The sequence below is a fragment of the Chlorocebus sabaeus genome, chromosome 22 (genome assembly GCF_047675955.1).
Source record: "Chlorocebus sabaeus isolate Y175 chromosome 22, mChlSab1.0.hap1, whole genome shotgun sequence".
Classification (NCBI taxonomy): domain Eukaryota; kingdom Metazoa; phylum Chordata; class Mammalia; order Primates; family Cercopithecidae; genus Chlorocebus; species Chlorocebus sabaeus.
This window is the reverse complement of record NC_132925.1, coordinates 12,093,439-12,237,617: the sequence shown is the minus strand read 5'-3', so window position 1 is coordinate 12,237,617 and position 144,179 is coordinate 12,093,439. Positions and strand designations below refer to the sequence as shown.

The 144,179-nt window shown below is 37.0% G+C and overlaps 4 protein-coding genes and 1 pseudogene across 15 annotated transcripts; 3 read left to right on the top strand and 2 right to left on the bottom strand.

Annotated features, from left to right (window-relative positions):
- Positions 1-35,678: 35,678 nt before the first annotated feature.
- On the bottom strand, positions 35,679-45,645 carry C22H3orf38 (chromosome 22 C3orf38 homolog). 2 transcript variants are annotated; one of them, XM_007986163.3, is made up of 3 exons: positions 45,334-45,645; positions 42,028-42,269; positions 35,679-37,589 (listed from the first exon to the last, which is right to left on the bottom strand). In XM_007986163.3, exons 1-3 carry the CDS (start codon positions 45,458-45,460, stop codon positions 36,975-36,977), a joined length of 984 nt encoding a protein of 327 aa, XP_007984354.3. In that variant the 5' UTR covers positions 45,461-45,645; the 3' UTR covers positions 35,679-36,974. The 2 variants fall into 2 exon arrangements, with proteins under 2 accessions (XP_007984354.3, XP_007984355.3); XM_007986164.3 differs by having other exon boundaries at positions 35,679-37,586; positions 45,334-45,575.
- Positions 45,646-50,862: 5,217 nt separating this feature from the next.
- Positions 50,863-133,597, bottom strand: ZNF654 (zinc finger protein 654). Of its 10 annotated transcripts, XM_007986158.3 has the most exons (9): positions 133,130-133,597; positions 105,794-105,939; positions 79,362-79,443; positions 69,293-69,428; positions 66,541-66,743; positions 65,712-65,851; positions 60,340-60,481; positions 54,473-56,819; positions 50,863-53,882 (listed from the first exon to the last, which is right to left on the bottom strand). In XM_007986158.3, the coding sequence occupies exons 1-9, from the start codon at positions 133,313-133,315 to the stop codon at positions 53,875-53,877; spliced, it is 3,390 nt and encodes a 1,129-aa protein (XP_007984349.3). In that variant the 5' UTR covers positions 133,316-133,597; the 3' UTR covers positions 50,863-53,874. The 10 variants fall into 10 exon arrangements, with proteins under 10 accessions (XP_007984349.3, XP_037859113.2, XP_072865761.1 ...); XM_038003185.2 differs by lacking the exon at positions 69,293-69,428; XM_073009660.1 differs by lacking the exon at positions 105,794-105,939.
- On the top strand, positions 97,386-99,531 carry LOC140709810 (chromobox protein homolog 5 pseudogene; annotated as a pseudogene).
- Positions 133,582-140,420, top strand: LOC103228533 (uncharacterized). Of its 2 annotated transcripts, XM_007986157.3 has the most exons (4): positions 133,582-133,817; positions 134,416-134,620; positions 135,270-135,371; positions 136,544-140,420. In XM_007986157.3, the coding sequence occupies exons 1-2, from the start codon at positions 133,585-133,587 to the stop codon at positions 134,498-134,500; spliced, it is 318 nt and encodes a 105-aa protein (XP_007984348.2). In that variant the 5' UTR covers positions 133,582-133,584; the 3' UTR covers positions 134,501-134,620; positions 135,270-135,371; positions 136,544-140,420. The 2 variants fall into 2 exon arrangements, with proteins under 2 accessions (XP_007984348.2, XP_007984346.2); XM_007986155.3 differs by lacking the exon at positions 135,270-135,371.
- On the top strand, positions 136,567-140,420 carry CGGBP1 (CGG triplet repeat binding protein 1). The gene has a single exon (XM_073009664.1). The coding sequence runs from the start codon at positions 136,567-136,569 to the stop codon at positions 137,068-137,070; it is 504 nt and encodes a 167-aa protein (XP_072865765.1). The 3' UTR covers positions 137,071-140,420.
- Positions 140,421-144,179: the final 3,759 nt, after the last annotated feature.

Genomic DNA, 144,179 nt, shown 5'->3' with positions numbered 1-144,179 from the left:
AGTTTAGTCCAGGAAAGTGGGACAACTTGAAGCGGGGAGGGGGCTTCCAAGTCATAGGTAGATAAGAAACAAATGGTTGCATTCTTTTGAATTTCTAATTAGCCTTTACTAAATATACAATTTACAAGAATAGTCACTTACGCCTTAGTCTGGCTTAGTGCAGCAATAAGGCAATGGAGGTATGAACTCATAATATCTGAGACAGGTCTCAATTTAGCAAGTGTATTTTGCCAAGGTTAAGGACGTGCCCATGATACAGCCTCAGGAGGTCTTGACAGCATGACCTCAAGGTGGCCATGGTACAGCTTGCTTCTGTACATTTTTAGGGAGACATGAGACATCAATCGATATGTGTAAGATGAACATTGGTTTAGTCTGGTGAGACCAGACAACTTGAAGTGGGGGCTTCTGGGTCAGAAGTAGGTAAGAGAGGAAAGGTTGCATTCTTATGAGTCTCTGATCAGCCTTCCACTGAATATATGTTTTAGTCTGGCCCAGTGAATCTGTAGTTTTACATAAACAGTAGGGCAGAGGAAGCAATCAGAAATGCATCTGTCTTAGGTGAGCCTCAGAGGGATGAGTCTGAGTTCTGTCTATCAGTTGTCCACAAGGAATTTCTTGTGAGCAAATTGTGAGGGAGGTCTGTAGCTTCTTACCTTTGTAGCTATCTTGTTTAGGAATAAAATGGGAACCAGGTTTGCCTGATGCAGTTTCCAGCTTGACTTTTCCCTTGACTTAGTGATTTGGGGTCCCTAGATTTATTTTCCTTTCACAGAAGTGGTCAGATATGCATTTATCTCAGTGAGCAGAGGGATGACTTTTGAGTTCTGTCTGTCCTTTGTCCACAAGGAATTTCCTTGTGTGCAAATTGCGAGGGAGGTCTGTAGCTTTCTAAAAAATCTCTGTAGCTATTATATTTAGGAAGAGAACGGGAGGCCGGTTTGTCCCGACAGCGCAGTTTCCAGAATTTTTCACTTTGGCTTACTGATTCGGGGGTGCCAAGATTTATTTTCCTTTCACACTGGTAACACTTTAAAAATCATTTTCTTGGGAAAGTTTCCAAACAAATTAAAAAATAAAGAACACAATGCTCCCCATTTACCACTCACCCAACCAAGACAACCATAATTTTTTCAACAATTACTTAATCTATGTCTCCCTTTTTAATTGTGTTAGATGTAACAAAAGTATAATTGTTTTGCTAGCAAATCCCTTCTCTATTAAAATAAATATATATATATACTTTTAAAGTACTCAAGGCCCCAGTAAAATTCTATCAGAGATTTGTTTTAAAAAGAAAGAAATTTTAATAATTATACTTGCTCCCAAATTAAATGAACCACTTAGAGAAATAGTGAAACTCTTACCCAAAATGTTCTTAAAAATGTGGTTAATTTTATGTGTCAATTTGAATGGGCCACAGGGTGCCCAGATTAAACTTTGTTTCTTGATGTTCCTAGGAGGGTGTTTCCCGATGAGATTAGCATTTGAATTAGTGGACTGGTAAAGCAGATGACCCTCCACAGTGTTGTTGAACATCATTCTGTCTTTTAAGGGGCTGAACACAACAAAAGGCAGAAGACGGAGAAATTTCACCCTTTCACACTCTTTTTTTCTACCTCACTATTTGAACTGACACATCTCATCTCATCTTACCCTGTCCTGGAACTAAATTACACCACCAGTTTTTCTGTGTTTCCAGGCTGCAGATGGCAGGTCATGGGACTTCTCGACCTTCATGGGCCAATTCCCCATAATAAATCTCCTTTTGTCAGAGGTGTTTAAACCAGAGCAACTCCATCTTGAATAGGGGCTGGGTAAAATGAGTCTGAGACCTACGGGGCTGCATTCCCATGAGGTTAGGCATCCTTAGTCACAGGATGAAATAGGAGGTCAGCACAAGATACAGGTCACGAAGACCTTGCTGATACAACACCTTGCAGTAGAGAAGCTGGCCAAATCCCACCAAAACCAAGATGGCCATGAGAATGACCGCTGGTCATCCTACTGCTCAATATGTACTAATTATAATACATCAGTATGCAAAAAGACACTCCCTCCAGTGCCACGACAGTTTACAAATGCCATGGCAACGTCAGGAAGTTACCCTACGTGGCCTAAAAGGAGAGGAACCCTCAGTTCCTGGAATTGCTCATCCCTTTCCTGGAAAACTCATGAATAATCCACCTTTGTTTAGCATATAACCAAGAAATAACCATAAAATAGCCAATCAGCAGCCCTCAGGGCTACTCTGCCTCTGGAGTAGCCATGCTTTTATTCCTTTATTTTCTTAATAACCTTGCTTTCACTTTATGGATTCATCTCTAATTATTTCTTGTGTGAGATTCAAGAACAAGAACCCTCCCATGGGGTCCGGATCAGGATCCCTTTCTGGTAACACTTTTATACACATATGTAAATATCTATATTATAAATATTCTATTGGTTCTGTTTCTCTGGAGAACCTTGAATTCGACGACTATCTATAAGAAATGCTGTACAAGGAATTTCTGCATTACTTTTTAGGGAGGAATTGAGAATCTCTGAAATCTCTCTAAACTTTAAACTACAATTACATGATGAAATGTGTGATTTATATTAAGTAAAATTTTTAATTTAAAATATTTGAGTGACCAAGATAGTTTTCTCACCGAAAATTCAAATATCTGTTTGTGCGTAAATGTTAGACGTAATGTCATTCACTAAAAAGGTGTATCTATATATCATAATTATATTAGAAATACAAGTTTTACATTATTAAACTCTGAAAGGAAAATAAATCTTGAGGCCCCCAAATCATTAAGCTAAAGGGAAAAGTCAAGCTAGGAACTGCTTAAGGCAAACCTGCCTCCCATTCTATTCAGTCATCCCTCTGCTCACTGTGATAAATGCATATCCGATTGCCTCCTTTGGAGAGGCTCATCAGAAACTCAAAAGGATGCACCCGTTTGTCTTCACTTACCTGTGACCTGGAAGCCCCCAATTCTGCTTGAATTTTCCATCCTTTCAGGACAAAACCAATGTACATCTTACATATATTGATTGATGTCTCATGTCCCGCTAAAATGTGTAAAACCAAACTGTGCTCTGAGCACCTTGGGCACATGTCGTCAGGACCTTCTGAGGCTGTGTCGGGGGCGTGAGTCCTCAACCTTGGCAAAATTAACTTTCTAAATTAACTGAGACTACCTCAGATATTTGGGGTTCACAAAACCAATTTTCTTTCTTTTTTTCTTGTTCTTGTCACCCCAGCCGGAGTGCAATGGCTCAATTTTGGCTCACTGTAAGCTCCGCCTCCTGGGTTCAAGGGATTCTCCTGCCTCAGCCTCCCGAGTAGCTGGGATTACAAGCACCCACCACCACATCCAGCTAATTTTAGTACTTTTAGTAGAGATGGGGTTTCACCATGTTGGCAGGCTGGTCTCGAACTCCTGACCTCTCAGGTGACCCACCTGCCTCAGCCTCCCAAAGTGCTGGGATTATAGGCATGAGCCACTGCCCGCAACGCACAAAACCAAGTTTTAAATAGAATCACTATAGTTACTGTGGAGCATTTGTTGCACTACTAATCATCTCCCAATACCAGAGGCACTACAGAAATATATCTACATTACCAACTATTGAAGGATACATCCCATACTCATGGAACACAATAAAATTTATAGTCAGAATATAAAATAAATGCTATTGAGTAATTTACTGCAAGGGCCTCATTGTCTGGGGTGATACCTGAGGTTCCTTGTCTCATGGTTTAGGAAATCAAGGACACAGGCACACAAGGAGTGAGTTTAAAAGCGGAAGTTTAATAGGTAAAAAAAGAGACTAGCTCTCTGCTGGAGAGAGGGGTCCCGGAGAAAGGAGTTGCTGGATCAGTGGTGAAATGCAGGGGGTTTTATAGATACCTGGTGAGGTGGCGATGTCTGATTTACATAGGGCACAAAAGATCGGTTGAACCAGGTGTGCCATTTGCATAGGGCCCGACAAACTGGTTAGGACTATGTGTGCAGAGCACACGAATTTCTGGCTGCCCTCACCCTAATCTTTTATTATGCAAGTGGGTCCTCTGACTGGCCTGCGCCTTGTTGCCTATTCCTTTACTGTACACGTGGTAACAACAACAACAAAAGGAAGATGGAGCCTCCATAACGGATATGCCTGGCCCCCAGGTGGCCCTTTTTTATTGGCACAGCTGCCGGCATTCACCCGTGCAAGCTTCCAGCTTGCTTATCTGTGTCTGCAGCTCGAGTTTTCAGGCTGCTCTTTGTTAGAAACAAAAATAATTTCTAGGTCTGCTTTTTGTTAAAAGGGAAGCTCTGTGGAGGACTCTTTTGCACTCACTATCCGCCTGGTGTCTTTCTACCTCCTGAATCAGTATCATATTAACAAAAGCTAACTTTGTGGCTTCAAAGGACATGTCTTTTTAAGAACGTAACAAGACTATTTTCCATGAAACACAGAAGATATCTAGACCTCAGATTGAGGGACTAAGTGGCTAAATTGGCTGGACTCCCTGGGTCAATAGGGACTTCCCTAAGGGGACTTTCCCTCAGCCAAATGCCTCACAGCTGCAAACTAAGGGATTGAAACTTCAACCAATCATACAGGGAGTTTAAGCTCTAGCCTCAGGCTGATGGTTTTAACCAATCAGGCACACCAACCCACAAGGGGCTAGAAAATAATCTAATTATACAGGACAGAAAAAGGAAGAGGGGAGAGGTCATAAGGGGATAGAAGCATAAGACACCCAAGCCAGAAAAGGCAACCCTTCCAGGTCCCCTTCCACCACGTGGAAAGCTTTACTTTCGCTTTTGCTTTACTTTCGCTTTTGCTTTAATAAATCTTGCCCCCGCTCACTCTTTGGGTCCGCACGTGTTTCTCTAATCCAGCTGTAACACTCGCCGCTACAGTCCACAGCTTCATTCCTTGAAGCCCGTGAGACCACGAAGCCTTGGATGGAGAAAAACCTTCGATCGTGAGAAGGCTTCTTGTCTCAAGATGATGACTGGATTTTACCTCTTTATCTAATACCAGTTGATTCGGAATGATGCCTGGAAAAATGTATTCAAGAATGTGTGACCTCCTTTGACCTCAGTGGGAAAGAATGAGAACACTGATTACTGGTATCCTTTATGGGTTGAAGGTGAAGGAGGGAGGAGGAGTTTTGGAATCAGGTCTTTGCCAACCTTACTGTAGACCATTAAACATTAACTTTCTACAAACTTTTCTCTCTCCACTTCCACCACCTTGTCTAGCTATAAAAGCTTTCCTCACTCACATTTAATTTTTCACAGTTCCTCCAGAATACCCCTCTTCCAGCAAAGTAATGGTTATATTTGGTGGGTAAAATCACTTTCTTTTAGATTTGCAAAAGACAGAGTGGCATTCCAGAGCTTCATTTCAGCAGATAGCCATCATCCATCATTGGTATAATATTAACGAAGAGGAACTGAGAAGCCAATCCATAGAACATCAATTTGGAAAAGAGAAACCAGGATGATGTAGATAACAATAGGGAGAAAAAAAAAAATGCGAACTCAGTATCCCTCCTTGTGTCTGGGTCCAGTGCCGCCCCTTGATTCCTCCTGAGTCGTGACTAAAATTCCCCTTGCTGCAGCCAGCATCACAGCTGTGAACTCTGACGGCTGGCACCTGCCCCAAGACTTTCCCTCGAGTCCTCTCAGAGCCAGCCCCTCCTAGCAAAGATGATTCCTCTCATCCCAGTCACAGTTGTCTCTTGTGATGGATCTGTCAGTCAAAAGAGAACATGAGAAGTGCGATTCAGGAACAAAAGGAACTTCACAGAAAGATTTAGCATTGCCCTTCTTGGATTCCTCTGCTGCACTAAACATCTTTTTATTTACCAAGTTCTAAATATACACAATTCCCAAGTATTTTGCTTGACTGTAGTAATGTTGTATAGATAGACAGATAGATAGATAGATAGAGATATATATGCATCATATTGCACATCTTAAGTATATACAATAAATAAAAATAATGGAAAAAACATAATGTCTTTGAATTCTCTACCCATCAATATCTATTTACATATTTAAATATAAGTTCCTCTTTCACAATTAGAAACTTTATTTGTACCCCTTCAATATGTGTGTTTATTCCAAGTGCTTCATAGAATTTTATCCCAATGTGATACATTTTGTGGGGTTATTTTATTATTATTATACTTTAAGTTCTAGGGTACATGTACACAATGTGCAGGTTTGTTACATATGTATACATGTGCCATACTGGTTTGCTGCACCCATCAACTTGTCATTTACATTAGGTATTTCTCCTAATGCTATCCCTCCCCCAGCCCCTACTAACTCCCGAAAGGCCCCTGGTGTGTGATGTTCCCCACCCGGTGTCCATGTGTTCTCATTGTTCAACTCCCACCTATGAGTGAGAACATGTGGAGTTTGGTTTACTGTCCTTGTGATAGTTTGCTGAGAATGATGGTTTCCAGTTTCATCCATGTCCCTGCAAAGGGCATGAACTCATCCTTTTTTATGGCTGCATAGTATTCCATGGTGTATATGTGCCACATTTTCTTAATCTAGTCTATCATTGATGGACACTTGGGTTGGTTCCAAGTCTTTGCTATTGTGAATAGTGCTGCAATAAACCTATGTGTGCATGTGTCTTTATAGAAGCGTGATTTATAATCTTTTGGGTATATACCCAGTAATGGGATCACTGGGTCAAATGGTATTCTTAGTTCTAGATCCTTGAGGAATCACCACACTATCTTCCACAATGGCTGAACTAATTTACACTCCCACCAACAGTGTAAAAGCGTTCCTATTTCTCCACATCCTCTCTAGCATCCTGACTTTTTAATGATCGCCATTCTAACTGGAGTGAGATGGTATCTCATTGTGGTTTTGATTTGCATTTCTCTGATGACCAGTGATGATGAGCATTTTTTCATGGGTCTGTTGGCTGCATAAATGTCTTCTTTTGAGAAGTGTCTGTTCATATCCTTTGCACACTTTTTGATGGGGTTGTATGTTATTTTCTTGTAAATTTGTTTATGTTCTTTGTAGATTTTGGATATTAGCCCTTTGTCAGATGGATAGATGGCAAAAATTTTCTCCCATTCTGTAGGTTGTCTGTTCACTCTGATGATAGTTTCTTTCACTGTGCAGAAGCTCTTCAGTTTAATTACAACCCATTTGTCAATTTTGGCTTTTGTTGCCATTGCTTTTGGTGTTTTAGTCATGAAGTCTTTGCCCATGTCTACATCCTGAATAGTATTGCCTAGGTTTTCTTCTGGGGTTTTTATGGTTTTGGGTCTTACGTTTAAGTCTTTAATCTATCTTGAGTTAATTATTGTATAAGGTGTAAGGAAGGGATCCCATTGGGGGAACTCACTCCCAATATTTCAAAGTAGGTTCTTTCTAATTTCCGTAAGTGTCGGCTGGCTGAGAAATAAAGAGAGACAGTACAAAGAGAGGAATTTTACAGCTGGGCTGCCGGGGGTGACATCAGATTTTGCTAGGACCATGATGCCCACCTGAGCCTCAAAACCAGCAAGTTTTTATTAAGGGTTTTAAAAAGGGGAGGGAGTGTAAGAACAGGGAGTAGGTACAAAGATCACATGCTTCATAAGGCAGAAAGCAGAGCTACTAGTAAGGGTCTAACAAAGATCACATGCTTCTGAGGGAACAGGACAAAGGACAAAAGTAGAACTACTGATAAGGCTCCAACAAAAATAACAAGGCAAAGGGCAAAAGCATAACTAGTGATAAGGGTCTATGTTCAGTGGTGCATGTATTGTCTTGATAAACATCTTAAACCAAAGAAAACAGACTTCAAGAGCAGAGAACCAGTCTGACCTCAAATTTACCAGGGCAGAGTTTTTCCCCACCCTAGTAAGCCTGAGGATACTGCAGGAGACCAGGGCATATCTTAGTCTTTATCTCAACTGCATAAGACAGACATTCCCAGAGTAGCCATTTATACACCTCTCCCCAGGAATGCATTCCTTTCCCAGGGTATTAATATTAATATTCCTTGCTAGGAAAAGAATTTAGTGATATCTTCCCTACTTGCACGTCTGTATATAGGATCTCTGCAAGAAGAAAAATATGGGTTTTTTTGCCCGACGCTGCAGGCAGTCAGACTTTATGGTTGTCTTTCCTTGTTCCCTAAAAATTGCTGTTATTCTGTTCTTTTTCAAGGTGCACTGATTTCATACTGTTCAAACACACATGTTTTACAATCAATTTATATAGTTAACACCATTACCACAGTGGTCCTGAGGTGACATACATCCTCAGCTTACAAAGATAACAGGATTAAGAGATTAAAGTAAAGACAGGCATAAGAAATTATAAAAGTATTATTTAGGAACTGATAAATGTCCATGAAATCTTCACAATTTATGTTCCTCTGCTGCAGCTCCACCTGGTCCCTCCATTCGGGGTCCCTGACTTCCCACAACAGGATCCAGTTTTAGCTTTCTACATATGGCTAGCCATTTTTCCCAGCATCATTTATTAAATAGGGAATCCTTTCCCCATTGCTTGTTTTTGTCAGGTTTGTCAAAGATCAGATGGTTGTAGATGTGTGGTGTTATTTCTGAGGACTCTGTTCTGTTCCATTGGTCTATATATATATATCTGTTTTGGTACCAGTATCATGCTGTTGTGGTTACTGTAGCCTTGTAGTATAGTTTGAAGTCAGATATCATGATGCCTCCAGCTTTGTTCTTTTTGCTTGGGATTGTCTTGTCTATGTGGGCTCTTTTTTGGTTCCATATGAACTTTCAAACAGTTTTTTCTTTCCAATTCTGTGAAGAAAGTCATTGGTAGCTTGATGGGGATGGCATTGAATCTATAAATTACCTTGGGCAGTATGGCCATTTTCATGATATTGATTCTTCCTATCCATGAGCATGGAATGTTCTTCCATTTGTTTGTATCCTTTTTTATTTGGTTGAGCAGTGGTTTGTAGTTCTCTTTGAAGAGGTCCTTCACATCCCTTCTAAGTTGGATTCTAAGGTATTTTATTTTCTTTGTAGCACTTGTGAATGGGATTTCGCTCATGATTTGGCTCTCTGTTTGTCTGTTATTGGTGTATAGGAATGCTTGTGATTTTTGCACATTGATTTTGTATCCTGAGACTTTGCTGAAGTTGCTTATCAGCTTAAGGAGATTTGGGGCTGTAACAATGGGGTTTTCGAAATATACAATCATGTCATCTGCAAACAGGGACAATTTGACTTCTTCTTTTCCTAATTGAATACGCTTTCTTTCTTTCTCTTGCCTGATTGCCCTGGCCAGAACTTCCAACACTATGTTGAATAGGAGTGGTGAGAGAGGGCATCCTTGTCTTGTGCCAGTTTTCAAAGGGAGTGCTTCCAGCTTTTGCCCAATCAGTATGATATTGGCTGTGGGCTTGTCATAAATAGCTCTTATTATTTTGAGATAAGTTCCATCAATACCTAGTTTATTGAGAGTTTTTAGCATGAAGGGGTGTTGAATTTTGTTGAAAGCCTTTTCTGCATCTATGGAGATAATCGTGTGGTTTTTGTCATTGGTTCTGTTTATGTGATGGATTATGTTTATTGATTTGCATATGTTGAGCCAGCCTTGCATCCCAGGGATGAAGCCGACTTGCTTGTCATGGATAAGTTTTTGATGTTCTGCTGGATTCTGTTTGCCAGTATTTTATTGAGGATTTTTGCACTGATGTTCATCAGGGATATTTGTCTAAAATTCTCTTTGTTGTTGTTGTTGTTGTTGTATCTCTGCCAGACTTTGGCATCAGAATGATGCTGGCCTCATAAAATGAGTTCAGGAGGATTCCCTCTTTTTCTATAGACTGGAGTAGTTTCAGAAGGAATGGTACCCACTCCTTTTTGTACTTCTGGTAGAATTCAGCTGTGAATCTGTCTGGTCCTGGACTTTTTTTGGTTGGTAGGCTATTAATTATTGCCTCAATTTCAGAACTTGTTATTAGTCTATTCAGAGATTTACCTTCTTCCTGGTTTAGTCTTGGGAGGGTGTATGTGTCCAGTAGTTTATCCATTTTTTCTAGATTTTCTAGTTTATTTGCATAGAGGGGTTTATAGTATTCTCTGATGGTAGTTTGTATTTCATTCTTCTTTCTTTTCTTCTTTATTAGTCTTGCTAGTGGTCTATTTTGTTGATCTTTTCAAAAAAAAACAGCTCCCAGATGCATTGATTTTTTTCAAGGGTTTTTTGTGTCTCTATCTCCTTCAGTTCTGCTCTGATCTTAGTTATTTCTTGCCTTCTGCTAGCTTTTGAATTTGTTTGCTCTTGTTTCTCTAATTCTTTTAACTGTGATGTTAGGGTGTCAATTTAGATCTTTCCTGCTTTCTCTTGTGGGCATTTAGTGCTATAAATTTCTCTCTACACACTGCTTTAAATGTGTCCCAGAGATTCTGGTATGTTGTATCTTTTTTCTCATTAGTTTCAAAGAACATCTTTATTTCTGCCTTCATTTAATTATTTACCCAGTAGTCATTCAGGAGCAGGTTGTTCAGTTTCCATGTAGTGATGTGGTTTTGAGTGAGTTTCTTAACCCCGAGTTCTAATTTGCTTGCACTGTTGTCTGAGAGACAGTTTGTTGTGATTTCTGTTCTTTTGCATTTGCTGAGGACTGTTTTATTTCCAATTATGTGGTCTTTTTTAGAATAAGTGCAATGTAGTGCTGAGAAGAAAGTATATTCTGTTGATTTGGGTTGGAGTGTTCTATAGATGTCTATTAGGTCTGCTTGGTGCAGAGCTGAGTTCAAGTCCTGGATATCCTTGTTAACCTTCTGTCTCATTGATCTGACAGTGGGGTGTTAAAGGCTCCCATTATTAATGTGTTGGAGTCTAAGTCTCTTTGTTGGTCTCTAAGAACTTGCTTTATGAATCTAGGTGCTCCTGTATTGGGTGCATATATATTTAGGATAGCTAGCTCTTCTTGTTGAATTGATCCCTTTACCATTGTGTAATCTTTGTTGGTTTAAACTCTGTTTTATCAGAGTCTAGGATTGCAACACCTGCTTTTTTTTGCTTTCCATTTGCTTGGTAGATCTTCCTCTATCTTTTTATTGTGAGTCTATGTGTGTCTCTGCATGTGAGATGGATCTCCTGAATACAGCACACTGATGGGTCTTGACTCTTTATCCAAGTTGCCAGTCTGTGTCTTTTAATTGGGGCATTTAACCCATTTACATTTAAGATTAATATGTTATGTGTGAATTTGATCCTGTCATTATGATGTTAGCTGGTTATTTTGCCCATTAATTGATGCAGTTTCTTCATAGCATCGATGGTCTTTACACTTTGGTACGTTTTTGTAGTGGCTGGTACTGGTTGTTCCTTTCCATGTTTAGTGCTTCCATCAGGAGCTCTTGTAAGGAAGGCCTGGTGGTGACAAACTCTGTCAGCATTTGTTTGTCTGTAAAGGATTTTATTTCTCCCTCACTTATGAAACTTAGTTTGGCTGGATATGACATTCTGGGTTGAAAATTCTTTTCTTTAAGAATGTTGAATATTGGCCCCCACTCTCTTCTGGCTTGAAGAGTTTCTGCTGATAGATCTGCTGTTAGTCTGATGGGCTTCCCTTTGTGGGTGACCCGACCTTTCTCTCTGACTTCTCTTAACATTTTTTCCTTCATTTCAAGTGAATCTGACAATTATGTCTTGAGGTTGCTCTTCTCGAGGAGTATCTTTGTGGTGTTCTCTGTATTTCCTGATTTTGAATGTTGGCCTGCCTTGCTAGGTTGGGAAGTTCTCCTGAATAATATCCTGAAGAGTGTTTTCTATCTTGGTTTCATTCTCCCCATCACTTTCAGGTACACCAATAAAACGTAGATTTGGTCTTTCATATAGTCCCTTATTTCTTGGAGGCTTTGTTCATTTCTTTTCACTCTTTTTTTTCTCTAAGCTTGTCTTCTTGCTTTATTTCATTAATTTGATCTTCAATCACAGATATCCTTTCTTCCACTTGACCGAATTGGCTATTGAAGCTTGTGTATGCATCACAAAGTTCTTGTGTTGTGGTTTTCAGTTCCACCAGGTCGTTTAAGGTTTTATCTACACTGGTTAATTCTAGTTAGCTGTTCATCTAACCTTTTTTCCAAGGTTTTTAGCTTCCTTGTAATGGGTTAGAATATGCTCCTTTAGCTCAGAGAAGTTTGTTATTATCGACCTCCTGAAGCCTACTTCTGTTAACTCATCAAAGTCATTCTCCATCCAGTTTTGTTCCTTGCTGGAGAGGGGCTGTGATTCTTTGGAGGAGAAGAGGTGCTCTGGTTTTTGGAATTTTCAGCTTTTCTGCTCTGGTTTCTCCCCATCTTTGTGGTTTAATCTACCTTTGGTCTTTGATGTTGGTGACCTACAGCTAGGCTTTTGGGGTGGATGTCTTTGTTGTTGATGTTGATGCTATTCCTTTCGGTTTGTTAGTTTTCCTTCTAACAGGCCTCTCAGCTGCAGGTCTGTTGAAGTTTGCTGGAGGTCCACTCCAGATGCTGTTTGCCTGGGTATCACCAGTGGAGGCTGCAGAACAGCAAATATTGCAGCCTGATCCTTCCTCTGGAAGCTTTGTCCCAGAGGGGCACCCACCTGCATGAGGTGTCTGATGGCCCCTGCTGGGAGATGTCTCCCAGTCAGGCTACACAGGGGTCAGGAACCCACTTGAGGAGGCAGTCTGTCCATTCTCAGAGCTCAAACTCCATTCTGGGAGAACCGCTGTTCTCTTCAAAGCTGTCAGACAGGGATGTTTAAGTCTGCAGAAGTCGTCTGCTGTCTTTTTTCCAGCTATGCCCTGCCCACTGAGGTGGAGTCTAGAGAGGCAGTAGGCCTTGCTGAGCTGTGGTGGGCTCCACCCAGTTTGAGTTTCCCAGCCACTTTGTTTACCTACTCAAGCCTCAGCAATGGCAGATGCCCCTCCCCCAGCCAGGCTGCAGCCTTGCAGGTCAACCTTAGACTGCTGCACTAGCAGTGAGCAAGGCTCCATGGGTGTGGGACCCAACAAGCCAGGCACAGGAGGGAATCTCCTGGTCTGCCCATTGCTAAGACCATGAGAAAAGTGCAGTATTTGGGTGGGAGTGTACCTTCTCTCCAGGTACAGTCTGTCATGGCTTCCCTTGACTAGGAAAGGGAAATCTCCCAACCCCTTGCACTTCCCAGGTGAGGCGATGCCCTGGTCTGCTTTGGCTTGCCGTTCATGAGCTGCACCCACTGTCCAACCAGTCCCATTGAGATGAACCAGGTACTTCAGTTGGAAATGCAGAAATCACCCATCTTCTATGTTGATCTTGCAGGGAGCTACAGACTGGAGCTGTTCCTATTTGGCCATCTTGGAAGTGACCTCACCATGTTGTGCTTTTAAGAGACTTATTGATCACTGTACAATATTTCTATGCAACAAAAATGTGATCATAATTTTTAGAAACATCTTCACAATATTTTAAGTGGTAAAAAATGTCTTCTGGATTGAATTATTATAATTATTATTACACAATTGATCAAAACAACCTAACTAGTTCACATATTTTACTGGAAATCCATCATTTGCTGAGATAAATTAATATTCTTATTGCTTGACTAAGTCAGGGTTTGTTATGAAATCTATTCCCATTTTTTGTTGTTGTTTTTGGATATAAGCATGATAAATCATGCTTACATTAATAAGTAGAGAGAAATAAAATTACAATATCATCCAAATTTAAATGCATGCCTAATTTACTTGTCCATTTTAATGTATGCAAATTTTACATCAAAAGGAAAATAATCAGATAGTAATTTATTGTCAAGATTTACTTCTAGTAAATAGAGCATCAGATGAAAACCTAATTCAATTTGTTTGTTTGTTTGTTTTGAGACAGTGCGTCTGTCACTCAGGCTGTAGTGGAGTGGTATAATCATGGCTCATTGCAGCCTTGGCCTCCAGGCTCAAGTCATCCTCCCACCTCAGCTTCCCAGGTACGTGGGACTACAGGTATGTGCCGCCAGGACTGGCTAATTTTGTTTGCTTATTTGTTTTGATTTTTTAGAGACGGGATCTTGCTATGTTGCCTAGGCTCGTCCTGAACTCCTGGGCTCAAGGAATCCTCACACCTTGGCCTCCCAAAGTATGTTTTTTCTATAATTTTGTTAGAATCAAGTAATTTTAAAGATAGTTTAGCAACCACTTGACTTACAAAACTTTTGCTGAACAATCATTATAGTGATTTCCTTTCTCTTTAAAATCACTAATAATTAAAAATGCTCTTTGACTAGCATCCAGAAGTTTTTAATACCACAGGGCAGTGAGACTCAGAAGGGAAGTAGGTGTTTATTTTGTAAAACGGAAGAACAGCAATTGCGAAAAAAAGAAAGAAAGAAAAAAGAAAAGAACAGTAAAGAAAAAAGAAAAGAAGAGGAAAAGAAAAGAAAAGAAAAAAGAAAGAAAAGAAAAGAAAAGAAAGCTGGAAACATGGTATGGCACCTAAACCAAGTTCGTTGGGGAAAATGCAAAGGACACTGAGGATCAGAAAATTGATTGCCTTAAAACTCGTTAGACCAGCCAAATTTCCCAGAAAGTCTCCATGTACCCTCAGAAGCATAAGTTTACCAGTTGGAATTGCATTACTACAAAGTCAATTCTACGACACAGACATGAAGCACTCCAGGAAAAGCCTTGGCCACAAGATGTCACTACATTTCCACTTTCTACTTGAAGGTGCTATTACAAGCTTCCTTCCTTCAAAATGATCCACAGCAGCATTTGGGTTTTGAACAAGAGGAGCACAAATAAAGTATTTTGATTCTTTCTTAATTTTAAAAGAAAAAAATCAATGAGGAAAAAGGGAGGATGAAGAAAAATAGTTTTGCAGTATTATCACATGTTATCTGGGCCTCAACAAATTAGTTTCTAGTAAAATATGATCCAATGAACACATTTAAATAAAATTAAAATTTAAAAATTTAAAGTAGGTACTCTAAAATGGAAAAACAAATCTTGTGTTAATTTGCTTAAAGAATCTATTTTTTAAAATAAAAAGTAAATAAAATGGGAAAAACTATTGTAAAAATGAGCATTTTATTAAAATCCTGAGAAAATCGATAACTTGTCAATAAGAATAAGCCTATCCATTAGAGCAAATTTGCTTTAGAAAATAAAAGACATCTGTTTACTCATATACATAGCTCTATGCAGCCCCTAAAACATTTTATTATTCAAGTTTACTTAGTCTTGGAAGTGTTCCCTATTGCTTATTCAAGACTGTTATATATTTATAGTATTTATTGTACTATATGTATGCTGAGAAGTTATTTATTGGTATGTTCTAGATTTTTAAAATACATAGTCTTGTTCAAATTACATGTCAAGTTGTGAGTATTAGCATATTCCTCAGTTTTCAATGTGAATATTAGCATATTCCTCAGTTTTGAGATTATTGTTTCATACGTGTTTCAAACCACATTGTTATGTATGTTAAGGGTATTTTAATTAATCATTCCAACTCTGGCATAAGTAGACAAACTACTTAGTAATGTCAAACTAAAACAATGTTCTGGCAGTCTCTGTCAGTAAAATGTCATTTTACCTGAAACATGAACAATCTAATTTGTTGTTGTTTGTGATATTTTTCTTTCAACATTATAAAAATTTTCAAACATAAAGCAAATTGAAAGAATTTTAAATGAGTACCTGAATATCTATCACAAAATCCTACTATTAACAGTTTAGTACACTTGCTTTATCATATCCAGCCATCAATCCATCCCCCCATCCATTAAATCCCTTTTATTTATGTAAGCACTTTAGAGTTCAACATCTGTGTGTGTTTATGTGAAATGTACATATACTACAACGTACAGCTCTTAAGTGTATGCTCGCTGAGTTTTGACAAATACATATATCTGTACACAGTCAAACCCATATCACGATATAGAAGCCGACCTTCCTCTAAGAAAATTCTCATACCCTTCACAGTAAAATCCTACCCGAACAACTCTCCAGAGGCAACCAATGTTATTTTTTTCCCACTGCAGATTGGTTTTGTTTGTTCTAGGCTTTCTTATAAGTGGAGTCACAAAGTATGTACCCTTTTGTTTAAATCTTCTTTCACTAAGCCTTCATGTTGAATTCAAGGTATAATTCATTTATTTGTATTATCGAGGAGTATTTCACTATATATGCCATAGTTTGTTTATCCAATCTTTAACTGGACAGGTGAGCTATTTCCTTTTTGGGGCTATTCTGAACAAAGCTGCTATTAATATTCTTATATATGTCTTTTTGTGAATATATGCTTTTATTTACCTTTAGTAGATGCTTATTAGTGAAAATGCTGGGCCACAGTGTAGGGATATCTTCAGTTTTAGCATTTAGCATTTAGTTGTGGCATTATACAATCCTTAAAAAAATGTATGAGATGCCCAGTTTTTCCATAACATCACTAGCATTTGGTAATATTTATCTTTTTAAATTATAGTCATTCTGGTGGTGGTGTCTTGTCTCCTGGTTTTATTATGTATTTCCATAGTGACAGATGACATTGTATACTCTTTAATGTTTTTATTGGCAATTTGTACTTTTTTTTTTATAAATTGTCTATTCAAATACTTTGCCCCATTTTAATTAGGTTATTTGACTTTCTATTGCTGAGTTGTAAGAGTACTCTATGTATTCTGCATACTTGTCTGTTGTCAGGTGTGAATATTTCTTCCAGTCTTAGCTTACCTATTTATTTGTGAATATCTCTTTGTGAATATTTCTTCGTCTTAGCTTACCTATTTATTTGTGAATATCTCTTTGTGAATATTTCTTCCAGTCTTAGCTTAACTATTTATTTGTGAATATCTCTTTGTGAATATTTCTTCCAGTCTTAGCTTACCTATTTATTTCCTAATGTGCATTTAGCACATTAGCAGAAAGTTTTAATTTTGATGACATATAATTTACCAATTTTTTCTTAAATGATTTTACTTTCTGTACCTGATGGTACCTTTGCTTATCGCCAAGTCATAAAAATATGCTATTTCCCTTTAAAGGTTTTATGGTTTTAGCTTTTATGTTTAGGTCTCTGATCCAAAATTGATTTTTCTGTGTAGTAAGAGGTGTGAGTCAAGGGGTTTTGTTAAAACATGGATGTTTAGTATTCCAAGGGATGTCTCCTTCCTCATTGGATTGCTTTGTTAAAAAGCAAATGTCTATGTAAGTGCAAGTGTATATCTAGGTTCTTTATTCCATTCATCTGTGGATCCTCATTTGTACCACACTGTCTGGATTACTATAGTTTGACAGTAACTTTTGCCTCCAACTTTGTTCTTTATTTACATACCTTTAGCTACTGAAGATAGGTGCACATTTTAATATTATGTAAGTCTTATGAAAAATGAAAACAAATTGCTTTTGGGGGCTTATGAGTTTCAGAGTCTTAATTTGGGACATAAAGAAAAGGAAGATTTTGTTCTTACCAACAATATAAAAGCACTTGAAATCAGCCACAGGATTGTCTAAATAATCCCTAAAATTTTACTTTTAGATATTTAATTTAGATATTTAAGAATTTCTACCAAATTCATTTTATAAAATATAAACAATATGCTTAGGGTGTATAGTTACAATATTTTAGGCTAAACACTGCAACATTGGCTGTGGCTTCTCACTTTATAGCCATATCTATTTGCCTTTTTACCTTATTTAAATGAGGCTTGCACACTGTTTAAGTGAAGACCAAAATCCTTTACTCGGATTTCTACTTTGTGCTTCCAACCAAATTCCTTTATCTTTACTCTTCTACTTGCTTTAAACCTTCTTGCATGATGGTCTTGGTTTCGTTTTCAAGGTCGTACATTGTGTCAGCTGGCTAGAAAGTCCACATTTGTATCTGGATCCTAATTTCTAGCAGTTTCATTCAACTTGACTCACGGATATTACCACAGAAGTCTATCTAAACAAAGGGGGAAGTTTTCCAAAATGTCAAAAACCAAATCTTTGTTTTCGTTTACAGACAGGCGTTCTGCACTGAATCCTCAGGAGTTATGGATGATCGTTATGGTGCAGACTATTTTGACTTGAATGAATTTAGGCAGAACAAAACCTAATGTAACACCCCATGGCACAATAGCTAGATCCAACCAAGTGCCATGAAGAGGTTTTTTTTATATATATATATATATATGCCAGGGAGAAAATCTTTCTACTTATTAAGTGATTTTCAACTATCTTGAACACAAATGTGTGGTGTGTGTGCATACATGTATAATCACAAACATAATAGGTAAAATATTCACTATTTTAATGGTTAGGGACTTTTTTTTTTTTTTTTTTTGGGATGGAGTCTTGCTCCGTTGCCCAGGTTGGAGTGCAGTGATGCAATCGCAGTTCACTGCAACCTATGCCTCCTGGGTTCATGCGATTCTCCTGCCTCTCAGCCTCCTGACTACCTGGAATTACAGGCACGAGTCACCACGCCTGGCTAATTTTTGTATTTTTAGTAGAGGCGGAGTTTCACCATGTTGGCCAGGATGGTGGCTCATCCCTGTAATCCCAGCACTTTGGGAGACTGAGGCGGGTGGATCACTTGAGGTTAGGTTAGGGACTTTTATGACCTGAATTATGCCTCTCCAAACTTCATGTATTATACCACTCAGAATGCACGGTATTTAAAGGTCTTTAAGTGATAACTAAGGTGACATTAGATCATTGGGGTGAGCTCCAATATAATGTGACTAGTGTCCTTATAGGAAGAGTTTAGGACACATGTGTGCACAGAGGAAAAACCATGTTAGGACAAAGTGAAGACACAGCCTTCTGCAAGCTGAGGAGACAGGCATTTGAATGAAACCAACTCTGTCAACACTTGGATCTTGTTTTTGTTTGTTAGTTTGTTTTCAGAGACGGCCTCACTCTGTAGGCCAGGCTACATCAAAGCTCACTACAACCTCAAACTCCTGGGCTTGGCCAGGCGTGGTGGTTCACACCTGTAATCCCAGCACTTTGGGAAGCCGAGGCAGGCAGATCACTTGAGGTCAGGAGTTCAAGACCCGCCTGGCCAATATGGTGAAACCCCATCTCTACTAAATATACAGAAATTAGCCAGGTGTGCTGGCATGTGCCTGTAATCCCAGCTACTTGGGAGGCTGAGGCAGGAGAACTGCTTGAACCCAGGAGGCAGAGGTTGTAGTGAGCTGAGATACACCACTGCACTCCAGCCCGGGCAAGAAGCGAAACTCCATCTCAAAAAAAAAAAAAAAAAAAAAAAAAAAAAACACCACACAAAACCTCCTGGGCTCAAGCGATACACCCGCCTCAACCTTCTGAGCAGCTGGGACTACAGGCGTTACCACACCTGGCTAACACGTTGATGTTGAACGTCTATCCTTCAGAACTGTGAGAAATAATTGTGCTATTTAAGTCACCCAGTTTGTGGTACTTTATTATGGGAGCCCAAGCAAACTAATACAGGGGTACAGATTCCAGAGCTAAGCCACCTGGGTACAACCCAAAGCTATGCCACTTGCCTGCTGTGTGACTTTGAGTATGTCACTTATGTCTCTATGCCTAGGTTTCTTTATCTGCAAAATAAGTAAAATAAGAGTACCTACCTCATACTGTTATAAAGAGTAAATGAGTTAGTATCTAAACAGTACTTAAGCCACAGTCTTGCACGTATTAGATCGATCTTAGCTATTATCATTTATATAGTAGTATGTCAAAGTATACTAGGTTTTAAATAATTGAGCCACATTTCAAAAACTGTATGTCTCAACATCTGATTTTTATGTTCTTCAATGAGTTTTACTAAGAGGCATAGTGGAATGCACTTTTATTTATTTATTTTTTATTATAGTTTAAGTTCTGGGCTACATGTGCAGAATGTGCAGGTTTGTTACACAGGTATACATGTGCCATGGTGGTTTGCTGCACCCATCAACCCGTCATCTACATTAGGTGTTTCTCCAAATGCTATCCCTCCCCTAGCCCCGCACCCCTCAACTGGCCCCAGTGTGTGATATTCCCCGCCCTATGTCCATGTGTTCTCATTGTTCAACTCCCACTTATGAGTAAGAACATGTGGTATTTGGATTTCTGTTCTTGTGATAGTTTGCTGAGAATGATGGTTTCCAGTTTCATCCATGTCCCTGCAAAGGACATGAACTCATCCTATTTATGGCTGCATAGTATTCCATGGTGTATATGTGCCACATTTTCTTTATCTAGTCTATCACTGATGGGCGTTTGGGTTGGTTCCAAGTCTTTGCTATGGTGAACAGTGCTGGAAAGAATGCACTTTTAGATTTCGATTTCGATTGATAGGGCTCAGTCTTATGCATTCATGTAAGATGTATGCTGTAGTGGTTTGGGATGAAGTTTATCATTGATAGTTTTTGCTCCACACTATGCCACAGGACGGAAATAATTTTGACACATTCTTAAATATTTGTCTGGAGGCCTAAAATTGCTCATGAGGAAAAGCTGCCTCCCAGTTACCAGGAGCTATGTTAATTTGCTTAAGCAATGGAACTGCATCTAGTATAGCGGCTGCAACTGCAGTCACCACTTGGTTAAGCTTCTAATAATCCACTGTCATTCTCCATCTGTCTTCTGCACAGAACAAATAAGAGAATTGAACATTGATGTAGTGAAAAGACCACCCCTGTCTCCTTCAAGTTCTTGATGATAACACCAATTTCTGCAATCCCTCTGAGAATGCAGTATTGCTTCTGATTTTCAATTTCCCTAGGTAGAGACAGCTTTAATGGCTTCCATTTGGCCTCTCCCATCATAGTAGCCCTCCCTCCACAGGATAGGAAACCAATGTGAAGATTCTGCCAGTTGCTAAGTATGCCTATTTTAATTATGCATTCCACAACAGGGAAATAACATAGGATGGATTTGGGGACCCAGTGGATCCACTGTTAAGTTGGACCTGAGCTAAAACTCCACTGATCACCTGACCTCCGTAAGACCCTACTCTGACTGGACAGCCACAGTGATGCTTTTGGTCTCATGGAAAAGGGAAATAATCAGACCTTTCAGGAACCACTAGAACACTGGTCAGTAATTCCTGAAAGGTCTGATTACTTCCTTTTTACCAACGCACAATTACCTTGATAAAAGACCATAGGTCTCTTTGGGGAAGAATGGAAGAAAGATTAAAATGAGAAATTTTGGTATTGTACTAGGGTCCTTCCTTAATGGGACCTGGCTTTCCCTCATTCAAGGAGTTGTGGGTCTGTAAATCTGCTCAAGACTGGGAACTGATTGAGGAGTTACGATAATATTTTTATGATTCAGGTTAAATGTTTGCTTGTTCACTTGACCTATAATTTTTCTCCTTATACAGATGAAGTAAGAATTTAGTAGACGTCTTATCTATTTCACTTCTAGGAACATCATGAACAAACCACCATTTTCAGAGGTCGCATGAGTCAGGTTATCCTGATTGCTGCTTTGACGCTACTGTCTGTAACAGTACCACACCCACCTTGCTTTTCACAGCTGAGTGTCAGCATTTGGCCCTTGCCATCTGAGATCCAATTACTTCCATTGCATTTAGGTTTTCTAATTGAGTGGCTGCGACTCCCATTGTAAAGACTGGCCTGCAGAGAAGAATGATCACGGAGCTCTTCAAGGATGCTGGCACTCCCTTCACAAATCTATTTCTCAAAGTATTGGTAAGGTGTGTTTTCTGGACCCTCCCAGTGTGGTTAAGTAGGTCTTAGGTGACTAATCCATTCTAGCATTCCAATCTCCCTAAGACTTTGAATTCCCTCCTCCACATTAAGCCAAGGGAGATCAGGCATCTTCAACTTGCTCATGGCGAGCCACCTTTTGATTAATGTTTCAGCCAACCAACCAACCAGTTTGTATGCTTTCTAACTCTCTAAGCTGCAACATTCAATTCAGGATTACTATTTAGTGAGCCCATATTAATAAATTCGGCCTTATCAAACTTTATGTTCCTTCCACCATTATCCCATACCCTTAACATTCATTCCCACACACGTTCCCTGGATTTCTGCTTGTGTGAACTAGAAAATTCAAATAGTCCTTTTGGAGTGTAATATATCTTCTCATGGGTCAGACTTTGTACCTCACCTTTAGGAGCCTGCTGGGATTTGAGTCTAGTTATAAGCCTAAAAGCAAAAAGGGGTAATAGAAGTGGGTATGGGGAGAATCAGCATTGTCTTTCTTGGCAAATGCCTCAGGGGAGGCCATTGTCATTTCCTTAAACAATGCAGGGTTAAGGGTAGAAAGGCCACTGCCACTGTGGGTCAGAATGCCACTGCTTCTGGGGGTGGGAAAGCCACTTCTGCTTGCAAAAAAGACTCATCAAAATTTAAGTGCTCAATGTCCCCAGCTTCATCATGTCTCCCCACATGTCTCCAAATCAACTTACAGGATCCCATTCTTTCCCAATCAATGTCCTCACCTTAACAGTAGATGCCCTATGAGGCTGGGGATTCAACTTCCATTTAATTCAGCCAATCGCATGATGAGGACTTGTGTTTGATTTTTAGCAATTTCAGCCCTATGGCTCCAGGAGAGAAAATTTTTCCACAGGGTACATCTAGAAGCTTCTGAGGTCATGTATGCATTGCTTGAGCTGGGAATTTGAATCCCTTAACTCATTCTTTTCTTTCATTACTTTGTGCAGTAACATTAGGAATAACCAATAAATATCATTATATTCCTTAGCACTATGGTCAATATTTGTCTCCTCCGAACCTCATACTGAAGTTTGATCCCCAATGTTGGAAGTGGATCCCAATGGGAAGTGTTTGGGGTCCTGGGGGTGGATCCCCCATGAATAGATTAATGTCCTCCCTGTGGGTGGAAAAGGGTAAGTGAGTTTTCAGTCTATTAGTTCCCAAGAAATAGCTGAGGTTAAAAAAAACAGCCCGGCACTGCCCCCCTTTTTCTTTTGTCATGTGAGGTACACACGCTGGCTCCTCTTCACCTTCTGCCTTGAGTGGAAGCAACCTGAAGCCCTTAGATGCAGATGCCCAAAGCTGAACTTTCTAGCTATCCAGAACTGTGAGCCAAATAAACCTTTTTTCTTTATAAATTACCCAGCCTCCGGTATTCCTTTATAGTAACACAACGCAGACTAAGACATTCACTTTTTCATAAACATTCAAACGTATTATATACAGAGTCATTGATTTACTGCCTCTTACAAATGGTTGATTAGGAGTATCTAATGCAGATATTTTGATGTCTGTGTAACAGCTCATGCCCTGAACAACCAGTGCTCTCTGTACTATTGGAAATAGAGTCCTTAGCATTCTAAAATATAATCACACTAGAGAGCCAATTCCAGAAGTCCCCAAACCAATTTAGGAAGCTCATCCTTACAATTCTGTTCCTCTAGAATCACTCCTGGTATTAGGGATTCTTCAGAGAAACAGGACCAATAGGACAGATAAATGATAGATAAATATGATGGAGGATTTGTTAGAGGAATTAGCTCACATGATTATGGGGCTGAGAAGTCCCAAGCTGGAGAATGAGGGAAGTTGGTAGCATGGCTTGGTTCAAATCCAAAAGGCCTGAGAACCAAGGGGCACTAGTGCACATCCTGATGCCAAAAGGCAGGAGAACTTGGAGTTCTAATGTCCAAGAGCAAGAGAAGCTGGGTGTCTCAACTCCAGATGAGACAAAGTGAGCAAATTGCCTTTCTTCTACCTTTATGATCTATCCAGGCCCTCAGCCAACTGGATGGTGCCTGCCCACATTAGATCAGGGTAGATCTTCCATACTCGGCCCACTGATTCAAATGCCAGTCTCTTCTGGAAACACCCTCACAAACATACCCAGAAATCATGCTTCATCAGCTATCTGGGTATCCCTGAATCCAGTCGACTCCTAAAATTAAGCATCACAGGAATATAGGGCAGAGTCTAGCATGGGTCCAATGTGGAGCTTCCAGTCCCTCTCCCACGGAGAGGCATTCTCTCTTTCCAGTCACAATGTGGGACAATATTCATCATACTCATTGCAGACTTTGGTGTTCAGAGTTTTTATTAGGGCTTGATCACCTATTGTTTGTGTGGATGACCTTTAGTCTACAGTTCCTCCCAGAAGTTGGGCTAACAGCTTTGAACTCAAGTTCCTCTGGAGCTAGGTAAAAACTGATATGGCACAGCACAAAACCTATCATAAATCACATTGTTAGACTGTCCCACAGCCAATGCCCCCAGGAGTGACACTCTTACGTTGCAGAACATTACAAGAGCCTAGAGCTAGGGGCAAAGGTCAGAGCTCTCACTGGTAAGGTTGATTATACACTAACAACTGCCTTCTTTATTTGTTTATACCTGTATATGTTTTGACCAGGTAATATATGCACATAGCACAAAATTCAAAAGATATATGTGTGTGTGTGTACATGTGTAAATATATATGTACATTCTCACATCTGCAAATACTAATTTTTTAAATTTTTTTTCAGATGGAGTCTTGCCCAGTCACCCAGGCTGAAGTGCAATGGCGAGATCTCAGCTCATTGCAACCTCCGCCTCCTGGGTTCAAGCAATTCTCCTGCCTCAGCCTCCTGAGTAGCTGGGATTACAGGCGCCTGCCACCACGCCAGATAATTTTTTGTATCTTTAGTAGAGATGGGGTTTCACCATGTTGGCCAGGTTGGTCTCGAACTCCTGACCTCATGATCTACCCCCTTGGCCTCCCAAAGTGCTGAGATTACAGGCGTGAGTGACCACGCCATGCTGCAAATAGTAATTTTTTTAAACAGTCATAGTTATTATTAAAATTTGCACTATACAGAATTTTCTGAAAACACTCCGAATGCTCTTAAATATGAACTTATAAAAAGAAAAATACATTTAATGGAAAAACATGTTAATCTCTTTAACTTCACCATTACTCTGTGAAATCTAACAATTGAGTCCAGAAGGCTATTTTAAAGGTATTTGTGTACATCTCTTGGGACTTTCCCTGACGTGCAAGTCCAAGAGCTTCAAAAGTATCAGTCTTAGAAAGACTAACCTATAAAATGCAGACATTGCAGCAAGCCATCTCAATTTATGTATAGAAGAAATATATTTATACATTTACTAATTATGATAGTGAATACAAAAAATACAAAAATTACTTGATGAAAATCTCCCCTTCTTCCAAAATATATTGTGCAAAAACATGTCTACACACTTCTAGAAGACTGACCACTGATAGATGACATGGCATTTTTAAAATGTTAGTAACTGTAATTCACAGAAAGTAAACAAAAGAAAATATTTAAAACAAATTTTTTATTCCAGTACTGAAAATGTTTCAAACTGATTCTTGTTTGGGTGGGAAGTAAAAGGAGACAGTGATCATTGACTAAATTGCCATAGCACAGTGGCAGATGAAAAGACATAAAATAAGGGGCACTGAATGGTTTCTAAAAAGCACAAGTACACAATTCCAGTTCAATTGCTTGTGTAAAAAGGTGATTTTTTTTTTCTTTAAGAAGTCGTATAAAGTCAGGTCAGCATTAAGCTTTTAGTGTACAACTTGTTGAACCTTTATAAAAACGGTAAATGGGCAGCTTTACTTTTCCTACAATACCGTTCTATACTACAGTAATATATTCACAAAGGAAGTTTGTGCCAGGCACAGTGGCTCATGCCTGTAATCCTAGCACTTTGGGAGGCAGAGGCAGGTGGATCACCTGAGGCCAGGAGTTCAAGACCAGCCTGGCCAACATGGGGAAACCTGATCTCTACTAAAAATACAAAAAAAAATTAGCTGGGCATGGTGACAGGTGCCTGTAATCCCAGCTACTTGGGAGGCTGAGGCAGGAGAATCACTTGAACCCAGGGGCAGAGGTTGCAGTGAGCCGAGATCGTACCACTTCACTCTAGCCTGGGCAGAAGAGTGAGACTCCGTCTCAAAGAAAAAAAAGAAAGGAAGCTTGCCATTCTTCCGCTATTCTAAGACTAAACATGTGGTTTCCATTTCTTGTTTTCATTGATCCACATGTACACTTTTTTTTTTTTTTTTGGCTACATACTTTGTCTCAAAATAATCTTTTTACCTCAGGTCACCAAAAATCTGCCTGTAGATGATGTTAAATGGGTTCCCAATCTGTCCTTTGCATTCAACTCAGGGAAGCATTCTTTCATGTTATTATATTATTATGTTTTTATGCTGTATTTAGATATGGTTTTAAATAAGCCCCCAAATATGTTTCTGTGGTAAGCAAAAATAATGAGACAGTGGGGGAAAAAATAAAGCTCTCTAAGACTTAGTCTTTGCACGAGAGTTGTGTAATCTTAAAATAATCTGATCTCTTTGCCACTAAAATTCACATAAGACTTGAAGTGATGGCTCTTCAAGACACTGGATTGGCTGATAGGCCATTTGAGCAAGGTGTCTACAATCAAGGAAAAGCCCTTTACCAACATTAACACTGTCTCAAGGAAATGTTTTAAATTTATGTCCTCATCTCAAAAATTTCACGTGAATATTTTTCCTCTATACAGGCAGTACTATAGGAAGAAGTTTTGTAACTTCCTGCCCACTTTTTCATATAGCATTACAAAAATGATTGGACTCAAGAGATCAAAATTTGATTGGTGTTTTCTAGCCCCTTCAATATTAAATCACCATTAAATGGTTTATGGTTGATAAATAACTGCTCTAAGAAAGGGATGTATTGATTGGCTTTTTTGTATAGTCCCTTTTATTTATAATCACCTTCGCTACTGCTCAAATAGCTGCTGCTCCACCATTAAAGGTCATGAGTCACCCTTTCTAGTCCACACCAAAACTTACTTCCCAGCACAGCCTCATTGTCTATATTCAAAGGTTTCCAGAGATAAACAGAATGAGTTGTTACGGACTTCTCACTGATACATGTAACACACATCATATGATTCCTATACTGTACAGCAGTGGTTTTGTCTGAATATCTTCTAGAAGGCAAATTATAGGAATTGCTCTTCCACATTGTCACTTAATTACATAATGTTCTTTATCAATAATACTTTTCCAATAGCACTTGTTCTCCCTGATTATATTTGTTATTACTGTTAACACTTTTTACAAGCTTCTGGGCAACAATGTCTTATTTTGTACTTGATTTAAAGGAATGCAACTCTGGGTGATGTTTCTGTAACTTTGGATTCATCCATAATATTGCATAACACATTTTAAACTGAGATGTGAAGTAATTACCTAACTAAATTAATTACCAGAGAAATTAATGTACTTTTAAAATGATGTGATAACTCTGATGGTGACATGTAGATATTTGACAGGCAATGTACTGACCAATGGTGAATGGAATGCAGGCCAAAAAAAAAAAATAAGTTCAGAGAGTCATTATCCTTCCTTATCTGTATCAGCTGATGTCTGAAAACATCATACACACAGAATCTCTTCTAAAGCACATACATTTTCTTTCTTTCTTTTTTTTTTTTGTGAGACAGTCTCACTCTGTCGCCCATGTTGGAGTGCAGTGGGGTGATCTCTGCTCACTGCAATCTCTGCCCTCCGGGTTCAAGAGATTCTCCTGCCTCAGCCTCCCCAATAGCTGGGACTACAGGAGACAGCCACCATGCCTGACTAATTTTTTTTATTTTTAGTAGAGACAGGTTTTCACCATATTGGCCAGGCTGATCTTGAACTCCTGACCTTAGGTGATCCACCCGCCTACGCCTCCCCAGTTGCTGGGATTACCAGTGTGAGCCACCGTGCCCGGCCAAAAGCACATACATTTTCTAATTCTGTATTCACACTGAAGTTATTTCCACTGGAGCATTTTTACAAATGATATGTGTCACTATTTTCATCATTTTTCAATAAGCCAATTTTGTGAATTGGCAAAATGAGTATTAAGTATAAAATGTAAATTTAACAAGCATTAAAATTAATACGAAAGAACATTAGTAAGGTGAACACCCTGTTAACCTCATGTTGGCTGAGGTTAAAACTGACCTACAGTCTTCATTGTGTACATATGCACCTACAATAAACTAACACTGTAAAAAAGGGGATTGTCATGCAAATCATCTTACATTTAAAATGTGCAAAATATGTGAATTACGTGCATAAGATTTGCAAAATATATGTGAAGTATGTGGAAAAAAGTTGCATTTTTTTCTCTTTGAAATTGCAAATCTGTTTAACAGACTACCAACGATCATTATTTTTTAAGCAGCATTGCTCTCTAGTCCAAAGGCTAAGGTCTTACCCACAATTGAGACAGATGTCCAAAGATGACAGTGGTTAAAATAGTATGAAGGGCATCAATGAGAGATCAGAGAAGTATTTTCTAATAAAATAAACTATTTATTAAACAGTAAAAAGTACTTATATGAGTTAAGCAAAGTGCAAATGACATAAGAACTAGAACAAGCTACTTTACATACCAGTGCCTCCTGTTGAAATGCCCAACACAAACCAAGTGCTCAATAAACGTCCACCATATTGAAACACATTTAAGAGAGAACACCAGCCTGGGCACGGAGGCTCACATCTATAATCACAGCACTGGGGGAGGCCAAGGCGGGCGGATCACAAGGGCAGGAGTTTGAGACCAGCCTGGCCAACACGGTGAAACCCTGTCTCTACTAAAAATACAAAAATTAGCCGGACATGGTGGAACGTGCCTGTAATCCCGGCTCCTCAGGAGGCTGAGGCAGGAGAATCGCTTGATCCTGGTAGGCGGAGGTTGCAGTGAGCCGAGTTTGCGCCACTGCACTCCAGCCTGGGTGACAGAACAAGAATCTGTCTCAAAAAAAAAAAAAAAGAAAAAAGAAAAAAGAAAAGAGAGAGAGAACACTAATGCAGTCTTAAAAATCAACTCTTTTGCCCAATCCTAAACCTGTGCTCTAGCATAACGTTCCTAAAATGACAATCATGGCTTACATTCTGCAATTTCTCTTAATTCTTAGGAGTCTATTGATGCCCAGTAAGTTTGTGGTTGCTCTGACAATTTTAGCATTAAAGTTCTTGACATGCTTAAATTTTCTATTGTTTTCTTATTTCTGTATTCTGGGCTCTTTCTTTCATAAATCTGAATTAATACAATCACTGCAGTCAAAATAGCAAAATCTGTTGTCTTTGCCAAACAAACATTTCTATTAAACTTCCTGGAATAACTTTCAATGACTTTATGAGCAGCACTCATCCAGAACCATGCTTCCTGCAGAAACAGCCTATCCTGAATCTGCCATTTGTCTCCAGTGCCACTCTCAAATATTTGTCAACTCCTATTACTCAGTCTCTTCAAGGGATTACCAGCAGTCTTTAATTTCACTTTCTGTCAAGCCACTTTGTACTTTTCTTGACTAAAACATGGAAATATATTTTGAACATAAGCAACAAGACAAATTTTACAGCACAGTTTGAAACAACTACAAGACTACCAGTGATTAAGACATAGAAAAATATTTTAAAGAATTCACACTTTTTTCCCTTTTATATTCTAGGTATGAGAGAATAGTTTCATCATTTTATAATTTTATAGACAGAAATACACATACTACTCATACACATACTTAAAAATGTATATGTATTTCTTTGAAAAATGAGCATCACTTATGAGGAAGCAAAATAATAGAAAAATTTCCCAACAATGAACTACAAATTCCTTTAAAAGCAATATTCTTGAACTGCTGCGAAGACATACAACCACAACACTACGTAACTTTAAAATCATAGCAGACCTTAGAAACCATGTAATCTAGATGGTCCATTTCTTCACGTGAAGAAATTGATGATTTAAGTTTAAATTCCTTCAAATTAACGTAATGGCAGTAGTCAGACTGTAAACGAAGTGCAAGAAAACACATGGGCTTTGTTGTTAAAAAACAAAAACAGGCCAGATCACCACAACAAAACTATGTGATCTTCAGCATGTTACTAATTACCAAGTTTTTTCGGGGCCGGGGGGTCAGGGGAGCACTTCAGCTTCTTTGTCTTTCATAAAAGTATAAGAACTAGAAGGGGCATGGTGGCTCACTCCTGTGATCCCAGCACTTTGGGAGGCCGAGGCGGGTGGAATACCTGAGATCAGGAGTTCAACACCAGCCTAGCCAACATGGTGAAACCCCATCTCTACTAAAAATACAAAAAATTAGCTGGGTGTGGTGGCGGGCGCCTGTAGTCCCAGCTACTCGGGAGGCTGAGGCAGGAGAATCACTTGAACCCAGGAGACGGAGCTTGCAGTGAGCCAAGGTCATGTCATTGAACTCCAGTCTGGGTAACAAGAGTGAAACTCTGTCTCAACAACAACAAAAAAGCATTAAGAACTAGATAATTCTAACTACCAGGGTGTATTAGAGCTCGTATATTATCATTCCAGAAGATAACTTTGGCTTTATTCATTAAACATATTTACTGAGCATCTAATATATGTCATATGCTATGTTTTGTTTTTAACAGATAAGCAAAGGTCTAGGAATATATAAAGTTTTGAATACAAAGTAGCACCACTTCCTTATTTCTATCTTTAATATAAACATTTAATATCTAGTCTCTGTGCAAAGCAATACAAATATAATGTGAGTAAAACAGCTGAAGTCCCTGTTTTCAGCTTAACATTTACTGGGGGAGATACATGATAAATTAGTAAATTACCAAATAATATCTAAAGTGCTAGACTCAAACAAGGTGCTCTGACAAATATTGAGAATTTAGATAAAACATTTAATCCAAGATAAAAGGCAGGCAGCCTCAAAGGTGAAAATGAAGCAGTCATGCAAAAAGCTTGGGAAAGATTATTCTAGACAATGTACACAAAACTCCTGAAGAGGAAAAATGTTTGATTGAAGAAATTTCATTAAACTGTTTGAATCATAGTTCTTTTCTTCCTACAATATATAATCCAATTGCCTGTAATAAAATGAAAACTAAGTTTTTGTTTTTGTTTTATTTTTATTTTTGAGATTGAGTCTCACTCTGTAGCCCAGGTTGGAGTGCAGTGGCACGATCTCGGCTCACTGCAACCTCTGCCTCCTGGGTGCCGGTTCAATCAATTCTCCTGCCTCAGCCTCCCGAGTAGCTGGGACTTCAGGAATGTGCCCCCACGCCCAGTTAATTTTTGTATTTTTTTGTAGAGACGGAGTTTCACCATGTTGGCCTGGCTGATCTTGAACTCCTGACCTCGTGATCTGCCCATATCAGCCTCCCAAAGTGCTAGGATTATAGGAGTTAGCTACCGCGCCCTGCCAAAAGTTAAGTTCTATAATTTTGGATACGTGGGCATAAAAGCGGAGGGCTAAGTACAGGATAAAGAGAAAGCTTAGTAGATGTTGACTGTACCAAACAATGTGTGAAAGTGAGTGGAGTCAAACTAGGTGGCGATGAATGGCAGATGATGATATCTAAATTTCATTTTGGAGGTAATGCAATGCCACTGAAAGTTCTGCACATGAAAGTTCTACTCCAAGAAAATTTTAACATCACAAATAGGCAACCAATATTAAAGCAGAGAAATAAGATTAAAATTAGTGAAAGGTTAGGTAAAGAGGACCTAACAGCAGCAGTAGCTGTTAACAGAAAACATACAGATATGCTACATCCGAATGTGGCAAGAAATTGAACATATGAAACAAAGACTGTCTCTGACACTAAAAGCACAATGGTGTCATAAACAGGAAGGGAAAAAGACTAGAGATTGTGGTGAGTTCAAGATATTTGATATAAATTTTTACATATGTTACCCAATTATCTTTATGAAACATTGTTTTACATGAATATTCTCTATTTTTCTCCAAGATGTTTTAAATCACTAAATGAGCAACTCTAGATATAATTACAAGTAGAATATACTATGAATTAATACTCCTACTCTGTATTTAGACAAGCAATATAGATTAAAGGAATCTTTGTTTTGGAAATAAATGTCAACAAATGAAAACCTTCACATTGAAGATAATCAGTCAAAAAGTGTTCCTCAAAACCCTACTACATATGAGGAAATACAGTGTAGTCACAGTATTTATCACACACTTGGATAGCCTAGGAAGTTACTCAATCCCGTTTTCAGGTAAAAGAGGGATAATCGCATCTATGTCATGTAGTTGTTCGTAAGATTGAATGAGTAAATACATGCAATGTATATAGAATAGTAACTGGCATGTAATAAGCACCCCAAATTTGACTTATGCTGTGCAAGGCACTGGGAAAAAGAAGACTGCAAAATAAGTAAGAATCACCGCTTCTAATAATTTACAATTTGGGGAGGCAAAGGTAACTTACACGTAACAATTTGAGAATTAAGTGTAATACAAATGATTAGTATAGTAACAGATGAGACATGGAAAAGATGCAAACTTATAAATTAAATGTTTTAAGGAAAAGTCTTTCCCGTTATTTTTTGTTCAGAAAACACTGAATCAGACAAGTAAGAGTTGGCAGTGGGTGATTTTTCCTTCAATCCTTGAATTTATCAATTCAAGTATAACTAATTGCATACCTGAGACTTATGATATCTACAAATTGAAGATGAAAATGACTAATCAAGAGCCTCACCAAATGACTCACAAAAAAAAAAAAAAAAGAAAAGATTTAGCAGTACTGGCATTAGAAGTTAGAGGCTACCAAACTCTAGGCCAGTGATTTCATGACTAACACAAGTAGTTCTGAAGTTTCCGGATTTGTATCCACAGTAAATATATTAATTTCAATATTTAAATCTTACTGAAAGGCTACTGCAAAGGTTCAGACTAGAAAAATAAAGCTAAAAGCATTTAGCACATTCAAACAATTTGGAAACTTTTGTTTCCAATTCTAAATAAAGTGGCCTGTCAAAATGTCCTATATTTTGTACTGATAACATCTATATGGCACCGGGCACGGTGGCTCATGCCCGTAATCCCAGAAATTTGGGAGGCCAAGGCAGGTGCAACACGAGGTCAGGAAATCGAGACCATCCTGGCTAACATGGTAAAACCCGTCCCTATTAAAAATACAAAAAAAAATTAGCCGGGCATGGCGGCACGCACCTGTAGTCCCAGCTACTCAGGAGCCCAAGACAGGAGAATTGCTTGAACCTGGGAGACAGAGGTTGCAGTGAGCCGAAATCGTGCCACTGCACTCCAGCCTAGGTGACAGAGTGAGACTCTGTCTCAAAAACAAAACAAAACAAAAAAAACACTACATGGTTAGCTAGAGTCATATGGCTATTTAAAATTTCAATTAAAAAATTTTCCAAACCATATAAAAGGATGTGAATCCTTCGACAAAGGGCCTAAAAAAAGTTTCAACCTTGAGAAAACCTAAACCCAGAGACTGAGATCTGAATCCAATGTAAGTTTATGTAAATAATCTACTGATGCGTTATTTTGTCTTGTATTTGATTCAGTGACTTATCAATAGATGCTCAACAAATACACGCCAAATAAACTTGAAGAGAATCCCAATCCAGAAAGTGTTGTTTCCTAACATGGACACTGTGCTATCTGCATCAAAACTGGGTAAATAACAAAGGTTACGAATAGGATTTTGGGGGTGAGGGGAGAGGCAGGAAGAAGAGGTATAAGGTGAGATCACATACATAGATAGGCCTGGAAGAAAAAATATTCCTATTTTCAAAATCCTTCATCAGAATTAGCAATATACAATTATTTCTAAATAATTTCTCAGGAAAAGTTTTTGTAAAGGTCTGGAGAATCATTTCTAAATGTTTTTTCACGTTTTTATCACTTTCTCCAAAGTATGTTTTCTTCATTAAATTTATCTTGCCAAAATAAGATGAATTCTGAATTAATATCTTTACTTTCCACTTGACAGTATTTTGGTTGATTTTGTCTCCATATCTGAAAACCAAAATTCATAAGTTTATCATAAACTAACATTTCCTAGAGATTATCCTTTCACTCATAAAAAAAGGTTTAGCTAACTTAAGGACTTAAAAATACCACAAAATCTTTTATAAATATTTCCACTTTCTAACACAGTAGTCGTCTGGGGGAAATATAATTATCATTACGGCAGGATTTTCCACACATGGAGAATAAGACGCACGGATGTTTTAGTGAAACCCGTTGACTCAATGAAATATGTAAAAACTCTAAAAATTCATGCAAACATTTTTCCTGAGAAAGAACACAGCACTCAACTTGTAGGACCAACTTCCACAACCCAGAAAGAAAAGGTCATCTAAGTTTGTGAAAACAGAGATATCCTAAGATAACATTACAGTGTGGTTTGCATTCATTTTTTTTATCTACTTAGCCATATGATCTATTTTGTTAAAACGCAGTTTTGTACCTTTTTTCAGCCACTGTTCTTTAAATCTTTTTTCAGACACTATTACAATTTCTTACTGGTACTAGGCAACTAACCTTCTTTTAGTATAAAAAGTTACCTTTCTGAAAACCCAGAACATTTCTTGATCTGCTATCTTGTTTGCCATTTGCAAGTTGATTTAATGAATTAAAGATGGCTTTTTCCCTTATCGTTGGTATTTTTGGTAAAACGACACATGAAGTACGTTATTTCACATTCTAGATTCTAACAAAGTATTCTAACATAACTATTACAATGTTTAAAAAATTTTAACAAAAAAGGATATTTACTATGTACGCCCTGTTACTAGGCTATGGCAAATTAGCCTACAGCAAGTAAAGGTCCAGACGGTCTCCCCAGTTTGACCGCCCAATTATGATGAATTATGTGTATGGTATTCTCCTTTACGACTGACTCCAGCCTTTCCAAATACCAGTTGGGTATATCAAAACAGAGAACTACAACAGGGTTCTTTCTCCGCCATTCCCTGGCATGAACAGACTAATGGGGTCATAGCACAAGTAGGGTTCAATCCTGGCAGTGTGTTTTTGGCTATTCTCACAAAAGGCTGATCAAGCTTCAAGCTTCACCAATAGATTTCAATTCCTCTAGGTCTTTCTCCTCCAAATACTGTTTCTTCACACACTTCCCCTGTAATGTTTTCCAGGTAGCCTCAGGAATCTCAGGGTCTGTTACTGACCCTGGGCTTTTAAAGTCAGTATCTTTCTCCTCCCAAATCTGAGTTATTTTGGGGGCTTAAAAGTTTCTGCGTATTCAAGTATGAAACTCAAAGAAACTACGTGACTGAAAAAGTAACACTAATGAGAAGAACCAAAGATAAACTCCAGAAGCAGAAAAGCCTTTTGTATACAAGTTGCTTTTCGCTCATTCATTAACACATTCACTCCAACATTAGGCTGTACAGTGTGCCCACATCTAGGGATTCATGAAATAAACATGAAATAAAATAGCATTAATCCTCAAGAATCTTAAGACTATCAAAAGGATTTTAAATTTTTAAGGTGGAATCAAAACCATGTGCAGAAATTGCAGCCTTATTTGGGCTTTACACGAACTCAAAAGTTCAATACTAAAGGTACCTAGAGGAAATCCCTGCCCTTTTTGAGTATCTGTGGCAACAGGAATGGTTTTTAATTTCATCCTTTACTTAGGATGTTTATCTATTACACTTTATAATGGTATTTCAAACTTCAAACTAAGGAATAAAAGGTAACCCAGTTTTCAAAACTCAAGCAGAGGTATAGGATGGATAAAGATGGACTTGTGACTTGATTGTGTACCTTTATAAAAACATGACAGGAAATTATTTTGCACACTCTTCTTTATACTTAATTATATTACAATCATAGTGTAACTAGCAGTTATAAAATTTTCTTTGTTCTGGTTAAATGTCTAAAACTTTAAGAGCAACACAACTACAAATTAAATATGAATGATACACTATTCTTATAGCAGACAAAAGGGATTTCCCTCCTTTATTCTTATTTTAGGACATACCAATTCGTATTCCTCATTAGAGACATAGCATTAAAAAAACAAACAGGATGAGTTTTCAGCCTCCTATTTCCAAAATTCTTATCAGTATCCCTAGATGATTATAGCAAAGGAAAAAGTAACATGTACAAATACATCATCACATTTTCCAATTGAGTTTTTTTCCAAATGGTACTTTTATAAATTAAAGTAACTAAGAAAAATCCATGATCAGCAAACAGTTGCTAGGTGATGAAGAATTTAAACTTCAAAGCATGTAAATAATTTGGCAACTCAACCATGTAACTCAAACCTAGTAACAGAAAGGTAAAAAACTAAACATTCTAAGCTATAATGTGGGAGTATATGTATACTTATGTATATGTGTAAACACACATTGGTTGTTTTGGGTTTTTTTGTCACCTCTGCCAAGATCAACCAAGAGGAAGAAGAGTAATTCGTTTAAAAGTTAGGAACTGCACATACCTTTAAAATTTCAACAGCATATTTCCTCTATATCGTATTACAGTAACGGCTCTATAAAACTGTTGGCTGAAGCCTAGGTAAGAATAAAGTCTGTTTTGAGAATAGCATTTATCATTGACCAAAAACAGTAAGGAAAATGTGAAGATTACAAAAGATATTGAGCTTGGACTACAGCTGATAACTTTGAAAAACGTGTCTCAAATATTTAAAGAGGTAGTAAGTTTTTCTTAAACTTTCAAATTATTGGACTTTTTTGCAAAAAGAATGTTAAATTTTCTAAAATGAGACCTTTGATCTAAAATATTTAATAGTTTTAAAAATATACTATGGTGAGATGTATTTGTAAAATACAATTACCCAGAGTTAGACAAAAGTAAACAAGAAACTTAAAGAGGGGAAGCCTGGACCATTATTAATCCTTTCCCACATGAGAAGTGCAGATATTAGCAGAATATTCACTAAGTAAAAGGAAAATATTACCTGGTTTCTAAGGCACACAGTTAGCTGTCAGATCTAAAGTGGGATTTATTTGCATTAAGCTTTCAGAACATTTGCTGCAATTCGGGTAGAAATAGTAAGTATTCACATAATATGTAAGTCTGTAGTCCAGAAAGGTATTTCAACTAAAATATGTCAATTTTCACATCTGAAATAATTCAGACATTACTGATATAGTATTTGGAAGAGTTTCTGTACAGAAGATTTTTTCAGGCTGCCAGTACTTAGTGCTTTAGAGGGTCAGGTAAACCCAGTTCTCTTTTGTTCAGCAATGTCTAATGTCCACTACATCAAACTTGGTCCCCAGTTCCACTATCCAAAAACTGCTTTACATTATGTCGTACTTCGCTGGTACCACATAAAGTGATTACATTATAAAAGGCCTCTAGATCACTTTGTTCAAATTTAACAGCTGGTTTCAGTAATGTTCCAGGAGCAAGGGAACTCTCTCCCATAATTTTCAGGTTGATAAATTTGATTTTCCAAGTATTCTCCACAAAAGGGCAGCGGATGAGTCCAAAAATTTGTTCAAAAATGCCCAAACAAGTGTTTCCTCGATGGACAGTCCCAGCAACTCCAACCATAACTAGTCCATGAGGAGAAGATGCACATTTCAGTCCATGTGAATCTAGGTTGGGGCTGAGAAAAAGAAATTCTTCTTTTACTAGTGACAGCAAACGAAGGCTCACGATTTCTGCTCCATGGTAGTCCGTAACATTTTGTTCTGATGTGTTGTAATAAAACCTAAGCTTCACATCATGCCAGAAGTGCTGTGGCCCCCACTCATCTTGAGGTGGTCCCAGAAAAGGATTCTGAGAATTAAGGAGTCCAAAGAACCAATGACAGAATTCTTCTCCTAGGCGACGAAAATCAACTTTTTCAGCTTTTTTATCTTCTTTCACCTGCTGATTGAAACAAATAAAATAAATACAAAATAACACCAAGGTTTAACTTTCATATTTATTTTTCTATCTATCCTGTTCAAAGTTTGAATGCACCCATTACACCAGACAGAAATGAACTATACGTGAACTTGCTGAACCCATTATGCATAGTAAAAAATCTTTTTTCAAAAGGAGAAAAATCATTTTAGAAATTTCCAGCTTAAATTGCTGAAAATTCAGCTAAGAGAGTAAGGTTCAGTTAGGCCAACTAAAAAATTGGTATGAACTGGGTGGGTGCAGTGGCTCACGCCTGTAATCCCAGCACTTTGGGAGGCCGAAGCAGGCGGATGGCGAGGTCAGGAGTTCGAGACCAGCCTGGTCAACATAGTGAAACCCCGTCTCTACTAAAATACAAAAATTAGCCGGGCATGGTGGCCTCAGCTACTCACCATTCTCAGCTACTCGGGAGGCTGAGGCAGGAGAATCACTTGAACTTGGGAGGCGGAGGTCGCAGTGAGCCAAGATAGCACCACTGCATTCCAGCCTGTGCAACAGAGTGAGACTCCAAAACTTCAAGATGTTCACTTTAAATGGATGCATTTTGCATATAAATTACATAAAGTTGATATAAGTAAGCATTTTCATTTGTCTTTAAATAGAAATCCTTACGGTGATTGAAACAGATTATTTTCTATAACTGTGATTAATTTTATTCTATTATTTCTCTTTTTTCAAAGAAAATGTTACAGTAAGCTGGGCGTGGTGGCTCATGCCTGTAATCCCGGCACTTTGGGAGGCCGAGGCAGGCAGATCACTTGAGGTCAGGAGTTCAAGACCAGTCTGGTCAACTTGGTGAAACCCCGTCTCTACTAAAAATACAAAAATTAGCTGAGTGTAGTGGTGCATGCCGGTAATTCCAGCTACTCGGGAGGGTGAGGCAGGAGAAGCACTTGAACCCAGAGGCAGAGGCTGCAGTGAGTTGAGATCATGCCACTGTACCTCAACCTGGGTGACAGGACAGACTTTGTCTCAAAAAAAAAAAAAATAAGTTATTGTAAAAATCTACCTGATAGACTAGATCTCATTCATCCATATGTTCCACAACACTACTTTACCGAGATGTATGAGATCTTAGGTTCACTGAGCACCTGCTATTTAATATACTGGGCACTGTGTGTGGTACTTAAGAGCTATTTCTTCCTACCTTCACAATAAGCCCTAGGACATAGATATTATTATGATCATTTTATAGATTAAAAAAACAAGGCTCGGAAAGGTCAATTTGCCTAAGTTAACACACCTAGTATATGGCAGACCCTAATTTGAAGTTGTATCTGTATGAGTTCAAAGTCAATGCTCTTATCAGTACATAAAGTAAGAATGTGAAGGTAAAGCTTTCTCACTCTGAAACCTCATTAATTCAAAAAATGTGGTATGTAGTTTAAAAATCTGCAAATTACCTAGAGGTTAATTCAAGCAACACTTAAATATTTGTGCAATATCTAAAATGTACAGTGGAGATACAAAGAACAGAAACAGCCAATGTCCGCTGGAGAAAATTTCTACAATAGAATTTTTTCTAGCTAAAAAAAAAAAAAAAGCATAAAAAATATTTAGGTTCCAATGTAGGGGCGGGGCATCAAGAAAAATAGCTAATGCATGCTGGGCTTCACACCTAGGTGATAGGTTGACAGGTGCAGCAAAAGACCATGGCACATGTTTACCTAACAAACCTGCACACATACCCTGGAACTTAAAAAAAAGAAAAAAAAAATTTTAAGTAAAATTTTAGGTTGTTTTCACATTTTTGCAATACCAAAAACGTCTTAAAAGTGAGAAAGAATTTGCAATAAAATTATTCTAAAGTGAAAAAAAAATTACACAGAGCTAAAGTTAAAATTAACCTTGCATTAGACCTAAAACCATAAAAACCCTAGAAAAAACCTAGGTAATACCATTCAGGACATAGGCATGGGCAAAGACTTCATGTCTAAAACACCAAAAGCAATGGCAACAAAAGCCAAAATTGACAAATGGGATCTCATTAAATTAAAGAGCTTCTGCAGAGCAAAAGAAACTACTATCAGAGTGAACAGGCAACCTACAGAACGGGAGAAAATTTCTGCAATCTACTCATCTGACAAAGGGCTAATATCCAGAACCTACAAAGAACGCAATCAAATTTACCAGAAAAAAAGCAACCCCATCAAAAAGTGGGCAAAGGATATCAACAGACACTTCTCAAAAGAAGACATTCATACAGCCAACAGACACATGAAAAAATGCTCATCATCACTCGCCATCAGAGAAATGCAAATCAAAACCACAATGAGATACCATCTCACACCAGTTAGAAAGGCAATCATTAAAAAATCAGGAAACAACAGGTGTTGGAGAGGAAGTGGAGAAATAGGAACACTTTTACACTGTTGGTGGGACTGTAAACTAGTTCAACTATTGTGGAAAACAGTGTGGCGATTCCTCAAGGATCTAGAACTAGAAATACCATTTGACCCAGACATCCCATTACTGGGGATATACCCAAAGGATTATAAGTCATGCTGCTATAAAGACACATGCACACGTATGTTTATTGCGGCACCATTCACAATAGCAAAGACTTGGAATCAACCCAAATGTCCATCAGTGACAGACTGGATTAAGAAAATGTGGCACATATACACCATGGAATACTATGCAGTCATAAAAAAGGATGACTTCATGCCCTTTGCAGGGACATGGATGAAACTGGAAACCATCATTCTCAGCAAACTATCACAAGAACAGAAAACCAAACACCGCATGTTCTCACTCATAGGTGGGAATTGAACAATGAGATCACTTGGACACAGGAAGGGGAACATCACACACCAGGGTCTATTGTGGGGAGGGGGGAGAGGGGAGGAGTAGCATTAGGAGATATACCTAATGTAAATGACGAGTTAATGGGTGCAGCACACCAACATGGCATATGTATACATATGTAACAAACCTGTACGTTGTGCACATGTACCCTAGAACTTAAAGTATAATTAAAAAAAAACAGTGAAGATATAAAAAAGGCATTTGCATATAAATAAATCAGTAATATTTGAGGAAAAAAAAAAAGAAATGAGTAAGTCCATAAGCCACTTTTAACCAGCACTAGTGATTGTTCAATGGAAACCTATAAACTCAATATAAACTTGAAGTTAATTCCATTTAATTTACAGCTTATAAGGAATTAATTTACATATAGTAAAATCACAAATCTAAACACACAGCATGAGGAATGTTGACAAATGTATGCAGCTACATAACCATCATCTAGATCAAAATACAAAACATTTCAATCACCCCAGAACATTTCCTCAGGCCCCTTTTCCATTCAATTTGAATTCCCCGCCCTCACTCCAAGCAGCCACTGCTCTGGTATCTATCATCAAATGCTAGCTTTGCCTAGAAGTGGCTTTAATATAAAAGTAATTAGATAATATGTTATGTCTGGCTTGTTTTGCTCTATTTAATGCTTTAAATGAACAGTATTCCACTGGGGGGAAAAAAAAATTAACCTTGCAGTTTACTCTCTAAAAATTCAGGCCGGGCGCGGTGGCTCAAGCCTGTAATCCCAGCACTTTGGGAGGCCGAGACGGGCGGATCACGAGGTCAGGAGATCGAGACCATCCTGGCTAACACGGTGAAACCCCGTCTCTACTAAAAATACAAAAAACTAGCCGGGCGAGGTGGCGGGCGCCTGTAGTCCCAGCTACTCCGGAGGCTGAGGCAGGAGAATGGCGTAAACCCGGGAGGCGGAGCTTGCAGTGAGCTGAGATCCGGCCACTGCAGTCCAGCCCGGGCTACAGAGCAAGACTCCGTCTCAAAAAAAAAAAAAAAAAAAAAAAAAATTCAATAGTCCTCATTTGATGATGCTGATATTGAAAAATACTTTTTCTCTCACATATCAATAGATGATTACATACATATCACGATATGTCAGAAACATTTTTTCTTTTAGTTGCTTTACTGGTCTCTTCCTTCCTTCGGGATTGATAGGATATGAAACAAAGTTAAAATTATAAAATATAAATAAAATAGGCTAGGCATGGTGGCTCATGCCTGCAATTCCAGTTGAGGTGGGAGGACCACGGGAGGCCAGGAGTTCAAGAACAGCCTGGGCAACATAGTTGAGACCCTATCCCTACAAAGTATTTTAAAAATTAGCCAGGCATAGTGGTGCATGCCTGTAGCCCTAGCTACTCAGGAGGCAGAGTGGGGCGGATCACTTGAGCCCAGAAATTCAAGGCTGCAGTGAGCTACGATTATACCACTGCACTCCAGCCTGGGCAACAGAGCAAGAATCTCTTAAAAAATAAAAATAAAAAAACCCCACAAACATTATTAACCATGTTCCCCAAGATTTAGTATTATCAACAAAGTTTCAGACAGAACAAAGGTTCGGAAAAGAACTATAAGATTTTACCTGTTGAAAGAGTTGGATGTCCTCTGTCTTTGTAACTGGCTCTGGCGTTTCCTTCAATTTCAGTTGTGGTTGCTTTTGCCAGTAATCTTTTGCATGCTGAATAAGATTGTGTTTTTCAGTAGCTGGAGGTATAATAATCCCCTGTGTTGCCAAGTACTTAAATATAACTTCTCGGTGGACTTTTCTACGCCTTAGAAGTTCTTCTGCACTTTGGCTGTACACTAATATCGCACGAACAGCATCTAAAAAGAAATTGCGAAGATTAATAAAAAATCATGAGGCACTTACAAATTTGTGCCAGGTCAGTAGAAACTCTATTAAATAATATTTACAAGCTCTTTTCACAGTATTACTGCTATTGCATGATAGCCATCACTTAAAAAAAAATAGGAAGTCCGTTGTCAGTTTTCTTTTAATGTCTTTATGCCTTAAACTTCCCTTACCTAAAATCTCCTCTTTTCACTTCCCGTAAGTGACAGTGAAAGTTTAGCATTTTCTCTTAAATAATTGCATTTTAAGAAAACATTCAAGCCAGAAAAAATATTTTTTCTAATAAGGCCAACAGTCCTAAATTCATGTACAACCTCTAAAAATAGGGACAATTACAACAATATTTTAGATATCAAGGAATGTTAGTCCTATCTCCTCTACAGATAATGAAAGTTGAGGCCATATTAGGTATCAATTATCGTGTTTTTTTTTTTTTTTTTTTTTGAGACGAGTCTTTCTCCGTCGTCCAAGCTGGGGTGCAGTGGTGCGATCTTGGCTCACTGCAACCCCTGCCTCCCGGGTTCACGTCATTCTCCTGTCCCAGGCTCCTGAGTAGCTGGGACTACAGGCGCCCGCCACCACGACTAGCTAAATTTTTTTGTTTTTTTTTTTTTTTAGTAGAGACTGGGTTTCACTGCGTTAGCCAGGATGGTCTCGATCTCCTGACCTCGTGATCCATCTGCCTTGGCCTCCTAAAGTACTGGGATTACAGGCGTGAGCCACCGCATCCGGCCCAATTATTGTATTTCTAGAAAGTGGAGAACCAGGGCTTTTTAAAAATATTTTTTATTTTAATTTTTATTCTTTTGAGACGGAGTCTCGCTCTGTCACCCAGCCTGAACTGCAGTGGTGCGATCTTGGCTGACTGCAACCTCCACCTCCTGGGTTCAAGGGATTCTCCTGCCTCCGTCACCCAAGGGGTTACAGGTGCGTGCCACCACACCCAGCTAATTTTTGTATTTTTAGTAGAGCCAAGGTTTCACCATGTTGGCCAGGCTGGTCTGGCACTCTTGACCTCAGATGATCCACCTGCCTCGGCCTCCCAAAGTGCTGGGATTACAGGCGTGAGCCACCACCCCTGGCCGACTTGTATTTTAAAATATTTATATTAAACACAGACCAAAGAATATTTCTGACTTGTGTGAGTCATACAGAATGGCAATAAGACGAACTTCCATATGCATACCTCCTAACTTAGGACGTAAGAAACGGTACTATCTTTGAGGCCCCCATTTCGTCTCTTCCCTAATGCTATTCCTCTTTCTTCTCATCCACCTCAGAGTAGCTACTATACTAAATGTTGCTTTAAAATTTCCCTTTTTTAATAGCTGTACAGCATAAGTATATATCCCTGAACTATATTTGGTTTGGTATGTTTTAAATTGTGCTATAAATTCAATCCACCCATATACAGTATATAGTTTTCTATAATCAGCTTTTCACTTAATATTTTCTGGAGTAATCTGATACACATAGCTAGCTCATTTTCACTGCCATATCATAATTAGTTATACGACTATACACAAGGTATCTACCTATTCTTCTGTTTACAGACTTCTATTCTGTGTCCAATTACAAACGCTGTTACTTTGAACATTCTCATACGTATCTCCCAGTGCCCAAAGGGGCAAGCAGTATGAGCATCAACCTGGAGCTTGTCAGAAGCAGAATTTCTGGGCCTCCCCTAAAACTAATGAATCAGAACCTGCATTTTAACAAGATCCCTGAGAGATTCAAAAGCATATTCAAGTTTGAGAAGACTAGGTCGGTCTCGAGTACGTGTCTAATCTGCCATTTTAGGAGATGTCAAATCTGTTCTTCAAGGTGGTAGTTTTAACTTAAACTCCTTCACTAGTTGTCAACGAGTTGCTTCACCTGATCATGAACACTTGAAGTTTATACTTTATATTTTTAATTTTTTTTCCCAATCTGGTACACAGAAAAGACAACTTCTGTTTCCGGTTTTCATTTCATTAGTTTCTAAAGACGCTGAGTATACTTTCATATGCTTAAATGTTATTCCCCCCCACCCCCCAACAATGTGTCTTCAAGTCACTTAAACGTTTTTGAACTGGGAATTTTTTTCCTATTTGCTTTTAGATACCCTATCAATTAAATGCAGCATTTTATCCATTATAATTTTAAATTCACACTCACCATGACTGTAAGAAGGTGAAGGCATGTAAGACAAACACTGAAGAACCATGTAAGTCTAAAGCTATTTTAGGTCTTAATTCTTTGGAATTTCCTCTTTTAGTGTCCATGGCTCAAAGTGATAAATGACTTTCTTCAATGCCAAAAATGAAATCCGACTTAAGCAGAAAAACCCAGTTTCAAAAGGGCAGAATCTTTTAAAGATAATCGTATACTAATATGGGAATCTGGAATTTTTCACGTTTTGAAGTAAAATTCAGCAAATTTAAAATAAAACTAGCTACCCGACACACAAAATGAACAAACGCTTTACATTTTTACATGGACTAGTCACAATCAGGCTTCGCACTAATAGCCCTTAAAAATCCACCGGAATATGTATTTAGCTCGCTTGTATGTATTCCTAGTACGAAAATCAGCTCTGAAAAATTTTGCCTCCAAAAAGAGACATGGATTCAAGGTGTCTGCCATTTAATTACAGTAGTTGCTTTTTACCAGAGGCACAGAAAATGTTTGCCAACCTCCTCTCACTCAAACTTGAAGAAAAAAGCCCGAGCGGCAGCTGACTCTCTTCAGCTGATCGGAACTGAAAATGCAAAACATTCTGGCTCCCCAGAAAAATTTTAAAAATTACTAATGACTTATTCCGAATCCTTGAATCAACAAGCGCTGCCCATAATACTGAATGGATAAAACCTGGAAGCCGCGCCATCATCACCACCACCACCTCCCTCCCTTGACCCGGCAGCCCAAGTCTGGGTAGTAGTTGCAGAGCCATGGATCCGCCGCGGCGGCCCAGATTCCCGAGGATTCTGCCTAAGCGGGGTAGGCGTGAGGCCAGGGGAGGGGCGGCAGCCTTCTAGGGGAAGGGTCCGCCCTTACCTTGGCGGTCTTCAGGCTGCACCAGGCGGTTGGTGACGGTGTCGCACAGGGCCATGATCTCGTCGTTGTCCAGTAGGCCAAGTAGGTTACGGCAGCCCTCCATCTCTGAAGAGCTGAGTCCCGACATCTCCACCCCCGGGCCTGGGGGTAAAGACGACGGCAATAACGTCGCCCCTACGGCCCACTGGGCCCGCGCCTGGCAACAGACACCGGAAGTGCCTTTCTTGTTGTTCGCCGTCGAAGGGCCTCGAGTATTCCAGGCCCCTGGGCGGAAGTAATCGCCAAAGAGGTCAATCAGGAAACAAAGTGCTCCCACTTGTGGTTCCGGGCTGGGGACGGAGTGAAGTCCCACGTATCTCAATTAAGGGAAGTGCCGGGTTTATATGGAGAACATACACTTTCAGCAAGGGAGCTGGTTACCGAAAGAGAAGTCCCTCCTCCGAAAGAGAAGTCCCTCCTCCAAAAGAGCGCCTTGGAGGGCTGCGCAGGTGCAGGTGCGTAGAAAGCAGCTGGCAAGCCGGGTGCACCGCGAGCTCCCGTGATGCCGCGGGGCCGTCCAATGGAGGCGGCTCCTCCCCGCCCGCGGGCCGGGCCCCCGGGAGCGCTTGAATGTCTTCTGCGGCCACTTCTGAGTTGGGTGAGCCGGTAGTTTGATTCCTTAAATCAAGTAAACTAAAATAATTTAGTTTTGTTTAACATTATAGTATGAAAAGTTAAAAATAGATAATCCACTGTGCCTGGCCGTCTTCCAGCGGACTTTCCTCTCAAACACGCCGGGACAGTCTCTTGCCTCCATTTCCCTTGTTGGCGGCTCGGCCTTAGAAGAGGCGATGTGGCGCGCAATTTAAGGTTGGGGGTTCTGGACGCCAGATTGCCAGGGTTTTACTCCGCCATTTACTCAGACTGTAAGCAAGCTCCTTAGCCTTTTCCCCTTCAGTGTCCTATGGAAGTGGATCTAGTGGAGATGCCTACCTCTTGGGGTTGTGGGGGCGGGGTGAACAGTGCGTGGCTCTTACTAAAGAGCTGATAGTACTATTGGCATGGTAGCAACACACAGTGACAAGAGAAATAGTCATGCTCTGCTAAACAGGAATCGGACTAAATTGTCACTTGCCTTTTTCTCTTTCCATTTTTAAGGCCTGTTTTTGATCAGTTGACATTTAATTGGGGTATTGCCACTTAGTAGCTGAAATGTACACATCTGCAGATCCTGGTGAGCAAATTTAACTTTAAAATATATTTTTACATATGAAAATTAGGATTGACGAGGCGCGGTGGCTCACGCCTGTAATCCCAGCACTTTGGGAGGCTGAGGCGGACGGATCACAAGGGGCCAGGAGTTCGAGACCAGCCTGGCCAACATAAAGAAACCCCGTCTTCACTAAAAATACAAAAAATTAGCCTGGCATGGTGGCAGACGCCTGTAATCCCAACTGCTCGGAGGCTGAGGCAGGAGAATCGCTTGAACTCTGGGGGCAGAAGTTGCAGTTAGCTGAGATCACGCCACACTCACTGCACCCCAACCTGGGTGACAGAGCGAGACCCTGTCTCAAAAATAAATAATAGCTAAATATCAGTCATATAGTGTACATGTAGTCTTTAAAACAAGGCATTCAAAATATGGTGAAATTGTCAGTGGATGTTGTTTGGGGTACCATTTGCTCAACACAGCAATTCTTCATATTTTAAATTTAAGTATTAATGAATGCCTGCTACTATTGAAGGTTCAGAGACGTGACCCTGACCTTTCTTCAAGGAGCTTTTGGGAGTGTTGTTAGTAAAGAGGTGACAAGATAAATGCTAAAATATGTTGGTGTGGGACCACGTGGAGGGCATGTCCAACTTATTTCATTCGTTCATTAAAAATGTATTATAGTTGAGCACCTACTTGCCAGTTACTGTTCTTTGTACTAGGGCAAAAAACAATGCTTGCATTTTGGTGGAAGGAAATAGACAGTAAACATGTGAGAAACTATATAGTCGGCCAGGAGATGCTATGGAAAAAAATAAATCCAGAAGACAGGGATGGGAGAGGATGTTAGTATTTTATACAAGTTGAAAGGAAAACTTCTTTAAGTGACTTTGAAGATCACAAGAAAGTGAGTGAACCGCAGGAGAAGCATGTTAGGAAGAAGCAAGAGATTTCGAGGAAGGAGTCCAGGAGACTGGAGCCCATTTGAGCAAGAGGAGGCAATGAGCAGGGTGGTTAGAGTTGCAGTCAAGACTGATCTAACACAGGGATTCTTGATCATAGAACTGTTGACATTTTGGGCAGGATAATCTTTTGTCCAGGGGATTGTCCTGTGCATTGTAGGATGCTTAACGCATCCCCATCCTCTACCCACTAGGTGCCAGTAGCACCTCCTTCCCTCTCTGCGCCAACCAAAATTACCTCCAGACGTTGTTACATGTCCCCTGCAGGGCAAAATCACCCACAATTAAGAGCCACTGATATAAAACCTGTCAAGATGCTTTTCGAGATGATGACAGTGTTCTTTTTACTGTCCAGTACAGTAACTATCAGACACGTGGCTCTTGAGCTTCTTGTGTTTAGTGCAACTAAGGAACTAAATTTTAAGTTTTATTTGAATTTAAATTTTAATAGCCACACGTGGCTAGTGATTACTGTCTTGGATAGTGTAGGTCTAGAACCTTGTAGACCATTATATGGACTTTAGCTTTCATGTTTTATCTCTTTCTCATTATTCTGTCAATCTCTCCAGACTAGTCAGTGGTTCCCTTATCATCTGTTCCTTCACCTTGCCACAGGTTCTTACCTCAAAGCCTTTGCTCTTGCCCCTGGCATATTCTTACCTTGGATATCTGAATGACTCTTTCCCCTACTTTAGTCAGGTTCCTGCTCAAAAGTCACCTTATCAGAGGTCTTACCTCATCATCTTGCTTAAAATCACCACCAACACCATGCTTACTTATGCATTTCCTACCCACTTTATTTTTCTGCATAGCACTCATACTGTATGTTTGTTGTCCCCCAATAGAATATGAGCTCTGTGAGGCAAGGATTTGTTTTTCATTGCCTGTTACAGAGGCCAGCATACGGTAGGTATCCAACGAATATTTGTTGAATAAATGAATGAGCTTTGAAGGCACTGGCAAGTTTTAAACAGGAATGTCATTATCTGACTTGTCTCAGAACAGGATTACTTTGGCTGCTGGTGTGAAGACTGAAGGGAGGGTAAGGGTAGAAGCAGGGAACCCAGTTAGGAGACTATTAAAATAGTCCAGGTTAGAGAAAATGGTGGCTTGAATTAGAGTGAAGGGCATGATAGAGTCAGGGATGATTAGAAGGTTTTGGTTCGGGCAACTAGTTGCCATGTATTGAGAAGAGGAATGCTAGGGGAGTAATCAAGAGACCTGGCTTTCTGACAAAGTGGTTATGCTTAGGAAGGATTAAATCAAAGAATGAGAGATGGGACAGGGAAAAAGGTGAACAACCAGTAAAGGGAATAGTAGTGAAAAATGCATGGACTAAAATAACATGATGAGGATAGATGGGGGTTTTAAATATGACTGGAGCCAAAGACAGGGTACAGGAGCCATACCTAACATGAAGAGAAACTTAGCAAAATTCTGTATCAATGGGATGTACAGCTCTCCACGATAAAACTAGTGTGCTAGAATTTGACTGTAACTGATCCCCACACCTCTTTGCACTGTTTCCATTAAATTCTGTTCTGGTAGTTTACTGAATACAACTTGAGCAAAAAACAAAAAACTCTCCCCATTAGAGTGGTTTGGGATATTAGATCTTACTACTAAAGTATCCATTCACCCAACAGTTTAAGTACCTAGTAATAGGGGACTTCTTTAAATGTCTTGGAAACTAATTTTTGAGAAGGTTCTATAAATTTAAGGGGAAAGTTTATATTCTAGGGAAATACAAAGAACCTTATTGCTTTACATCTGTGATTTTCAAACCTGAGCTTGTATCAGAATCATCTGGAGGATTTGTTACGCCACATGGCCTCCAACCTGACCACAATTTAGCATTTCTAACAAATTTCCAGGTGATGCTGATTCTGCTGCTCTAGAAACCACATAAGAATCACTGCTAGAAGATACTACTACATCAACCAGATATCTCTCTACCAGGCTTCATCCTTTGACTCTGAAATCACTGATCCTCAGGCAAATCTGACCCGATTTGTATTATTAGATCCACTCATGCTCTACATTTGTAGGGAAAAGTGTGTGGCACAATGGAAACATGGTTTTGGGACCCATCTGATTTTTCAGTCACCCTCTGCATTTATTAGCTGTGTGATTTTAACCAGGTTAACCTTTCTGAACTTTAGTGTCTACAGAGCAGTGTTCATATTTACCCTTGAGTTGTACAATTAGAGGTAGCATATATCAACAAGCCATTTCTTCCCCCGCTGTGCAGTACCCATCAATAAGGCATGAAACTTTCTATCATTTACAATTTTTATTCCAAGTATTAGTGGATTGACTCTATTTCAAATCTTGATGTACAGTTAAAACATCTGTCCCTGTTTTATCAGTTGATTCTTAAAATCAGTACGGACATTATGCTATGAAAATCAGCTGAATTTGGTTATCTTGGAAGCCTATTTAGTAGTAGTTGCTTCCCAGAATTCCTCAAATTTCAGAAAAGGAAAATGAAGTTATCGAAACCCCAATAACTTTGTCCAAATACCTCAATACATTCATTCTTTTGAATATGGAATATATTGAGTCTAAGATCATATGACCATAAATCAGACTGATAATTTTAGATCTCAGCTCTAGAATGTTTCAATAACACTCTCATAGTGTTTCAAGGCATAATGCTTGTAAGTTGCACAAATCATTTTATCCCATTTATCATTTTCAGTGTGATCTCATCACATCAGAAAGGTTTTTTTCCTACTTAAAGCCCCATGTTTTCCAATTGCAAGTTATAACAAATAGTTTGGAGGGTTTTCCTTTGTTAGCGAACCAAAAAAGTAGGAGCCCTCATGCTCAAGGACATCACTTTGGGTTACAGCTTACTGACTTTAAAACGTTTGTTTCCCCAGTGGAATTCTTTCCTAGGAAATAATTTTCATCATTATTTATATTGTAATATTTCAAAATGATTTCAGTCTTTGTTTTTTTTAAGTTCCACCAGAAGCTCTTCATTTTTGAAGAATTACCAATGTAGACAAATTTATCTACTGTCTTGCCTTTGGAGAGTTCCAACACCTACTAAGTTTGCAGAAAGTACTGTATCACACCGAACCCACTTACCTGAAGTGACTTTGGTGAAACAGAATTCTATCAACTTTTATTCCTCCATATAGGCATTCGTTAAAATGTCCCAAAATGCCTATTTTGTGTAAAATTTTAGATATTTCTATTTTCTATATTATGTTTTTAAAAAATCACTCAATCCAAATATGGTAATGATACTAACTGAAATATGCCATTCCTTTATAAGACATAATTGACATTTTCATTTAATATATACCTTATATAAGTCTAATTCCTTTTGAAAGCAATGTACTACATAAAATTGAACACTTGATTACCAACAAGGACAACGTTTTATTGAACAAATCTATGTACAGTACAAAAAATTTCTTGAAATGAGACACTATTGTTGATTTATTGCAGTTCAATGGCTCAGTTTTAATTTGTACTCTTATAAAATGCAAAGTAAAATAATTTAACATTCAACAAGGAAGCACAAATTTCCTTTCTTGCTGAATCTGTAATATCTTTCACATATTAACAATTCCAAAATGCATATGCAGCATTTACTCATTCTGAAAAGGTGTTTTACAGTACCAAATAAATTAAAAAATAAACACTATCATCCCTTTTAGGTTTTTCATCCATACATCAGTATTAAACCAAACATGAAAGGAGTACGGCTGAACCTTCAGTGTGATTTGAAAAGAATCACAAGTTCAATGATATAAATTATTTAAGTATTATATAATTGGTGGTTTTAAAAAAAATGAATATGGCTAAAGCCCAAAGTACCAGTGTCCTTGTCCATGGAGATTACCCTTTTTACCTCCTCCATAATATCTGAGCAGCAAAAATTCAGATTTGCTATTTTCTTGACCTTACTGACACACAGCAGAAATTTAACATTTAATTTTTTGAAGGAAATTTTTATTTAAAAATGAAGATTTGAAACTTGGTCCATGTAGGATGAATACATCCTCAAAACAGAAGAAAAGAAGAATCTGAGGAATAAGAAGCAAGCTTCCTTTTCTTCTGAAGCTCAAATTAGAACTGTTGGAAGTTTATGCACCCTATAAAAGCAAAATGATGTAGGTTTATGTGCTAAAAGACAGACATAATAAAATGAACACATTCTTTCACTAGCTATTTGAGAAATATGTAAACCGAGGTTAAGACAGGGTGGTCAAATAGAATTTTATAAAACATTCCTTGATTTAGTTATATATAAACCAGTTTGATCTCAGTCTTTCAGAAATAATTTTCTCTTAGCAACACAAAAATAGAAATAAACCTCAAATTAAAGACAAATAACAAATGGAATATATTTGAAACATCTTTGCATGAACAGTGGAAGTAATGAAAATGGAATACTTTGTGGGCATGGATTTATATCAGTTGTTACAACTTGTGAAAAATGTGATAAAATATTAAACTTCTGGAAAATGTACAAAGCAGAAATATTTCAAAAGACTTCACTGTCCAAATCAACCAGTTTCCAAACAGACTTTTTATTACAAGACATACTTTTAGAATGAACTAAAATAAAAATCATTACATTTTTAGTATCAAGAAATACAGAAAACATTTTTTTAGCTGACCTTAAAGAAAAGACTTGAATTATGAGCTGTGTTTAGTTACCTAAATGTAAATTCCACAGCCTAATGTAGGCTACATAACAGAAACAAATTTAAATTTGGAATGGACTTATGACCATCATTGCATAGTAGTGAATGCTGATGATAAACGAATAAAACCGGGAAATTAAAAAAAAATCATCTGATCTATCATGATCTGGAAATCCTAATAAAATATGGATGCTACCTGGAAGAAATTCCCCACTTCCATAATAGCCTCATTGAAGAAGGTCTAATAATAGGGTCTGATGAGATTATCTGCCTTGAACAAAGATTTTGTTATTTAGAATAACTGGAATATTTGACATTGGGACATTAGGAGATCCGTTTTGAAACAGTTTGCCTTTTTGTTATTTTTATCCCTGTTTTAGATTTACACACTATTAGGTAAAAGGAAGTCTTTAAGCATCTTCCTTTCCATAATGCACAAATGGAAAACATCTGAGAGAGTATTTTTAAAAATATTTATTTTGTTAACACTTTATTAAGTTAAAATTTTCTTAGGAAAATAACTTATCACTAAGGAAAACAATGCATGAATGTATCTCTTATTGTGTTGTGCAAATGTTTTGTGTAACTACTGCCTTTTACATATAAAAATTACTATTCAGACCAGAGTCATCAATAATGAATAAAAAAACAGGAGTAGTATGGCTTATTTTGGAATTACCTCTCCTAATAGAATAAAATGAATGAATTCTCAACCTGATTCTTAGCTGATTTTTTGAGCCAGTTATTTTAATAGGACTGTACTTAGATAACTCATATTAATGTCTAAAGGACCTTACTATGAATCATCAAGCAATGTCCCAACAAATATACAAACAGAAATATCCCAGTGTGCTTTTACCATTATTCACATTGAATAATTTGCAATTCAGTGTTTTCCTTCAACTACAAAGCCTGTAAAGTCTTAGATTCCTTTCATCTCTCCCCAGAGTTACTGATGGTTTTTTTTTCCCTATTTTATTGACACTGCTGCCCTTTAAATGTAACTAATTTATACCACAAAAGTGGTTAGTGGGAAGTTCCATCAAGAGCTTATTAGCAAAGCACTGTGGTTTTTTTTTAATTTCTTAATTTTCAATGCTGGCGTGCCATTCATTGAACTTTGACTTAATCAATCATCTGGAAACCAGTTACAATCTTTAATTGATAGCACTGTGGTATGTTAATGTATAAGTTTCTAAATCATCACAAACCAAACAGCAGCGGTTCCTTCAACATGTTTGACCAGAAGGGAGGGGACATAATCTGATTATGCATGACGAGAAAACAAACCCCATTTGTAGAATAAAATACTTTAAATGGTTTATTATTGTAAACCAGCCCCCCTCCCCACACACACTTTTTAATAATGTGTTAACTTTTCCCTTTCTGTAAGGCCATCGCTGGTTTTCTGACTAGTTGCCTAAACATGTTTCTCATATAAGCGAAACTGAACATGCTGCTGCTATTAGTCATCATAAATCTTAAAATGTGGTTTTCTGGAAAACTGGTACTTTGGGAGTTTTATAATAACCCTTTTGGAGTCTAAACCAGCACATCTCTGTGAGTTCATTCTAGAAAATGTGCTTTGTCTTTATCTTTAGTAATCCGAGACCACTCTAAAATTAAGGCCATCAGGGAAATAGCAAACTGATGATGCATTTTCTTATAGTGTTTTTTTCACACTACTGCTTGATTGATAGGTCTTTCTGAAATATTTTCATCAGGCACCTGTAAAACAGAACACATCTGTTAATTCAAATTTTATTGACGTTCAACCGGAATTCCAAGTCAGATTCCTGTTTAATTTACACCCTGTCATTTTAAAGGATATTGCTATTAGTAGAAAGACAAGCTCTTTTTCTGATTTTGTTTCTCAATTATTTTCTGTTCTTTTTCTACTTCTATTTTTGTAACAGAGACACAGATGCACTTATTCTGGAATGCATATGAAAAATAATTCCCATCAAAATTACAACTTTTATTATATGAAACTTGGAATGAAGAAGAACTTTTGATACAGTGGAAGAAGTATAATCAAAGAATATGAAAAACCTGTGTTCAGATTCTGCCTTGCACAAGTTCTTAGGCAAAGCCCTATGCAAATTACTTGTGAATTTCAGTTGCTTGATCAACCAAACAGGAATATTAGTATCACCTCATACTGGTTGTATGTATTAAAGGAAATAACGTATGGAGTAATGCTTCACTATCTGTGCTACACAAATGTCAAGTTTTTAAATCTCAAAGATCTATAATAGTTTTATTTATGCCATTTTCTTTTTTTACAGATATCTCTACTAAGAAGATAGAAGACTTACTTTCATCATCTGAATCAAATCCAAAGAGTGTCTGACATTTCTTTTGTGCAAGATGAGCCTCAAGTGCTTCTGCATTACAGTAGGTGGTCAGGCATTTGCCACATCTTAATCTTTTCACTGATTTTTTATATACGTTATCTTGATCAGAACAGGCATCTACTCTATCAGTCAGAAATTTTCTGCGTTTTGGCATACTAAGATACCGTTCGTCAAGGTAACTGGGAGGCAATGGTCTGACGTATGGTTTTGTTAAAATTAAGCCATATGAAGTATGTTCACTTGTCAGATTTGGTTTGGAAGGTGCCTGAGATACTGGCAAGGTATTGTGTTCTTGTGGTACAACACTGGGTAAAATGGAACCATTTTCTGTCCTGATTCTGTTTGTATCAATTTTCAAAGCAGGATCCGATGAAACTAAAGGTGTTTGCTCTATTTCACTATGTCCATTGACTAAATCACTACTGCTACAATTATTTTCAGAATTTGGCTCTATGTCAGGCATCTTTTGGTCTATCAAGCTTATATTTGAAACAGTGTCATCAGAACGTTCATTTCCATTCTGAACTAAACTGTCTGTTTTCTTTTCCATACTTTCTATACATGTCTTTGGTTCTGTAGACTCTTTCCTTGATTTGCTAGTAGAAACTGGCAGACTAATAGTTTGTTTCTCATTACTAGATGAGTCTTTTTCCTGATGATTAGGATTTGAGTCTGTATGAACATCCCAAAGAATTGTTTCACTTGGTTGTGCAGATGATTCTGGTGTTTTACTTAAATAGTGCTGAGCTTCATGTTCATATAGCAGAGGAAGATCTTCAAAAAGCTCATGGCATTCTGGAAAACTACACTGAGCTTGAAATATCCTGTGACTTTTTGTGTGCTGGGCAAGCTGGAATGGCAGCTTAAATGACTCGTTGCAATTAAAATGCAAACAAAAATACACATTTGGATAGCTATGTCTATTAAGGTGGTCTATAAAATGTTGAGAATCTTCAAATTGCCTTTGACAAAATTTGCATTTTCCTTTGCTCCACTTCATTACTGTTTGTCGCACATTTAAATCAGTTGGATGTACGGTCATTGCATGTTTATTTAAAAACCCAATTCTTTTAAATATCCGGACACAGCCAAGAGCAGGACACTTAAAGTTTCCTTCTTGATCTGTGGCATATATGTCTTTTGGATGGCATACAGTTCCATTGATTTTATGAATTACTGAAGTTTCTTGATTCAGGTCATAATCATCTTCTTCATAATCACCTTCTTCATCCTCTTCCTCCTCATAATCATCCCCACATTCAGGTAAAGGCTTCAAGACATTATTTAAAGAAGTTACAGGACTGCCATTTTCAACAACATTTTCAATAACATCTTCTGGTACACTTACGGGAATTTCAATGAATTCAGCCACATGCTCAGGGATGACTTCTTTGTTTCCTTCACTAGAAGCAGTAAGAGTCTCTACTTCCAAATCTTTACTATCAGAATTCCCATTTTCAAATGAAATGGAAGAATTAGAACAATTTATTTCTTCCAAAGCAGTGACTTCCTGATCATCCTGTTGAGCTGCAGCAATTTGCTGTCTCTGTATCTTCTTAACATGATTCTTTAAATGCTTCTGCATAAGTCCTCTGTTTCTAAATTTCCTACCACATATTACACATGCAAAACTGCCTTTTTTCTGATGAGCCTGGGCGTGCCTTACGATGTGACCACCTAGAAATTCCTTGTTACATAACATACAACGATGCCTTGGGACACTGTGATCTACTTTGGAAGTATTAAGAGCTGTAAAGTTTTTCTTCGTATTAATATGACCTTTAGGCTGCACTCCAGATACATCATCAGGATCAGTCTCTCCAGTGCTCTGATCTGTAAGAGAGTCAAACCCTTCATCCAAACCTTGCTGTTCTTCTGTCCTTTTTAGGTTACCTGCATTATTTTCCAGTGTGCTTTCATTTAGAAATCTAACTACTGATTTATCACTCAATAATGCTACGCAGTTTTTCTTAATCATTACAAAGTTCCAAAATTCAGGGTCAAAAAACAATCCCTTTTTCAAAATCGGAAGCAATTCAAAACGAACACGATTTTGAACACTACTTGTGCCTTCATTATATTCTTCATCTGGACGTTTGTAAAGCTCTTCAACAGTACGATACGCTTCTAAGGAGCGCTCCAGAAAAAATATTGAGAGTGCACAAATCCTGAGGATCTCCAAATCATTTGGCAAAAAATGTGCAATTGTTTTATAAATCAGACATTTAGTTTTGGGATCATCGTGAAGGTCGAGTTGCAGAGCACAACCACATATTTCGACACAAATTTGCAAGCCTTCTTCTTCAACCTGGAAAAATAAAAATATTAGTGCTACTTTTTTTTTTCCCCAAAAAATGGTTACATTAGTCTATCTTTAAAAAATACAACTCTTAAAAATGAAAGCTCAATAAACATAGTATTCTATTGTGCAGTTTTCCGTATTTAGTAGCCTTGTTTAACTCTTTAAATATATACCTTTCTCTGTTTTTAAAACTTGAGAATAATGTGGAATAGATAGCATTTTAGCTTCTAATTTATTTAATTTTCACATTTGACAAGCCCCACTATCCATAATACAAAATGGACTTACGGTGTTTCATAAACTTATGGTGATTAAGATTTCTTAGAATTCTAGACCCCCATTTATTATTTTAGGTATAAATCTCATATTCTTTGAGAGAAGGGTCAAAATTATACGTATTTTAACAGATTTATCAATTTTCCACATCAAGAAATAAACTAGGCTTAAAAAAAACTGCTTATGGGAACTTTTATTATGGTGCTATATGAAAAAATATTACTTATTTTGCTTATTAAGTAATGTTATTTATCCAGAAAGGGGGGAAATGTGGCCCACATAAAGAAGGCAGTTATAATCTTTCCAAATCTAATAAGATATTTAAGGCTCAGAATAATGAGCCCCCCTGGAAGTTATCTGAATAGTACTCAAGCTTTGAAACGTTTACTGATGACTCAAGGATAATTGCATCAGCTTTTACTTGGGAATCTTTTGTCGACCCATCTTAGTTATAATAGTGTCTCTCTAGTGGTATGGAATAATCTAAAAGCTTATTTTGATTGGAGGAGATACCATAATAATGTCTTTAACATCATATATATGTATATATGTCATACTGCCTACATATGGTATAGTATATTTTACAGGAAGGGATACTACCTTGCCAGCCTCACGTTTTCTTAGTCCCTTACATGCTGTGTAACCCTGCAGAACTACTTAGATTTCCCACAGGCAGACCTTAACTTACCACATCTTATTTTCACTTTATCTAGCTAGTAAATTCCTACTGATCCTCCTATTCATTCTTTTGAGAATCAGCTCTAATCTGAAGGCTTTTCTTCCCACTTATCCTGGTCTCTGCCCTGAGGTACAGTTAAAATTCCCCATTCTTTCCACCCAGAATAACTTATCTTTAAAAAACATTTCAATTTTGTTTTATAAATATCTGTGTATGTGTATGTCCTCACCTCCTAACTTTGAATTCCTAAATTACAGGGGACAGTGTTTCATTTTTTATATCTCCCTATAGTTAGCATAAAAGTTGGTACATCGTAACCTCTGAATAAATGTTTGCAGAATGAGTGAAAGTCGGACCTATTGCATTTACTTAGTTTGCTCCTACAAATCCATCATCTACAACTTGGAATCCTTTCTGAATTCCAACTACTTATTTCTAAATGTCAATTATAATTAGACTTTACTACCTAGATTTTTCAGATACAGTAAATTCAAAATCCATTCATTCAAAACAGAATTCCTTTTCTTTCTCCATACTTCTATCTACATCCTCTTTTTTTTTTTTTTTTTTTTTTTTTTTTTGGAGACAGAGTCTCGCACTGTCACCCAGGCTGGAGTGCAATTGCGCGATCTTGGCTCACTGCAACCTCTTCCTCCTGGGTTCAAGTAGTTCTCCTGCCTCAGCCTCCCCAGTAGCGGGACTACAGGCATGAGCCACCACACCCAGCTAATTTTTGTATTTTTAGTAGAGACGGGGTTTCACCATGTTGGCCAGATTGGTCTCAAACTTCTGGCCTCAAGTGATCTGCCCACCTCGGAATCCCAAAGTACTGGGATTACAGATGTAGGCCATCGCTCCCAGCCTACGTCCTCTATCTTGGCTCATAAAATTATAATGTATACAGATGCTCACGTTTAAAAATCTTAAGATCATCAAAAAAGAGAACAGGCTACTTCCTTACCTGAAATCTTTTGATGGTTCCAGGATATTTATGAATTTTCAATTCGTTCAATGAAATGAATGAATTGTTGCATTCAAATTCCTTTAAGTATCTCCGATAATCACTCCTCCTACCACACACAGTCTCTGGCATTAGTCTCATCCCCCACCCACTTCCCCACATTTCTCTGCTACCCTTTAATGTCACCAGATGGTTGTGAAAAACAAATAATAAAATGAGGAAAAAGTGCCCTGTAAGCTATAAAATTCTCTACAAATGTTAATACTATTCTTATGTCATTGAAAACACAGCTTAAAGTATTTCCTCTGTGAACCCTTTTTAGATATGCCATCTATGTCTCCTGAACTCACACAGTATTTATGACTCTTCACAGTACTGAGGCAATTGAATGATTTATTCCAACAAATAAGTCTTTTTAGTGGAGTATAAACTATTAAGCATCGTATTTTTAATACTTATTTCATCTTTGAATTTTCCTTTTATAATATATTCATAGGTTTACCCCACATGTGAAAAGAAGAAAGCTGTGTGATGACTGGCAAAACCTCACTTACATTGTAAACTTTCTATAATAATATATATCAATTTTTGGTACAAATAAGAATCATGTACAAAAATATGGATACATCTTTATTTTTTAAAATTAAGTTTTACAGGTGATTCTAATGCACATCAAATGTTAAGACATGTTCTGTAACATAGTTTTCTTCTTTTGTTGGAAGGAGAGGTTTACTTTGAGAATGCATTTGAATGATATTTCACCATTTAATAAGCATACCATGAATGCAGTTAGCAAAATTACCATGAGAATATGATCACTACATGATCATACATCTAATGCGTGATGTGATAATGAATGTAATAAATGCATAAAAACATAAAAAAATTAAAATGTATTATTTAATAGATGCCTCCTTATATATTTAAAAGTAACCAACATAGAGATTAGTTTAATGGTGCTACCTAAAATGTAAAGTGGCTTTATCTTTATACTCAAAGTCCTATTGATATTTTGGGGGGAAAACTAAAAGATCTGCAGGATCCACTTTCATGTCTACGTAAGACTCATGTAGGATTGTACTCACTTGCAAGTGGCCCAAGAAAAACTTGATTCAGGACTATTTTTAGAAAGAGGTAATACATTTTTACAATTACTTCAAATAAACAATTTAAAAACTTTGTCCTTAAGTTTCAAAAATACCTCAGAATTCATTGTTCCTTTACACATAAACAGTGGACCTAAAACTGGAAGTAAGTTTCTCTGTGACAGTGAACTGGTATTATCGATAGATATACCAAGTTTATTTGCAAATTAGTTAAGATTCTATAAATGGGATTTAGGATAATATTGAAAGTAACAAATTAATTATAAGAAAAAAGGTTGTAATGGAAGCAATTTCTTCCATGTTAAACTTTAAGTAACAAAAAATTAGCCTCCCATGTTGAGACTCTGCAGTTAGGACACAGGAGAATGTAATGTATGGAAAATGAGGCCTTAAAATCCTCCTTTCCTTCCATTTTAAAATCAAATAAATTTTATCAAAAGAGATTCAAGTTTCAGTGAACTGCCACTGAATTTTAAATGTAAGGGATCAATATATCCTATTTACCTCATCTTTGATGATTTTCATGAAAGGAAATATGACTCTCACGTTAGTTGCTGTTCTTAAAAGCTGGTAGCATTGATCTACAAAAACTTGTTTTGAAGGATTAGATTTAAGCTGTAGTTTACTCCATATGAAAATCAACTCCCTGTAAATGAGAAAAAAAGAGAATTATCAAAAATACAGTTTATTCAAATATAGACATTAGCTATCTTTCCCTGATTCTATAGTGCCCTGGCTGCAATGTATATGAGTGTAAATATGTATTACGTTCACCCCCAAGCTACTTCTGCTACCTCTATGAAACTAAAGAAAGTTGGGAGAGGAAGAACTATCAGAAATCACAAATGTACAGTGGTAAGGAATGAATTCCAACAATATGTTGGCATACCTAAGATGTCTCTACTACTGGGTCAAAACAGAAATTCGAATACTAATTTGCCAATACTGATATTACTTAAAAATAATAAATTCTGGCCTTTAATTAATATTTGACTTGTAAATTTGGAAACCAATGTTGTAGACTATTTATAAAGAAATGGTTCATACTTTTCATTTTCAATTTATTAAGACATCAAAAGTTCTAAAGATTAAAACTGTAAGTATGTTATAGTATTGATTCTGAAATAGTATGTTTCAGATATCATACTTTTAAACAGACAGGCTATGGACCATTTGAACTATTTCATATGCAGATTCTTTTCTCAAATACAGCCACTGTTATTTGATGCACAAGGCTAAGAGCAGTGGGTTTTGAGACAAAGGCAAATCATATGATAGAGCTGATATATTTCGATATCACATTTTAGCAAATTAGAATTCTTCAAAACATGTCATAAAAGTGTCCAAAGCATCATAATCTAAAAGTATTAAAATAATTAATGAAAGTATTTTTTAAAAGTGATGAGCATATACTTGGAGCTCAGCACACACAGGTATTAAGTCTAAGGACGGCTTGATTACCATCATGAGGGTGCACGTAGTCTACTTAGACAATACAGAAAACACAAAACAGAAAATGACAGCAAGCAACATACGAGAAGTAAAACCAAAATTCCACTTCCATTTCATGCTAGCTATTTATTAAGTTTCAGTCCACTATCCCCCCTTTTTTTGCACTCATACTCTTTTAGAATTCTCTTGAGGTTTCATACCTTCCTACCGCATCTCTAGCTTTTACTGCTTTCCAGTTTTCATGCCTGGGTGTTTCAATTTATATTGCTTTCCATCACCTTAACCCACTCAGAACTAATCATATTCCTGCAAAATTGATGAACTTTTCCTAGATCAGTCAGTGACACTAAACATTCCTCTATCCTCATCTGGTTCTAACCTGTTTATCTTGCAGTGTCTTTACATTTCAAGTATACTTTTGCCCTCAGCTGTATCACTCTTTCTCAATGTTACCCTTTTAGGCCCTTTAATTTTACACGTGTATTTCTAGAGTGGTTTCTAACCTGATCTGTTTTCAGCCTCCCTGATCACATTTCATTTAGTGCTTATGCTATAAAGTTAACAGCAATAGAAATGTGGGTTTTAGAGTTAGGAGTTTCAGGATTTGAATCTTAGGAACTCCTTACTCTCAGCTAAACTGCTTTATTTATTCTCACTTTTGTTTATACTGACTGCTGTACTTGGAAAGTACTTCATGCCTAAGATGAGCTTATCTTTCAAAGGCCTTATCAAGTATCTCTTCAGGAAAGCCTTCATGAATACCCCAAACTAAAGTGATACCTATTTCAGAAAAGATCCCTCTTACTGATTCATGCCTATCATATGCTTCCTTGTTTATATTTTATAGGTCCTACCTATTTCCCCAACCCTTACTATATTGTAAATATGTACAATGACACATTGTTTAGTGGATGCAGTGGCAAGAACATGGAATTGGAAATAAGAGAGACCTAAATCTCAATACAGCATTATACACTAGCTGAAGTGGCACACCCAGTTCAATGAGTCACCCTTTTCTAGGAAAAGCCCTAAAACACAAAGGTAGAAGGCCAGTGGCCATGTCTCCTGTGTGACCCTCCTCTGCATTCCCCTTCAGATATTAATTCAAGGGTGGGAAGGTGATCCCAGTCAGGCTTGTCAGAATCTCTGGGATGTTCTGAATTCTAAACTATTAAGCTTGGGGTTTGCTGATGTTCCTCCAGCAAGAGAGACTGAAGCCAAATGACAGAAAAGAAACAGATTTTGAAAAACATTATCAATGTCAGTGTCCCTGGTAGCAGTTACCTTTGAGAACCACCTGTGGCCTTCCATGTAGCTTTCATGTAGCCCATACTGCACCCTAAATATTGTCCTATACTAGTTAGGCACAGGTGCTATCACTTGCAAACTAGTACAAATTCCAACTCCATTTCTTACTAGCTGTATGACTGTTATCTCTTTTATATACAGTTTTCTTATACATAAAGGTTGGGATTATTCCTATTCAGCATCTTTATCCAAAGAATTAAGAGAGATAATTGAAACACCTAGGTGAAATGTCTGGCATATACTTCCCCTAAATGCTGAAAGCCTGTAATATGTACATTGCAATATCCTAATAAGTTTGCCAAGAGAAGGCTACCACTATGGATTTTTGCTTTAAAGCAGGCAAAGCAGAAATCTTAGGATAGTGTTATGAAGCTCCATTTTGACTGGATTTACAACATGGGATCTTAGGTGTTAGTTGTACAGTGGATTCTGAAGGAAAATAAAAAACAATGAAAAAATCCTGAAAACCATTGATAGTCTTTTAGAAGACCAAAAGAGCAGGTTTAATGACGCTTATACACGTTTTCTTTTATTCATTGTATGCGTTAGAAAACACAGCACATTTCTCAGGTAACTAATACAAGACCCTGTTAACTACTAATATTACCATTAAGTCATCTACTTTCTGAGGAAAACCTAGATAATGAGGTCAGTTACCCTTACAATGCAGTTTTTTTTTTTTTTTTTTTTCAAACTTGACCCATTTATTTTAAGTAATTTTAATATAGCAGAGGCTGGAAGACTGCCTAAGTTTGAATCCTGGCTTCACTAGTTACTAGCTGAATGGCTTGAACACAGTATTGAATGGCTTGAACACAGTATTATCTCCCTAAGCTTGCTGGGTTAAATGACATATGCATATATAAAGCAAAGAATATAGGAAGCACTCAGCAAATATTTGTGGCTATTATTATTATTATTAATGATTGTGAAAGAGAAATGGGTTTAGCAACTTGCCCCATTGACTTGGGATACAGCAAAACTGTGGATCCGGTTCTATTCACACAGAGGAAAGATAAATGACAAGCTGACTCATAGGCAAGGCCAGGATGAAATGGACAGCACAGACTTTGGACGCTGAAAAGAATCCTGTTCATCAAATTACAGTGAAAATTAACTTCTAGAAGGAAGAAAAGGGACTTTTTCTAACATTCAGAAATATAGAAAAGGGGTAGAAGAAATAAGAGGGCAGGCCATCAGAACCCACACTACTTAGAAGGAAGGGACAAAAAGAAGGCTAAAGACTCCTTTTTGGTTAGGCAGCTGGAGACACTGAGCTTGTATTCTTAGAAGGTGCCTGTGGCCAGGAGCTGGAAGATAGGCATTATAATATTTTTAAGGTCCTTCCCTAAACAGTAGAAATGGGTTACCAATAGAAGAAGAAAATAAAATGTATTTTTCTTTTCTTTTATTTGTGTGTGTGTGTGTGTATGTATACTTGTTTCTAGTTATTTATGAGTATATTACAATGAAAGAAATAAAGTTACCCTGTTTAAATAGTGTGATATAGCTCAGGGCAGAGAACATTCCTATTCCCATAGGAAAAGATCTATTATAACTGTCATGACTCTTTTCAGTTTCCAAATAACCACATATCAAAAAATGATAATACTTCAAAAATTACAGTTATATGCAGTGTAACAACATTTCAGTGAACAGCAGAATGTGTATACAACAGTGGTCACATAAGATTATAACATCATTTTTACTGTACTTTTTCTATATTTAGATATGTTTGCATAGACAAATACCATTGTGTTATAACTGCCTATAGCATTTAGTACAGTAACACTGCCATACAGGTTTGTAGCCTAGAAGCAGTAGGCGACGTCATGTAGCCTAGATGTGCAGTAGGATATACCATCTAGGTTTGTACCTCTACAATATTCACACAAGGAAATTGCCTATTGACATACTACTTAGAATATATCCCCATCATTAGGTGCTGCATAACTGTATATAAGGGCGTATGTATGTCTTACCACCACCTCCTAATCCCTTTCTCTATTTGAAATTCCAATTTACATGGTATAATTTTAAATAAAAATTAGCATAACCTAACTAAAGGTATATTGTAACCCCTAGAAAACAAATTTACCTGTTTCCAGATCCAGGTCTGCTACTAACTAGCTATTTGACTCTTATCTCTGAGTTTGAAGATTTTAATCTATAAAACAAGAATAGGGCCAGGCACGGTGGCTCATGCCTGTAATCTCAGCACTTTGGGAGGCTGAGGAGGGCAGATTTACTTGAGCCCAAGGAGTTTGAAACCAGCCTGGGCAAAATGGTGAATCCTCGTCTCTACAAAACAAACAAACAAACAAAAATTATCTGGGCATGGTCGCGCACATCTGTAGTCCCAGCTACTGAGGAGGCTGAGGCAGGAATATCACTTGAGCCCAGGAAGTTGAGGCTGCAGTGAGCTCTGATCGCACCACTGTATTCTAGCCTGAGTGACAAAGTGAAACCCTGTCTCCAAAAAACAAAAACAAAAACTAACCAGGAATATTGAAGTATTATGATTTGCAGCTATATGCCTTCAAGCTATTGTTTTAAGTATTTGAGAATTTAAAAAAATGTTTATAGCCCATGATCATTTCAGAGTATTACGTTTAGCAAATGAAACCTAGTTTTCTGTTAAGAATATAATGAAACAGCAAAGTGGTAAGAGTTTTGTGTGTTTATGTGTGTATATGGGTGTACTGGAGTCGAAGAAACAGAAATTCTTAATAGCCCCTGAAGAGTGTTTTTATTTTAGGTACCTAAAAACATTCACATTACATTTTAAATTACATGATTGCTAGGTAAACCTGCTGCTTCATATATTCTAGCAAGTTTTAAATGTTTTAAAACTCAGACTCCAAATTAAAATTTAATTTCAAACCATTGCTTCATTATAGCACATCCCTTAAACATTTACACTACCAGTTTAGTGGCACATTATCATTTTCTTTTTAAATTCTCTAGTTCTTAGAATCTACTATTGTTCCTTGCACAATCAATTTTTTTTAAAGTAGCTTGATATTTTCACACAATTTAAAAAACAAAGTTCAAACTGCAGTTTTCTTTCTGTTGCCCATCTTACCATTTCAATTTCTTTATTTGTGAACACTTACCAGATACAGTACATATCCCCATTCTGGAGCTGTGGAATAAGAAAGGATTCACAGAGTTGCAAGGCTAACATAGTTTTGCCTTCTTTTTCGGCATTACAGATGATATCAATTCCACTCTTACAATCAGTTTTCAATAAATGCTGTAAGAGGAAAAGAGAAATCAGTTCATATCATTTAAAGTATCTAAGAAGCTAGTTGCAATAAATGTTTAAACATTCAAAATGAATTACTTAGATTTCTAGTTTTCTTCTACAAAGACAATGATGACTTGTACAGAAATATTTTCATGGTTACATAGTTTCACTGTACAGCACCTACATTTTACAATGACTACTTTTAATCTCATTAATGTCCACAACCTATAGGTACATATGATCCATATTAGGAAAAGATTAATTCCTTCACCTTAAGAAACAAAATGAACATGAGCATTTTACCTCTAGTACTTTATTTTAAAGGCAAGATCATAATGCTTCTTGGGTTTTTTTTTTTTTTTTTTTTTTTTTACTCCTGGCAAGCTGTGAGCTTGTTGACTTTTATTTGACCTCTTCTCCATCACATCAAAAGTGCAATGTGAATAATACTTATTAATTAGTATATTTTATTGATTTCATCATTTGTTAATATCAGATTTTGACTTAATTCAACATGACCTTAAGTTATGGTGCCAAAAGAAAACACATCTAGATAATGTAATCCTTAAGTCTTTGGCATTACTGTAAAAGGAATTTAACAACAACAGTGGGCTACTATTTTTTTTGGTTTTTTTTTTTTTTTTTTTTTTGGCAGGGTTAAAATGGTAATAGGCAAAAATAGTCTCAAACAATACCTCCCGGAATAGCTGATCTTCTACAGGTGACATAAACAGACATGTGAAGAGTGCTTGATGGAAGTATAAGTCTTTACTGATTTCTGGGTGATTTATACAAGATTTAATAAGAGCCATTGCTTCGGGTATGCGTTCACAAGCAATTAGGTATCTGGCACGTAGTTCAAAGAACAGTGGATTTTCAGAACTTAAATATTTGTTCACTATATTAAAAAGAAAACAGACTCTATTACTCTCAAGAAAAGATTCTCTCAAACTTTGTTCTTTGAAACTTTACCACTAAAATATGGTTTCTAATTAGATTTAACTACTTAAATAGCATTTTCCTTAGTAGGAGTTTATTTGTGAAAAGAATATTCAGTTATATGGTTGGAAAAAGGAAAATAAGAGTGACACCAAAACAGTGCTCAAGAAATATTTGTTGATTTCTTCTCAGTCTAAAAAGTAAATAACAGAAACAGAATTTTAAAAGAAAAAAAATTTTCTTCTTTCAGTTCATTACTATGTTAAAATATGTTCCAAGTAACATGGGTCTATGTCTTTTTAGTCTAAGATTACATACTTTATCTTCTTACTGCTCAATATTTTCTTTAAGATTAAAAGGCTGAATCCTAGTCTGTCACATTAAAACCATGTTAGTTCACATTAATTATAGAGATGTAATCTGAATTAATGAAAAAGTTGAATCACAAGAAAAATATATTTTATTTAAAGATAAAATTAATCCAAAAGTAGTGCCAAATAGGACTGCTTATTAATATACATTTATGTATCACTAAGGATAATTACTAATTAATACTTTACATAATTTTAAAATATATAAACACCATTAGCTACAAAACTTTATTTAGACCTAACAACAACCTTATGATGGGTATTATGATACTAGCTTTATAGATTGCAAAACTGAGTCTCAGAGAGGTCAAATGACTTGCCCAAGGACAAATAATTAAGTGGCAGAGCAGGAACTGGAACCCATTTTTTTATGATTTTGAATCCAGAAGTATTTTAATTACTTATATTTAATCAGTAGCTTCTAAAGTGCTTACAAATGTTTTATTTTGGCTTAAAAATTTGTCTTGCAATTCTGTTTACAATATATGATACTGACTTGTATAGTTAATGCAAAGATAACTTCCCTCTGGTCTTTCCCCTAATCATCACCAACTAGAGAAAAGTCATCCATATCAATGAGGCTCTAGAGCAGCTTTTCCCAAAGTGTGAGGTATGCTAGTATAGGTATCAAAGGAGTATTTATTATTTTAATGTAATTCCCAGCCTAAAAGGTCATCAGCCCTCAGACCAACCAGTAACAGGTTTATTCTAGATTCTACGAGTGAAGCCTAAATCTATCCCTTAAAAGCTCAAACTTTCTTCTCCCCTGTTCTCACTTCTCTTGAAGCTGTGTCCTTGTCTAGCTTCTTCCCCTCTGCGCACATGCCGTCTCCTCATAATTTTCTCCAGTCTGTCACCCTTGCCTTTCCTGTATTTGACTCTTCATACTTCTTCAGTAATCCAGCTCTTCTTCCTCAGCTTCAACTCTCTCCCTTTTCATTTTTTTTTTTCTTTCTTTTAACTCCCTTTCCAAGATCCACACCTCAAACACGTGTCCTTTTTACCCCTTGGGTTCTTTATAACACTGTCACATAATACCTTAGCCCTATCCTCTTAGTCTTGTCCCACCTCCCATCCCTTCAAAGCTCCTCCTCCACTTAACTGCATTCACAACTCACCCTAACCCCTTAACCTGTGACTAACAGAAATAACCTGCTCAACAAAATCTGTGGAATGAAGTGTCTTTCTCACAAAACCAAGGTCTAACTGGTTCCAGGGTTGGGAGATCTTGTTTTTTTTCCCATTGGCTGTCTCATAACTAAACTCCATTGGCTCTCTCCACATTTTTAAATGTTGTCTACACTTTTGTGCTTATTCACTGTTACTGAGCTTACACTCTACAGTTTTAGTGATCCAAAATGTTCTGGGGTTCAGGAATAATGTGGGGAACATTTTAAAAAAGAATTAACTAACAGCGGTTGACAAAGCCTCCTCCTGCCTTGAAAGAAAAATTTGGCCTACAAAGGACCACTGTTAAATCAGATTGGACAGGAGGTGATATCAAAGAAATATGCAGGTAGTAAGGGTATGAGACAAAACTTCTAATTCATTAAGTTTGGGAAATACTGCTCTAGAGTACTTGGAATTCAAATTTATTCATTCAGTTAGTCACTTATTCACTCACACATTCATCATGTGGTCACTCATTCAATCCACAAATACTTATATTAAGCATCTACTCTGTACCAAGCACTGGGCTAGCTACAGGATATGCAGTAGTAGTGACAAAAATTCAGAGTTCCAGCCCTCATGAAGCTTCCTGTGTAAGGGAAGGGAGATTCCATATGCTTTCATGAAAAGCAGACTTTTTGTTTCTTAAAAAACAGAAAAAGATGTTCCTACTTAAACAGATTTTAAAAATACAACTGAAGTGACAAAAATACCCTCTCTGTAAATAAGTAACATCTAGTAGATGTGTTACCACTCAGAATTTCCATTACGAGAAATAAATGTACCGATCCGGGTGTCAGAAGTCACTTTGGGCCAGGTTACAAAAACACTGTTAATGTGAAAATACATCACTCCCATTATTCAGTATTATAAAATGAAGAAAAATCACTAGTACTGCTCTAGTTAGTAAATGAAAGTGTATTTGCTTCTCACAAATGTTGGTTTGATTTTGAATCTCCTGAAGTACCTATCTCCTGAGATGCTGGCTGAGCTTTAAGGACAGCTTGCAACACTGGATCTTCCCATGGGCCACCATCTCTAATGATTCGAGTCACCAGTTCCAGATTCACATTTCCATATCTGCGGAGGTGATTCTGGCATTCCTAGGAGAGAAAAATCATTTTGGCTCTGTGAATTTAAAGGGGTTAAAAACTAAACTTGATCATCATTGTCAGTATGACTGATGGCCAGTGAGGCAGCTATTAAATTATAAAAGAGAAAGGGTTACTACTGTAACCTAAGTAGGGTGTCGAAACCCCATAAACACAAATAGGCTTTAATGCCAAAGGTTATACAGCAGTATCTGTATAATTGGACTTAGAAAATCCCAAACAGGGATGACGTGTAACCTAAGGGACACATCATTTCTAGGAAAAGAACCAGGTTGCAAAAAAATGAAAAAGGTTCAGTTAAATTTATATAAAGGTTCATAAAGTTCCTCTTAACAATGGCAGGCAAGAGCCTGACAAGAAAAACAGTGTGTGGTACGGCAGGGGGCGTGGGGTGCCTGCTAAATGTACAGTCTCTCTCTGGCTGGCAGGCAGACAAAAGTCTCCTGTCCTGATCCCAAATATATAATCCAAGTCGTGGTAGAAGGCTGGAAGATGGAGATTCTATTTCCCTTTGTTGGATAGTTAGATTTGCAGTTTTGGGATTAAAAAAATGACAGGTTAAAGAAATAAATCTATAAATAAGTAAATCCAACCTCTCTGCTTTAGATTTAAAATAAAGATGTATTGTTAAGTTGAGCAATAGTTGTGAATTTGTCCACACATTTTCTGGGTTTTTAAAAAAAGGTATTTGAAATGTTTTTTCAGAGAATCTGCTTGGACTTGTAACATGAAATTTGTAACAAGTCTGTAAGCAATGAATCTTAGTTTACTGAATTTATAAATCTCATTTATTAGATTTAGATTTATAAGCTTTGTTTAGTTTGATTATGCTTTCTGATTAATTACATACTTTGTTAAATATTGTTGTTGTTTTTTTTGAGATGGAGTCTCACTTTGTTGCCCAGGCTGGAATGCAGTGGCGCGATCTTGGCTCACTGCAACCTCTGCCTCCTGGGTTCAAGTGATTTTCCTGCCTCAGCCTCCCAAGTAGCTGGGACTACAGGCTTGTGTCACCATGCCCAGCTAATTATTTGTATTTTTAGTAGAGACAGGGTTTCACCATGTTAGCCAGGACAGTCTCGATCTCTTGCCCTTGTGATCCGCCCACCTCAGCCTCCCAGAGTGCTGGGATTACAGGCGTGAGCCACCGTGTCCGGCCAAGGTATTGTTTTTTAAAATGGTTCAGAGAATCGCATTTGACAATTTAAAAAGATTAACTGAATATCTAGTAAAAGTATTATTTTCAAAAATGCATAAATAGAGCTGAAAGTGTTAAGAAAAAAACTAGATGTAGAAACTGGCAATGTTAAAAAAAAAAAAAGTGAGTATTGTACATCAATCAAAACACAAGCAACTGCCAGAATTCTGTGCTCACAAAATCTCTCAGATATTAAAATCTCTCAGATATTAGTAGCAGTTATAAAGCAAAGCTTCAGAATTTAAAAAACATATCTTCACAAATGTTACTTATTAGACAAATCAAGGCTACATATTCAAAGTGGCTACAAACACTTTGCTTTTTTTAAACTCTCATATTCTTTCATAATTTGCTGAGATTATATAGTGATTTATATATGCCACATTGCATTCCTGGTTAAAATAGACAAAAGAGGTTTTACTTGTTTTATGAGAGAATAAAGTAGTAGAAGAAATCAAGCTTTAAAATAAAGAATCATTCAGTCAAGTAAAAACATCACTTGTAAATAGTCAAACGTTATGAAAATAAGTATCTTCTAAAAGGTATTTAAGGTTGGTCCCAAATTAAGCAATCAAGCAAACAAAAATCCTACAAACAATGGGCAAGTTACTTAACCTCTCTGCTCTATCAGTCAATTCCTCTGTAAAATGGATACTAAAACACCTACTTCATAGGATTGTTGTGAGGGTAAAGTAATGGTATACGGAGAGTGCTTGGAACAATGCCTAGCACCTCGGAAGCACTCAAAAGACATTAGCTATTATTTCTTCTAGTATTTTAAGAGTTTGAATAAATACTTTAGGGCATTTAATTTCCTTGGCATGAAATTAATTGCTGCATTTCCACATGTCAGCATGTTAAAGCATTCATTAAATATGTGGTAAATATAAAGGTATGAATTTAACATACATGGAACATTATAATGATTCTTGGCAACAGCTTCATGGGTAAAAACAAAGATCAACTGAAACCTCTCAAGGTAAGCAAAGTAGCAAGCTCCCAAATTACTCTAGACATACAGATGACTGCCCCGAAAATTCAACTCCTATAAGCTACCTTTTGGTCCAATCAAAGCACAAGAAATAAGGTAAGTTGGACACTAGTCCCTGAGTCATTGGTGAGCTTAGTTCTGCTGCTCAGCCATGGGACAATCCATCTTTCTAGTTGTCTAAGGATAGGTGAGGCATCAGTCAGTGCTATGGGACTTAGAACTGGACTTAAACTAAGTCAAGACGTATTTCCAACTTCCTAAAGTTGGCTGAAAATAAGAAACACTTGGAGCTCTTTTTAAAAAACAGATTCCTAGGACCTAATTTAGACCTACTGAATCAGAATTTCTAGGGGAAAGCCCTGATAATTTGAATATTTAACAACTCTCACCCACAGGCAACTTTGGAACACTTTTAAAATTACACCTCCCACATTTAGTGTATACTCCCATAAATGATTACATAATGAATTATATACTTGTACTCTTGCCGATCTTTGTTAAAAATTAGTAAACTAGCTTCCATTCCTTTTTCTAAGATAAAAATGAATTATAAATGGTGTTTTTGTGGATGTACACTTTGGGGGTCAAAAATACCATATTTTGGAGAGCACTCCTATATAGAACAGCTCAGGATAGGAAACAGGTGAAATAAAGATTTCATTTTGGTCTGTTTAAAAAGACAAAGGAAGAAAGAACAATAAGCTTACAAATATTTTTTGGCTCCTTGTTCCTTAACTAGAATAGTGGCTTTTTTGGATGATATTCAAGGTAACACCTCCAAAGTGAATAAGGAAGCACTTAAATTACTGTAGAATTCACAACTTACTCTCTCCTTAGGGTATATATACACAATGTATTTTTCTTTCTTTCTTTTTTTTTTTTTTTTTTTTTTTGAGACAGAGTCTCACTCTGTCGCCCAGGCTGGAGTGCAATGGTGCGACCTTGGCTCACTGTAACCTGGGCCTCCCAGGTTCAAGCGTTTCTCCTGCCTCACCCTCCTGAGTAGCTGAGATTACAGGTACCCATCACCATGCCTACCTAATTTTTGTATTATTAGTAGAGACAGGGTTTCACCATGTTGGCCAGAGTGGTATTGAACTCCTCACCTCAGGTGATCTGCCCACCTCGGTTTCCCAAAATGCTGGCATTACAGGCGTGAGCCACCATACCCAGCCATACATATTGTATTTTTCTAGAATATTTACTTAAATAATAAATTGTGCCTCTATCTTAACTTAATCCTTTATTAAGTCATCAGTCTATTATTATTGATACCCACATTACACTGTGCTAAATATAATCCCCTTAATTACTTCCATTCAACTTTGTGTCTTTGCCAAAGGTGCAGAGAAAATACAACTCCATCACTTCTTTCAGAGTCCATTTCTTAATGTTTTACTCCAAAAGGAAGATTTCTTTTCCCTGAACTGGTTGCCATTTTGGAGAAGGCACCTACAACATGTGTCTGTGAAGCTATAGATCAGTGTTCTGGCCATTCTACATAATTGGTCTGGATCCATCAGCAGTTTATCATAGGATGAAAGTCTTACTACTTTAATCTCAAATTTAAGGACTTCTGAACTTACCTACCTACTCATTCACCTATTGCACATCATGAATCCTTTTCTTCAGTCTGGTTTCTCTCACATCTCCCAAAATTCACCTTGTCTTTTCTTACCTATGCCATTTCTTATGTCATTCTCCTACAACTTCCATAAATGTATCTAAATCCTATCTTTACACAATCCCACTTTCCCCAAGAAGCTTCTACTAGCTACCTTAATCCATAATAAACTTAATTTCTTCTCCTGCCATATTGAACATTTGTGCTACATTATTATGTAAGAGGAAGGCCTTGCATTACTATCTTAAGTGTTGACATCTTCTTAGGTGGTTAAAAGTTTTTTCAAACAGAGACAAGAAAGGAAAGATGTGCCAGAGAAGATACATTCCCAATAATAAATAACTTTTTAATCAAAATAGGGTTTTATAGAAATCTGTGTAAATGGAAGCACTATGGAGTCTGAATGAAGATTCCAGAATAAAGCTACAGACCACCACCTATCCAATTCACTCATAAGCAAGTTACTGCAGCAAATTAAGACAAAAATGTAAAAGGTCTTCAATATGGTTAATATTATAAAAACATAATCTTTGAATTACAGTAGTCTTTATAATACTTTGAAATGAGATGAGAATAATCATAAATCTTATTACACATTCATTGGTTATCTCATAGCAAAGCATTTCATAAAGTTATAAAATTTAAGGATGTTATGCATTTTTCTTTTACAAAAAGGCAATCATGTTTAATTTGCCATTCTTTTTTTATGGTAGGTTCCTGAGGAATATTTACCTTGTATTTTCAAAAATTAATCATTCTGAGCTTGCCTATATAAAATAAAGGGGACAGTTATAACAATGAAAGAAGTTACTGTTTTTCAATACAAAGTTTTTACAAAAAAAATAACTTAAAATGAATGTTTGGAAGTATTTGCATTTATTACATGATTGCTCTTGCCAAAAATCAGTATGTCACCTATAATGCTTCTATTATGCCATTAAAAAACTTAAGAATTTTCTGTTGAAAAAATTTTCAACTGGAGCATTTTAATGAGTTTTTAATTCATTAGTAAAAGTGGTTAGTATTAAAACATGGATTGACTTTAGGAATACAAATTTGGTAGTCAAATTTTGCATAATTCATGGAAGGCATTTTAAACAGCATCATGATTCAGAAAAGAAAATTTTCCTTTTTTTAATTTTGCTCATCTTTGTTTGGATTTATTATTTATTTAACTTTAAATTCTGGGATACATGTGCTGAACATGCAGGTTTGTTACATAGGTATACATGTACCATGGATTTTCTGCACCTCTCAACCCATCATCTAAGTTTTAAGCACCACATGCATTAGGTACTTGTCCTAATGCTCAGACAAGAAATTTTTCTATCAAAAATATCCTTTTAACTTATGACCAAACATCAAAGTAAACTGAACCTAAAATCTGACTTCGAATTACTGTATCACTGTGATACAGTAATTTTGAAAATTTTTCAAAAATACACCATAATCACACTACTGTCACTGACTTTATACTGTTGAATTTAAAACATTATTTTAGTTTTATCCTTTTCAAATGTACTTTTGTTTTATAACGTATATAGTATGAGTACATGTGCATAAGTAATATACGCACAAAGGGGATATGTGCTTAAACTGTATTTTAAAAACTGTATGGTATATCAGAAGTCTGGAGACCCTGGTCGTAGGTATTACTTGTTTTTGTATTTGTGTTTGAGACTGAATATAAAACTCATGTTTGTCTTCTATTGATTATCATGTCAGTTTTCTTCACCATCTCCTGATTTGTTTGTTCCTTGCCATTTCTACAATTACCATTCTAGTCTAGGCCTTTGTTGACTACCACTCAGATCACCAAAGTAAAGTTTCTTCATCCCTCTCCATCCCTAATAAGGCAGTCTTTAGAAGGTTTTAAAATCTTAGACAATAAAGCTCTCAAGATAGCAGTATAAATAAAACATTTAAACCTGTGCTTTAGCCGTATACATTACTGTAAACATATGAGTATATCTTTATAATAGATTAGGGAATATGGCATAGAAAGAATTCGAATGCTGGGTTGAGAGTAAGACTTAGGTCCTCATTCTGCTTCTGTAAACTTCAACTCTGGTGGGGCTTAATTTTCAGATATGTTAAATAAGGGAATTGGATTAATAATTATTAAGATGACTGTCAGTCTCAAAATTATAAAAATGTATGAATGCCTATAAGTTACATTATTTGATTTTTTAAAATAAGTAGAATTATGTATTTACTGAGCTATTTAAGTATATCCTTTTTGGGACTTTGGAGTTGTCCCTTTTTTGCAATTTCACTTACATTCATGGAAGATACTATGAACTCAACCTTGACAAAAATGTACAGATCCTTTAAGAAAAAAAATTTTTAAACAAGATATCTTTCTAGTTAACTGATGATAACTGAGGTATTTATCCTCTTTAGTCATCTTTACTTAGAACATCTGTAACAGAGAACTGTTTTGCTAGCAGGTAAATAAGTCTCTGTCAAATCCTTCATGCCCAAACAAAGGGAGAAGGAGAAGGTTTATATGTACTACGGTTTAATTTGGTAGATCATGGCCTATGAGAGAGTAAAGAGGAAGCTTCAGTGAAAGACAACTACACCTCTCTTATGAGACTTTCTTACCTCTGTGTAATGGCGCTGGCTGCATTTAGTTTGGGTCATACCCTCATTCTCTCAATGGAAAGAATGCTCTCATGAAAAGCCATATATATATATACACACACACACACCACACACACACATATATATATGTGTGTGTATATATATGTATATATATGTGTTTTTTTTCTTTTGAGACAGAGTTTCACTCTTGTTGCCCCGGCTGGAGTGCAATGGCGTGATCTCTAATCACTGCAACCTCTGCCTCCCAGGTTCAAGTGATTCTCCTTGCCTCAGGCTCCCCGAGTAGCTGGTATTACAGGCACGAGCCACGATGACCTGCTAATTTTGCATTTTTAGTAGGGATGAGATTTCTCCATGTTGGTCTGGCTGGTCTAGATCTCCCAACCTCAGGTGATCTGCCCGTCTCGGCCTCCCAAAGTGCTGGGATTACAGGCGTGAACCACCACGCCCAGCCCATATATCTTATTTTTAATGTGGATATAAAAGTCACTCAGGATTTCTGTCCTTTAGGCTCTGCTGCATGCCTGATGCAATTCTGAGAAGCGGCAACAAGAATGAGATTCATCACACCCCAAATCCCTACCACCTGCTATTTCCTCCAGCCCTTGCTGTTACAAGCATGGGATGGGGGGCACATGACTAGACACCACTAGAAGTTCTCTCTTTCTCTCTGTATTATTTTTTCCTCTCTCACATATTTCCCTGTTTCATCGCATTCAGTCAATCAAGTATTATTTGTTCCCCCGCCCCCCCCGTCAATCTGGTTTCATCCCTGAGCAATTGACATCAAGCTCCCATCCTAATTTCCAGCATTTATCATTATTATTTTCCCTCATTTTACATTATTTTTGTCATTTCATTGGGAATCTCGAAAACTGCTAGATATAATGATGATGAGGCAGATGCATCATATGAGAAATGTAAACAAAACTACTGGAAGTAAAAGGCTAAGAAGAAAATTTTTATAAGCCAGTAAATGGAACATTTGGCTCTAAGAATGAAGTTTCTTCTAGAAATAACACAGAGGAAAAATTACAGGTAAGAAGAGTTAAAACTTTTTACTTGAACAACTGAGATTTTAGGAGATCAGAAATTCATGGAAGAAAATAATAAATCTAATAGCATGGTTTTGGTATTGTTGTAAAAATAAAAATCCACGTAGTAAGACTTGAGAACTCATGCCCTTCACCAGACAGGCTCTACTGCCTACCTTAAAAACAGTGACATGATCATTTTGCCAGGAATTATGCCAAGCACTTTACTCATTTAACCCATAAAGTTACTATGCAGCAAGTATAGTTATTGCCCCCATTTTACAAATAAATAAAGTGATACAGAAATTATGAAACTTGCCCAGGATGACACAGTGTAAGCAGCAAAGCTGGTAAACTCATGGTGGAAATACAGCGGGGGAAAGAGAAGTTAATTCAAATCCAACAAAGAATACCTTGGTATTCAAAGTGTGGTTCAGGGGCTAGCAGCATTAATTATCACCTTGGAGCTTATCAGAAATGCAGACTCTCAGGCCCCCTCCCACAACTACTGAATCATAATCTAAATTTTAACAAGATCCCCAGGTGATCTTTATGTACATTAAAATATGAGTAGGACTGTGTTTGTCCTACTTATAGGAGAAGAGAAAGAACACCATCTTATGCTGGTATGAATCTGTATGAAAGATGTATGGAGATGAACCACTTGGGGAGCTAGGGTTTGTACTTGCACAGTACAATATATTAAAAATATTTCAAAAAGTGACATTTGGGGTTGTCACTGAATTAGTCACTTATCACTATTAGTGACTATTATCAATGTCAGTCAAAAGCCTGGATAATTTGTAAGCTTGGAAAATACAAGGTTTTAGGGAGGTATACATGAAGATTACATGTTGGCCCTTCCTGAGTTCCCAAGGGCACAGGCCTGGGAAGCACCTACAGCAGAAGCTCAGGTCAGCAAATGAAGGATGTTTCTCTAAGTAAAGATAACATGAGAGCAAAAGGTGAAACCTCTCTTAGAAGGTAGGAGTTACAGGCTCAAGGAAATTCAGAGTAGGAAGAAGCCACAGTAACAAAAGTGGCAGAAATGGCAGAGACTTTTAAAAGGTGGGGTTGGGGGGTTAGTAGATGAGCTTTAGAATCAGCCAGGATTAGAGAGTGTCAAAGGATCAGAACAGGAGATAGAAAAGTATGCAAAACCGTTAACTTTTCCTTGAGAAATTTATTATTTTGATAACTGAATGGGCACCCTGCTTACAAGGGAAAAAATAAAGGAAATGTACCTTCACTAGTGTTATGTTTTCCATACATTTAAAGTGGAAGTTAAATATTGCCCCTCGTCTACTCCAAACATTTCAGTGGTTCCCATTATCAGTGGTCAGCTGACATCTCTATGAGGTATTTCTTGACCTCTCCATTTAATACTGAAATATCCTTCCCCAATTTCACTATGCCAGCACTATCCCCATCCTCCTCTATTTTTCTCTAATGAATCTGTCAGTTTTTCATTTATAAAGGTTTGTCTTTCTGTCCCTATACCAGAATTAATAACTCCACAATAGGAGGATTTTTCTGTTTTGCTTACTACTGTTTTTCTCAGACCTTAGTGCAAAGCATACTGTGAGGACTCAATAAACATTTGCCGAGTAAAATTTTAAGAATGGATTACCGAGAATACAAGCGTCAAAAAAAATGGAATGGAAAATTAATAAGTTTTAAATACTTGAATATATACTTTAATTGGAACAGAAGTTCCATGAGAACAGGTATTTTTACCACTTTTGCAGAATGTAAGAATGGTTAAAGAAGAATGTTCAATATAATGTACCTAATACAGCAGTCTGGTTGTCTATAAGCCTTTCTTTTAACACCATGGTAACAAATACAAGATACGTTGTCTGTATATTTCAGTTCTAAATGGGCGGTCAGGGAGACTTCACCCCTAGGGGGAGCTCAAAGTACATCTTCCTTTACTTCACCGAGTGGGTCACGGTTGCTTCCCAGTAAGTAGTAAAAAGGTCAAATGTCTTTCATCTACAGGAGAGGTCTTGAATCTTTTGTCATTCCCTTCTGAATTTACTCTCTTCTCTCCTATACCAGGTGCCCAAAAAAAAAAAAAAAAATCTTCTGCCTCCTAGCTGGGGAAAGCTATTATGAGAGAGAAAATGAAGGTACAGCCAAGGGAAAAAGTGGCATGGGATAGACAGCTTGCTTCAAGTCTGGCAAAGAAGAATCGTTTTTCACCAGGGAAAGTTCTAGGAATCCACAAGGGTGGTAGCAGGCTCTTTTCTAGCAAATGTGGAATATGAATTCCAGCTAGGAACTGCTTGGGAATACAGTTAAAAATTAATTATATGAGTTTTCTTTATCAGCCAGTAATAATAGGATCTTAAACACTGTCACGTTAGCAACCATATAAGCAATAAATAACCAATAAGCTGTATTTAGCGAGAGCATCATGGTCTATTTTAAGTGTAAACAAAATGTGAAGTAGTAAACTGTTTTTTACCTGGAATGATCCAAGAATATCCTTTAAGGGCTCTTCATAAAACTCATCTCTTCCAAAGAACAGCAGCAACTCAAAGAAACTCCTAGAAAGAATAAGTGAATAACTTTCATTGCTTGAGTTTTGCTCCAATTAAAAGATTATCAACTAGTAACAGCTATCTAATATCAAATATTTGACTTAAAATTTTTTGGTTTAAAAAAATTGTACTGATCACCAGAATTCATATTATGTTTTCTGTAAGATTTTAAAAGAAGTGCCTCCAAGGAAAATACAAAGAAATATACTTACAGTTTTAGAACTATAGAATGAAACAATTATATTACTCATGCCTACTAATGACCACAATGCAATACAATTTAATGGCATACAAGGTCACAACAATGATAGACCTATACATGGAAGGATGATCTAAAATGAACCCAAAGTCTGGCTTCACCGTAATATAGTAGGACTCCAGAGAAAATCCAAAATCTCGTTTTTTTCAGGGCGATATAAGAGTTGGATAAAATTAACACAAAAACATAAGTTAGAGAATCACCATAAAACTCTTGGCCAACATTTATATTATAGCATATACTAACAACTATATATAATCAAATGACACATGGTTCCTCACACTAAGCTTACCTTGATTATCCCACTCATAACAGGATTGCTCAAATTCTGTGGTTCCTCATTTTTTAAATAAATCATTTGGAAATACTGTTACTAAATATGTGCTCTTAATAATTTATGATTCATAAAGAAAAGAACATGAATGATCTCCTAATCATGAACATGGAAAATTATAAAATTATTTATTGTTTAGCAATCCTAAAGTAGTACAAGTGACAAATCCCTCTAAATCTTAGATCTTAATTCATCTAGCAGATCCTCAAGTGTAACTACCTAAAGTTGTTTTTTTAATAAATAGTTTTTGCTTTTAATCAAAATAAATCACTGATAGACTAAAATTATAAAATATAACTATGAGAATATATATGCTTTTAAAATTATATAAAAGACCTAAATATTACACAGTTACACACACTTACAGCACAATCACCATACTCCATAACCTGACATTTTTATAAATTTTACTACAAATTTTAAAATATCAGCGGACCAAAAAACTTAAAACCAGTCCAAAGCAAACTGATACACGGAGAAAGATTATTTGATGATTTCCTTAATTTAAATGCTTCTACAAGTTAGGTTAAAAAAAAATAAAAAGTCAATAACCTAGTAGAAAACTGCAAGAGAATATTTCACAGAAAATAAATGCAAGTGGATTTTTTTTTTCAAATAGAAAAACATGCTCTTATTAATTGTCAGGCCAAAATTATAAAGATGAAATACTATTTCTCCTCTCATATTTATGAAAATAAAAGAGATGATGTATTCTATGATGGCTTTGGTGTATAGAAACAGGACTTGATAATCTTGTTGGAGGGAGTGTAAATGTTCCTATACTCATCACAATTTAAAAGGTACACATACCATTTGACCTAGCAGTTCTACTTATAGAAATTTCATCCTCAAAATATACATACATAAGCTCAAAGACATAAACAACAATATACATTACAAATGGTTTATAGCAGCAAAAAACTGGAAATATACTGGAAATGTCTACCATAGGGTACTAGGTAAATTAAATATATCCATACAATGAAATATAATACAAATATTAATGGAACATTAGTGAGAATATAGCTACATCTATATGAATAAAAAAATTCCAAGATATATTGTTAAGCAAAGACACAGAGATATATATTCATTACATTATCTTTGTGTAAATGGGAATGGAGGTGACGGGTCAAGGGGTGGAGGGAACATATACACCAATCATAAAGTTTGTACATCGTCAGACTATCTAGCAGGATATCCAGCAAAGCAACTGACTCTGCAAAGGGCAAATAAGAACTAGGGGTCAGAAATGAAAGGCAGAATTATTTTTTGTTATTAATCCTTTTGTAATTTTTCATTTTACTATTAATAAGTATAAAACAAGCCCACCAAAAAGTGCCTCTGGAATCTTCTCTATTCCTAGTAACAAAGCACTAATTCACATCTATCTCATCTTTAAACATCTAATGGACCTCCACTCTAGACATTCCATACTTACTCAAAATCCATGTTCAACACAGCAGTTATTATGTTCCTAAAACAGAAATGAACCCACTACTCACCAACTTTACAAACTGCTGTTTGGACTGTACCATCTAAAGCACAGAGATGGCAGTGTGCATGCCCCACTACCAGTTACCTAAATAACATGGTCCAACTCCATGATAATGATATTAAAGAGAGAAAAACCACATGCAAAGTAACAGTAAATAAAGGCAAAACACATCAAACCTTTTCCTTAGAGGAAGTTTTAAGGAAGACAGCAAGTACTTATGAAGTAAGAAAAGGCTGAAATTACTATAAGAAACTGAAATATATGTAGAATTAGAAACCTCTTGTTTCCAACCTGTTGTATTTCCTATTGACTCTATAAATAATCAACTAAATGTTTAGAGATCAACTTGTATAGCCCTCCTTATGGAAGAAAACTCTGTAGGGTGCAGACTGAATGAGTCCAAAATAGTATAAAGTAGAAGCCCATAATAAGTAACAGCCTACAGCAAGGCTAGTAAACTACTGCTCACAGGCCAAATCTGGCCTGAGGAAGGCCAGTTTTTGTACAGTACATGAGATATGAATGGTTAGCCATATTTAAATTTTTTTAAGTCAAAAGAATAGTATTTCATGGTGGGTGAAAATTACATGAAATACAGTGATCAGTGCTAATATATAAGGTATTATTGGAACACAGTCATATCCATTTATTTACATATTGACTATAGCTGCTTTCATACCACAGTGGTAGAGTTGGTGACAACACAGACCTATTGTAGGCAGAGAGCCTATAATATTTAGTATCTGGTCCTTTACAGACCCATGGTCTAGCTGTTTAGGTTTGAATCTCAGCTCCACTACTTAATTGATGAGTATCCCTGGGCAAGTTACTTAATATCTCAATGCTTCAATTTCTTTATTTATAAAACACAAGTAATAATATTAGTAACCACCTCTTGAAAAGCACTTGGCATAATTCCTGGCACTTAGTGTTATAGGTATTTGCTGATTAATAACATAGTACAACCATTATTTATTAACATGTCACCATCCAGATTTTCTTCAACAATCTATAAGGAAACACAAGACCTTCAGAAGTTTGTTCTGCTCAGCTATACATATGTCAATTTTGTTGAAATGTAACAGACTAATTATTCTTAAACTATAAAGATTTTTTAAAAATATCTGATTAAACTCATCAAAAGATTTCTTTCCAAAAATTTATTATTGTATCATAATATTTATCAGTTTTTCATGTTGAACATGTTTAATGTTTCTACAATAAATGTGTTTAATACATTTTTTACCATGTTTTAATGTTAATAGTTTATACATTTATAAAAAATTTGAGTCCAAATTATAAGTTATGTACAGTTCATTTACCTAAATTGAAATAATTATCCAGGATATTCCCAAACAAAATGATTTACAGTTCCCCCTTGAATAACGCGGATTTAAACTGTGCAGGTCTACTTATAAACAAACTCAGACTTCTGCTAACCGTGAGACGGCAAGATTAACCCCTCTTCTTCCTCTTCCTCAGCAAATTCAAAAGGATGAAGACCTTTATAATGATCCTCTTCCACTTAAGAATGAATATATTTTCTCTTCTTTATGGTTTTCTTAATAACACTCTCTAGCTTCCTTTATTATACGAATTCAGTGTATTATACATATAACATACAAAATGTGTGTGCACCAGCACTCTATATTATTGGTAAGGCTCCCTGCCAACAGCAGGCTATTAGTACTTAAATTCTGCGGGAGTCAAAAGTTATATGTGAATATGACCGCATGGGGGAGGGTGGTCAGCACCCCAACCCCTGCATTGTTCAAGGGTCAGCTGTATATACTGACAAACATAATTTGTAGTAGGACAAATACATGCTAAATGATATGTGTTTTGAATTTTTAAAAAAATCTATGATACATAATCATACTTATTTGCCTTTCATCAATCAGTATCTTCCTATTTGCTATGCAAGCAAATAACTAGAGTACTACTAAAGTCCCTATTTATGAAACAAACTGATTTTGTCATTTGGATGCTAGGAATTCAGACCATATTTTCCTGTATACAGTTATGCATCACTTACTAAAAGGGATACATTCGAGAAATGCATCCTTAGGCAACTGTGTCATTATGCAAACATCAGAGTGTGCTTATACAAACCTAGCTGGTGTAGCCTACTATACCTCTAAGCTATATGGTATACAGCCTATTGCTCTTAGGCTACAAACTTGTTCAGCACATTTGTATACTGAATGTTATATGCAGCTGTAACACAATTTAAGTATTTGTGTATCTAAACACAGAAAAGGTACAGTAAAAGTACGCTATTATAATCTTATGGGACCACTGTCATATATGTGGTCAGTCATTGACCAAAACGTCATTCTGTGGCATATGACTGTATTACAAATGGTAATAAAGTACCAGACTTCCCTAAAACACACAGACAGACAGACATAGAGTGTTTGATAGTGATAACCAGAATTATTATTCTTTTTTGGATTTCTGTAGCATATTAGTAATTTTTACACTAAAATACAAGAAAGATTTGTGCATTTATCTACCATAGGAAAATTCCACTAAATATGATACTTAACTATCCAAATAAAAGAAATCCACTTAACCAATTTAAGTAAAGGAAAATTAGGTCTACTCTACGTGAGTCAAACAATAATATAATAAACTTTTACCCACATTTTATTTAAACCACTCAACTTTTAACAACTTTTCTATATATACTAACTGAAGCTTTGTTATCTCACAGAAATTTCTATTCAGTAACAAAGAGCATTTGATTGTGGGTAACGTTGACATACTCAACTATTCCAATGCACTTAATCTTCAAAATACTTTCTTCAGTAACATCTTTACTGAGGGAGGAAAAAGTTAACATTTTGTTCACACACACACACACACACACAAGTGCCCACTTATCCACGGGGGATATTACCAGACCCCTTCTCTTCCACTGGATGGCTTAAACCACGGATAGTACCTAACCCAATTTTCATCAATTTGAACATGTTTCTGTTCATGTCTCCCACTCACAAATGTAACGCCTTTTCCATCTTAACTAAGCACCTTAACATGCACTGTGTGGCTTTAAATTTTGCAGTTTGAGGTGGGACAATAAAACTAGCATGAGTTTCTCTGTCCCTCACAATTTCAGAGATAGGAAATTTGTTCTCACTGTGAGATTTTGGCAACCTCAGCATACAATTTTTTTTTCTGAAGTTGAGAACTTTCACCTTTTCAATTGAAGCACTTTATAGCTTCTCTTTGGCATATATGAATTACCGGCATCACTACTCTTGGCTTTGGGGCCATTATTAAGTAAAATAAGGGTTACTTAAACACAAACAATGTAATACTCATGATAGTTGATCTGATAACCTAGAGGGCTACGAAATGACTAATGGGCAGGTAGCGTATACAGTGTAGATACACTAAACAAAGGGATAATTCACATCCTAGTTGGGATGGTGTGAGATTGCATCATACTACTCAGAATGGCTTGTAATTTTAAAATGTATTATTTCTGGAATATTCTATTTAACATTTTTGGACCATAGTTGACTATGGGTAACAAACCGCAGAAAGTGAATCCACAGATGAAGGGAGACTACTGTACGGACAAAACTAAAGAAACTGTACATTGTATTTTCCATAGTATGAGTCACTAGGTACCTTTAATAATTCTCCCTCTGAAAGCAATTAAAATGAGCTTGCCTTGGCTACAAATTCAAATAGCTACACCAGTATATTCTTCCCCACATTTCTAGACTGGAAGGAAAACTGCCAGTGTGGACTTGGAGCTAAGTAGGAAAAAAAACAAAAAACAAAAAACACTACTTTAAAAATCTTCTCTTGTAGGTTGTGACCTGAATTCATATACCTACATGGTCAAAATATTCTCAAGTGAAGAATTTAGTTAATACTGGTCCCAAGCTAGTAATATCTCCAGGCACCTGACAAAAACAAATGCACATTCTTTCAATCCAGGCTTCAATTACCACAGATAAATTTATTCTAGACAATACAAACTCACAATATAAACAAAAATAATCATGATAAGAACAATAAAAACCACAACATACAAGGAAACACAGCACTATGAACAAGGCCAAAAGAACATTAGTCACAGAGACTTTATTAAAATCATAGAGAATAGAAAATAAGCTATTATATAGTTTAAGAAATGATGACATTGAAAATATAAAGAACAAGGTAAAATTATCAGTAGTCAAAATGCTTCCAGAAATAATAAAATCATTGAAATTAAAAGTCAGTAGGCAGATTTTATGGATGATTAGATACACCTGAAGAAAAAATTGGTACACTGAAAAAATTATCCAGAGTACCTACCGAAAGAAAAAGAAATGGAAAACACAAGAAGCAAGAATTAAGGAACACAGAGGTGGAGTACACATGTTTAATCATAGTTCTAAAACGGAAATAAGAAATGTGGCTAAGACATTAACTGGACAAGAATTTTTCACAACTGATGAAAACTCCAAATCCATAGATTCAGGAGAGCCCAGAAAATGCGAACAGAGATAAATAGAATAATTATACATCTAGCTAATCATAATAAACTATAAAATACCAATAAAGAGCAGTGGATAAACAGAGAAAGATATAGATTGTTTACAAAAACATGGGAAATTAAATTGGAAAGAAAGGTCCAAGATGCAAATCAGTAAATATATAGGCTAAAGAATTTTGGCAATTTGAAGTACTAATAAAAATAATCTCATCTGGGCTTCAAAAATAGAGCAAAAACACATGACATCAATAACATATAAGCATTCATTCAGCATTAGTGTTCCAATGTCATTCTACCAGAGGAAGATAAAGTATATAAAGTGTATACCTCAATAAGTTAAGAGCTAAATTCCCCTTAACTAATTTACACATTTACATACAGTAAAAGTATCTTCAAGTTTTTCTGGAGGTAGACAATTTCATTACAACATTGAGTATCTAGGAAACATGAAACAACAAGAGAAATGAAAAGGGACTAGCCAATATTACATTTTGTAAAGCCTCTATAATTAAATCAACATTGTGTTGGCACACAAACAGACAAATAGGCTAATGAAACAAAATAGAAAATCCAAAAAGAGACAATTGTATGTAAAAATTTAGTATATGATAAAAACAGCATCTCATCTCAAATCAGGGAAAAATTCACTTCTTCATACTGGAAAGCCAAATGTTAAAAATTATACAGCACAAATATCAGAAAAAAAATCCTTATATAACTTGGTTACTGAGAAATGTTTCTTAGCTATGATAAGAAACTCAGAAGCAATAGGGGAACATTAATATATTTTAATTACATTTTTAAAATCTACATGGCTTAAAAAAGCATTAAACAAATTAACACCACATGCAAAGCAAAAGATGAATGAAAAAAAGGGCCGAGCCCAGAGGCTCACACCTGTAATCCCAGCACTCTGGGATTGAGGTGTGAGGCCGAGGCGGGCAGATCAGTTGAGGTCAGGAGTTTGAGACCAGCCTGGCCAACATGATGAAACTTTGTCTCTACAAAAAATACAATTAGCTGGGGGTAGCTGCACACATGTGTAATCTCAGCTACTCCTGAGGCTGAGGCAGGAGAATTGCTTGAACCCAGGAGGTGGAGGTTGCAGTGAGCCAAGATCACACCACTGCAATCCAACCTGGGCGACAGAGTGAGACTCTGTCTTCCAAAAAAAAAAAAAAAAGATAAATGAAAAAATATACATTTTTAACTTACACCACAGGAAGAGCTTAACATCCCTATAACAATAATGAGAAGAAAAAGTCCAACTAATTTATAGGAAACAGGATTGACATATACTCAGATAGCTCGTGGAAAATCAAACACAAATGGTCTTCAAGAACATCCTAGTCCATTTGTGCAGCTGTAACAGAATACCTGAGACTGAGTAATTTATAATGAAGAGAAACTTACTTGACTCCCAGTTCTGACAGCTCATCAGAGCGCCAACAGGTTTGGTGTGTGGTGAGGCCCTTCTCTTCTGAGAAGATAGTACGGTGAATGCTACATCCTCTGGAGAGGAGGAAGTCTAGATCATTACATGGCAGAAGGTGGAAGGGCCAAGCGGCAAAAAGGGGCCAAACTCACCCTTTTATAACAGCATTAATCCCACCTATGAGGGGGCAGGCCCTCATGGCCTAATCACCTCTCAAAGGTCCGACCTCTTAATGCTGTTACAATTCCAATTAAATTGCAATATGAGTTTTGGGGGGATAAAGCATACCAAAGGATGTGAGAAAAAGATATTCAAACTTCAGTCACAGTAAGAAAAATACAAATTAAAAATACACCAAGATGCCATTTCTCATTATTAGTTCAGTCAAAAAAAAAAATCAAAAGATTGACAGAGTAAATTGTGACGAGGTCAGAGGTATACAAGGCCAGATTTTGTGGGTAGTAATGCAAAATGGTACAAGCACTATGGAAGGAACACTGGGCATATTTAGCAACATTACAATTTAGGAACCTACCCCCAAAATCTGGCAAAAATTCAAAAAGAGGTATCCAAAAGGATATTAACCATAGCACTATGTATAACAGGAAAAGAATGTAAACGACCCAAATGCATACCAGTAGAGGACAAATTGACTAAACTATGCTACATCAACACAATAGAATTCATAGAATCCACAGAATACTACAAATTGTAAAAAATGAATTTGGAATAGTCTATCACTGTGGAGTGATCTCCAAGATATACTACTAAGTAAAAAAAGCAGGGTGGAAAAATGTATGTATCTGTTTATCTAAAAAAGGGCATGGGGGCATGGCTATGTTATCTGTTAGCTGGACCTTGCTTTTCTGTCAACCGAATTCCTGTCTTTAATAGGCACAGACCATTTGAATTTTATGTAATTTATGTTTGTTTTCTGAAATTGAGTCTTGCTCTCTTGCTCAGGCTGGAGTGCAGTGGTGTGACTCAGCTCACTGCTACCTCCACCTCCTGGGTTCAAGCAATTCTTGTGCCTCAGTCTCCCGAGTAGCTGGGATTACAGGCGTGTACCAACACACCCGGCTAATTTTTGGTATTTTTAGTAGAGACAGGGTTTCACAATGTTGGCCAGGCTGGTCTCGAACTTCTGGCCTGAAGTAATCTGCCCGCCTTGGCCTTCCAAAGTGCTGGGATTATAGGCGTGAGCCACCGTGCCTGGCTAAATTTTATGTAATTTTTGATATGCTTAGATTAAAACCTATCATCTTAATAGGTTCCTTTGTTCTGTTTATTCATTGTTCTGTTTGACCTCTTTCACCTTCTTCGGGACTGAGCAATTTTAAGATTCCATTTAGTGTCCACTTTGGCTTAACACATCCACCTGTTTTTAGCAGTTACTCCAGAGTTTACAAATATATATGTCTTTAAAAATCCCAGCCTAATCTCAAATAATATTATGGTGCTTTAGGTATAATAACCTATGTGCTATTTTTGTCATTCGATTTTAAATATGCTACAAACTAATAATATTTCACTACAATTTTTGCTTTATTCCTGGCATCTGGAATATATGGCCCATAGGCTGCCTGCCAGTTTCTATAAAAATTGTGTTGAAACACAACCCTATCGATTCATTTGTGTAGTGTTTATGGCTGCTTTCTTGCTACAAGAGCAAAGTTGAGTAGTTACAAACAGAGACACTAGGGTCCATGAGTCTAAAATAGCCCTTTTAAAAACTGTTTTGTCAACCCCTGCTTTAGACCATCAGTTATGTTTTACAGTGTTTAAAAATCAGAAAAAAATAATTTGATATTTATCTTCAGTTTTTATTTACCATTTTCAGCTCTATTTTCTTAGATACATCCAAATTTCTGTCTAGCATCTGGTGCTGCTTATGGAACTCCCTTTAACGTTTTTTGTAGTTCAGGCCTGCCAGAAATGAATTACCTCAGTTTTTGATTAGATACATCTCTCTAGATACATCTCTGTCTTTTACTTTAGAAATATATTTTCTCAAACTGAAAGTCTGGCCAGGTGTGATGGCTCATGCCTGTAATCCCAGCAGAGGCCGAGGCAGGTGGATTACCTAAGGTCAGGAGTTTGAGACCAGCCTGGCCAACATGACAAAATCTCGTCTCTACTAAAAATATAAAAATTAGCGAGACATAGTGGCGGGTGCCTGTAATCCCAGCTACTTGGGAGACTGAGACAGGAGAATTGTTTGAACCTGAGAGGCAGAGGTTGCAGTGAGCCAAGATGGCACCAATGCACTCTACCCTGGGAGACTGAGCAAGACTCCATCTCAAAAAAAAAAAAAAAAAAAAAAGTTAATACTTCTTTTTTCTTTCATCACTTTAAAGTTGTCACTTCATTGTGTTTTGGCTTGTAATTTCTGAAGAGATGTCTGCTACACATTATCTTCACTCTTCTCTGGATAATGTCTTTTTTTCTCTTGTTACTTTGACCTACTTGTGTTCTAGTTTCTGTAGTTGGATCCTTTTCATTCTTTTAAGAAAATTCATGCCATTATTTTGTCAATATTATTCTGCCTCATTTTATCTTCTAAGATTCTAGTAGACAGTTTTAGATTTTCCTAAATTCTTAGACACTCTGTTCTCTTTCTCCTTGCCTTTTAGTTTGAGTATTTCTATGAATCTACATTCAAGGTTCATTCTTTCTTTAGCTGCATTAAGTCTACTAAGGAATCTGAAGGTCTTAGCCATTCTTCATCTGTTACTGTATTTCCAGAATTTCCATTTGAATCTTCCCTAACATTTCCATCTCTGTGCCGAAATTTCCAATCTGCTCAAATGTATTCTGTCTTTTCCCCAATAGCCTTTATATCTAGATCTGGCTCTACTGATTGCTTTATCTCTTAATAGTGGTTCTCTCTTTTTTTTTTTTTTTTTTAATGTGTCTATAATTTCTGGTTTTTGAAAGCTGGGCTTCATTATATAAGGCCATTATCCTAAGTGAATTAACGCATGAACAGAAAACCAAATAACACATGTTCTCACTTATAAGTGGGAGTTAAACATTTTGTACTCATGGACATAAAGATGGCACAACAAACACTGGAGACTACTAGTGGGGCAGGGGGTAGGATTTTAAAAATAACTAATGGTTACTATGTTTACCACTGGGTTATGGGATCATTCATATCCCAAACCTCAGCAGTATACCCATGCAACAAACTGGCACACATACTCCCGGAATCTAAACTAAAAGCTGAAATTACTATTTAAAAAAAAAAAAAAAAAAAAAAAAAAGACAGCAGAGGTTGAGGTAAACAACATTTATGACTAGAAAGAGGCATGTCTTTTCTTCTGCTCGGGCTTTATTGTGGAGCATATGAGTAAAACCAATCAGAAGTTAAACTGAATATGGGTTTTGTTGTTGCTATCATGATATTCAGTGCACCACTGGCTTCAAATTCTTGCACTATATATTGGGTTTAGAGTAGAGACTGAATTGCCAGATATTATTTTAGGATTTGGCCCATGGGCCATAGTTTGTGAACCCCAGTGGTAGAGAAAAGATTAACCATGTTAAGTAAATAAATGGAAGAAACAAAAGAACTTCATCAAGCTTTTGCACATAAAAAACATAATGTCTGAAATGAAAAATACATTGTATGGTATCAACAGCACATTTGACATTATAGAAGATAATATAATGGGAAAACAAAGATATAGCAATAGAAAACTATTTAAAATAAAAGAGAAAGACAAAAAACAACTAGAGCTATTAATGAGCTGCAGGACAGCTGTTGTTCCCCTTCAGGTAGCATCCCTGAAGAAAAACATAATAGTGGTTTCTAAAAAAAGTTTTTTGAGGAAATTTCCAAAAGTTGACAAAAATTATAAGCCCACAGATCCAAGAAGCTTAAAATCAAGAAACATGAAGAAAACGACACAAAACACATTACAACCAAATTTCTTAAAACCAGCAATAAACTTCAAAAGACACCAATAAGAAAATGAAAAGATAAGATATAGTGGGATAAATCAAAAATCATGTATCTGATAAAGAGTGTATATCCAGAATACATAAAGAATTCTTAGAGCTCAGTAAGATGACAAATAATACAATTTTAAAATGATCAAAAAAATTGATAGATTTTGTCAAAGAAAATATAAAATAGCAAAGCACACAAAAAGATGCTTACCAATGACAGCACTGAGGAAATGCAAATTAAAACTAAAATGAGATTCTACTGTACAACCATTAGAATGGTTATTATGAAAAAGATAAAAACGTATTAGTGAAGATGTAAAGAAACTGCTACCTCAGTAGGAAATTGGTTAGAATTTTAATCGTACAGTCACTTTGGATATAGAGTAAGAGTTTTACAACACGCTAAACACAAACTAATCATACATCTGACAATTCTATGCCTAGGTATCTACCTAAAAGAAATGAAAAGATGTGGCCACATTAAAACACATACACACATGTTCATAGCCCAAAACTGGAAGTAATCTGAGCAGCCATCAATTCCTGAATGCACAAATAAAATGTAATATATCCATATACTGAAATCTATGCAGCAAAAAAGGAATGAGCTACTGATAAATGCTGTAACATAGGTAAACCTCAAGAACATTATTCTAAGCGAAAAATAGTCATTTAAAAGACTATTTTACATGACTATTTCACAAAACTATTTTTTAATATTTTCACTTGCTCTAAGTGAAAGTATCCAAAAGACTACATATTGTATGATATCATTTATATGAAATGTCTAGAAATAACAACTCTATAATAGAGACAGAAAGCAGAGCAGTAGTTGCCTTGGACTGGGTAGGCACTGGGGACTGACTGCAAATGTGCATGAGGGAGCTTTCTGGGGCAATGAAAATGAAAAACTGGATTGTGGTAATGGTTGCATAACTCTATAAAACTTACCAAAAAATCACTGAATTATAAACTGACAATGGGTGAATTATATGGAATTTATACTGTTTAATAAAGCTTTACATAAAAAAAGATAACTAGCAGTGGGTAAGGAGTGGGAAAATATACCTGAAACAAGATTGACAATATACCGGTAACTGTTGAAGCTGGATGATAGTTGCTTCTACTACTTTTACTTTTAAGTATATTTGAAAATTGTCATAATAAAGTTTTTTTTATTATTATACTTCAAGTTCTAGGGTGCATATGCACAACATGCAGGTTTGTTACATAGGTATACATGTGCCATGTTTGTGTGCTGCACCCATTAACTCATCATTTACACTAGGTATATCTCCTAATGCTATCCCTCCCCTCTCTCCCCACCCCACCCCAGGAACCGGTGTGTGATATTCCCCACCGTGTCCAAGTGTTCTCATTATTCAGTTCCCACCTATGAGTGAGAACATGCGGTGTTTGATTTTCTCTCCTTGCGACAATTTGTTCAGAATGATGGTTTCCAGCTTCATCTGTGTCCCTAGAAAAGACATGAACTCATCCTTTTTTATGGCTGCGTAGTATTCCATGGTGTATATGTGCCACATTTTCTTAATCCAGTCTATCATTGATGGACATTTGGTTTGGTTCCAAGTCTTTGCTATTGTGAATAGTGCCGCAGTAAACATACGTGTGTGTGTGTCTTTATAGCAGCATGCTTTATAATCCTTTGGGTATATACCCAGTAATGGGATCGCTGGGTCAAATGGTATTTCTAGTTCTAGATCCTTGAGGAATCACCACACTGTTCATATCCTTACTCACTTTCTGATGGGGTTGATTTTTTCTTGTAAATTTGTTTAAGTTCTTTGTTGATTCTGGATATTAGCCCTTTGTCAGATGGGTAGATTGTAAAAATTTTCTCCCATTCTGCAGGTTGCCTGTTCACTCTGATGGTAGTTTCTTTTGCCGTGCAGAAGCTCTTTAATTTAATTAGATCCCATTTGTCAATTTTGGCTTCTGTTGCCATTGCTTTTGGTGTTTTAGTCATGAAGTCCTTGCCCATGCCTATGACCTGAATGGTACTGCCTACGTTTTCTTCTAGGGTTTTTATGGTTTTAGGTCTAACATTTAAGTCTTTAATCCATCTTGAATTAATTTTTGTATAAGGTATAAGGAAGGGATCCAGTTTCAGCTTTCTACATATGACTAGCCAGTTTTCCCAGCACCATTTATTAAATAGGGAAACCTTTCCCCATTTCCTATTTTTGTAAGGTTTGTCAAAATCAGATGGTTGTAGATGTGTGGTGTTATTTCTGAGGGCTCTGTTCTGTTCCACTACTCTGTATCTCTGTTTTGGTACCAGTACCATGATGTTTTGGTTACTGTAGCCTTGTAGTATAGTTTGAAGTCAGGTAGTGTGATGCCTCCAGCTTTGTTCTTTTGGCTTAGGATTGTCTTGGCAATACAGGCTCTTTTGTGGTTCCATATGAACTTTAAAGTAGTTTTTTCTAATTCTGTGAAGAAAGTCATTGGTAGCTTAATGGGGATGACATTGAATCTATAAATTACCTTGGGAAGTATGGCCATTTTCACAATATTGATTCTTCCTATCCATGAGCATGGAATGTTGTTCCATTTGTTTGTGTCCTCTTTTATTTCGTTGAGCAGTGGTTTGTAGTTTTTCTTGAAGAGGTCCTTCAGATCCCTTGTAAGTTGGATTCCTAGGTATTTTATTCTCTTTGAAGCAATTGTGAATGGGAGTTCACTCATGATTTGGCTCTCTGTTTGTCTGTTACTGGTGTATAGGAATGCTTGTGATTTTTGTACATTGATTTTGTATCCTGATACTTTGATGAAGTTGCTTATCAGCTTAAGGAGATTTGGGGCTGAGACGATGGGGTTTTCTAAATATACAATCATGTCATCTGCACACAGGGACAATTTGACTTCTTCTTTTCCTAATTGAATATGCTTTCTTTCTTTCTCCTGCCTTATTGCCCTGGCCAGATCTTCCAACACTATGATGAATAGGAGTGGTGAGAGAAGGTATCCCTGTCTTGTGCCAGTTTTCAAAAGGAATGCTTCCAGTCTTTGCCCATTCAGTATGATAATGGCTGTGAGTTTGTGATAAATAGCTCTTATTATTTTGAGACAGGTTCCATCAATACCTAGTTTATTGAGAGTTTTTAGCATGAAAGGCTGTTGAATTTTGTAAAAGGCCTTTTATGCATCTATTGAGATAATCATGTGGTTTTTGTCTTTGGTTCTGTTTATATGATGGATTACGTTTATTGATTTGCTTATGGTGAACGAGCCTCACATCCCAGGGATAAAGCCAACTTGATTGTGGTGGATAAGCTTTTTGATGTGCTGCTGGATTCGGTTTGCTGGTATTTTATTGAGGATTTTTGCATCAATGTTCATCAGGGATATTGGTTTAAAATTCTCTTTTTGTTGTCTCTCTGCCAGGCTTTGGTATCAGGATGATGCTGGCCTCATAAAAAGAGTTAGGGAGGATTCCCTCTTTTTCTGGTGATTGGAATAGTTTCAGAAGGAATGGTACCAGCTCCTCTTTGTACCTCTGGTATAATTCGGTTGTGAATCTGTCTGGTCCTGAACTCTTTTTGGTTGGTAGGCTATTAATTATTGCCTCAATTTCAGAGCCTGTTATTGGTGTATTCAGGGATTCAGCTTCTTCCTGGCTTAGCCTTGGGAGGGTGTATGTGTCCAGGAATTTATCCATTTCTTCTAGATTTTCTAGTTTATTTGCATAGAGGTGTTTATAGTATTCTCCGATGGTAGTTTGTATTTCTGTGGGATCAGTGGTGATATCCCCTTTATCATTTTTTAATGCGTTTATTTTATTCTTCTCTCTTTTCTTATTAGTCTTGCTAGCGGTCTGTCAATTATGTTGATCTTTTCAAAAAACCAGCTCCTGGATTCATTGATTTTTTTGAGGGATTTTTTATGTCTCTATCTCCTTCAGTTCTGCTCTGATCTTAGTTATTTCTTGCCTTTTGCTAGTTTTTGAACGTGTTTGCTCTTGCTTCTCTAGTTCTTTTAATTGTAATGTTAGGGTGTCAATTTTAGATCTTTCCTGCTTTCTCTTGTGGGCATTTAGTTCTATAAATTTCCCTCTACACATTGCTTTAAATGTGTCCCAGAGATTCTGGTATGTTGTGTCTTTGTTCTCATTGGTTTCAAAGAACATCTTTATTTCTGCCTTCATTTTGTTATGTACCCAGTAGTCATTCAGGAGCAGGTTGTTCACTTTCCATGTAGTTGAGCGGTTTGAGTGAGTTTCTTAATCCTGAGTTCTAATTTGATTTCACTGTTGTCTGAGAGACAGTATAGTGATTTCTGTTCTTTTACATTTGCTGAGGAGTGCTTTACTTCCAACTATGTGGTCAATTTTGGAATAAGTGTGATGTGATGCTGAGAAGAATGTATATTTTGTCGATTTGGGGTAGAGAGTTCTGTAGATGTCTGTTAGGTCTGCTTGGTGCAGAGCTGAGTTCAAGTCCTGGATATCCTTGTTAACCTTCTGTCTCATTGATCTGTCTAATATTGACAGTGGGGTGTTAAAGTCTCCCATTATTAAAAAACAAAAAACAAAAACAAAAAAAACACTGTTAACAAAGGTGTGAGAAAATTGTTACTCTCTTACATTGCTGGCAAAAATGTAAACCAGTTCAACCTTTACAGAGGAAATTTGGCAGTATCTACCAAAATGACAAATTATATTCTTTGTATAAATGTATGATAACTGATAAATTATACTCTTTCATCAAGCAATTAACTCTACTTCTCGGATACATCTGGATATACAAATACCCTTGTACATATTCCGCTCATACATAGTAATTCATTAAACAGTTGTTGGTAACAGCAAAAGATTGAAACAAAAACTAAGTATCTATTAGTAAGGGGCTGGTTAATTACATTTTGATATACACATAAGAGTGAAATACTCTACAGCCAATGTGATGACCAGTGTTCTTTCTATGCTGATGGGGAAAGATATCTAAGTGAAAAACGGAGATACAAAACTGTGTGTGTAGTATACTAGCATTTGTCTAAATTGAGAATATGGGTTTTTTTTTTTTTATATATGCATTATACATCTGAAAGGAAAATTCATGAAAATAAGTACACTGGATGGCTACAGAAACGGAAACTAGGAAACTAGGGGACAAGTAGATGTAAATGGCAAGGGTATTTCATTGTACACTCTATACTTTTTGCATTTTGAACCATGAACATGTATTACCTACTCAAAAATTAAAAATGAAAAGTGATAAAGATGAAATCTTAAAAGCAAGCCCCTAAAAGTGTACATTATATTCAGGGAACCAGATAAAAAGCAGATTTTTCATCACAAGAAAATGTGGCCAGAAGACACTGGATGGACTTAAAGTATGGGAAGAAAAAAAAATTGCCAATGTAAAATTCAATAATCAGTGGAAATCTCTTTCAAAACAAAGGTCTTTGGGTTCTGGTTAGGTTTGGCTAAAGGGAGTCAGTGGTAGAAATCAGAAGTCAGGAGGAAGGAGAAATGAGGGTCTTTCTCCCCTAACCCCTCTGCTTTAGGATCCTCTATAGCAGTAGTTATATCTCTTCAGAGGTACCCTCTCACACAAATCAGTGCTGCTTCCTCTCATCAACTATCTCCTGTCTGTGGGCTCTAGTAATACTTTCTTTTTCCTTTGTCCCTCCTTTTCTAGAGCTAACAGCAACTTGCCACAATTGCCACTGTCCAGGTTCACCATCTCCTGTCTATTCTCTCAGATCATCTAACACCTTTAAAAGTGATTCTATGAGTAAGTTCCTTCTACTGAATTATCTAGCATGGTTTACATTTACCTAACTGAATCTTGACTGAAATATATCTTAATCAAAAAGACAATGAAGGTCAGTCTGCCAATCCCTAGACCCGGGAGGGGAGGCCACTACTGATAGCCCAGAGGGAAAGAACAAACTGGGGGTATCTGGGATGCAATGGCCTTAGTCCTTCAGGTGGAACAATGCAACATGTGAAAGAAAACCAAGCACACAGCTTACAGTTCGTCAGAGAATGAAGAGTACACTGTGGAGAAGGTACTAGACACGCATGTAGTTAAGGGGCAAATGGAGTATCTACTGATGTGGAAAGGCTTTTCTGAGGAGCACAATACTCGGGAATCTGAGAAAAACTTGGATTGCCTTTAGCTCATTTCTTAGTTTACAAAAAAGTTTAAGATGATGAAGGAGGGTTAAAATAACAAACATGGGGAGAAGTCAGAAAGTAGCAAGGAAATCCAATTTCTCAAACTGTGCTGACAGTACCAAGTCCAAAAAAGAGAACAGAGCAATGATATCGCTCGGGGCTTTGAGATAAGACTAGAACCAGAAAAGATTATTGGGGCAACAGATTCCTGTGGCGATTTATGTTTTTAATGAAATGGAAAGATAGATGAAGCAGACCTGGTTCTTGCAAAAGAAGCTAATGTGAAATGTCTACAAAACTATGACAGCATTTTATGAAGAGAGACTGATGTTGCATGCATACCTTGAGGATGCAGAAAACAAAGAGGAAAACACAGCAAAGGGCTAAAGGAGGGGGTGATCCCTGTCACTTCTCTTAGTACATAATACATTCACATTCCTGTCTCTTCCCTTCTCCCCACCCCTTTCTATCCTAAACACGTTGTTGAAAAAATGTGCTTATCACTGTGCTCCACAGGAGAAAAGCTAGTATTGGTTCTCTTTAACATACTGATAGTCCTATTCATAGGGGGAAAAACTAAAAAAGGAAACAAAAGTGAATTCATTGAAAATCATTCCCTACAAAACAAGGAGCAAATTGTTTATTAACCTCAATTCCAAAATTAAAAGGGAAAACCTTTTCAAGGTACCATAGCTTAAGAAAACTATAGCTAATAAGCTTCAACCAATAAATTACTAAAAATATATGATTTGCTTAAATATTTTGAATTCTATAATTCTGTTCATTGCTTCTTATATAGCAAACTTGGAAGAAATTCTTCCAGTGCCTTAATCCTGGGATAGTTTCTCATAAGTTTTCTTTGTAAGAAGCAGTGAGCAAAATTTTGTCAATTTTATAATTACAGAACCATTTCATGTATTTTTTTTTCTTTTTTCTTCATTCCACAGTAAAAGCTGCCAGTAAAATACTGTAGTTCTATAAACCAAAAATATTAGTGGGAAGGAAGTTAAAAAAAAAAAAAAGTTCAGATATATAGTTTTTAAATGATCTGACTTAGTACAAGATTAAGCCATTCAAAATAAAAAAATTCAAACGTACTTACACCATTCATAATGACTATATACATCCTTTAAAGAATAACTTTTAAAGAATAAAGATCTTCCTAATAGTAGGTTGTAGTCAACTGCTTTTTGCTCTAATTTTTGTATATCCACACTGACCAAGAGAACGATCAAGCTTTCCTTCCTTCAGAATAGAAAAACAATAAATACCATTTTCCAAAACGACACATGTACAGATTCTGACTAGATTCTGATATATATAGTAATGTGGGTGGAACAGGGTATTTCTTTTCCCCTGATCACTTTCCATCCCTGCCAACACAAATATACCAATTAGTAATCTATCTCTTTGCCCATAAAACAACTACAGTACCAACCTCTTTACTCCAAAATCAATAAAGGGAGCAATGAAGACCAAAATTACAGGGGAAAAGATGCTCGTCACAACTAAGACCAAATGCAATACTAAGTTTCTAACGATGGCCAATATAAACAAATGCACTAAGAGTTTTTTAATATTGACTTTAGCTACAACAAATCCTATAAACAAAATATTCTAGTGTAATAGGGAAGAACAAAACCATCTCATGAAGTTTAGTAAGAGAAAAGAATTAAGACCACCAACTGCCTCAAAAAAAATATATATATATATATAATCATCTCTTCCTCAGAGAGAGAAGACAAAGAGATAGAAGGCTGGATGGCCTAGATTTTTCTTTAAAATGACCAAGTTCACATGTCACAAATGATTAGTAAAGACAGTAGATACAAAATTGGTTAAGGTGCTGAATAAGTGTTCGTCAATGTAACGAGTCAGGAAGTAGTAAGAGTGCTATGTGCTGTGGAGATGGGCAATACTCATTGAACCCTACAAGACAAACACCTTTTGTGGGGCCCAGACCCCACAAAAAACAAATGTACCTTTATAATTAGACTTTCTTCCTGTATTTCCAAGCCATTTCCTAAATTAGTTGAAAGCCTAGACTTAAATTATAAATGCAATCAAGTAAAACTTGATTATAGAGTAAAGACTGAAGTTAGGCTAGGCATAAATGCTGTGTGTTTGAAATACAGTACAATTTAGCAACATAATCAGAAAATATCAGTGATCTAAACATTACATGTGTAGTCTGGTCCAAGATGATCTAGCCACTCAAAATAAGAGACTGATTATACCCACTTAGCTCCATGAAGACAAGAACATTTGGTCTTCTCTCTTAGACGACTTGCCAATACACCTTGTAGTCTTTGCCAGTGCACACACCAAATACTACTAGCTGAACTAATTCCTCCAGTGATTCTTGTGGACCTAGTGGCCGTCAGGCAAATACCTGCTGTCCTGTAACTCACCTCTGCCTGGAATGCTGAAATCTATGAACATTTCCTTCCTGTTGGGTAAAGGGGGGTTGTGAATGCAGCATTAAAATGTGCTTTTCTTTTATGTAAAACTTATAAAGTTTATGTTTTCTGCCTGAAAGTCCACTTAGTTTCAGAGTGTTTGACTTTGTTCCACCTGTGAAACTTAACTTAGGAACTAGTATTTAACCAATCTAAAACAAGGCAAGAGGGAAAAAACCAGTAACAACTTAATTAACTCAATTTGCAAAAGTCCCCCAACTTCTCAGGCTTCGGTTTTCTTATCTGCAAACAATGAATTTGAGGTCCATATGCACAAAGCAAAATCTCTGTTTCTTTAGAAAATACAGCTTAGAAGGACAGTCAACCCAGATAAAGGTAGACAGAATTATAATTAGCTGATTTAAGACAATTCACCACATGACTTTTTATTTCTGTAACATTGGAAATAACACTGAGGTATAAATAAAAGCAGAATCCACTTTCCTTCCCTGTAGACAACACTAGCAAAACTCTAATTTTTCAAGTCTCCCAGCTGATAGAAGGCAGATCAATACATAAGTATAATTACAAAGTAGATAAAGGCTTTTACTAAGGTGGATATATATACCAGACAATACTGCCAGAGAATATAGTAACTTACAATTTTTCCATATAACATATTTTATTTGTAAATGTTATACATATATAAAAGACAGTCTCTTCATTTTTTCATATGTCAAGCAAATAAAAAACTTAAAGTCATGATACACATCAAAAGAACTGTAAAAACAGATAATAAATATATTGAAATCTGTTAATATCCAGGTCCCTTAAACATTCTGTTTGCCATCCCTAAGAGGCTCTTCTGCTCCTTCATCTAAGTTATTCCTGTCATTCCTTCAGAGTACAGCAAGTTAGCTCACCCAGCACATTTTCACTGACCTCCAAGACAGGTCAAGTCCCTGTTATCCCCTCTCATTGCACCCTGTAATTCCCTCCTAACTACCATTATATAAAAGTGTAACTGCTTGTTTAATATAATATCTCTTAGCTCTGTAACATCTTTGAGAACGAGAATTTATCTATCTTATATTCTCTTTTATCCCTAGAAGCAAGCAGAGCTTTACAGAATAAATAATTATGCAGTAATTGTTAGAAAAATTTTTTGATTAAATATTTAAATAAAATAACATACTGTTGTAGATTGACTACTCTTTTAGTAGAACTAACATGTTGCTATTTCCCCATTTTTCTTCTGGTATGGAAAATATAATTAACTTCTCTGTAAAGTAAATACAAATAATGCAAAAAGTTTTCCTTCTAAGAAATCTTACTATTTAGTAAGTCATTAACATAACGTATTTCTTTTGACTTATATTGAACATCTTAGATAAGATTGCTTCTGCTTAACACATTATTTTTTACATGGGCAGTAGTCGAAAAGCTAGTGTATTCGTCCATTTTCATATTGCTATGAAGAAATACCCGAGACTGGGTCATTTATGAAGAAAAAGAGGCGTTTAATGGGACTCACAGTTCTACATGGCTGAGGAGGCCTTAATCACAGCAGAAGGCGAAGGAGGAACAAAGGCATGTCTTACATGTTGGCAGGCAAGAGAGCATGTGCAGGGGAACTGCCCTTTATAAATCCATCAGATCTCATGAGACTTATTCACTATCATGAGAACAGCACAGGAAAAACCTGACCCCATGATTCAATTACCTCCCATTGGGTCCCTTCCATGACACATGGGGTTTACAGAAGCTACAACTCAAAATGAGATTTGGGTGGGGACACGGCCAAATCATATCAGCTAGCAGGCAGTGCAAGAGAAGTCAATAAATGACATATAACCAAAGAACTTTTGAAAGTTTTATAAGAATTTTCACATAACAACGCTAAAATTAACAAAGATTATATAGATGAAAGAGGGAAAAAATGCCTGAAACAGTAATACTTCTTGCTTACGAATAATTTCTTTTAATACTTATTTTCCTCAAAAATCAGTACAGAATAACTGAAACAGTTTTGGTAATCTGCAAAATAATGTAAACATTTTCTTTGTAGTGTTATTATTTTTTTGTTTATTATTTTTGTCTACATAACCAATTCTTTAAGGAAATTACTTCTCTCTCCAACACTTCTATGGTTCTGATGGGGCAGCCAACATAGTACGGCTGGGGATATGTTCTGAGAAATGCATCATTAGGTGATTTTGTCCTTGTGTGAACATCACTGAATGTACTTCCACAAACCTAAATGGTATAGTCTACTACACACCTGGGCTACAAACCTGTATAGCATGTTACTGTACTGAATACCATAGGCAACTGTGTAACAATAGTATTTGTGTGTCTAAACACAGAAAACTAAGTAAAAATACAGTATAAAACAAGCTTGTCCAACCCGCGGCCTGTGTGCAGCCCAGGTGGCTTTCAGTGAGGCCCAACACAAATTCGTGAACTTTCTTAAAACATTACATAATCTTTTTGCAATTTTTTTTTCTTAGCTTACGAGCTGTCATCAGTGTTACTTATTTTATATATGGGCCAAGACAATCCTTATTCTTCCAGTGTGGCCAGGGAAGCCAAAAGATTGGACACCCCAGTGTAAAATATAAAAGCTGTTTATGTGTATAGGCCACTTACCATGAATGGAGCTTGCAAGAACGATGTCGCTATGGATGAGTCAGTGAGTGAATGGTGAATGAATGTAAAGGCCTATGACATGACTATACACTAATGTAGAAATATAAACACTGTATATGTAGGCTGGAGTGCAATGGCGTGATCTTGGCTCACTGCAACCTCTGTCTCCTAGGTTCAAGTGATTCTCCTGCCTCAGCCTCCCAAGTAGCTGGGATTACAGGCGCTTGCCACCACGACCAGCTAATTTTCTGTATTTTTAGTAGAGACAGGGTTTCACCATGTTGGCCAGGATGGTCTCAATCTCTTGACCTCGTGACCCACCCGCCTCGGCCTCCCAAAGTGCTGGGATTACAGGCGTGAGCCACCACGCCTGGCCTATTTTTTTTTTTTTTTTTAAATACTTAAGCTTGAGTAAGATTTGTCAGGTATAATGAAAAAGTTCAAATACAAATACATTCACATATTCCTTCCAGCATCACAAAATAAATATAATTTTTTTAATACAGTTTTTTTTTTTTTTAGGTCAGACGTGGTAGCTCACGCCTGTAATCCCAGAACTTTGGGAGCCTGAGGTGGGCAGATCATCTGAGGTCAGGAGCTCGAGACCAGCCTGGCCAACATGGTGAAATTCCATCTCTACTAAAAATACAAAAAATTAGCCAGGCATGGTGACGGATGCCTGTAATCCCAGTTACTCAGGAGGCTGACGCAGGAGAATTGCTTAAACCCAGGAGGAGGAGGCTGCAGTGAGCCAAGATCATGCCACTGCACTCTAGCCTGGGCAACAGAGCCAGACTCCATTCATCCATCCATCCATCCATCCATCCATCAATAAAGGTTTTTTTTTTTAACTGCCTCACTCTTACAAATCTAAATAATACATTCTAAACTCTCCTTCCGTCCTACAATTTTAAATATATACAAATCAATTTTTAAAGAGGCACAATGTACACGTACACATTTAAATTTCTCTTTGGTTTTGTTTTATATTCTGGATTTCTTCTTCAGCTTTACATATTCCAACCTTCCTACAGAACTTTAAATTTTAACCATCATATTTTCTTAATTTCAAATTCATTTTTCATATCTCATTATTCCTTTCACACAGCATGATATTGATGATTTTAATGTTGGACATAACTTCTCAATTCTCTCTAGAAATGCTAATTATAGATTTTATATTTCATTTTTATTTTCAACATTAACACTGTTTCTTTCAAAATTATTTTTCACTTTTTCATTGCATTTTTTCATACTGAAGGCATTTTTGAATATCTGATGATTCTTAGATATTAATATGTAAAAATCAGGCCATATGTAAATAATTGGGAGCCCTATGAGCATGAGTCTGGAGTTTCTTGGCTGATGAATTTTTCTTTAGAGTAATTAAGGAATTAGCAGCCTCAATGAGGAATCTGTAAATGCCAGAACACAAAGGTCATTGCTCCAGGGTTAATTTATATAGAGGAAATCAAAAAGTAGTATAGGCTGAGTATCCCTTATCTGAAATGCTCAGAAATAGAAGTGTTTCAGGTTTTGGATTTCGTAGTATTTATATTTATACTTACTGATTGAGCATCCCTAATCCAGAAATCTGAAATCTGTAATGTTCCAATGAGCATTTCCTTTGAGTATCATGTCAGCACTCAAAGAGTTGTGAATTTTGGAGCATTTTAGATGTCAGATTTTGGATTATCAGATTAGGGATACTCAACCTCTAATGCTGTTTCCCCACCCCAACATGACCATAAGGCCTGGTGATTGAACTAAATAAAAAAATTGTAATTAATTTCTTTATCTGCATCCTCCTCAAAATAAATGTTTCACATAATAATACTTATCCTATGAGACATACTCTGACACTTTCTATTGCAATTTGTAATGATAAGTGATTTTATAAGCCACTGTTGTGGTGTGAGTACAATTTGAGGTATAAATAAATAACAGATGAAACTGTGACTTGCTCTGCTGTGTTTCAATGACCATTCCTCTATCTGCTTTCTGTCCCCCAGAAAACTGTAGAAATTATTCATTCACTGATAATCTTTCTCTATTTATTTTCATTCTCTTCTCTCTTTTACTTCTTTACTATAGTTTTAGTGGGTTCTTAGGAGGGCAGAAGGGATAATCACAAATGTTCAGTTTTTAATCTTTTAATTTGAAGTTCTCTGTAAGCATTTTTTAAAAACCAGGATTTTCAGCCGGGAGTGGTGGCTCACGCCTATAATCCCAGCACTTTGGAAGGCCGAGGTGGGCAGATCACCTGTCAGGAGTTCAAGACCAGCCTGGCCAACATGGTGAAACCCCATCTCCACTAAAAATACAAAAATTATCTGGGCGTAGTGGTGCACACCTGTGGTCCCAAGTACTCTGGGGCTGAGGCATAAGAATCACTTGAACCTGGGAGGCAGAGGTTGCAGTGAACCAAGATCACACCACTGCACTCTGGCCTGGGTGACAGAGAGACTCTGTCTCAAAAAAACAAAACAATGGTCCGGGCACAGTGGTTCACGCCTGTAATCCCAGCACTCTGGGAGGCCGAGGCGAGTGGATCACGAGGTCAGGAGATCGAGACCATCCTGGTTAACACGGTGAAACCCCATCTCTACTAAAAACACAAAAAAGCCAGGCGTGGTAGCGGGCGCCTGTAGTCCCAGCTACTCAGGAGGCCGAGGCAGGAGAATGGCGTGAACCTGGGAGGCGGAGCTTGCAGTGAGCAGAGATCGTGCCATTGCACTCCAGCCTGGGTGACAGAGCGAGACTCCGTCTCAAAAAAAAAAAACAAAAAGAAGAAGAACAACAAAACAAACAAACAGGATTTTCCTAACCTCCTTCTGGCCTGATGTAAGCTCTCTCTGCTCACTATCTATCATAGCCTAAACTGCTGTATTCTGGGACTTACCATTAGAGCTTCCCAAGGCAATATGGAGAATTAAAAAGAAAAGTAAAGTGCTTGTAGCAACCAGAAGAATCTGTAAATCAAAATTCCATTTCACTATTAAAACTTACAGTAAAATTATGGTTACATGTTCAAAATTAAACCTGAATACTTAAGTGAAAAAATAAACATTACTTTTTGCGGGGATAATTTAGGAAAGGTTTCTTCTTCAGAAGAAATTATCAAAAACAAATTCTCAAACACATCAAGAAAAATAATGCATTTATAAGAAGTAAAAAGTACTTACACAGCAAGGCTACTCAAAACATATTGTACGTGCTCACATTCATCTGGGAATGATGCACTGGCTGTTGTAAAACAACAAAGTGCAGTCTGAAGAACCTGAAGCTGTGGCAAAGGGACCTGCCATCTTCCAGCATAATCTTCAACCACCTGACAGGGAAGCAATCCAGATATTACTATAGAAAATGTTCTCAACATCTCGAGTTTAAAAATTTGCATAAAAGTTACTGGATAAATTAAAATATTAGTTCAGCAGGAACACAGGTGACTGAAGGGAGGGATCTTCTATACTGTTTATTTTCATGACATATATCTGAAAATAAAATCAATTACTATCTTTGAAAAGATGTAAAATATAGTGTATGAATGTCTGTACTATTCAACTGCCATTTTTTTTTACCAAATTTTGTTAACTAATGCCCTTTATCTCCCATGTCCAGCTTTAGTGAAAATAATATTCAATATTAAAATAGCTAGCGAGTAGAATATAGTAATAAAATTAGAAATGATCATGCATTATCATTATCATCATCATTATTATAAGGCTCTAAGCATTCTGGCAATAAATGAATATTCCAGCAACAAAAGATATATGACATGATACTCTGATTATGAATATTTAACCTGTACCATATTATGGGGAGGAGTCCAGAATATAGTCAGTCAGTCTCGGCTCTGTCACTTAATTAGTTTTATTAATCTGGGTAGGTCAACAGGTCATCTTACTTCTCAATGCATTAGTTTCCTTACTATAAAATGGAGATGAAATGCTCTCTGAAGCCAAATTGGGGTAATTTATGAGAAAACATTTTAGAAACATCAATTGCTATGTTGCAAGAATGCTATATTAAAACAATATAGTATATTAACAAAATTCATCATCTAAAACTACTGCCTTCAGGCGAGATTTAGCCTGCCACCTGTTTTTGTACATCCACGAGGTAAAAGTGATTTTACATTTTTAAGTGGCTGGAAAAACAAATCACTTTGTGATATGTGAAAATTACATGAAATTCAAATTTCAATATCTACAAATAAGGTTTTATTGGAACACAACCAGGTTTATCCATTTATGTTTGTCTATGGCTGCTTTCCTGCTACAACAACTGAGTTCAGTAGTTGTGACAGAAAGAATATGGCTTACAAAGCCTTAAATATTTAATGTCTGTCCTTTTACAGAAAAAAGTTTGCTGACTCCTGATATATAAGCTAAGAAAACTAGAATACAAAAGGCAAGAACAATCAGAGCCGAAAAGACTTTTCACACTAATCACTTCCTACTGGGAGACAATTTTCCAGGGTCTCTCACATTTCTACAATTTTTCAAAAAGCCCTAGCTGACTTTATCTTTTTGAAGATATTTATAGCAAGCAGCCTTGAAAAACAGAGATGATGTCTCCCTCCAGAGCAGAGAACCACTTTATATCCAGTATAATAAAGACATTGTCTCCCTCTAGGGCAAAGCTCAGGCAGATATGCTTGCAGACCATTGTAAAAGATTAGGGTTCCTTAAACTTGAGGTTCCTCAACCGTAATGAAAACCTACTAAGTGTAGCATCCACTTGGGCTACCATGTCAACTGTATGAGACTTGAGGTAGCGAGGGGCACCATCATAAACATGAAACTCATGCTGCTTGTTGTGCCATGATTAATAAAGTCCATTATCTCTGACTCAAGAGTTTCGTGTCTTCTGCCAGCACCTGTAAAACAGTGGCAGACAAACTTGGATAAAAGCTCACTCTTCACAGTTCTTGACAATTCCCAATAGCAATACCAGGTACTCATACATCTTTCCAATGTTTCTGGGAACACATACAGATAAAAAAGAAAGCTAAAGGAGATTGTTTCTGAACTTGTATCTCGTCTGGATCTTGCAGTTCTCACTAGCTGGAAAGTAAAAACCACTACTAACTATGCTGTCATCAGTACAGATGAAAAAAGGAGGAATGTTAGAAAAAACATTGGTAACCTGGCTCTAAATTTGCTCTTCCCTGAAGTCCCTGACTAGCTTTATTGCCTTTCCCTGGTTACCAAACCCCTACTCTGGTGCCACATAAAAAATAGGTACCTGACAGCCTCATATTTTTCTTATTCACAGTCCATGTCTACTTGCAACCTTACCTGCTCCCTATTTATGGGTTGGGTTTATCTCCTTAGAAGAGAAGCTTTCTACTTTCTCAGGTTCTGTTCTCATTATAGCTTCCTTCATTCATTCAGATTCAGCTACCAATGCATTGCCTGGGTCTAGCTGAGCCCAAACCTAACACAATACAAGTACTTGTGGACAACACCTCCATTAGGTTTGCTACAATACCCTGAAAGGGACATAAACAAAATCAACTGAAATTTAGATACCATCTTACATTGTTTAATGTCATGTCAGGCACTGTAATTCATTATAACACCATTTCTCTTTGAAATATTTTCTCTCTATATATAAAATAAGTATATTACAGTGCCCCCTATTAAAATGAAATTTTTTTCCTGTGCTGTGAGTGCTATCATAGGCACTCAGCTAATCTGTGTGTTCTACCAGGCCACAAGGCAGTAAGCACATCTTTCACTTTCTTTCTTTTTTGGTGTTCTAGTAGGTTGCCATTAACATAATGGTGGCCAGGATAACGCTGAAACTGCTGCAAACATATAAGAATAGTGTTTTCCAAGATCTTAAAAACCCACTCTTACTATAGTTCTAACCTTTTAAAGAAAATCGTCTAAGAAGCAGAAGATTAAGGCCAGCAATCTTTATGGACTGTGGAAGCCCTTTTCTCATTTTGAAGAGCATAATAAACATTACTGTAGTGAATATTTACAGAAATTATAGGAATACTGCTGACAGAAGCAGTAGCCAAGGCCAGATGCATGCTATGATATAAAGGGAGTTGAAGAGGACAGAGCTGATGCCAAAGAAAGATGTTAGACTATTCTAATAATCCGGCAGCACTTTCAAGAGCATATACTCTGCTCTAAATGGGATATAGTATATACTATAAAATGTCGTCTCTTAATTGACCAAGGTAAATTAATGTGAGAATGAGAGAAGACTTGTCAGTCAAAACTGTCAAAATGTAAACTTAATATAAAACTATTAAGTTAAAATTACATTAAATCATTTAGGAACCCTAAAATACATCATCTAAATTGTTAAGGACTGAATTTTGTCCTCCTAGAATTCATTTGTTGAAGCCTTAACCCTCAATGGGACTGTATTTGAAGATAGGGCTTTGAGGAAGTAATTAAGTTTAAATGAGGTCATAAAGGTGAAATCCTATTCCAGTAGAATTGGTGGTGAGGAGGAGGAAGAGTGAGGAAGAAGAGGGAGGAGGAGTGAGGAAGAGGGAGGAGGAGTGAGGAAGAGGGAGGAGGAGTGAGGAAGAGGGAAGAGGAGTGAGGAAGAGGGAGGAGGAGTGAGGAAGAGGGAGAGGCATGAGGAGGAGCGAGGAGGGGGAGGGAAGAAAAAGAGGAGGCAGAAAGACCTCTCTCTTTATGCACATTCACCAAAGAATGGCCATGTGAGCACACAGCAAGAACAGGTCATCTGCAAGCCATGAAAAGAGCCCTCACCAGAACATGACCATGCTGCCATCCTGATCTGGGACTTCCAGTCTCCAGAACTGTGAGAAAATAAATTTATGTTGTTTAAGCCACCCAGCATTTTCTTATGGCAGCCTAAGTAATACACAACTATTTAAACATATAAAGTGATGAACTAAAATATCGGTATCTGTTTCTTAATTGACCTCTCCTTTTTTGTAATATAACAAAGAAAACTACCAAACATTAGTTTGTCACTGAGCAAACAATGATCTTCATATCTAAACCCATATTAACAGACTAGATCATTAACACAGTATCAAGCATGTCTTTATTTCTATTAGTTGGCTATTCACATCCCTGTTATTCTCTCCTCCCTGAAGACTCCCATTGTCATCAACTTTCCTTACCTCAAACACCTCACAGTTCATAGGTGTCAGTCAAGCTGTTCACTAATATTAAGTTCATCATTTGTTTACAGCGAATCCAGTTACTTTTAAAAACTGATTAACAAGCCTGGCACAGTGGCTCACGCCTGTAATCCCAACACTATGGGAGGCCGAGGTGGGCGGATCACAAGGTCAAGAGATCGAGACCCTCCTAGCCAACATGGTGAAACCCTGTCTCTACTAAAAATACAAAAATGAGCTGGGCGTGGTGGCACGCGCCGGTAGTCCTAGCTACTTGGGAGGCTAAGGCAGGAGAATCGCTTGAACTGGGAGGCAGACGTTGCAGTGAGCCGAGATCGCACCACTGCACTCCAGCCTGGCGACAAAGTAAGACTGTCTTAAAAAAAAAAAAAAAAAAAAAAAAACAAACCAGAAGACATGTCACAATGACCTTCCATTTTAGGAGCGTCAAAGAATGGCTGTGATACACACCTGTAGGAATGTGTTGAACACAGACTAATACAATCTGTGCACTGATAAGTTTGCTAATTTTCTAAATACCTATAATGTTTTAAAACACATTAGATTAGTCTTACCCCCTTGAGTATGCTTATGTTATTCATATGTAATGTAGTTGTATATATAAAAATATTTCATAGCTATCCACTGAGAGATCCTAGAAGCAATGACTCTACAGTAACAGTAACACACTTAGTGCCCAAATCTTGGTCTCTAAACACCATTCTCCAATAAAATGAACAAAGCAGTTGATTCCAGAGCTGGGATAGGGAAAACACAAGATGAGCCTGGAACATCTTGTGTTCCCAGAAAGTAGAGAAATGCTGTGAAAAACAACAGGATATGAGAATATGGGAGTCAACCTGAAGGAGCTCCAAAAGGCTAAAGCTGGCACAACTTGAACAACAAAATAATGATAGCATTGGACTTTAATCCATACAATAAAATATATGTAAGTCCATACATATACAAATAATAAATGTTAGCAATGAAACAGCTGTTTCTTACAGTGAAAGAAGGAAAAAGACAGAGAAGCACCACTAGGCAGACAGCACAATGACAAATGTTGCAGACAACATCCATGCATTGATGTTAATAGTGAGTGGAAGTTTGAGGAGAAGCAGGATTTGCAGTCTCAAAGTATCTCCCCCAAGACATTTATCAACAGACAGTAACATTAGAGTGGAAAATCCTCACAAACATAAACTTAAAGCCATCAAGGTAAGTATCACCTGTGAACTATATAATAAAATACACTATTATCATGAATCTCTTCATAACAATACATTGAGAAAGACACAATGCCATTTTTGTGGTACTTCTGCCAAAAATGCACAGACTGATTCCAGTCACAAGAAAACATCAGACAAACCCAAACTGAGGGATATTCTAAAAAATATTAATAGCTGATCAGTGTTCTTCAAAAATGGCAAGCAAAGGCAAGGAAAGACTGAGGAACTGCTTGGAAGGGACTAAGGAGAAACAACTAAATACAAGGTGAGATCATGGATAACATCCTGGAACTGGAAAAGAACATTAGTGGAAAAATTTGAAAAGGTCTAATTTTGTGACTATTGTACCAATGTTACTCTCCCGTTCCTGATAGCTGTACTGTATTCTGTAAGTCTAAAATTAGTTCAGTTTTAAAAATTTTAAAAACAAATCTATCTGTTCATCCTTTTCCGTCAAATTTCAATGTTGTTATAGATTTTCTGGATGTTACTTGATAACATAAGCAGATTTCTACATTTACTTTTTCCACTTTATTGCCTATTTGCACCTCAAGATTTGCCCTTGCCTGTAGGTATTATTTTAAGAGTCAGATGGAAAAATAAAGCAGGTAAATTGGCAGCAGAATGGAAAGAGTATAGGCTTTGGAAGCAGACAGACCTAGGTTTGAATTCCAGCTCTGTCACTCATTAGCTGGTAACCTTAGCAAAGTCATTAAACTTCTATTCTAAATTACCTATAAAATGAATTTAATATCACTTTAATCACAGGCCTACTGAAAATTTAAGACATATATTAAAATATACGATAATTTCTGGCATGTAACAAACAAGAGCTATCAGATATAAAAATGGTACAGATATAAAGTGCACCATTACTAGTGCACCTTGTTTTAAGAAAAGAAAATGACAAAATCAAGCTTGCTTTAAGTGACAATTTCATTACATCATTAAGAACTGGTTCATTATTTGTTTCCAAGTATGATTAATTACAACAAATTTTACTCACTTTTAGCAAGCAAACAGATCACTCCTAAATAAAATCTGAAAACGACTGCTGAGTTTCAGCTATTTAGTTCGATACTCATCTGACAAACGAAGCATATCCTACATACGGCAATATAAATAAAATGCTACATGCCTGAACAGATACCTGAAGACTCACTGTTTTTACAATTCTCCCTGGAGAATGAAAAAGATAAATTGTTTGGAAAAAAGAGAGTCACTTGTCAATTTGACCTTTTCTATCAGGATAATCATGTAATGGAAATCTAAAAGTCATGTTTAAAAAAAAAAAAGAAAAACACCAAAATGGTTTAGAAATACATTCCAAGTTAAAAGTTGTTGGAAATCTGCAAAGAACATAATCTACAGTAGCAAGCAACTAAAACCTGGTACTTTTGGGGGCTTAGTAAAGCATACTGTTCAACTCACTACTGTAAATGTAATAAGACAAAACCTTTTCAAAATGGAAAATGGAGTAAACATCTCTCTAAAATATTAATATTCCATACAATCATACTGTTAAAAGGAATCTTGAAGATTATCTAATCCAACCTACCAACCAGAGCAAAAATACCCATTACAGTATCACTCCCAGAGAGTTAACCAACATGAATACTGTTACTGATGGTGAATGCACCATCTCAAATGACAATTAACTTTACAGACATCTTTATTAGAAAATTCTTCATTATGAAGCAAAAAACAGATAGATGTGACATCCATCTATCAGTTCTAGTTTGAAGTTTTAAAATTATGTAAATAAAACATGCAATATCCCATCAAATATTATAAGGCAGCTATCAGATACATCTTTGGTATAGTCTCTGCCTAGATTAAATATCTGCTATCCTTTCATCATTTTCACTATTTCTCCATAGTCTACAAAATTTTCAGTTCTCATTAGCATAGCTGTCTGTGCTCCAAAATGTGCATGTTCCTCTTAAATAAAGCTCCCAAAATGTAACATAAGACTTCAGTTAACTCTAGTCAGAATTAGTTGGACTATCATCTCCCTGTTTTTGACTCTATGATAATATTAATTTACTTTGAAGTTACTTTAGGTTGACTCGGCAAAAATACTTTTTCATATAGATCCCATAACTTTTTATAGTTGATTTTTTACGGTATAACTGTACATTAATCCTCTCACTTTTCCCATTCTTAGTTTCAGCCCAAACCTTCAACACTGCCTTTTTAGCCAATACATTAGCATTTCCTCCCAGTTTGTGGCACCTATAAATCTGAAAAGTTAGTTTTTTATTTTATCATAAAAGTTGTATACAAAAAAAATTCACACAGAGATATTTATAATAGTACCAAGTTCAGTTCCTTAGCTAACCTTAGAACCATTAATCAGTATTCTTTAGGCAAGAGTGTTAAGTCAGTTACTAATACTAATCCATCCCCCATCTCCCTATCTATCTATAAGAATACCATGAGAAATTTTGTATACAAAACCATGCTGAAATCCATATATGCTGAGTCTGTCATCTCTCTCATATCCATTACCAGTAATCCATTTTTTTAAAGTAGAAACAAAAATTTGGAATGACCTGATTTAATGAACCCATAGTGACAGCTAGAAATGAAGAGCTCCCTTTCTAACCATCAATAATTTTGCTCAACATTATATTACTTTTAGTGGTCATCTGTTCCCATAACCTACCTTTTTGAAAAACAGAATATTTCCCCATATTTAGACTAACAGCATGTCTTCAGTTATTTGTATCTTCAAATCTTAAATAAAGTGTTTCCTGTCCCACCCCTCCCCCGTATCCTGGGATGAGATTTAAACTTATTTAAAATACCCTATCAGCTTTCCCTACCTGTTTTGGGCTTTAATACTTTTAACCACAGTTAGTTACTAATTTGAAAATCATTCACCTTGTTAGAAATTTCAAAAATAAAATGAAGTAGTTTTATTTTTCTATGCAAAGCAGAGGGTCTACCCCCTTCATTCACACCAGCTGATTTAATAGAAGATAATGAACATGCACAAGAAGGAATGAAATTAAATAATGTTATAGGAATTAATTCCATCCAAGAGGAGAGAATATGTATCAAAACCCTACTAACTAGTTTAACAAAGAAATCAGTCAGATACTCACAAAAGTTTCAAATGTAATAAGTGTTATACTTGCTAATATAGGGATTCCAGAATTAGCATATTAAGCATGTTTTATATCAAATACAAAGAAATTCTACAAAGGAATTCAGCCTATGAAGTAGTTTTATTTACATTCACAATAGTCACCTAAAATTCAATATATATACAAAACAAGGGGCTTTGGTGACTCATGAAATACGGTGAAGCTACAACACAGAGTATACAAAATTACTTCTACACTAAAAAAAAAAAAAAACCTTGGTTTTCAGAAATGATTTCCATTAAACACACAGTAAATAACTCTTTGAACCAAGACATTTGACATTAATATTTAAAATCTGTTGTGACTTCTTCAGTTTCTTAAAATATTCTGTTAAATTGCATTCTGTTAGTTTACATAAAAATAGTATTACAGCATGTTTCATTTATCTTTCCTATGTGTTATTTTGAAAAGGTATCCCTATCTCAGAAGCAGTATAATTTTTCTGACATTCCCACAAATGCAAGTTTTTCATAGGTATATTTCATAAATTAAGTGAAGAACAATGAGTCCCCATACAAATTTAAGTCTGTAACTTTTTCTCTTTTTTGTAGCAACAAACATTTTATAAGCCACGGCAAAGAAATGGAAAACAGACTGCCTATATTGGTGCATGAAAGAGAGATGAGTAGAGAAGGCTAAACAACAAAAATTCATTCAGAATCCTCCTCCTCTATTCTGATTCTTGTATTTTTATCCTCTTCCTAAATTCTGGACATGGTAAGTTTGGGGCAAACTTTTTCTCTTTTCCTCTACATTCCTGTTTATAAAATAAGAACTTACTCCATCTCAAAAAATACCAGTGAAAGGATGATTTTCCTCCTTCCCTAAAATTCTTTACTCCATGGAAGTAAAATCAACAATACCAGTAAGAGTCTATCAGCTCCTGGCCAAGGTTAATGTATTGGTCTGGTTCTCATATCCCTCTTGAGTTGTCTACTTCCACCACGTTTGAGGCAGGTCAGAGTCCTCCATGTGGCAGCTTAGGTATCTGCCTAAAGATCCAAATTTCCTCTTATAAATAGTAGGTCATTTTAAAGGCTTTTGATGAATTTTGACCCCTGCCAACTTTTCATTTGATTCCACAATCAGAGCTGAGAGCAGTATATTAAATGCTTCCTTCATAAATATTAAAATTGGTGCATGGACAAGGGAACCCTAAAATATATGCACAAGAAGTACATGAAGATCATATTAAAATAAGGGATGAGCAAACACCAACTGTAGGATGAGGTTTGCTCAGTTTCAAGAACTAAATTTGTTTTAAAAAAAAAAAAAAAACAGATGACGCACTCACAATCAACAGTGGAAGAATTAAAGAAAAATAAAAGGAGGGCATACTGATTAAGATAGAAGAGGGACTTCCTTAGGAATAAGAGTTTACTCTTAGAGGCTAGACAGGTATCAGAAAAGAAAAAGGAGATATATATCGGAAGTAACTGTACTTAAAGATGAAATTAGAGGAAAAAAAAAGAATATAGATGTTACTCAAAATAAAGGAAGGGTGACTGTTTACAAATGTACCTAACTGCGGGACAGAAGGTAACGATGGGATGGAAATGTCAAGAGTGAACCAGACTGGAGATCCAACTATGGCAATATGACAAAAGCTTGCTTTTTAAAAGACAGATAGAAAGTCTATAATAGGGCCGGGCGCGGTGGCTCACGCCTGTAATCCCAGCACTTTGGGAGGCCGAGGTGGGTGGATCACGAGGTCAAGGGTTCAAGACCAGCCTGACCAACATGGTGAAACCCCATCTCTACTAAAAATACAAAAATTAGTTTGGCGTGGTGGCAGGCGCCTGTAATCCCAGCTACTCAGGAGGCTGAGGCAGGAGAATTGCTTGAACCCAGGAGGCGGAGGTTGCAGTGAGCCGAGATCGCGCCACTGCACTCCAGCCTGGGCAAAAGAGCGAGACTCCATCTTAAAAAAAAAAAAAAAAAAGAGGAGAGTCTATAATAAAAGCAACTGAAAAACCACACCTTGAAGACTGAGACTACTATACAAGTAATATAAAATCTGTAAAGATTTGATAAAAAGCAGGGAGATTACCTTAAAATATCTGAAGCATTTCAGGTGCATTTCAGGTTAATAGTTACTACAAATGACAACATATGGTATGGCACTGTGCCATAAAGAAAAGTGCTCCAGAAAGTCAAAGTTAGGTCTCAGGGGAGTGAATGAGAAAAGCTATGCTGAAAAGAAACAAAGTTAAGAGGTCAGTCTTGGGTTCAATGTTGTGCTGGTAAGACTTTTTTTCTTAAGTCAGAGACAAGAGTGAGCAAAATTTGCTTGATATTGAATGCTTTTTGATGAACTTGGAACTCCTTGACTTTCCTTCTCTAACAATATGGAAGACACTACAAGAGACAACTGAAGGAACAAAAAAAACCAAGAGAAAAGAAAAGGAAAATAGGCGAGGCAAATTTAAGAACAGGCTCAAATGTAAACAAACACAAAAACCAGCTGCTTATCTGAAATGACATATCCTACTATTGCTGAAAGAAATGTAACAAAAAGGAATGTTTATTCTGCCAATAAAGTAGAACAAATTATGCAAGGCCTAGAATAATTAAAAGCAGAGCAAAGAAAAGGTCTAAAAGAGCAAGCAGCAGAAGAGATATTGTTTCTACTGGGCTCCTAAAAGCGCAGACTTCAGAAACAACAAAAGCATTTCCACTTTAGGTACCCATTCAAAGGTTATTATCCAAATAATACAAATATGGGGGCACAAAAAGAGTGTTTTTATGATAGGCCTAAAACTTTCAGGGGGCGTGGCAACAGTCTAGGTAGCACAGGACTAAAAATGTCTTGGCACATGTTTGGGGCTAGAGAAATACAGATGCAAGAGCAGAACACAGGTTGTGGAGACTGCAAAGCAATGACCATGCTTGAAGCTTTACAAACTACAAGTAAGTCATATGCTTTTGTAACAGGCAGTAGAAGTGGTGCCACTAAACAGATTCCATACTTATTTCAGCATAAGGAGTACCGGGAAAACACAGAAGAAATAGAAATTAAAAGCTTTTAATATGATGGAAATCTAAAGTAGGAATCATCAATTAAGATGAGGTACCTAGGGCTACCATCCATGGAAATTTGTAAACTTGGCAATAAGACAGAAATTAGGATACTGCTTTCAGGAAGGAGGAAATAGGGTAAGAGCACCCTCCACAAAATATGGTAAACAGACAGTGGCACAATTAACCACTTGATGAGTTTTCCTAGTAAAATATAAGCACAAGTTATGGCCACTGGCAATTGGCACAACTAACTGGCACACTGGTGAGCCTGGTGAGATTGAAAACAAAATTCACTTGGTATCCTGTTTTCTGTACATCCACCATCCTTCTGATATCACTAATTTTTACTGGCAAAAGTAATTCCCTGAATTTAGTACATAGTATAGTTGACAGAAAAATTAGTATATTTCTAAATTTAATGTGTATTGGGTTGGGTGCAGTAATCAATGTTTGCCCTACTGATCTTCAAGACCCTGAAGAAAGTAAGACACAGGCCGGGCGCAGAGGCTCACACTTGTTCTCCCAGCCCTTTGGAAGCCCGAGGCGGGAAGATCATTTGAGGTGAGTTCAAGGCCAGCCGGGCCCTCTACTAAAAATATAAAAAGTAGCTGGGAGTGGCAGTGGGTGCCTGTAATCCCAGCTGCTTGGGAGGCTGAGGCAGGAGAATCGCTTCAACCTGGGAGGCAGAGGTTGCAGTGAGTCGAGATCAGCCACTGCACTCCAGTCTGGGAGAAAAAATAAGACTCAGTCTCAAACAAAAAAAAAGAAAAGAAAAAGACAGACACAAAAGAGACTGGAAGTGAAAGAATTCTCCTTTAGAAGGCTAAAAGAAGCCACTCCCAATCAGAGGAAGACACCCAAGTTGCAGCTCCTGAAAAATACCCATCTCTACATCACAGGGGCACATGAGAGACCCACTGGTTCTGATTAAGTAATACTCTAGAAAGGGAAGAATTTGGGATCTTAACGTCTTTAGACTCTAGACTTTAATTTTTCTTTGTGAACTCAAAAATGGGAGACAAATGATCAAATCTGGTAGATTCTTATTTTTGTGGACATTTGGTCCCCTGTACCAAAGCTACTTATGTCCTCAAATTAAAACTGGAAATTTTAAACTAAAAAACTATCATAGGTTAATTAGCTTTCTCAAACACAGAAACTGCCTCTCTTAAAAAGCCTTATACTCTTAAGTACTGAGATATTACTAAAAGGAGAAAATAAATTATGAGTTTTACATTTTGGTAAACTTTACCATAAGTTACTAGAAAATCCACTGCTCTGTTCTTAAATAGGGTAAATATACTCAAAATTAATAAAAATGTACATTGTAGTGACTGATGAACAATTTTTATTCTTCCTTTTTTAAAAAGAAGGCACTAACTCTTCAAACCCAATAGAACCAAAACTATGCTGTTCATTTAGATATCTTAAATTGTTTCTCCCACCATTTATTGTTAATACCATCACTATACTCTCAGATATTTAGATTAGAAACCCAATATAATTTCATAGAATTCTTAGGTGCCTTGTCTCCACTTTTAGCAAAACGCTAAGTACTTTATTGTACGTAATATTCCTTGAAACTTTTCCAGCCACTCCATGTTCATTGCCACTATTCAGCCAGGCCCTCAATTTCTTTTCTGGGATACTTCGATAGCTTAGTTTTTTTATGTAGACTTTCATTCTTTACCTCCTGTGGTATCTTAAAACAATATTTTAAGATTAATAATGGCATGACTTTGCCCTTAAATGCTATGTTATCCCACAGAATTCAAACCCCTAAGCCAAGCCTCAATCCATTTTTCCAATTTATTATCTACCAATACTTTATTTTGAGTCTATGTTCTAGTCCAGTGGCTCTCAAACTGTAGCATACATCAGAATCATTGGGAAAATGTGACAATCAGATTGCTGAACCCTAGTCCCACAATTCTAGATTCTGTAGGTCTGGGTGGAGCCAATAATTTGTACTGCTTAGTTTGCAGGTGTTGCTCATACTGCTGGACTACAGATCCACACATTAAGAACCATAGTTCTAATCAATTAACTACTGCCATTCATAAATATGCCATGACAGATTATCTCCTCTACTTAAAATGTCCACCTACCCCATACTATTTCCTTTCTTCATGCCTACGTTTTAACACTAACAACTTTTTTAAGAGTCAAGTCAAATGCTATTTCATCCATTAAAATTTTCCAAATTATCTCTATCAGAAATGGTCTCTCCATGTGAACTTGCATAGGAATTAAAATAATGGCACTAATCACATTTTCCCTATTTTAGAGTTTATGTATATTTATTCATTAATTTATTCAAACCTTACAGTGCCTACTGTGTACCAAGTTCACTGATGCTTTCATTTTTTTGTGGAGGGATAAGAGGTAAATGAATGTATATTAGATGGTGTTAAGTACCTTAAAATAATATTAATAAAACACAGGTAAGGAGAAAAAGAATATTAGAGATGGGATGCTACTTTACATGGGGTGTTCAGGGAAGGCCTCTATCTCTCTAATAAGAGGCTATCTGAGCAAGATCCCACAGCAAACTATAATAGATACCCAAATGAAACATGTTCCTGGCAGACAAAACAAAAGCCAAGAAGCAGATGCATACAAGGAGTGGCAAAAACACTAGTGCTGGTGAGTGTATAGATATAAAAGAAAAAGTCATAATGCTAGATAGGGCAGGATTATGGAGCCCTGTGGTCCACCATAAGGATTTTGGCTTTGACTCTGAGAAAAGTATGGAAGGTCTGGAAGAGACCTCACTCATATCTTTAAAAGGATCACATTGACTACTGCGTAAAGAATAAACTGAAATGGCGGGCGCCTGTGGTCCCAGCTACTCCAGAGGCTGAGGCAGGAGAATGGCGTAAACCCGGGAGGCGGAGCTTGCAGTGAGCTGAGATCCGGCCACTGCAGTCCAGCCCGGGCTACAGAGCAAGACTCCGTCTCAAAAAAAAATAAAATAAAAAAAAAAAATAAACAAAGTGAGGAAAGGTAGAAACAGGGAAATAAAATAATCCAGGAGAAAGATAACTACGGTTTGGATCAGGGTCATAACAGACAGAAATAATGGTTAGATATGCCTTTTCCCCCTTACTAGATAATTCAGTTCCTTTAGGGCAACAATTGTGTGGTTTTTCCTTTAAATTCCCTATAATCACTAAAATGACGCTTTTCACATAGCACCTATCATTTTCTTAAAGGAATACCCTCTACAGTACTCAATTATTGTACTTTATGTATGTAGATTTATGCCTAAGATATCTAAGAATATTCAATTGATATTAAGAAAAAGCAATTTATGTACTGTCTGACAAGACAAATACAGCATTTTATGAGGACTTGTAAGTTATGAGCATTTAATACTTGTTGAAGTTAACTTCAAAATATGAGAGAAGATAAAAAGTCTCAAAAGTTAAGTACAAAATGGCTTCACTTGATGCAGAAATTTTTTTGATTTTTTTTTTGAAACGAGTCTCACTCTTGTCGCCCAGGCTGAAGTGCAATGGCGCGATCTCACCTCACTGCAACCTCTGCCTCCCGGATTCAAGTGATTCTCTTGCCTCATCCTCCTGAGTAGCTGAGATTAAAGGAACCCACCAGCAAGTCCAGCTAATTTTTGTGGGATTTTTTTGTTTGTTTGTTTGAGACGGAGTGTCGCTCTGTCGTCCAGGTTGGAGTGCAGTGGCGCGATCTCGGCTCACTGCAAAGCTCCGCCTCCCGGGTTCCCGCTGTCTCAGCCTCCGGAGTAGCTGGGACTACAGGCGCCCGACACGACGCCCGGCTAATTTTTTTGTATTTTTAGTAGAGAAGGGGTTTCACCGAGTTAGCCAGGATGGTCTCCATCTCCTGACCTCGTGATCCGCCTGCTTTGGCGGCGGGATTACAAAGTGCTGGGATTACAGGCGTGAGCCACCGCGCCAGGCCAATTTTTGTGTCTTTAGTAGAGACCGAGTTTCACCGTGTTGGCCAGGCAGGTCTCTAACTCCTGACCTCAGGTGATCTGCCCGCCTTGGCCTCCCAAAGGGCTGGGATTACAGCTGCGAGCCACCACACCTGGCCCAATACAGAAGTTTTTAAGAAACGAGATAATAATTTCTTTCTTTTTAAATCAAATCAAGAATTGGGGAACTGCATAATACAGTTTTAGGTTACAGGAAGGAAAGCAAAAATTGTATATCTACTCTAAGTTTATAAACACAGGATGATATGCAGGAAATCAAAGTAATAAATTGAGAAAAGATGAGTGAGTTTTAACATTCTCACAATTCTCTTCTACCTACGTTTTTTATCTTTCCCTCCTCTTGATTATGCTTTATGTTTTATACTCACTACATTAAATTTGGATAATATATGAGAAAACAGTAACCATCACTGCACTGCCCACATATAACTACTATTAACATCTTGATCCCTTTTCTAGCTGTGTGTCTTAAGGTAGCTGCTTAATCTCTCTGAGTCTCAGCTGCATCATTCACAAAATGATGATAAAAACAGTACTTATTTCACAGAGTTGTTGCAAACAATAAATGAGAATCTAGGACAGGAACTGACATACTTTTTCTTAAGGGGCCAGAAAGTAGCTTATGGGCTATACTTTCTCCAACCCAATTATTCAGCCCTGCTGTTATATCATGAAAGCAATCACAGAATATATAAAATTAAATGGGCAAACACCAATATGATTTATTTGCAAAAAAAAAAAAAAACAGGCAGTGTTGCCTTTGCCACAGTGGTGTATAGTAAAGGTTCATAACTTTTTTTGGTGTGTCTGGATTATTGTTGGGTTGGACTTGTTTGGCAAGTTTTGAAATTCTTAAAAGAATCTGATTGAAAAAAAAAAGAAATTTGGATCTGCTCACCAAGAAAATGCAAATAAAACTTTACATAGACACTGAAAAGATAATTTTTTATGGCTGCATAAAATTTTAATTTATGGGAGATGAAAAGATATTCACCTATTTTAGATGTTCTGGTTTCCTATTTTAATTCATTCATTACATTAATTATAATTAATGCTATGAAGAATAGTATTGTGTCCAAATTTATAATTCCTCATAAATGAATGCTATCAGGAAAATGACTAAGTCAAAAGGTACAAATTAGTTTAAGGTTTCTAACATAGCTTGGTAAATTGTAGTCCAGAAAAGTTGTGGTTATCTGTACTCGATCAGCTGAAAGAGATCTTCATGCTGTCATAAGAATGGAATATATGTAAATTTTAGACTTTAAAAATAAATTCTATAATTTGAGAGATTTGTCAAACCACAGTAAGACAGATAAAGGGCAAAAAAGCACATCCATTGTATTTGGGACTGGCAGGATTTCCAGATATTCAAGGTTAAATGTAAATATGGAGAGACTGACAAACTTTAATCATTTATGATAAACATTTAAAACACATCCCATACCCTCCTGCTTTCAAAACACAAGATAATAAACATAAAATAACTTCTACTGGTTTGTAGTCACCATAACTTTTGTATTTTGAGAACTGCTATAATTTGTGCAATATATTATATTACTAAATTATTATTATATTACTAATATATTATATATACTAAAGTACAGTACATTAACACTCTATAATGTCAACTTTCCAAAGCAGTGGTGAATACAAAAATAACTAAAAGACTCTCCATCTAAGTAGCAGAAAAGTCACTGATGTGAATGTTGAAGCTTGTCAATTATATAAGACACTGGGGATATAGTGCTAAGCAAACATTGTCCTGTTTTGTGTAGTTAAGTGCGATGAAGAAAAGTTATAACTGAGCCCTTGTTACTATCTCATCTAAGTATATCACATTCAAGTGGGTTGGGGGGTGGACTAAGAGTTGAGAATCACTTTTTTTTTTTTTTTTTTAAACAAGAGTCTTACTTCGTCACCCAGGCTGAAGTGCAGTGGCACGATCTAGACTCACTGCAACCTCTGCCTCCAGAGTTCAAGTGATTCTCCTGCGTCAGCCTCTCTAGTAACTGGGAATACAGACATGCACCACCATGCCCGACTAATTTTTGTATTTTTAATAGTCATGGGGTTTCACCATGTTGGCCAGGCTGGTCTTGAACTCCTGGACTCAGGTAATCTACCTGCCTCGGCCTCCCAAAGTACTGGGATTACAGGTGTAAGCCACTGTGCCTGGCCTGAGAATCACTTCTGATGGGGAACTTCTGCTAGACTGAATTTGATTTTTTTCTTCTGTTTCACGTTTATGAACATCTTTAGTTTCTGCTGCCTGGTGTCTTTTCAACAGTGTCCATTCCAATGCTTCCACTCAATCAAAACTGCTTTAGTAAGCTACAGTATATATCAAATATATATGCACAGATGATACAATAGATACCAAATGCTTATTCCTAGATACAATACAATGTATATGTATACTGTAGAGGCTGAGTGCAGGGGCTGGCTTTTGACTGTCAAACTGGCTAGGTTACAGTCTGATTATCACATACTAGGTACAGGACTTAGTCAAGCCATTTCTTCTGGTCTTAGTTTCCTGACCTATAAAAATGAGAATAATGGCACATAGCTTGTAGGGTAGTGGATTAAATGAGCTAAAGCAGGTAAAGGACTTATCACAGTCCCTGATTCATGAAAAGCATTCAAAATGAGTTATATACATATAAACAGCATATACATATAGAAAGTATTCCCATAATAGCTTTCAGATATTAAAAACATTAACATACACACATCAAATCACTAGGAATAGTATTTATAATATTTCAACTTTAGAGTAACCAAAACATACTGGTTAATGTCAATAAACTCCAGTTGTAGAAATACATATTAACAAACTGTACATATTTTATTAGGACATTATGCACACTTATTTTCACAGTACACAGGGCAATTTTGTGCACCTGTCTAATTAATATGTACTGATACAACCACTTCTATTCTCCTTTTACTTCTCTGTACTATGTTTGGCCACAAGTGGAGCCCGAAAATGAACCTGTCTGTCCCTTTCTTTTTCAAAGTTAATTAACTGATTTATCATAGTCTACACCCAATCCTGAATGAATGTAATTCATTTTTTATGCCTTCACCTAGACAAATAAGCACTGATGAACAAAGGTACATACTAGTGGTCACTCTGCATTCACAATGATCAAATTCAAATGGTTCTGTGGGTCAATTCAACATACCTCTCTAATCAGCTACCAACTACCTCCATGTACTCTTAACAAATGAACTTTACTCCTACCACGAAAACTCCTATAAAAAGTAACACCCCTCCACTTGTGCTTTCAGTGTTGTCCTTCCTCCCCTTCAGGGGTCTTATAATATAGATAATCCCTTCTTTTGTAGATTTGTAGCTTCCTTTCAAATGGATCATTCTCACTAGATTTTAAGTGTACACAGTTTACACCAATTTACTAAAAGAAAAAAAGAAAATTGTTCCCTTCAATCCACAATGCCTCCAGTTACCACCATATCTTTCCTTCTCCTTTATAGGTTATTTACACTTACTGTCTATTCCTTCACCTCCCACTCTTGGAACTATTCCAGCCTGACTCCTGATCCCATCACTACACCAAAACAGCTCTGTTTAGAGTCACCCAAGACTCCATGTTAATTCAACGATTGGATCTCAACAGTCTGCAATGCAGTTACCATTCACCCCATCCTAAAACATTCTCTTCCCTTGCCTTTTGTGACACCACAGTGCTCTGGGTTTTTGAAACCTCTTTAATCCTTCTCAGACTTTATTTGAAGACTCATTCTTTCCTACTGAGACATTCAATTTTGAGGCTCCTCAAGCTTTAGTTTTAAGGTCCTCTCCTTTTCCTAGTCTATTTTCTCTCCCTATGTGAGCTCATTCACACATATGACTTTGAATACCATCCACACAGCTATGATAACCAGACCTCCCTTTTGAGCTCTAGCTTCTGTTAAATCCAGCTATCTTCAAGATCTCTCCTTGGATGAGGCAAAAGCACCTTAAATTGAACATATCAAACCAAACCAAAGGATCTCAGTAGAGCAGAACTTGCCCAGGTATCCAAATATACATAGTCAAGCCTATTAGTTCCCATTTGTAGTATTACATGCCTTTTCTTCATAGCACTTACCAAAGTTATAACTGCACACAAAATTGGGCAATGTCTGTTTGCTTACCACCATATCCCCAATGCCTTATATAACTGACAAGCTTCAACCTTCACATTAGTGACTTTTCTACTGCTTAGAGTCTTTAGGTTATTTTTGTATTCACCACTGCTTTGAAAAGTTGACAGTATACAGTGTTAATGTACTGGACTCTAGGATTTCATAAATTATACAATTCAACCTCTCTCAAATTTAGTTTGCCACAATGTCCCACTACCTCCTAATATCTTTAACATTACATATTAATATACAATTAACGTGTCATTCAATGGGCCAGATTTAATTGATCTTATTTTATTTCTTCACATATCTTACCAGACAAATATTTTACTACAGGTTTCGTAAAGTTCTTGTTTTTGTTTATAATTTTTAAGGTATAGTTTAGCACATTTTGGCAGGAAAGCCAGAAAATTCAGTGCCAATAATAACAGTACAAATGGTGTCTTACTTGTGTTTGGTAGAACTGTGAAAAGATGATATAACTAAAAAACTTAAAAGGAATGACTCCATTTAAATATTATTTCCTCCTGCCATTGTATCTACAAAATTAAAACTGAGGTTTTGTTTTTTGTTTTTTACACAGTCTCGCTCTGTCACCCAGGCTGAAGATCTCTGCTCACTGCAAACTCCGCCTCCTGGGCATAAGCGATCCTCCCACCTCAGCCTTCCAAGTAGCTGGGACTACAGGTGTGTGCCACCACACCCAGCTAATTTTTTGTTTTTTTGTAGAGATAGGGTTTCACCATGTTGCCCAGGCTGGTCTCAAACTCCTGAGCTCAAGCAATTTGCCTGCCTTGGACTCCCAAAGTGCTGGGATTACAGGTGTGAGCCACCACACTCTGGCCGGGATAGATTTTTTAAGCAATGTAATGAGTGGTTATTTGGAAAGCAATAATAATCATGGATCTAATGAAAGACTATGTATTAAAAAGTCACTGAAGTTTAGAACTTCATTGGTCATTCTAAAATGATGTTCATAAGTTTAACCAATTCATTTTTTTAAAAAAGCATCTCACATGTTTTGGGGAAACAATTAAAATTTCATCATACTCAAAATAACTTTGCACCTATTTGTACAAAATAACCAATCTAGGGCTAGGCGCGGTGGCTCATGCCTGTAATCCTAGCACCATGGGAGGCTACGGTGGGTGAATCACTTGACCTGAGGAGTTAAGACCAGCCTGCAGCCAGGCCCGGTGGCTCAAGCCTGTAATCCCAGCACTTTGGGAGTTCGAGACAGGCGGATCACGAGGTCAGGAAATCGAGACCATCCTGGCTAACCCGGTGAAACCCCGTCTCTACTAAAAAGTACAAAAAACTAGTCGGCCGAGGTGGCCGGCGCCTGTGGTCCCAGCTATTCGGGAGGCTGAGGCAGGAGAATGGCGTAAACCCGGGAGGCGGAGCTTGCAGTGAGCTGAGATCAGGTCACTGCACTCCAGCCTGGGCAACAGGGCAAGACTCCGTCTCAGAAAAAAAGAAAAAAAAAAAGGACCAGCCTGCAGATCATGGTAAAACCTCATCTCTACTAAAACTACAAAAATTTAGCCAGGCATGGTGGTGCATGCCTGTAGTCCCAGGTACTGGGGGTGGGGGCTGGTGGGTGCTGAGAATCACTTTAGCCTGGGACAGGGAGGCTGCAGTGAGCCTAGATGGCAGACACTGCACTCCAGCCTGAGCGACACAGCCAGCCAGACCCTGTCTCAAAAAAATAGTAATAATAAACAATCTGTGAGAAACAGAAAATGAAATTTATTTTATATACTTTATTTTTTCTTTGATTATAAAGTAGGTTTAATTTTTTTAAATCTAAAAAATAAGCAAATGTAAAAAATAAAATTCAGCCATAAGCATAACACTACAAAGTTAACAACAATTTGGTATATTTCAGTCTTTTTGTTTACAAAAGTGAAACACCTTTGTCCTGTGTCTTTTCAGTAGTTATACTATAAACAGTTTCTTATATGAATAAATATTCTTTAAATACATGATTGTTTAGGGAGAAGGGACATAGGATTACATTATATGTACTAACTCCCCTAATAATAGTCATTTAGGTGGTTTTCAATGATTTGCTATTACAAATAATGTCATTATGAACAATCAGTTCAACTCAACTCTGAAAGTCAACCTATAAAGGCATTAAGGAGCAACAATAACAACAACAACAAAAAAATTTAGCTCCCCAAATACAGCCATCAACATGATTCATTTGCTTTGTTTTTTCCTAATTATAATAAACAAGTTAATGTCTTTCCAGGGAATTCACCTTTTATGAAGACTTGAAATATCCCAAATGTGACAAAAGTTGAAAACTTTTTAAAAAGCTAAAATTTTCATTTGCAATTGAGAAATAAAAATAATTTGGCCAAAAGGAACACATAATGTAAATCAATGTAATTAAATTATTTCTAGCTCTGGATATTCACTACAGAATAGATCAGAAAATAGGATACTCTTTTTCAAAAGTAAGTGACTGCAAATTATTTTCAATACTTTTCATGTTTCATACTATTATTTACTGAGCTAGAAAACTAATTTGAGACTTCTGGTTAAATGTGACAGACTGAACCACATTTACATCTGATCCTACTTGAAAACTCCACTAAAATAACAGTAAAAATATTTGTGTTTGAAAAGAGCAAAACCCACAGGACAAAGCAATGTAAAAGGAGAGATATCTACAAATGGGTATTGGAAATTAGATGGATGGGTGGTAACTGACTTAATAGACCCAAGAAACTGAAAGCCAAGCCATCAGTAGAGGGAGTTTGGGAACAAGCTAATGTGTGCTTGAAAAAACCCCAGAACCCCAGAACATCTCAGGAATTTGAGGCACCACATACCACCAAAAGAAGTGAAAACAGAGTCAGAAACAAAAAGATCAGTTCAAAATCTCCCCCGGGTCCCTCCCCTAACAAAACAATGGAAACTAACTCCTAATTCTCTGAGAGACTGAACATTTGGACACAGAGTAGGAGGAAGGAAGGGGATAAACAAAAACGGCGTATAATCGAAGTGTACATAGTGAACATGCTCAATAGTGAGATCAATAGTGAGACAGTAAGGTAGTCCCTAAGTCCTTCCTGTACTAGGCCAACTGATTCCATCTAAAACAACTAGGGAAAAAATTACTTATAAATATAGAGGTAAACATCAAAACTCAAAGAGTTGCCAGTGATAGCCTCTGGAGAATAAGAAGTAGAAAAGGAAGAAGACAGGACATGACTGCTATTTTTTGTTATAAGCTGTGGCAAAAAGAAAGGAAAAGAAGGAAGCTGGTTGTTTCAATAATATCTATTCTTGTTTTCTTCCATACTGACAGAATCATAGGCATGTGTTGATCAAGAAACAAAAATCTAGAAAAATTTCCTAACATTCTTTTCAGATGGGGATAACTCACAAGATGAAAGTGGGTCACTGAGTAGGATTTAGGACAAGTTGTTTTGGTTTACACCATAGAGACAACCAGCTCCTGCCATTGGGAAGTCAGATGTGATAGTTGGGACTCAAGCAACTACCCTGGATCATGTCACAAACTCAGGATAGTAAGACAAGGATGACTGGTAAGAAAGAGCAAATGATAGTATGGCCACTGTACCATCCCTACACTGTCTATTAAAGATTTTTTTACATAAGAAATAAATGCCCACCTTGTTTAAACCAAGTCTTCATTAGCACCAAAATGCAATTCCTGGTAATTAGGCCTTACATGACTTCTTAAAACTATGTACATTAATAAAAATTAAAGATAAAGTAAAAATAATCCCAATTAATAGCAAGAATTAGTAAAAATGTATTATACCCTAGAAAACTACTCATAGAGCTCTAATAAGTATTATGTAAATCCTATACCAAAACCAAGAAATAAGGATTGTTTCTTCCTGAGACAAATTTTAATTTCTCTAAATTAACAGACATTAGAATGGATTTTATAACACAATGAGACAAACTCTCTTTTCTGTGAATACCATCTCTTAAGGCAGCTATTACAGTGCCTGGCCCATAGTCATTACTTAAAAAGTATTTGAGGATCATTAAAAACTTTGCTGCCATTTATATCAGCATTACACATATAAGGTACCCACTAAGAGTCCCAAAGTAAGGGTACAGCCAAGTTTCACAACCTCGGCACTATGGATATTCCGGACCAGATAATTCTTTGCTGTTAGAGCTATCCTGTGCATTGTAGGATATTCAGTAGCATCTCTAGCCTCCATGCACTAGATGTCAGCAGCAAACCTCAATCATGACAATCAAAAGTATCTCCTGACATTGCCAAATGTCTCCTAAGGGAAACAAAATCCGAGAACCCCTGCCATAGAGATGTTACGAACCCCTGCCATAATTGTTTTATAAATCATTGTGTTTCACCAGAAGCATTCAGCTTTTCTAGTTAAATAACAGAATTTAAGAATTGTAACATTTCTAAATTTTCTCTCAAGTTTAGTGCAAAACACAAATTATAAGCTACCTACAGATTATCTCTAACGTCCCTCCTGAATCCTCAGAGGATTTTACAAGAGAGAAATACTAATAGCATCTACCTATTTAAGTCTATCTGTGTGCTAGGTACAATACTAAGTACTTTATATTCTTCTCTCTTTTTAGATTCATGACATCCTTGTGGCACGAATATTAACCCCATTGTACTATGAAATAATTTTAAATTATATTTCAATCAACATATCAAAGTGGTTCCAGAAATCCTTTTTTATTACTCATTACATTCATTCTGGCACTGTACTAAGAAGTATCTTAACTTCCTTAGTTTACAATCAATTTATAACAAAAAAATTCAGCGTATTTGGTGACAAAATAAATTGAATCATTAAAACTTTCAGGAATTAGAAAAGTGTTTACAGCACTTAACAAGTCAGACAATAATAGTCTGCTTCTTGAAATATTGTTTACTACTGTGTCATAATGAAAGAGTACTTTATAAACTTTTCATCCATGATACCAAGTTATTTCCAGTAACTTTTTTCCTTTCACAGCACTTGCAAAAAAAAAAAAAAAAAAAAAAATCCCTCTATAATTGAGGATTTACTTATAATTTCAATCTGCTTTTCAGCAGAAACTGAAGACTGAGTTCAAATCCCAGCATGTCTACATAGTGGAAACTAAGACACATTAACTTGCTCAGTCCTCAATTTCAGCTATGTTACTTGCTGTCTGAAGCTTAAGAGTTAGTAGGTCTTCCATAACAGTTACTTTCCCCTACTTTTCATCCTCAAAGCAAATTAAGTATCAGTTAAGGGCCAGTTTTATTTAAGCATTTATTGAGTCAGCTAACAAGAGCCAAGGGAGGATGTGATAGGGCCAGTCCAACATTACACTGTATCTTCTGTTTTACTTTTCCTTATGGTAAAAGACACAAAAACCACTCTGGAAAAGAAGTGTTCCTTCCTCTCTCCCTTTGCCCACACAACTAACTGCCAAGAAATTTTGATTCATATTTCCCTCTAAAAAGAGGAAGATAAACCAGAGCCTTTCTTTGAAACACCACTAGGCTGTCTGTATAATTCATGTATTTAGTTAACTGTCACATACCCCAACTGCACAATATCCATTTCATTACTCATGAATAAGTCATTCACTAATAAATACAAATTATTATACTTAATATTAGTCTCAGTAAGTGTCAGAAAACCAAATTTTTAAAAAGAAATCTTCGACTAGGAATTAGATTAAATAATCCCCTGCTTCCCTTACTGACAAATGAAGCAATTACTATGGCAGAATTTTATTTCTGGTACATACAAGTCAAATTAATAAAGGAATATTTTATTCCATCCAAAAGCTTTAATATGAAAAAGGACTTCACAAAGCTCACCTGCAAAGTAAAATCAGGACAGAACCTCAAAGCATATCTATCAGTAATCCAGAGTATTATAAAATATGTAAAGTTTCAGGTAATAAACTATGTTTCAGGTAAAAGTTGGTAACATGAAAGTATGTCAATCTAACATAATTTAGCAATAGAAAATAAACGTTCATTAAGTTCTTCCTGTTTTATTTCCTTGGATATACAGGAGGTAGGGAAGTCATAAAGTAGTCAACTTCATTTGTTCTTAAAATATTGTACTGTCACTATTCAGTCACTGTGTTTTCAGGCTAAATTTGTCATTTATTTTAAAATTTTAGTTGCTCGTTATTGATATAAAAAGCAAAACAAAAAAATTAAATAGATTTTCAGCCCCTGAATATATTAAAAATATAAATTGTATCCTAATCTTCAGGAGTTTACAATTCCTATAGATACAAAATCTACCAATAGCGTGGTTTCTAGATGTAAAAGATATGGTTAGAAAAAACAAGTGCTCTGAAAACAAGACACTGAATGCCAATTTTCAAAATAAAAGTGAATGCCAATTATCAAAATAAAAATACATTTTCAAGAAAGTCATTAAATAGCAATGCCAAAGAAACTGACACACCCTTCAAACCAACTTCTTTATGACACTGGGGGAAATCATGAATTCAAAAGGCAATTTAAATTAAAGCATTAAAAACTTACCTGAAAAATGTCAACTCCATCCTTTTTCTTTCAGTGCTTGTAAGGGAATTCTTACAAGCTTTCCCTTACAAGCACTGAAAGAAATTCCGTACAAGCATTGAAAGAAATGTCAGCAAACATGATGCCCACTTCTCATTAACTTATTTCCTACTTGTTATCAGAACGAAATTAATAGCTACCTGATTCAAACCCTTCACATATTTATTTAACTATTATTCCTCTTTGACACAGAGTAACTTGTTCAAGGTAGTAATTTCTGCCAGGAGATGGTGGAGCCAGAATCTGAACCCTGTACGTCCAAAATAATAGACACATTTTAAAAGGGATGGGATGGAAAAGGAGCAGTTAATTTTTTTTTTTTTTTCCAAAATAGCTTGCAAAAAAAGACTGTTGTGAATGGGAACAAACCGTTTAACTTATAAATGCAAGTAGATGAGAATTCAGAGTACTCAAACTTTACCCCTAAACAAGTAGGGGTATATTTGCCATATTTGATTACAAACACTTTGAACAACATCAAACCCCTGTGACGGTCGACTGAGTAAATAATTTAATGTCACCATTCAGACACTGTATTTTACAGGCTAAATAAAATAAATTATAAATTGAAGGGTGAGGGAGATTGGTAATGTTAACCGGAGCAAGAGTTTAAGGAAAATTACTTTCATTATGAGCAGTTAATTGGAAAAGAGTGTGTGTGTCAAGGGAAGGAGGTTAAAAAAAAAAAAAATGACAATCACACTGCCTTAACGCACCCTCTGTCCGAAAAAAGTAACTAAATCACCGTGGGTCAGCGTCTACGCCAACTGGAGAGCCGGCCCAGCGAGATCTTGTGAGGGGATGACAGGAGACCCTAGAAGAGGGTGAACAGTGGCAGTGACAGGAAGGATGGCATGTCTCCCATCCTGGAAAAAAGGGGAGAACACGGGGGGCAATCGGCGGAGAGGGGAAGGCAGAAAATGTTTCCAGAGGTGCCAAATGAGGTGAGAAAGACCAGGCAGGGTAGGAAACATAAGAAAGGCGGGACTCTGGGGCAGGAAGGTCTGTTTGGGGTAGGGACGGCATGTCAGGACAGAGCTTTCCGGACAGCCGACCTTCCTTCTTTCCAGCCCCTCCATTCCCGACAAACTCTCACTTTCTCAGCAACCCTAAGCCCGTGGGTGACCCTCGCCTTGCTCCCCGCCCCCCACCCAAGCCGGATAGGTGGAGGAGGGAGCTTCAGCCTCACCCTCCTTGTTGGGGAGGAGCGGGCACTGGACATAGACCAGATTCATGGACTAGAAGGCCAGGAGACGCAGAGAGGCCCAGGACCCGGGTGACAAGTCGGGGCGGCCAACGGGCGCCTCACCTGACAGAAGCGTCGGCAGTAATCCCGACTGCTGATCCCGACGCCGCCGCCGCAGTTGCCGCTGCCAGCGCCGCCTCTGCCGTGGCCCGCAGCTCTAAGCCCCACAGGGCCCAGCGGGGACTCCACAATGGCCACAAGCTCTTCTCCGAGGCGTTCGGCCTCTTGATCGCTCTCTTCCTCCGCCATGAGGCTCTCGCCGCCCAGCGCGTACCAGCCCCTGCGCCGCCGCCGCTGTAGCTGCCTAGGCTAACCTCCTCCTCCTCTCTAGTTCCCTCCCCCTTCCCTCCTCCCTAGCCGGACAGGGGCCTCTCGGCTGGGCTCTACTTCCGGCTCCGCCCACCCACGCCCCCAGTTTTCACTGGAAAACGCAAGCTGCCAATCATGCCCATGCCCGCCCTTCTACTACTATTGGTGAAATCAGCAGTCCGTTTGATAGACCGGCCGACTGTTGGTCAATGCTGCTCGGCGGTTGCTGGGGACCGCCTACGGGCTCTGCCATAGGCGGTGCAGGCGGACGGGGCGCGGCGGGGGACACGGCGGCCGCCGCGGGGCTCGATCGGGCAACGGCGGCGACGGCGGCAGCGACGGATCTTCCTCCTCTCTTATTCCCTTGCTCCTCCTTTTTCCTTCTCTTTTCCTTTCCGGCCGGGCCTCTTCCACTTTCCCTAACGGCGGCCTCGATCCTACGGTACCAAGGAGATAGGGAGGCCGAGGGTGGGCCCAGCCGTTGGTGCGGGCTCTGGGCCCGGGGCCTTCCGTCCTGAAGCTGGAACCGGGGGCGGGGCCGGGGCACAGTTGTCGGCGGGAGGAAGAGGGAGGAGACGGGAAGCCTGACAGCGGCCGCCTCCGCCAGGCGCCTGCCGCCGCCTCCCTTGAGACTGCTGCCAACTCGGCTGTCGAGTTCCCGGGCCCACAGCTGGCACCTGGGACTCGGCCCTGCCCGGCTAGCGGGGTCGGGACGGCGGGGCGCCGGCGTGCTGGGCTCGGCGCCCGAGGTGGGAGCCCAGACGTCGGGAACGTCCCGCGCCCCGCCTCTCCCCCGCCCCCGCCCGAACCCCGGGGCCTGGGGAGCGGGAGGAGGTGCCAAGCGGGCGGACCACGGAGGAGGACATGGGAGGGGAAGTGTTAGGGTAAACGCTGGGATCGGGTTTGTAGTGTGGAGTTACCTATAAAGTGGTTTTAGAAACACCTTCGTGGTGGCAGTTGTTGACGTTCTTGTTCATCTTTTCAGTCGCCCTCCTTCCGTCCCCCATTTTTTCCTTCCATTTGTTTTTCGTGTTTTACAGTAAAGGCATGACTTCCTGGCACCGCAGGGAAAATCGGGTGCAAGCCCAGAAACTATTTCCCCACCACCACTTGTTGAAAAACTGATTTGAAGGCATCTCCGGGGTTGAACAAACGGAAAGTGCCAGGATTTGATGCGTCTCTGGTTTTGCTCTGGAGACCCTTCCCTGCTAAGTATCAAGACGAAAAAAACTGGAAACTAATCCGGTAAACATTTTAACTTGAAAACTTATGATGAGTTTTATTTTGATCTAGTAAACGATTTGCTTTTTCTCTTTTGTTGGCTAATTCCTGCACTTTTTAATTTCTTCATCTGTTGAAAATGTCTTTATCTTCTACTGAAAACACTTTTGTTCTTTGGGTGTGTAAACTCGAGCATCCTCTACTGGGTGGAAATTTGCCTCTGCAGTAACACAAACAGACTTTTTGAAATTACAAACACATTGGAAAGTATAGGCCTTTCGCATTAGCACAAATGTTTGAGCATTTTATGCTGTAAAGAAGTACATGCTTATTGTTTTTGAAATCCAGATGTTTAAAGATACAAGATTTTTTACGTAGAAAGTAAGATTTACGCATTATGGGGCACAAATATTTAATATTTCCCACAACTAGGTTAGAACCGTTAATCATAATTATTACTGATTTGTCGGGGGAGTGTAAAACACATACCATTTACTTAGAATATAAACGTGTAATGGTAAGTACTAGGTAGGAGTCATAGCTGTCTTCTCTGCCGTTGCAAACCTGTAGCCTAACACAATATTTGGCAAATGAGGGCTATGCAATTAAAAAAAAAAGGTGGAAAAAGGAAAAAGTAAATCTATTAAAACCTAGACTTTGTCGTACTTTTCAGAATTTCTGTGGAATGTTTAATCTTCTGGATCCATGAATGTCTGATACGTTGGCAATTTAAAGTTCTTTTGAAACAGAGTTCATGTTACCCAGCTATTCTCTAGTATGTATTCATTGAATACTCCATCGTTTCTGATTACACTTATAAAGCGTCATTCTTCAGAGCACACTTAGAATTATTTCTCTGTCATATTTATGCAGACAGAATTCCATCTTGAATTTTATCAAATTCACTTTAACTTCTTAAGTCTTGGTTATTGTAAGAGCCCAAAGGTATGGCCAGGGAACAATTGACTTGATGATTTGTCACCTACCAAAATATGTTCATTATCTAAAGGTTTCAATGCCCATAATGCTGTGATGTTGGTATTTAGTGCAGTGCTCATAAAAGTGTGTTACTGTTGTAAATTGAGAAATTATTAAGCTGCTTCTAGATTAAATATAAATATTTGGACAAATAGTGAAGGTACTCATTTACTTTTTCCATCAAATTTTAATTGAGGTTCTGCTGTATACTAGACACTATGTTCTTGATTTTGTTCTTACTAGTTAATAAGTGAAGTAAATGTTAAATGTAATTACTAATTTTAATGGGAAAAGGAAACAAAAAAGTATTGGAGAAATAAGACTGCATATCGAAACACCTTTTAGAAAACAGAGGTATACATGCATTACAAAATAACTTACTTTGAACTATGTATTTTGGCTTTACAATTTAATGTCATTGTTGCTGTTAATTAAATTTTTTTGTGTGGTTTTTACTCAGAACAGTTTTGGAAATTATATTCATCTTCATATAGAATTATGGCAGTTTTTAGGCCCACCTGTTTGAAAAACTTTGTCCACAGTTTTCTAAACTCAGTTGTCCCAGAATTGTGACAGGAAAGAAACTCTTTTGAACTTGAATGCATATCTAAATTGGATGAGATTAATACAATTTATATCCTGAATGTAATTTATATCCTAAATGTTGACCTGTTATTAGGTTTCCCTAAATAATAGTGACATCTGGGATAGTTTGAGTTCTTTCTTTATAGTATAATTTATTTGAATTTCATAAAAATCAAGGAATAGACCTGATTGCTACTGCTTAGTAACTTGTTCTAGTTTTGCCTTTCCTTATGTATTTCAGGTAAGCTAAGATTAATAGACACACAGTCTACTAATTTAAGTTGTTTTGAAGTATTTAATCTTAAAGTGTTTATATACTGCCTTTTATTGTTCCAGAATGAACTGTTGTTATAATACTTATCTTTGTTTCTTTTGTCTTAAAAGAACCATATTTATTTAGAGTCAGAATGGAGCGATTTGTAGTAACAGCACCACCTGCTCGAAACCGTTCTAAGACTGCTCTGTATGTGACTCCCCTGGATCGAGTCACTGAGTTTGGAGGTGAGCTGCATGAGGATGGAGGAAAACTCTTCTGCACTTCTTGCAATGTGGTTCTGAATCATGTTCGCAAGTCTGCCATTAGTGACCACCTCAAGTCAAAGACTCATACCAAGAGGAAGGCAGAATTTGAAGAGCAGAATGTGAGAAAGAAGCAGAGGCCCCTAACTGCATCTCTTCAGTGCAACAGTACTGCGCAAACAGAGAAAGTCAGTGTTATCCAGGACTTTGTGAAAATGTGCCTGGAAGCCAACATCCCACTTGAGAAGGCTGACCACCCAGCAGTCCGTGCTTTCCTATCTCGCCATGTGAAGAATGGAGGCTCCATACCTAAGTCAGACCAGCTACGGAGGGCATATCTTCCTGATGGATATGAGAATGAGAATCAACTCCTCAACTCACAAGATTGTTGACTAGGAGGTTACCGCCATTGTGATCAAGATAAATGTGGAGTATTAAAGTTATGTGTTGATTGTGTGGTTCATTTTTGTATTTATTTCATTTAAAATCATGTGACGCAGAATAGTTTTGCAATGTGTATATAGTTGCAGGCAAAAAAAAAAACAAAACACCTCACTGCAAAACTTATTGTTAATTTTAGTCACCAATGGTATAAAGCAAAACCTAGGTTTAGAGTGTGCTAAGATACCTGAAACCTGATGGTTATCTTTAAAATTAATGGTTTTTCTCCTGAAATGTTTGTGCATGGAAGAACTGCCCTGCTTTTATACCCTGTTGCCATGTATGATTATTCCTTGTAAGATTACTTAATTACTTGGATTGAAGACTAGCCTATTGAAGCTGCTGCCAGGCAACACCACTTAACAGGAACTTATAGGAATTATTTTCTTTAGAGGATCCTCTTCAAAAAGGAAGGGATAGTGGAAAACTGTTCTTATATCTTCAGATCCCTAGCAGAAATGACTGTTTATTTCAAACTACGTTTTCCTTGTATATGATGTCGTTACCTTAACTATCTTTCAATTCCATACTTCCCCTGCCCCCATTTTAAAGGCTTATTGTTGTATTTTGTAGCAGCTTCAAGTGACCAAAAGACTAAAATCTTTCAATGTCGATGCCAAAAGCCAACGGGAATTTTGCAGTGACAAGATTTTAGTCTCTTACTATGAATACTAATTTCAAACCACAGCTTTCATTTTAAGCATCATCTTGCATTTGCAAACTTTTTTCTGTGTCTTGCTGTTAAAAGACTTCAATGTTGGCATTTTTATTTAAACGTTATGGTTGAGTTTTCTCTCTTTTATAGAGAATTAGTAATGATCTTTTTGGCTGACAGATCAGATAAAATTACTTTCTATTCATTTTTCTATACGACTTTATGAGTTTATTTAGGTGAACAGACTAGAAACAAGTTTACTTTATCTGCTTTGCCTCCGGTGGTACAAGGTTTTTAACATGGATGGTAAACAATTGTCTAGAAATTCTGGCAGGTTTTTTGTAGTGGAGATCTGGCAGTATCCTGCATAACTGTTTGGGTGAGGAAATTATTCTCTTAAAGATCAACCATGTTCAGGAAATGATCTCTGTTTGAACCTCACTGTCCTGTAAGGTTATCCAAGTAGCTTAGCCTAGCTAAGTTCTATCAGAGACCCAAATTATATTTTTTGAAAATTTAACAGCTGGAAACTTGGACTAGAGCTTTAATAAAAAATCTTAAATTCTTTGAAATTCAAGTTAAAAATACTTATGAGATATATTTCTATTACAAAGCAGTGACAAATGATGCCCTATGTGACTTGGAGTTATCTTTGACTTTTACCACAAGTCTTCATTTATAAAAGAAAAAGCCAAAGTGAAAAAAAGTTAGATTGTGTATTTTTCAGTAACAGCTTTCCATGTCTTAAGATTTTTTTACAGACTTAAATTTCTAATTCAGGTTGTCAAACTGGCCATTTAACTTCAGAGATTTGCTTTGTTTTCATTAAAAAATAAGCCTGCCACCAAAACAAATCACTTATCAAAATGTGAACTGTTTTCCTCATGTTCAGTTACGTTAAAGTAATATAATAAATGCATGCCTAGAGTAGTGCTCTCATTGATGAAGCACATGTATGAGGAGACCAGCAGCAAAACATAACCATATGTGTTTTGCGTTTACTTCCTCTAGAAAAGAATTTGCAGGCAACCATGTTTAATTTGAACTATCCAAGATGGTAGATTTTAGAAGCTAGGAATAATTGAGTTTTATAGCACTATTTTCAGAATACAAAAAGTTAGATATACAATCATTCTGTTTTTTGAAATTCCATGTGATTGAAACTGCTCCCTATTATTTGGGTATTAATTTGCACTAATGGCAAAATGTAATGGCAGATCAGCTTTGAGAGTGGTCCTAAGCAGTAAACTGGATGATGTTACATTAGAAAAACATCAATAATTCATATTTAAGTTTCTAGTAGTTACTACTGATTTGATAATCACTTAAATTTTATATATCTTAATGTATTTTTCAGACTCCTAATTCCCACATTCACTGTACCTAGGGGCATAGTCCATTCTGTTAGGATTATATCCTCTCCTTAGAAATGTTTTCCATCTTGTTGTGGGGATTTGGTATTAATGTTTCTTCATTGATTATGAAACTTTTGTTCCCTGAAACTAATTGACTTTGTCTAAAGTTAAAGAAATAAGGCAGAATGATTGTTGTAGCCTGCTCAAACTGATACAAATCCCTGAAACCACGATTGGCATATGTTAGATAACAAATGAGGATGTCTAAGAGGCATATGCTGCTTTGGAGGGGTAGTGAACGTGTGTACAGAAGTTTTCAATCTTAACTATATAGTGTTAGTGTGATGCTATACTATTGGAAAAATAGCAACTTTTTTCTATTTTATAAGTTGTATGCATAAACATAAGATTTGTAATGTTTCATTTATAAACTGCCTTCTTCAACACATGTTAATAGTGTTTTCTCAAAGTATTGATAGTATGTCTTCCAGAATTTCACGATATGCTTACAGTAAATAGTTCCTAGCTTGTTGAAATGTTAAATTCTTTGTTGGCTTTCTTTTTGATTCTGTGGGGGTGTATAACAAGCCTGAAGGACATTGTAATCATTTCTTACAGGGTGAAAATTTAGAAAGATTGTGTATGAGAGCCTATATAGTTGTTTTATCCGTTATCATCTTTGATTAAGACTTAAAAAAATGCTATTTCCAGTTAATGCATTTGGCCCTATTGAATTTGCAGGGACCAGAAAACATTAAAGAAAAAGTTCTGCATCTTGTAATGGTAACCAATTAAGCTTGAGATTGTTCTGAAAGTATCAGTTGCTTTAAAACTGTTGTAAGTGCGGTTGGCAAGATCTCCAAGCTGAAACTTCCATGTTAAAATTTTGCCTGTAAGAATTTGCACATGAATGTTAATGGAAAACACAAAATAAAACTTAAGTAAGCCCAAAACAAAAGCCACAAACAGTTCATCATTTGGTGCTTAGTCTTTGTAAGGGCTCTCTGTTGTATGACTTACCCCAGCTACCATTAAGTGACAAATCACCTTAAAACATGTTCATTTGATTCATAACAAGGAAGATTGGGTCTATGATTTTATTGCAACTCTTAGCCTAAAATAAATTGTTTTAGCTTCTGGTCAACACTGATTAAAATGTGAATAGTGAAGTGGCTATCCTAAACTGGTTTATCTCAACCCATACTATCATAGATTTCTTAGGTAAATACAAATCTTATCTAGTGGTATTCTACTTGTATTCAGAATACTGTATTAAAATTTTACTATTTCATTTTTGTATTCCGTGCTTATTTTTTGCTCACGCATGTATGCTTAGTATAAACGTGTCACTTCTGAAGTTTTGTCTCTTTTAGAAATAAATTTCAGAAAAATTGTTTCAAAAGATTTTGAAAGCACATTTTGTTTTGTGAGTCAATGACAAATATATTTCCTGATTCCAAAACAGTAGAATCTTGTTGAGTTATTTTTCTACTAGTTATAGCTCCCTTTTATAATATTAGTCATTAAACTCAATGTAAAAGTATAAAATCTGTCAAATCAGATTCACATCATAGCTACAGATACCCCTTTTGCTCCCAAATTATATAGACAGTATTTAAGCTTAATCATTGCTTTTAATTGGAAATATTTTCATTTTTTTTTTTTTACTTTTGGATGTATTCGTTATTAAAGGACCTAATTTGTAAGTTTCACTGCTATATCCTCATTACCACTTGTAACAAAAAATGCATACAAATCAAAAATATTTCAATTTTACATAATTTTGAGGGAAAACCTGCTACTAATCACTTCTGTTTGGCAAAAAGGCAGTTTTTATTTTTTTCTGGACTCAAAACGGCAGAAAGGGCCTTAAGTCTATAGTTCTGCTTCCAGTTTATTTATTTGTTTGTTTGTTTATTTTTGAGATGAAGTCTCGCTCTTGTCCCCCAGGCTGGAGTGCAATGGCGCAATCTCAGCTCACTGCAAATTCACCCTCTCGGGTTCTAGCGATTCTCCTGCCTCAGCCTACTGAGTAGCCATGTGCCACCACGCCTGGCTAATTTTTGTATTTTTAGTAGAGACAGGGTTTCACCATATTGGCCAGGCTGGTCTTGAACTCCTGACCTCAGATGATCCGCCCACCTTGGCCTCCCAAAGTGCTGGGATTACAAACGTGAGCTGCCGCTCCCGGCCCTGCTTCCAATTTAATATTACCAAACCATGAGAGTTCTGTCTTCACTTTTCCTAAAGTGTCTCACCACAACTTTTATTAAATGTAAACCTATTGAATGTGCCCCTGAGTCTTGTAAGTTTCTCTTTTTTTCCCCCATTTATGTGTGAATTAAGTTGAATTATGTACCTGTGATAGGTCATGATGCAAGGATACTTCTGGGATCAGACTAGCTAACCCTAGCACTGTGGAAAGCTAAAAAGCTAAAACTAGGAAGTAGAACAAGACTTTGATGTGATGTGTGATTTGCATCATATGAATAACATCACTTCTAACGAATTACCCTTCCCATATGTTACTTGCTTTCAATTGTTTTTATGTATACTATTTAGAGTGAATGCTTCTTAGCTCTTCCTTGCTTAAATGTTGGAATCAGATCATTTGAAAGCCCGTGTCCTCAGGCTCTTGGCCAAATTTGAATAATATGCAATCAACTGGTATTTACTGAATCTCTGTCTCTGACACTAGCCACTGGGGGATACAGCAGAAAAAATAATAATCCCAGCCCTTAATGAGCATGCATTCTAGTTAAGAGTCATTGTTATCATATAGTGACCCTGGGGGTTGGGAGTGATTAGGGAGGTCTTTGTTTTTTCTAGGCAGCTCCTTTAAGCATTCATCATGAAACTTGTTGCCAGTAAATAGTTATCACTGGTTCATCTGGATTCTCATTTTGTATAGGAAGGGCAATAAAAGTTCAAAATTTGCAGATTTTTTAAAAGGTCTGCCTCTCCTTTGAAAATCTTGGTAGTCTATATAATCCATAAAATAATAGTTTTCAGAATCTGTTAGGTGATGTAACTGACCAATTTAAATGCTTGTAAAGTAAGAACCTGCCACAGACACTTTACTGAAATACAGTAAGACAGGCACTTCATTGAATATTTGATATCAAGATAGTCACTGGTGTATCTATTGACACATTAATGATTATCATAATTCAGTCGTCTGGGTTAGTATGTATATTAGATGATATAGTCTCCAAACCTTTTTTTTTTTTGAGACGGAGTCTCGCTCTGTCGCCCAGGCTGGAGTGCAGTGACTGGATCTCGGCTCACTGCAAGCTCCGCCTCCCGGGTTCAGGCCATTCTCCTGCCTCAGCCTCTGGAGTAGCTGGGACTACAGGCGCCGCTACCACGCCCAGCTAATTTTTTGTACTTTTTAGTAGAGACGGGGTTTCACCATGTTGGCCAGGATGGTCTCGATATCCTGACCTCGTGATCCACCCGGCTTGGCCTCCCAAAGTGCTGGGATAACAGGCGTGAGCCACCGCGCCTGGCCTCTCCAAACTTTTAAAATATAACAGGAATCGGTGTGTAATAGACTAGGTTTTTATATCCCTTTTTCCTTTTTGAATGTTTTTCTTTTTACCGTGCTTAGGTAGTACCTATTCAATAGTAATAATGATGATAATAATGACAATTTTGTGTATTTTTAATCTAGTAAATTCTACTTTTTTGTTTGTTTGTTTTTTTGAGATAGTCTCACTCTGTCGCCCAGGCTGGAGTGCAGTGGTGCGATCTCGGCTCACTGTAACTTCTGCCTGTGCCTCCTGAGTAGCTGGGACTACAGGCGTGCGCCACCTCGCCTGGCTAATTTTTTGTAGTTTTAGTAGAGATGGGGTCTCACTGTGTTAGCCAGGATAGTCTGGATCTCCTGACCTTGTGATCTGCCCACCTCAGCCTCCTAAAGTGCAAATTCTACTTTTATGAATATATCCTACAGAAATAAAATAGCAATATATAAATATATATATGAAAAAGGAAGTTCATTTTAATATAGTAGTAAACAACTACAAATATTCTGAATGTCCCTCAGTAGGACAGTGGTCAAAACATTATAACACATCTATGTTATGAGCTGTTTAAGTGACCTAAAATTATGGATCAGAAGAGATGTCTACAGTAATTGCTAGCTTAAAAAATTACAGTGTATTTTCTCACTTTTGAAAAAAATAGAACAAGGCTATATAAGTGCAATATATTTGTACCAGATGAGCAGACACACGCCGAATGTTAAAATCACAGGCAAGTTGTGACACTAAATGGGGCAGGGGGGAGAATATTCATCTGCCTTTTTATACATTCTTGTATGGTTGACTTATTTAAACCAATTATATATTATTTTTGTCACACACAAAATATAAGGTAGACTTTTATTGAAACCTGTTCACACAACAGTGATATCCAAACTGTAAAGAATAGCAATATGACATAATTCATCTACCTTATTAATGAAAATATTAAATCATTTTAATTCTTTAATTTTCATGTAAGAATTTTAATTGATGAGCAAATATTCATTTATTTAATTATTATTATTTTTTTGAGATGGCATCTCACTCTGTCCCCAGGCTGGAGTGCGGTGGTGCGACCTCAGCTCACTGCAACCTCCTCCTCCCGGGTTCAAGCGATTCTCCTGCCTCAGCCTCCTGAGTAGTTGGGATTACAAGCATGCGCCACCATGTCCAGCTAATTTTTGTATTTTTAGTAGAGATGGGGTTTCACCATGTTGGCCAGGATGGTCTCGATCTGACCTCATGATCCACCCTCCTTGGCCTTCCAAAGTGCTGGGATTACAGGTGTGAGCTGCTGTGCCCGGCCTAGCAAGTATTTTTAAGTATCTTTTTTGAATTATTTTATAAAATTAAGTTGCACCTTTAGAAAGTTAAGGCATCATTATTTTTTCCAAGTCATTTATTACTATGCAGGTAATTGGGAAGCAGGGTCAGTTTCAAAGCTATGACTTTATTATCCCTGCATTTTTACTCTAAAAATAGCCTATGCCTTCTAGATGTTTACAGTAATTGTATAAATTACT

Coding starts and splice junctions, on each gene's coding strand:
- C22H3orf38 (XM_007986163.3), bottom strand. CDS start 45,460: ATGTCGGGACTCAGCTCTTCAGAGATGGAGGGCTGCCGTAACCTACTT. Junction 42,270..45,333: donor GCAGCCTGAAGACCGCCAAG/GTAAGGGCGGAC, acceptor ATTTCTTTTTAG/ATGCTGTTCGTGCGATATTA. Junction 37,590..42,027: donor ACATCCAACTCTTTCAACAG/GTAAAATCTTAT, acceptor TGTTTCAATCAG/CAGGTGAAAGAAGATAAAAA.
- ZNF654 (XM_038003182.2), bottom strand. CDS start 133,315: ATGGCGGAGGAAGAGAGCGATCAAGAGGCCGAACGCCTCGGAGAAGAG. Junction 65,852..66,540: donor AAGATCAGCTATTCCGGGAG/GTATTGTTTGAG, acceptor TTCCTCTTACAG/CATTTATTGAAAACTGATTG. Junction 56,820..60,339: donor TGAAAATCATCAAAGATGAG/GTAAATAGGATA, acceptor TTATTTTTCCAG/GTTGAAGAAGAAGGCTTGCA.
- LOC103228533 (XM_007986155.3), top strand. CDS start 133,585: ATGCTGCTCGGCGGTTGCTGGGGACCGCCTACGGGCTCTGCCATAGGC. Junction 133,818..134,415: donor ACGGCGGCCTCGATCCTACG/GTACCAAGGAGA, acceptor CGTGTTTTACAG/TAAAGGCATGACTTCCTGGC.
- CGGBP1 (XM_073009664.1), top strand. CDS start 136,567: ATGGAGCGATTTGTAGTAACAGCACCACCTGCTCGAAACCGTTCTAAG.